The 125,878-nt window shown below is 41.1% G+C and overlaps 1 protein-coding gene and 1 pseudogene across 1 annotated transcript; one reads left to right on the top strand and one right to left on the bottom strand.

Moving 5' to 3' along the window:
• Positions 1–25,162: 25,162 nt before the first annotated feature.
• Positions 25,163–111,212, bottom strand: LOC124798873 (chondroitin proteoglycan 2-like). Its single transcript, XM_047262406.1, has 2 exons — positions 110,175–111,212; positions 25,163–26,238 (listed from the first exon to the last, which is right to left on the bottom strand). Exons 1-2 carry the CDS (start codon positions 111,210–111,212, stop codon positions 25,210–25,212), a joined length of 2,067 nt encoding a protein of 688 aa, XP_047118362.1. The 3' UTR covers positions 25,163–25,209.
• Positions 111,213–116,382: 5,170 nt separating this feature from the next.
• Positions 116,383–116,500, top strand: LOC124799500 (annotated as a pseudogene).
• The last annotated feature ends 9,378 nt before the right edge of the window (positions 116,501–125,878 follow it).

Genomic DNA, 125,878 nt, shown 5'->3' with positions numbered 1-125,878 from the left:
TCATGGTTATTGCCCTGTTCGGCCCCTGTGGACCCCCCTGGGAACGTCTCACACCAGACGAGTGTAACCATAATGTTTTCGTGGTAGAGTAATTATGGTGTATGCGTACATGGAGAAAGTATTTGCTGTGCAATCGCCGACGTAGTGTAACTGGGGCTGTTATTAGGGGAACCAGCCCACATTCGCCGAGGCAGATGGAAAACCATCTTAAAAACCATCCACATACAGGACCTCTACACTAATCCGCCGGGCGGATTCGTGCCCGGGACCGGCACGCCTTCCCGCTCGGAGAGCAGTGCGCTGGATCGCATAGCTAACTGGGCGAGCGTTGGCAAAGGTACTGTTTTAGGCCCTTTACTGTTCCTTCTTGCATAAATGGTGTAAGAGCCAGTCTGAGCAGCCGTCTTAGGTTGTTTGCAGATGACGCTGTCGTTTATCGACTAGTAAAGTCATCAGTAGATCAAAACAAATTGCAACCGATTTACAAAAGATATCTGTGTGGCGCAAAAATTGGCAGTTGTTTCTAAATAACAAGTGTGAGGTCATTCACATGACTGCTAAATTACAATTACGAGTAACTTACATTGGAAGGAACACACAGAAAATATTGTAAGGAAGGCTAACTGAAGACTGCGTTTGATTGGCAAGACACAGAAAATGGAACGGATCAACTGGAGAGACTGCCTACACTACGCTGCTCCATCCTCTTTTAGAATACTGCAGCCGGCTGCTGTGGCCGAGCGGTTCTAGGCGCTTCAGTCCGGAACCGTGTTTCTGCTACGGTCGCAGGTTCGAATCCTGACTCGGGCATGGATGTGTGTGATGTCCTTAGGTTAGTTAGCTTTAAGTAGTTCTAAGTTCTAGGGGACTGATGACCTCAGATGTTAGGTCACATAGAGCTCAGAGCCATTTGAACCAGATAGGTTTGACGGAGTATATCAAGAAAGTTCATAGAAGGTCAGCACGTTTTGCATAATTTCGAAATAGGGGAGCGAGTGTGACGGAAATGATACAGGTTTTTGGGTGGACATCATTAAAACAAAGGCTTTTTTCGTTGCTGTGGAATCTTCTCACGAAATTTCGATCGCCAACTTTCTCCTGTGAATGAGAAAATTTTGTTAACGCCAACCTTCGTAGGGAGAAACGATCACCGTAATTAAATTAGGGAAATCAGTGCTCGCACGGAAATATATAGATGTTCGCTTTTTCCGCGCGCTGTTCGAGATTGGAATAATAGAGAATTGTTGTGAAGGTGGTTCGATGAAGCCTCTGCCACGCACTTAAATGTGATTTGCAGAGTGTCCGTGTAGATGAACATGTAGATGTGGGTCTGATAATACGCAGATACTGAAGCCAGTAGCAAATATAATGAGGCTGTACAGAGAGGCAATTGAGATCACTAAGCACGACGGTAATGTTATTCTAATGGACTCTTATATGAATCTGAATAATATTTGGACTCTGGTGCTGAAGAAGATCTTGTGACAGCAATAGCGGACGATAGCAGCCGACTACATCCGATTTCGATTGAATTTTCGAAATATGCGACTTCAGCCAACTGCATGTTAGCACGTGGTAATGGAAATTTCCTTCAGTTAGTAGAGAACCAGGATGGGCCAGTATCTATTATTAAAGACCTCCTCTGCAGATATGGATTAAATATTCATCCAATCACAGTGTATATTCATCCAATCACAGTGTATATTTTCATAGGTGTGATACCATCATCATCATCAGCTTCACCATCATCATCCCTATCATCACCATCATTTTGTTCTTCTTCTTGTTTTCCTTCGTTTATACACGCATTATGTTTATCCATTTCACCAACATATAAATTCCTTCATACTTTTTTTCGTTCAGTATCTTACTATCTTATTACTCGCTTATGACCTCTATTCTTTATCGGTATATCATGTTCACTCTAATTACATCGTGCAATAGCTAACATACAGTGTACGTTTATTGTGAATGTCATTTTGTACGTGCGACATATTTTTAGTTTGTTAGTATCCACAAATTCATACAAATATCTACTGTCATAAGACTTTTTTCGTTTTTCAAATGCCGTTTGCATTGCTTTTTACTTGATGATACACTTGTTCTAGATAAGAGGTTCTGCCGCCCATGTAACTTACGGTGTTAACTTGCTCGTTTTTGTTTTTCTTAGTGACATTTATGTTCTAATACAGTCCCTTTATTTAAAAGCCGTAACTTTCGTTATTCAGTTAGAAGTTGTATTGCGCATAAATATCCTGGCCTTGAAACGTAGAACGCTGGAAACTACTGTGAAGTACCAAACATACTGGTACGGTCATGCATATTCAAATACAGAGATATACAAACAGTCAGAACACGGCGCTGAAGTCGGCAACGACTGTATAAGAAAACAAGTTCCTGGCGCCGTTGCGGCTATTGTTGCTACAATGGCATATTATCAAGACTGAAGTTTGAACGTGGTGTTATAGTCGGCGCACGAGTGATGGTACACAGCATCTCCGAGGTAGTGATGAAGTGGGCATTTTCCCTTTCCACTGTTTCACGAGCGTACAGCGAGTATCAGAAATCCGGTAAAACATCAAATCGCCGACATCACTGCGGCCGGAAATAGATTCCCCAAGAACAGGACCAACGACGACTGAAGAAAATCGTTCAACGTGATAGCATTGCAGCCCTTCCGCAAATCGCTGCAGATTTCAATGCTGCGCCAACAACAAGTGTCAGCGTGCGAACCATTCAATGAAACATCATCGATATGGGCTTTCGGAGCCGAAGATCCATTTGTCTAGCCTTGATGACTGCCGTCAACATCGAAATTAGACTGTTGATGACTGGAAATACGTTGCTTGGTCGGACGAGTCTGGTTTCAAATTGTATCGAGCGGATGGACGTGTACGGGTATGGAGACAACCTCATGACTCCATGGACCCTGCATGTTAGTAAGGAACTGTTGAAGCTGGTGGAGGCTCTGTAATGGCGTCGGGCGTGTGCAGTAGCAGTGATAAGGTTGGTTGGTTGGTTGGTTTGGGGAAGGAGACCAGACAGCGTGGTCATCGGTCTCATCGGATTAGGGAAGGATGGGGAAGGAAGTCGGCCGTGCCCTTTCAGAGGAACCATCCCGACATTTGCCTGGAGAGATTTAGGGAATTCACGGAAGACCTAAATCAGGATGGCCGGACGCGGGATTGAACCGTCGTCCTCCCGAATGCGAGTAGCAGTGATAAGGGACCCCTGCAACTTCTAGATACGACTCTGACAGGTGGCACGTACCAAGTCATCCTGTCTGATCACCTTGCATCCATTCATGTCCATTGTGTATTTCAACGGACTTGGAAAATTCCAGCGAGAAAATCGACACCTTATATATCCAGAATTGCTACGGAGTGGCTCGAGGAACAGTCTAGTGAGTTTAAATTGCTAAAGAGTGGCTCCAGGGACCCTTTTCTGAGTTTAAACTCTTCCGCTGGTCATGAACATTGTTGAGCATATCTGCGATGACTTGCAACGTGCTGCTCAGAAGAGATCTCCATACCCTCGTCTCTTACAGATTCATGGACATCTCTGCAGGACTCATGGTGTCAGTTCCCTCCAGCGCTACTTCAGACATTTGTCGAGTCCCTGCCACTTCGTTGTGCTGCACTTCTGCGTGGTGACAGGGGCCCTACAAATAATACTCAGGTGCACCAGTTTCTTTGGCTTTTCAGTGCTTATCTTTAAAGAGACCTTTGTTGCTTCCCCTGTAAAATTTAACAAAATCGACATACAAAGTTTTCATTTTCCATCATCGAAATTCAGCTTATAATTATTTAGGAACTAATGATAATCTAATTTTGGAAATCCGTCCGGCTTGGTGAACAGCATGCAGGCAAGCAGAAGCTTCGGTTTAATAGACGTAATAACCTTAAAACAATATACATCGGACAAGGAACTTGTGACCACCACACTGCCTTTAGCATAGATAATGGGTTCAATTCAATGAGGAAAACTGTCCACACGTTTCGTCTGGGATTTCGTACTCATCTGAATCTGTTGACCCAAATTATCGTACAGAAAACGCCGCCAACACACAACACAACCACCTTCGACGTGAACTGGACTCCTCTATACTCCCGCAGATCATATTTTTAAAATTTATTTATTTTTTTGCTTTCGGTTACGAAGATCATACAGATATCAACGGTTATAAAGTGCCAAATAATCGCAACCGCAAAAAAGCAGAATAGCACCAAATTACAAAGTTAGCATACAAACACAGTCTTAGAGTAAAATAGAAAAGTATTTAGACAAACACCAGACAGCCGGTGGCAATGATGACAATGGAACTGGAGCAGAATTACAAGCAGCACTGTACAGCAACTTCATGACGAACACACATATGGATAAACAATACTCCTATACTAAAAGAAAAAATGAAAGGACAAACTCCGTACTTCCCACGTTGCACGCCGGAGGTTCAACTCCAAATTCCTAAGACAATGACTCAGCGTCGTTGCGCAACTATGGTAGGAAGGTAGATCAGGACCAGTCTCACACGTATTACAACACCGCCAACATATGACAGGACCACCTTCGACCTGAACTAGAATTCTCCGTACCCACTGCACGTTGATTTCAGTTTTGATATACATCTTTGTTTCGGCTGTGGGTTACAAAGACCATACAGTCAACAACGACTATAAATTGGCAAGGAAACATAAACGCAAAAAAGCAGAGTAGCACAAAATTACAAAGTTAGCATATTAAGACACTCTTAAATTAAACTAGAAGTGCAATTAGACAAACACAAGACAGCCGTTGGCAGTGATGACCGTGACATCGGAGCAGAATTAGAAACAGCGCTATACTGCAACATTATGACGAACTTGCATATGCTCTTACAGTAAAAGAAAAAAAATTAAAGAACAAACTCCGTACATCATACAATGAGTACTGCCGCAAGGTAGCCGACCTTGCCGAGAGACAAACCATTCACAGTCTGAATCGTGATAAGCAGCCTTCCGTATCGTCGATGTGAGATCCGTATAAGGAATCGGCGTTGGGCGTAAGTGGACTTCTGTAATACTCATCTTGGCAAGGCGGTCAACAGTTCATTATCGAGGGGGGCCGAACCGCCCAATAACACTGGGTTCGGTGTGGGGCGGCGGTGGGGTGAGTGGACTGCTGCAGCCTGTTACGGGGTTGTGTACCGCTGAGGGCCAAGGATTGGGAAAAAGCCTCTGTCGTTTCTAGGTCCACAGTGCCATGCAATAGAATAGATTACAATTCTACATCCCTTTCTTATAACCTTTTAATCCGAGCACTCTTGTTATTTCAAATGGTTCAAATGGCTCTGAACACAATGGGACTTAACTTCTGAGGTCATCATCCACCTAGAACTTAAAACTACTTAAACCTAACTAACCTAAGGACATCACACACACCCATGGCCGAGGCAGGATTCGAACCTGCGACCGTAGCAGCAGCGCGGTTCCAGACTGTAGCGCCTAGAACCGCTCGGCCACCCTGGCCGGCTGTTATTATTTCCTGCTGGTTCTATTACATATTGTATATTACCCGTCCCTCCCTATCGCTTACCCCTATTTTCTCAGAATTGCGAGCATCTTGTACCATTTTACATTGCTGATCTCTGTTTTTACAAATCCTATGAATGTGTCTTGACATTTCTTTGGTCTTGCTTACATTATCAGCCTTAACATCACATTTGTCTCTCTGCTGCCCTTACATTTCCTAAAGCCACACTGATCATCATCTGACACGTCGTCAGCTTTCTTTTCCATTCTGTCGGCCAGTTAGTTGCATGAGCTGTTGAGCAGATTGTGCTTTATTCTGACACCTGTAAGCTCTTACAGTCTTAGGAATTGTGTGGGTGATATTTTCTCCAAAGTCACATGGTATGTCGCCAGGCTCATACATTCCCTAGCGATCTGATTTTCTGTGTGCCTGAATTTACCTGAACATTTTTGTACTTCCTTCTTTCATCAATCAACTGAAGTATTTCTTCTATTACACATTATTTCTTGTCAGGTACCTTCTTTGTACCTATGTTTTTCTTTCCGACTTCTGTGATTGCCCTTTTTAGAAATGTTCTCTTCAAATGTACTGCCCACTGAGCTATTTCTTCTATTTGTATCTATAGCGTACGAGAACTTCGAGCTTATCTCGTCACTCCTTTGTACTTCTGTATCACACTTTTTGTTTATTGATTCTTCCTGAATAAGCTCTTAAATGTCAACCTACTGTTCATGATCACTACATTGAAATCTGATGGTATATCTGGTCCACAGTACGCCTTACAATCACTTATCTGATTTCGGAGTCTCTGCCTGATCATTGTTGTGTACATAGTTCCGCGTAGTCAGCGCGTATACAACTTTCCCACTAGAGCGCGGCCCGCTAAGCACAACAGCACAGGTGCAGCGCTCGTCCGTCTCTGCACTACGAGATGGTGCTGCCATAGAGACGGGCCAAATTCTGCTTCTGCCGATCCACGTATTAATATGTAACGCAGCCAGTGATATTGCTGCTTATGTAGAACCTTTTCTCCTCACAGATCACACTCGCGCAGTGATACACGAACGCGCGAGGTGTTATAACGAGTGTACAGACCTCCGATTAGTCAGTCTGCATTTGTCTGCACCAGTCTGTACCAGTCTGCATTAGTCTGTACCAGTCTGTATGAGTTCTACATTTGTCTGTACCAGTCTATAGTCAGGTTTCAGTCTGCGCCTAATAAGATTACCATATTCCTGTACATAGCACTGAAGATAAATGTATAGACACTTTTGTCAGATATCAGAGATGTATGTGACAATAAGATTAACGTACCAATACCAAAGGAACTTAAGATTGTCAATTATAAATAGCATCCAGAAGCAAGTTAAGTAATTTTTATGCTTGTTATTATTTTAATAAATGTGTGTGAAAATTAATCAAGTTCTGTTTAAAGTTGGTCACTGTCAATCTGCTACTCAAAGCGTGCAAGTGGCATTTCTATCGTCTGACCTAATGGCAGAAGATAAACACGCCATGATAAGACCACGGGACTTATTGCTGACACTCGCCTACTTTGTTAGAGCGACAGGTCAAATAATCTGATGGTGTGTGTACTGAAGGTCTTACAGTACGCACACCACAATCATGATGAAAGCTAAGTGAAATTTTCCCTTATCTGCAGGCCTTCTGCAAGTATAACTAGTCCTATTGTGATTCTTAACGCGAGTGTTCACTATCACTAACTGAAACTTATTACAGAACTCATTTAGCATTTATCCTCTATCATTCCTTCTCCGAAGCCCGTATTCTCCTGTAACCGTTTCTTCTACTCCTTCCCCTACAACTTCATTCCAGTCCCCCATGACTATTAGATTTTCATCTCCACTTAGGTACTGTATTACCCTTTCAATATCCTTATATAATTTACCTGAGAAAGAAAACTGGCTTTCTATGGATCGGAGCGTGGAACGTCAGATCCATTAATCGGGCAAGTAGGTTAGAAAATTTAAAAAGGGAAATGGATAGTTTAAAGTTAGATATAGTGGAATTAGTGACGTTCGGTGGCAGGAGGAACAAGACTTTTGGTCAGGCGAATACAGGGTTATAAATACAAAGTCAAATAGGGGTAATGCACGAGTAGGTTTAATAATGAATAAAAAAATAGGAATGCGGGTAAGCTACTACAAACGGCATAGCGGACGCATTATTGTGGCCAAGATAGACTCGAAGCCCACGCATACTACAGTAGTACAAGTTTATATGAAGAAGAAATTGAAAAGATGTATGACGAAATAAAAGACATTATTCAGATAGTGAAGGGAGACGAAAATTTAATAGCCATGGGTGACTGGAATTCGGTAGTAATAAAAGGGAGAGAAGGAAACGTAGTAGGTAAATAGTGATTCGGTCTAAGAAATGAAAGAGGAAGCCGCCTGGTAGAATTTTGCACAGGGCACAACTTAATCATAGCTAACACTTGGTTCAAGATTCATAAAAGAAGGTTGTATACATGGAAGAAGCCTGGATATACTGACAGATTTCAGATAGATTATATAATGGTAAGACAGAGATTTAGGAACCAGATTTTAAATTGTAAGACATTTCCAGGGGCAGATGTGGACTCTGACCACAATCTATTGGTTATGAACTGTAGATTAAAACTGAAGAAACTGCAAAAGGGTGGGAATTTAAGGAGATGGGACCTGGATAAACTGACTAAACCAGAGGTTTTACAGAGTTTCAGGGAGAGCGTAAGGGAACGAATGGCAGGAATGGGAGAAAGAAATACAGTAAACAAGAATGGGTCGCTTTGAGGGATGAAGTAGTGAAGGCAGCAGAGGATTAAGTAGGTAAAATGACGAGGGCTAGTAGAAATCCTTGGGTAACAGAAAAAATATTGAATTGATGAAAGGAGAAAATATAAAAATTCAGTAAATGAAGCAGGCAAAAAGGAATACAAACGTCTCAAAAATGAGATCGACAGGAAGTGCAAAATGGCTAAGCAGGGATGGCTAGAGGACAAATGTAGGGATGTAGAGGCTTATCTCACTAGGGGTAAGATAGATACTGCCTACAGGAAAATTAAAGAGGCCTTTGGAGAAAAGAGAACCACTTGCATGAATATCAAGAGCTCAGATGGAAACCCAGTTCTAAGCAAAGAAGCAGAAAGATGGAAGGAGTATATAGAGGGTCTATACAAGGGCGATGTACTGAGGACAATATTATGAAAATGGAAGAGGATGTAGATGAAGATGAAATGGGAGATACGATAATGCATGAAGAGTTTGACAGAGCACTGAAAGAACTGAGTCAAAACAAGGCCCCCAGAGTAGGCAACATTCCATTAGGACTACTGACGGCTTTGGGAGAGCCAGTCCTGACAAAACTCTACCATCTGGTGAGCAAGATGTATGAGACAGGCGAAATACCCTCAGACTTCAAGAGGAATATAGTAATTCCAATCCCAACGAAAGCAGGTGTTGACAAATGTGAAAATTACCGAACTATCAGTTTAATAAGTCACGGCTGCAAAATACTAACGCGGATTCTTTACAGACGAATGGAAAAACTAGTAGAAGCCGACCTCGGGGAAGTTCAGTTAGGATTCCATAGAAATATTGGAACACGTGAGGCAATACTGACCCTACGACTTATCTTAGAAGCTAGATTAAGGAAAGGCAAACCAACGTATCTAGCATTTGTAGACTTGGAGAAAGCTTTTGGCAATGTTGACTGGAATACTCGCTTTGAAATTCTGAAGGTGGCAGGGACAAAATACAGGGAGCGAAAGGCTATTTACAATTTGTATAGAAACCAAATGACAGTTATAAGAGTTCAGGGGCATGAAAGAGAAGCAGTGGTTGGGAAGGGAGGAGACAGGGTTGTAGCCTCTCCCTGATGTTATTCAATCTGTATATTGAGCAAGCACTAAAGGAAACAAAAGAAAAATTCAGAGTAGGTATTAAAATACATGGAGAAGAAATAAAAACTTTGAGGTTCGCCGATGACATTGTAATTCTGTCAGAGACAGCAAAGGACATGGAGGAGCAGTTGAACGGAATGGATAGTGTCTTCAAAGCAGGATATAAGATGAACATCAACAAAAGCAAAACGAGGATAATGGAATGTAGTCGAATTAAGTCGGGTGATGCTGAGGCTTTTAGATTAGGAAATGAGACACTTAAAGTAGTAAAGGAGTTTTTCTATTTGGGGAGCAAAATAACTGATGGTTGTCGAAGTAGAGAGGATATAAAATGTAGACTGGCAATGGCAAGGAAAGCGTTTCTGAGGAAGAGAAATTTGTTAACATCGAGTATAGATTTAAGTGTCATGAAGTCATTTCTGAAAGTATTTGTATGGAGTGTAGCCATGTATGGAAGTGAAACATGGACGATAAATAGTTTAGACAAGAAGAGAATAGAAGCTTTCGAAATGTGGTGCTACAGAAGAATGCTGAAGATTAGATGGGTAGATCACATAACTAATGAGGAGGTGTTGAATAGGATTGGGAAGAAGAGAAGTTTGTGGCACAACTTGACTAGAAGAAGGGATCGGTTGGTAGGACATGTTCTGAGGCATCAAGGGATCACCAATTTAGTATGGAGGGCAGTGTAGAGGGTAAAAATCGTAGGGGGAGACCAAGAGATGAATACACCAAGCAGATTCAGAAGGATGTAGGTTGCAGTAGGTACTGGGAGATGAAAAAGCTTGCACAGGATAGAGTTTAAGTATGTCTTCAACTTCAACTTGCGTCATTGGCATGTACTCCAGAACTATTGTTGTCGGTGTTGGTTTGGTATCGATTTTGATAAGAAGAGCCTTATCGCTGAACTGTTCACAGTAACACACTCTCAGCCCTATCTTTCTATTCATAACGAGTCCTATTCCACTTATACCATTATAACGAGGATGACTTATAATGTTCGGCATGGAACACATTTGTGGTTTCCGTTACCGGAATATAAAGTGGATAAATAGTTAGGCAAACAATAATACTCCATTTTACTTACATATACTGAAGCAGCGACTGAAAATGTGTACCTAGGCCTGGAATCGAACCAGGGTCTCCTGTTTACTAGGCAGATGCTTTAGCCATGAAGAGACCTTGCCACAGCTGTTCATACAATTGCATGGATTACCCTGGCGCGTCTCCCTCCTTCATCCAAATTCTCAGTGCCACCACAGTCTACTTGTAATTTGCCATTACACACGAACGGAATTGCCGCAACTCTCCATGTCCTGGTATTTATACTTCAGTCTGTATATGTTATAGTGAAAGTGGATGTACACCATCACTAGAATGATCAGTGAGAGCTACCATAAACTGAAAAAACGCTTCCACTAGTGAATGTGAACCATCATTGTACTCCGCTAGGGAAATTGTACAGCAGCATATTATCCACTAGTGAAGGTGTACCATCGCTGCTACCGGGTTACTACCAGTCCGTCCAACAATGGTATCACACATCAGTTGAATGTAATTGTTGTCACCTCCCAGCTTGTTATTGTTATGTTATACAGCAGTGCAGTTATGGTTGACAGTAGTGCAGTTACGGTTCACATCAGTGCAGCTATGGTTGAATCAGTGAAGTTCTACTAACATCTGACAGTGGAATGGGGAAATCTAAGTTATATTTGTGTCTTCATGGACAGAGAAAAGTACGATTCACTTATCAGTAAGGCTAAATCACTAAAAACGGAACGAAAGAGGGATGGCAACGACTACAAGTTATGAAGAGTTATCGAGTGCTGGAAGTGAATGAGATAACCGAATTAATACAACGTGTAACTGAAGAGTGTAAGATTAAATTCTGTGTTGATGATGATGAACTGTGTGATATTCTGCATGATGCTCATGTAATGACTGGCTACGATGGACGTGACCAAATGATGAAATGCTTCAAATTATAGTTCTTTAATATAACATACAGAGATGTACAGATTTATCTTTGTGTTAGCCTTGTTTACAAATGCAAAAAAGTCAGAAAAAAGGAATAGTAGTGAGGCCAAAGCTGTTCAAGGAGCTAAATTCCATATGGCAATTTGATCTCATCGACTTCCAATCGCAACCAGATGGATATTATAAATTCGTAATTGTTTATCAGGACTACCCAATTGTATTCGTCGTTCTTAGGCCACAGAAATCCAAAACAGCTGAAAAGGTTTGCGATAACATTATTGACATTTTTACTTTGTTCGGCGCCCCCTCAATTATGCAGTCTGACAATGATAGAGAGTTTGTTAATAAAACATTGAGCAGATTAACTTAACTATGGGCCAATTTTAAGATTGTCTTCGGTAAACCTAGACACAGTCAGAGCCAACGCGGCGTAGAGCGAGCAAATAAAGACACAGAAAATATGCCAACTACTTGGATGCAGAAGCACAACACCGCGGAGTGGAGCCATGCGTTAAGATTTTTGCAGCTAATGAAGACTATTTCTGTACATTTTGGAATTAAAACATCTCCATACGAAGCGATGTTTAGCTGCCCTGTCTTCAACAAGTTTACCTCCTGAAGCATTGATGAACGTTCACTCTGAGGATGACCTTGTACACATAATTAAGCCAGTGATTGTTAGCAGTGAGACAGGGCCTGAAACGATGCAGCATAATGACCACAGTAAATCTCCATTGCAAGATGGTAACATACCAACAGGAACAGAGGTTGGGAACAGAGAGAAAGAAAGTAATCCTGACAATAATAACTACTGCCTGACTGATTTAGACGAGTCGACTCGTGCCACTAAAAAACATCGAACTGAAGCGTACAAGCGCTTCGAAGAACAAGCGCAAAGAATTCGGCAGTGTTGAGGTCACTGCTTTCCAACAGTGGAAAAGGACTGTACTGTGAGAGTTCCAGTTCCCGACTCCGATAGAGGAAGAGGAGATGCTAGGTCCATCTTGGGTGTCGTCCTCGAAACAACGGCCGATAGCTTCTACCGAATCGGGACGAGAGATGGTGTGCTGAGCGAACTATACGCACGTTAATAAATTGTTTGTTTTCAAATAATTATGGAAGGGACGATACGCTTCCACTGCTGCTACAACTACAACATTTTGTTTCGGAACCGAGTTCAGTATTTCCCTTCTAAGAATAAGATCAGGGGAGGAAGTCCCAGCAGTGGAAACTGTTGCCCTGAGGACAGTTGCGACGTCTCAGTCGATGGGAAGCGGCCAGGGATTCTTCAAATGCAACTGCCAACAAAAATGTCAGACTCTGATATGCTTTTGCAAAAACAAAACTGTGTTAGGCAACTCAAAGTGCCATGGTGCGCGTCCTTCCTGCAGTACATGAATTTTGCATAACATGACTATGTTTTCAAGCTACAGTTGGTAAATGCAACTTTCGAAGCACGACTGTTTTGTTTTTATAGCCATGGTTCACATTCCTTGCCTCTTGGCAATGAAAGTATACATTCACTAGTGATATTGCACTATCCCTAGTCAATATGCGTTATTTGACAGAACTGGAATCAGTAATCCACTTTCACTAAATGGGCCAGTGAAGGTGCATTATCACCAGTGATAGTATACTTACCCTGAAACCTCTACTTCCACTATAACACATACATAAAATCAAATCTGTATGAGACCAATAAATTTTCTGAAACTGTGTCATTCCATTTGTATAAATAGTTGCACCTGGGTTTCAAGTTGGCTCTCCTGCTTACATTCGATGCTGAGATGCTATTCCAGATCATGGAACCAATTTTCACTCGTAGCTTCAGTCTGTATGCATAAAATCGTATCTATATGTGACCAGTAAAGTCACTGAGTTGTTTAATTTCAATGAATAATACTTCAGTTCGGATATACTATTTTCTTCTGTCTCGAGTCAATAAGAACGAGATTAGGGGTACTAACTGGATAGAAGCACTTCCCGGATTTGCCTAGATTTATAGTTTAATACTGTGTTTCGTTTTGCGTCTTATCTGTTGTAGTACTGCTCAGTGTTTTCTTGCTTGAAATTACTGCTGTTCTGAGACTTTTGCTGGCTGGTCGTCCAGTCAACCGCATACCGTATGTTAGTATAGCGGATAAGCCCGGGAGACTATTGGCCTGGAGTTAAGTAGTTCACCGTAAACTCTGATCTGTCACCAATAAGCGGAAGCAATCTATGTTGAGTGGATTAGGAACGTTCTTCTATTGGTAATAAAATTAATTGTATAATCTATCCATGTTTACGTAGGGCATTCAAATTTAGTTTGCTGAAACTTGGTATTTCACTAGCTTAGGCATTTCTGTTTCAGTGGATATATTCATAACATTAACTTCTTAAAGCTGTAAGTTGGCGCCTGAGCAGTTCTAGTAATCTCGCATTTCAGGGAAATTGCCGTGTATTTGTATTTCTTTTAAAATAGTATTTCTTTTACAACTGTAATGCAATAAAAGTGCCATCCACTTCATTAACAGTCTTCAGCTAACCCAGTACTTCTGCTTGCTCCTAATCTGCTTGCGTTCTTGTCAAACTGTTCTGTTATTATAGATATATTTTGATTAAAAACTTTTTAAGTATATTATTTTCTAAATGCAGTAAGTCACTTTCTGCGCAATCTCGCCGCCTAGTGTTATGTTGTAAATTGCAGTGTCTTCTGGTTCCTGAACGCCTCCTGCAGATGCTGTTGTCCAGTGTTTGAATTTTCTTCAGTAAAGTTTTCGTAGCTGTATGTTAAAACGCCTTCTCCAGTAATTTTAAAATGCTTGTATGTTGATCTTACGGTTCAAAATTTCTATAATTGTGTTTTAAACAATTATCAATAAAATCTCGTGCGATATTCCTAGCAAATAAATTTATCACCGGTAGTTTGCACTAAATTTCTCCTCTTCCCCACCCCCCCACCCCCTCTCCCCCACAGCGCTTATCACTCTGAATGCACTTCACATTCAAATGTATGATGAGAAACGGCTGAAATGAACCTGCGTTCGCTGATTGAAATAATTCCTGTCTTACTGGAAGTGAAGCCGATTGTCGTTCACAAGGTGTGACAGTCGACCCTAGTCCACCTCAATTAGGATCTTTTAACGATCTATGTTCTTATGTCGTATAACATGTCAGCTAATGACATGTCATTCCTTGATGACACGTATTAAAGTTCACGCTGATATTACAACAAATGAACTCCATTCACAATACGATCACATCCACACCCAATCACGACAGCCGTTCTCTGCCATAGTTTCTCCAAGTGGATGCGTCACTGTGCTGACTCCTTGCAGCTGACTGACCACTTACACATCTTTTCGCTCCCATGACGTAATTCATCAGTGGACCATGGATGGACACATTACCAACTGGTATCAGCCCTGCAACGCCTAAAATGGTCCATAGTGACCAGTGTGCTGTTTCAAGGCGTGAATTATATTTTCTCCGGTAACCTTATACCATAACAACATTTTTTGGTCGCTGTGAGTGAGTTCGGTCCCATCGCGATGGCAGGTGTGTTATGGAAGTCGAGTGCTTGTTTGAAGTAACACCTGGCTATCGGGTGCTACAGTTAGCGAACCATGAACACTTGCGGCATTGGGGAAGTACAGAATGAAAATGGTGTTGCATTAATTGCACCGCTGAAGTTGAGAGTAAAGTAGTAACGTGTCCCAGATCGTGGAAAGGTGCACCGATCGAAAGTCACCCCCTAGCTTTAGCCACTGTACGGTCTTAACATTATGAATAAGCGTTGATTTGTATTACGTTCACTGTAATCGATCATCTATGACGAATAAAACAGTGCGTCATCAGTGACAACTTATAGAATCATATCATGCAAAATCGTCGTTTTCTGATGAACTTTTGGCATTCAGTAGCCATTTAACATACACCGTCCAAATCTGTAAACTTAAAGCCGTCTTTTCATAATGAGAACAAACGACAATACTCTTCCTCGTACCACTCAAGATACAACACATTTTCAGTTCAAGTTACGCTGAGACACGTGTTATCTTACTGACCTAAATCATATAAAATTTATTCCACTCGAAAAAGGGAAAGAAAGGTGTAAAAGTTTTATAGATACCAGTTTATTTAGTTCGGAAGGGAGTGAGAAGCTATTGTACGCTATCCGCCATTGTATTCAATCTCTAAAGTGAGAAATCAATGAAGTAATTTCAGTCAGAGACAAGAAATAGAACCTTGAGAGATTGGCTTTAACATTGTAATTATGTCAAACATTGCAAAGAACTCTCAAGGTTAGTTAGACAGAATGGACGGCGCCTTGAAGAAAGGCTGTACACGTATGTGAATACAAACAAAAGTAAATCAAGGGTAATGGAATGTAGTCGAATTAAATCAGGCGATTGAGAGGAAAAGAGACTACTAAACGCAGAAGATGAGTTTTTCTGTTTGGGATGCTAAATAACTTATAATGGCAAGTAGAGGCTGTATAAAACGCTAACTGGCAATCTCAGCACATGGGCTTCCTACGGATGCTTAGAACTCTCAAAATCAGGGAGTAGATAGTGAACGTTGCTACCTTCAAGTGCACAAGATTTGACCTCTATGGCACGGAAAGGCGGTTAGAAACTATTACGAGTTGTGATTAGACAAAGTGGACGTAGTTTCTTCTTGTGATTTCGATTATTTACATTTGATTCTGTGTTGCTACGATCATTTAATTCTTTCTTTTTACAGCTACTGCTTATCTTCTCAGCATATTTAGCCAACATAATTTTCACTTCTATGGACTCGAAGCGCCTGGGACTGCCACGCTATCTCATAAAATGACTGTACTGTATCCAGAAAATTCTCTTTGAGTGAGACGGTGCCAGTGGCATGTTGCTATTAGTCGTGGGCACTGACCTTGGTAGGTGGTGTACATGATTCTGGAGAATCTGTATTGGCTGTATGTGTAAATTATATACTTCCTTATTGAGAAACGTCTTGATTTCCGTGAATTAAGTGAATTTACTTCAGTTCACTGGTTTTTTCTCTAACGAGTCAGCTTTATAAACAGAATCATGTTACGAAAGTAACACTATTATATAATACACAGTTTCCATTTATCCTCCACAACCAACCCCTTGCGACGTTCTCGAAATCCATTGTACTGATTATAGAGATAGCACCTCCAAAAGCGAGAGTCAAATGACCCCCGAAATTCGCCTCACTTCTGAACTGTAGGATGAATTTACACGCAGAAAAAATTAATTGTTGTCAGTGGCCGTCGGAATATTCAGGCTGTCATAAAACCGCTCCATACTCAAGGAAACTCATTACGATGAAGCAACACTGCTTGTTAGCTTGGCGTCAAGTGGGACAGCCTACTAAAGTGAATTCAACACATATAGAAACTGTGGGGGAAGGCTGTGAACTATCTCAAGTGTGTCTTCCTATCACTGGTTGTTCTGAGATAATGCACTGCTGACCGAGATTAGTATTTAGATCAACAAAAGGAACATACAGCACGTGGCAACTGTTCGTAGTAATAGCCGCCAAACGCAGTGCATGCGTTACAACATAATTGATTAACTGACCAGACCTCTGGGCTCATAATCTTTGGAATACACTGGTAGCTCACAATATTTCTGATAGGGGTGTACTTCTTAACCTAGAGAAACCTTCAGACCTTAAGATACCTTCGTGCGTTCCCCAACGAACTGAACCATTACTGTTCATTATACACTGAAGAGCCAAAGAGATTGGTACATCTGCCTAATATCGGTTTGGGTCACCGCGACCACGCAGAACTGCTGCAGTAAGACGTGGCATGGGCTCGATTAATGTCTGAGTAATGCTGGAGGGAACTGACACCATGAATCTTGCAGGGCTGTCCGTAAGACCGTAAGAGTACGAGGGGGCGGAGTTCTCTTCTGAACAGCACGTTGAAAGGTATTCCATATACGGTCAATAATGTTAATGTCTGGGGAGTTTTATGGCCACCGAAAGTGTATAAACTCAGAAGAGAGTTTCTGTCCGTACTCAGTAGCAATTCCGGACGTATGGGGTGTTGCATTGTCCTGCTGGAATTGCCCAAGTCTGTCGGAAGGCACAGAGGACATGAATGGATGTGATCAGACAGAATGCTTACGTCAGTGTCACCTGTCAGAGTCGTATGTAGACGTATCAGGGGTCCCATATCACTCCAACTGCACACGCCTCACACCATTGCAGGGCTTTCACCAACTTGAAAAGTCCCCTGCCGACGTGCAGAGTACATGGATTCATGTGGTTGTTTCCAGTCATCAACAGTCCAATATCGATGTTGACGGACTCTGGTGAGGCGTAAAAACTTGTCTCGTGCAGTCATCAAGTGTACACGAATGTACCTTCGACTCCGAAAACCCATATTGATGATGTTTCGTTGAATGGTTCTCACGTTGACACTTGTTAACGGCGAAGCATTAAAATCTGCAGCAACTTGCGGAAGGGTTGCACTTCTGTCACGTTAACGGTTCACTTCACTCTTCGCTGGTCCCATTCTTGGAGGTGCTTTTTCCGGCAGCGATATCGGAGATTTAAAGTTTTACCGGATTCCTAATGTTCTTGGTACACTCGTGAAATGGTCGTACGGGAAACTTCGTCGCTATCTCGGAGATGCTGTGATACATCGCTCGAACGCCGACTATAACACCACGTTCAAATTCACTTAAATCTTGATAACTGTCATTGTAGCTGCAGTACCTGTTCTAACAACTGCGCCAGATACCGGGTGATCAAAAAGTCAGTATAAATTTGAAAAGTTAATAAACCACGGAATAATGTAGATAGAGAGGTAAAAACTGACACACTTGCTTGGAATTACATGGGATTTTATTAGAACCAAACAAAAACCGTTATCGGTCCTTTTTTCTTCGAAGAAATGCGTGATTCTGGTTTTGTAACTGCTACCGTGACGGTTGAGAGGTACGCCGATATGTTACAGAATCGCATCATCCCCAGCCTGGCTGATAAACACCTGCTGGAACGTACGATGTTTATGCAGGATGGCGCTCCACCCCATATTGCTAGACGCGTGAAAGATCTCTTGCGCGCGTCGTTTGGTGATGATCATGTGCTCAGCCGCCACTTTCGTCATGCTTGGCCTCCCAGGTCCCCAGACCTTAGTCCGTGCGATTATTGGCTTGGGGATTACCTGAAGTTGCAAGTGTATCGTGATCGACCGACATCTCTAGGGATTCTGAAAGACAACATCCGACTCCAATGCCTCACCATAACTCCGGACATGCTTTACAGTGCTGTTCACAACATTATTCCTTGACTACAGCTATTGTTGAGGAATGATGGTGGACATATTGAGAATTTCCTGTAAAGAACATCATCTTTGCTTTGTCTTACTTTGTTACGCTAATTATTGCTATTCTGATCAGATGGAGCGCCATCTGTCGGACATTTTTTGAACTTTTGTATTTTTTTGGTTCTAATAAAACCTCATGTCATTCCAAGTATGTGTGTCAATTTTTATCTCTCTATCTACATTATTGCGTGATTTATTCAGTTTTCAAATTTATACTGACTTTTTGATCACCCAGTACTTCATGTCTTATATAGGAGTTGCCGACCGCAACGCCGTATTCAGCCTGTTTACATTTCTCTGTATTTGAATACGTATGCCTATACCTGTTTAGTGTATATGTATATAAAACACGCTTAAAGTTCAAAGCTACAAGAGACCGTTCACATATGTGTATCGAAGAAGCGGCAAGGCTAGAAAATTTTAGCGAATTGCAGGAACATCTGTAGAGATCGAGATACAGCAGAGGGTTTGGCTAATGATCCGCAATTTAAATCTAACTTATTGTGCATCAATAGATTGAAAGACTAGTGATTGTGCGACTGCAAAATTGCCAAAAAATCGCTGCAAGCTCTCAGAGTCACGAATATCTAGGAGTATGCGTACAAAGCGATTTATAGTGGAACTGGTAGTAGTAAATGCGTGTGTCAAAATGAGATTCATGAGAAGAATCAACGGGAAGTGTAGTCTATCTGCGAATGCAGAGGCTTACAAAAACTCTATTCGACTCATTTATGTGTATACACGTAGGCTGAAGCGACGAATGTAAATTTGTACTACGGACGGGATTCGAATCTGCTCACGAAGCAGAAACGCTTACCACTGAGCCACAGTGGCGCAGTGGGCTTGCACAACTGCAGGTTCTATCCTAGCACACATCCCTCCACATTCCTAAATTGAGGAGGCTCTTCAGCTGTAAGGGAATATTATCTCAGCATCGAGCGAAAGGGGGGTTCCGACTGAGTCCCAGGCATAGGTGCTTTAATCAAATGGAACTACTGTATATAGTTCCAGAAACCTTTTCAAGTCTCAAACAGCTATGACATATGTTTGATGACTGAACAGACGAATGGAAATATTTGAGTATTGCTCGTAATTCCGGGACAGGCAGATAAAGGATATACCTGAGATGCAAAGTAGAGCAGCGTGTATCGTCATCGTAAGCGCCATAAAGTCACGGAGACGGTCATCAAACGCCATTGAGAGAGCCGTTCTGCATCACGGATGTTGTTCCCTGTTAAAATTCTGAGACAGTACGTTCCTAGGAGAGTCAACCAATGTATTCAGCGGAACAACTGTAAGCGTAAAATGGGAGATATGCGAACTCACACATCAACTAGACATGAATATTTCTTTCCATCCCCTACTCGGGGCTGAACGAGAATGTGGGAAAGTGGCAGTTGTACACAACGTACCCTTCACCAAACATCCTAAGGTGGTTTGCAGAGTATAGATGTAGATGCTGCAGACGTACATTTCTGCTTCGTCAACACTATACTGTGCCAAGTTCCCCACATTGTCCTTGTAAACCTGCTTTCCACAGCTACTTTGACTTGTCTTCTCCATACGGCACATAAAAAAAATGTTTTACCTTATACTTTAATGGTTATTAGTTGATGAATCGTCTCACACACTATCCAACAAAGTCTCACATTTTACGATCAGCTCTTTGATGGACGTCTTGTGCCCTGGACGACCCAGATACTTACAGACTTTTCTCTTTAGAGATAATCATTGTTACTTTCATTTAGCTTTTCCTGGCAATTCATCCCACGTTACATGGGCGTCTGGAAGTTACTGAAACGAGTATTGCTCCCATTTCACAACCAACCATGAACTAGAAATAGTGTGCACATCACAGACGATTGGGTACTATTTTTCGAGGTAAAACCATCAACAGCGATGCGTCAAGCAGTTGCTTGTTAATAGTCAACAGCAATTTCAGTCACTTGGCTCTAACTCATTGTTCATTGTATACCTACTCTTACAGAGTAATTTCCACAACCACCTGTCGATCTTAATACCCTCAAGGTTTGTGACACCGTTTGTATCGTCACACATTGTTTGGAAGCAGAACTCCAATCTCCTTCACAAGTTAAAGCTATCAGCTGTCTCTTTGAAACTACTATAGTTTCTTTTCTCACTCATTACATACTCAGTCGCAGATAGGATCACAGATGCTACTACTCTGTTACCCAACTGATTGGCAATGTTGGATCATAATATTCGCCTGTATCATATGTCCTTCAGGACGAAGTGATGAAATACTGTCCATGAATGAAAGTGCAATGATGTGACTGTAAATAAATCATAAACTGACTTGTTCATACCCATTTAGAATTTATCAGTAACTAATGAGGGTTCGCAAATGGAAATGGAAACACTTGTCTGAAGCAGTGTATGCCGAATACTCCTCAAGTCAATATCTTTTTTTTCTGCTGTAGCTATTTCCCTTCCTTGTACATGTATCTAAACCGTGTCTCGAGAGATATCGCGACGCGTCCTCTTGCTATGTAGATAATATCGAACAAATCTGTGACTCACAACACAGTGCGTCGTTTCGTTGTATGAACAGTAACCTTGAACCATTCTCTTGTGTCGTACAAATATTAAAAGCATCCTTCGGAACACATGTCATCACTCAGAAAGGCTTAAATATTGTCATACTGCTTAATTCGGTACCCTCTGCGCGTCTTTAGAATAATGATACAATTACAGTGGAGGTTCATGACGAGATGGAAAATCATCTTTGGGGAAAAGTACTTCATATAATAGTAGTAAATAACGAATTTTGCTCCTTAGCAGAACTTCACATAATAGAAGTAGTGAATAACGGAATTTGCTCTCTTAGTAGACCTTTGTGGGCGTTAATCAGATGTGGTAGACATCTGCGTTCTCGCACAAAGCTTATAAAATTTATATTACACAAGCGATATATACTAGCAGGCAATATGACATTTCTGTAATACTACAGGTGCAAAACAATACTCCTTATTGGATTCTTGATAGGTGGTCTTAGCAAACACAGCCATTTCAAGATATTAAGAACACGGGAAATCAAACATACTGCATTTTTAAAAAATAGATTCGGAACAGAATAGTAAGTGAATTACGCCAGGAAAAGTGTGTACTTATCCTGGAGAAATAAGAATTTTTTTTTCAGTCATCAGTCTTCTGACCGGTCTGATGCGGCCCACCACGAATTCCTCTTCTCTGCCAACATTTTCACCTCGGAATACGTCCTCAATTGTTTTCTGGATGTATTGGTAATGTCTACTTTCAGCTGTGGATTTTAAGCTCTGCTGCTCGCTCTAGTGTAATGCAAGTTATTCCTTGATGTCTTAACTTATGTCCTATGGTCCCATCCCTTATTCTTGTCATTGCTTTCCGTATATTCCTAGCCTCGCATAACGTCCTCATTCCTTATCTTATCTGTTAACCTAGTTTTCATTTTTTTCTGTAGCAACACGTCACAAATGTTTCGTTTTTCTTCCATTCTGGATTTCCCGCAGTCCATGTTTCACTACCATACGATTTTGCGCTCCAAACGTACATTCTCAGACCTTCAATTAACGTTTGTAGACTTCTCTTGGTTGGGAGTGTCCTTTTTGCCAGTGCTAGTATACTTCTATGTTCTCCTTGCTCCAGCCGTGATGGGTTATTTCGCTGTGTAGGTAGTAGAATTCCTTAACTCTATCAAATTTCTGATCTCCAGATCTGATGTTAAGCTTCTTGCAGTTCTCATTTCTGCTACACTTAACACTATCGTCTAATCTGTATTCTGTACTCTTTAGACTGTACATTCCATACAACAGATCCTGTAATCCTTCTTCACTTTCACTGAGGAAAACACTGCCATCAGAGAGACTTGTCGTTGTTATCCTTTCGTCTTGATCCTTTCTTTTATTTCCGTCATTGCTTTCTAGATGAATAAATTAAACAGTAGGGGCGGAAGGCTGTATCCCTGACTTACACTTCCAGTCATATTGTTCCGTCCTGGTTCTTGTACATATTGCATATTTCCTGTTTTCTCTTGTAGCTTAAACTTATTTTTCTCAGAATTTGTACATCTTGTAGCATTTGACATTGTCGAACGCGTTTCCAGGTCGACAATTCCTACTAACGTGTCTCCATTTTTCTTCTGTCTTATTTCCGTTACCAGCTGCAACTTCAGAACAGCGTCGGTAGTGCATCTGCATTTCCTGAAGCTGAACATATCGTCATCTAACATATCCTCAATCTTCCTGGACAACTCGAACGCTTCCAAGCGACAAAACTGTGAAACAGTATGTCACCTAGAAACCACAAAAGTTCAACATCATAAGTCACGTATTCCGGAATATCATCAGGAATATGACGCTATTTCGTGTATCGAAGTGACTTCTTATATTTTCTTCTCAAAACAACATACGGTGACATGCCATGAGTTGTAAACGATGAGATATTCCTTCAGCGAGTACGTTCACTGGAATGCATGTGCGGAAGTAGTGTAACGCGAGATTACAAAAGTAAATACCTTTTCTTTCGGACTGCAAGCAACTCAGCTTCACAAATCATCCATATATTTCTTAGTTTTGCGCGATAACGCATCAAGCATAATACTGAAACGCCAATATATTTTAATGCATAGTTATACTGATGTTAGCCATTGTACACTTTGTACTTTCTATTAATAATTCTTGTAATATTAGTTTGAAAATATATCTATATCCATTAAAACAGAAACTGCTCATCTTCCCTTAAATATTTGTAATAATAAGATTCCTGAAAATAGCCAGAAGTGTTTTCATCGCCAATCATTGCTCCAGATCATTCCATTTCATTTGTCCAACTACAGGCAAAACAGAAGTTTCATGTAGATAGGATCTCACTAGGTTGCGTACATGTTCCATTCACTGAGTGTAATAAGACTCTTCCCATCCGACAAAACTGCTTGTGACAGAAAATTATTGCGTACGTGGCGTTATCCGAATGTGGCGGACGTCATCGAACGTCATAGCAATATTACTCACAGTGCAGTCGTGGGAGGTATGCGACGCGTAAATTAATGTAGAAGGAAATGACTGCTTATTTTTCTACTAGGGGTTTAATTTCCGAAATCAAGGAAACCAATAATGTTTTATTTCTAAGTGAGATACCAAATGTAAGTTTTCTTACATGTAACTTCAAAATTCTTATTTAATAAGATATTTAAAATAAATTATCAGCTATTTCACCCCCTTTGAATTGGAATTTTCAGAATTACTTCCAAATCAAATACTATTTGTCATAGATGTAGCTTTAAAATTCTTTACTATAACTTTAATATTTACTTATTTTCAAAATAAACCTTCACCCGCTCTTTAAGACTTAGTGGTTTAATTCCTAAAGTTGCTGAAGCATGATTTTCTTTATTTCTCACTGAGTAACCAAAGATCAATTTTCTTGGTTCTGGCTTCCAAATTTACTAAAAATCGTCATATTGTTAGTAAATAAATCAAGCCACATATCATCTCCTTAGGGATGGACTTCGAAAAAAAACTGTTACTGAATGATGCCTGCAGTACGAGATCAGCAACCTCACCAAATTTCAAGTTTCTGTCTTTAGCAGCTTGGTCAGGTCGGTGATACGTCAGTGAATCAACCAAGTCCTATTTCACCCCATTAAGAGTTGAATTTCCAAATAACACTGAAACTTCATTTTTTTTATTTCCAACAGAGAAACATAATGCAAGTTTTTTAGATTTACATTTAAAAATGCTTTCATAATTACTTATTTTCATAAATATTTTCAACCCCATTCCACCCTGTTAGAGATTCACTTTCTAAAAACTCTTAAACACAAGACATTTATCCATAACCAAAGTACAATACCAATTTCCATAGATGTATCTTTGGAAATGGTTTAATAGTATTTTCATAATTTTTTTTTTAAGAAGCTGTCACCCACTATTTCACCCCACTATGCTTTAAATTTCCAGAAATGCAGAAACAATTATTCCTTAATTTCTGGCCAAGAAACCAAATACCAAATTTTGAAGTTCTAGATACACCTTTTCACCCTACTTCACCCTCTAATCGGTAGTATTTCGAAAAATCCCTCTCCAAACTTTCGGCATGGCCTGGGAGATGATGAGTCACTCTGTCAGGACATTGACTTTAATACACAGAGATTAAATATAAATCAAAATACTGCAGAAGTTCTTTCGTAGCCATAGAGCTACATCTAAGTTACTTCATTTCTTCATGTTGATTTCTTTTAAACAAAAAACAGAATAGGATAGTAGGACAGATTAATAACGTATATGTCTTGCTCACTGTATTTTATTTCATTCAATTATCACATGGAATCCATAGAAGAATTATCACACTGCATCATAACCTCAGTATTTGTTCGCGGACAACTGAGATATTGCAAAAAAGTACTTTTTAAACATGCTTTGAGGCAAACATTTGATGGCTGCACACTGGGTGATTCCACAAATATTGTCTTAATGGATGGTTAGGCACGTTAGACGGAACATCCAGCGCTTGCAGGATAATCACACACTCTCAGCTCGGCGTTGTATTGGAGGCCTGCTGGGCATGGTATCAACCAGGCAACTCCGTTCTCGTCGCACTTGTAGAAGCTGTTACAGTCGCTGGGGTTAGGCAACTGAGTGACGTCATCCGGATTCCAAGGTGGGCATGCTGGAGCATCTGCAGCAGGATCCTGTTGGCTTTCGCCGTTACCAGAGTCAGCACTTCCATTGTCCTGACCGCCATTAGAGGAATCGTCGCCAGATGGGTTACTTGGATCAGTAGACGATGAGCAACCAGCACTCTCTGGGTAGTCGCATACCCTCAGCTTCGCATTGTACTCGAGTCCAGCTGGGCATGGTATGAGCCAAGCCACACCATTCTCGTCGCATTTGTAGAAGCTGCTGCAGTCACTGGGATTGGGCAACTGTGTGACGTCGTTTGGATTCCAAGTTGGACAAGCAGGAGCATCTCCAGCTGGTGGATTTGGACTCACATCATTACCTCCGTCAGAATTTCCATTATTTTCACCCCCCTCGGAAGGTGTATCATCAGACGGTTTGCTTGGTGCAGATGTTGAGCAACCAGCATTTTCTGGGTAGTCACACACTCTCAGCTCTGCATTGTATTCGAGACCGGCTGGGCATTCGATGACCCAGGCAACGCCGTTCTCGTCACACTTGTAGAAGCTGCTGCAGTCATTCGGATTTGGCAGCTGGGTGACGTCATTAGGATTCCACGGGGGACAGGTGGGGGCGTCGCCAGATGGTGGAGCTGGTGAATCGCCTCCGTTATCATCTGATCCTCCACCATTTCCATTGTCGTCGTCAGCTGGTGGAGACGGTGATGAGGAGCAACCAGCTCTCTCTGGGAAGTCACACACCTTCAGATTTGGATTGAACTCGAGGTTTGCTGGACATGGGATGACGGTTGCAACGCCTGATGGCTCACATTGTAGGAAGCTTCTGCAGCTGTCTGGGTTCGGAAATGGCCCAGAAGCTCCCTTGCAAGTAGCACTCATCTGAAAGAAATTACATATTTGTTAATATTCCTGGTTTATCCTTATCATTGTCTTCAATTAGCAATACACAGAGCTTTTCTTAAATCTATCGGCAATATCTCCTCGTTTACCTAGGTATTATGTTCTCAATATTTTGGTACAGTGGCCTGTGGCATTCAGAAGATCGCTACAGGGGTATAGCCATTCTTCTGATTTTTTTTATCGCCATTTTCCTTTGTATGTGTACTGAAATTGTTTGCATCATTATGGAAATACCGGTAGTACGTGCTGTGTGACTTACTTGGAAACAAACTTCGTGCATTCACTAGTGGTATTTCTGTTGACAAAAGTAATGCCTACTATTCATCTTGAAGCGTGTTTTGTAATACTTGCATCCGATTCAGCTTTGTTTTTACGGGAGTGTTGACTGTAAATTACCAGTGATATATATTACTATAGATACGTTTACTGACAGAGTGTTTGCTGATATGTAAGTCTTAATTGGGTCCAATTATTGCAATGGAAAACAGTCCCAAAACCGATGTTCCTGCATCTGCAGCAATAACATCTGCACCGACAGTATAATTAATAATTACAGTATTACTCTGTAATGTGCCACCAGAGATTAATTGTCTCTTCCGTCAAACTACTAAGAAAATATCTCTGATTATCTTCGAAATTTTGTGTTCATATATGTGTGAAATCTTATGGGACTTAACTGCTAAGGTCATCAGTCCCTAAGCTTACACACTACTTAACCTAAATTATCCTAAGGAAAAACACACAAACCCATGCCCTAGGGAGGACGCGAACCTCCGCCGGCACAGCCGCACAGTCCATGACTGCAGCGCCTTACACCGCTCGGCTAATCCAGCGCGGCTCGAAATTTTGTCAGTGGACATCATCCTACACAAATATAATAGACATTCAGTGCTATTTCATGGAAATTGTATTACTGTAAATGGCTCCGAGCACTATGGGAGTTAACATCTGTGGCCATCGGTCCCCTAGAACTTAGAACTACTTTAACCTAACTAACCTAAGGACATCACACACATCCGTGCCCGAGGCAGGATTCGAACCTGCGACCGTAGGGGTCACGCGGTTCCAGACTGAAGCGCCTAGAACCGCACGGGCACACCGGCCGGCTGTATTACTGTAGACAGGATGGAACCCTGTACGAAAATTCTTAAGCTGTTAGTGTTTTACCAGCTATTTGCGGTAAACGTTACACTCTGAATCTGTAACTTTCATAATACTAAATATAGCATTATATTAGTGTAACCAGTTAACTTATAATTTTTTGATATGTACTAACTGTTCTGCGTTTCTTCTCAAATTTCGGGATGCTAAACACTTGCTACTTGCAAGAAAATATATGATTTTTTCTTACTGATCAAAACTAGAGAAGACGTTCGAGAGAGAGAGGACCCAGCATTTTACAGCGAGAATGTGTGACATAGCAGCCTTCAAGACATTTATTTCTAAAAATGGAAGACAAGTATTATCACGAAAATAGACTTCCAGCTCAAATTTTAGACTGACGATGATTGTGTCTGGTTAACTCATCGTGGTTTTCTCGTACCTGTGACTGAATGCACTTGCAATCTAATGCGAAAAATTTTTACAGATTCTTTGTTTAAGATATATAACTTCATTGAAGAGCTCGTACAAATGAAAGCCTTCTAAGTCTAGACTTTCTAAATCCGTGCTCAGTAAGACACAGATTCTGCAAAACTTAACTAAGTGAAAGATAACAAGATCTATATTCCTACTGTATATAATTATTCCGTTCCAATAATATTTTTCTCCCTTAATTGCTAGTAGGTTCACTTTCAATATACAGGGTGTTCGGAAATTCCCGTTACAAAAAGTTTCAAACGGCTCTGAGCACTATGAGACTTAACATCTGAGGTCATCAGTCTCATAGAACTTAGAACTACTTAAACTTAACTAACCCAAGGACATCACACACATCCATGCCCGAGGCAGGATTCGAACTTTGACCGTAGCAGTCGCGCGGTTCCGGACTGAAGCCCCTAGAACCGCTCGGCCCCAGCGTCCGGCTACGTTACAAACTTCTTTGACTTGTAGAGGGGAGTGAGTACATAATCTATGAATAGAAACCCATGTTCGGAAATGTACCGTGTTCTTGCTGCAGCCGTTTGAAAACATTATTGGTAGGTAAGTATGCAACAGGGTACCCATGGTGGGGGGCTGTTATGTCTGATTGGCTGATGTCATTTGACGTCTGTCCTGGCTCTCTGATCTGGTTCGAGGCTCATGCAAATGTCTGCACAGAGCAACATAGATGAGTACATGTTTGCAGATTACACCGATGGATCCTTCTGAATGGCGATGCTCGCGGTAGGGGAAGCGATGCTCGTCGTCTTTATCAAGATCGTTTCCCACACCGTCCGAACACATCGCATACTCTTTGCTCAACAATTACCTAAAGGCATCGAGAAATGGTAGCTTCGCCGTCAGCACACGTGACTGCGATGCACCAAGGAGAAGCCGCACACCTGAATTCGAAGAGGCTGTTCTGCATCACGTTGAAGAGAACCCACGAACGAGTATACGAGCAACTTGTTTTGCTATTAGTGAATGAAGTTGTGAAACGTCCTTGGTGCTGCCTAATCAATTTCGTGTAAAAGTGGTCGCGTTTCCAACATGTTTTCAAATGGTTGTAGCATGGAAACGGTATGTTTCCAAACATGGGTTCCAGTTCAATATATTATACACTCTCTCCCCTCCACAAGTCCTAGAAGCTTGTAACGGGAATTTCTAAACACACCTTAGATATAAGGATTGTTAATCGTTTTATCCTAATTTCTTTTTGTCTCAACGTCTGAATATAACTATAGAAGAATTGCTTTACGAAGACAACAAATAATAGCAGATCAGTCTTAGCCACAATTCTGAACTTTTTTAAAAAATTGATATCTCTCTTCCTAAAACAAATGGACCGAGAATGTTCTATTAAGTAATAGTTAGCAACATCTTTGCCGATTTTCAGTTACGCACTTTGTATTTAGGGAGAGTAAATTTGAATAATACTAAGTTAGTACTATTAACTTGCTGACTTGCATCCTCAATGAATCACACAGTAAATCTGTACACCCATCTACATTTTCAATCGAATACATTAACCGAGCAGCTAGTTTCTTACTAAAGAACACGCAACATAATATGCAGGTTGCTGGATACACTTACCACAGTCACCTTTCGGATGGAAGCTGCACTGCTGCTTCCAACCAAGGCCGCTAGCACGACGGTCGCAAGTAGTGGAAATCCTGAAACGTAAAGCACGATGTAACACGCATCTTATCAGATAAGCTTGCTAATACTTAATTCATTTATTTGTTGCTCTGTGCGAAATTTTCGTTTTAAGTAAAGCTAAGAAGTTTCGACGATTTGCTCTTTCGATGTGAGCAATACTCTTGGGAAGCCTCACTGCTCACCTCATATTCCTCTCACTGTTACAGAAAGAATTGTATTTAAAGTAAAATTGACATCATTCGGAAGAACTTTTCCTTGTTATATTCTACCTTCGACATACTTCTCTATCCTTTATAAACTTAACTAGCATAAGAATTTAATGGGATGCTCGACGTTAATCATTGGCTTACTAAATATGGAGTATAATAAAATACAGCTGTCACAAATGTATTGCTTCTAACGTTACTTCAGTGGTAATCGTAGTCTGTTAGGAATTATTATTAGCAAACATTAGATATCGTTTGAATTGTGCCGCAATTCCCGCTGTCGTTGCTGTGCACGAGAAAATCGTCGATTTGCTTTGTCTCTCCTACTAGTTTCAATGTCTTATACTTAGATAAAGGTATGCACTGCATTTAGATGTGCTAACGTCGTTATAAGAAGCTTGTGACCTTAACGTATACATGCTTTCAGAAGTCTCAGAATCTCTCTCTGTCGGCTCTAGCCAAACTTATCTCAGCTATTGCTTTACAGGTATAGAGTTAATCATCTCCCTTACTAAGTAAACATCTGAGATTGTTTAACCCTGAGAAACCTTAGTACACAACAAATCTAGAGTCAAGGGAACTTCTAGCACGAACTCTATTCGAACATTTTAGTTTATTTATACATGATATATTTTCTAACCAAGCAGAAGCTATAGTGATATAAAAAAAGTGCCAATTTTGCGGCAAGTGGCTCTTACCTCTCATATTTGCTCAAGTCAGTTACTGTCCGCAAAAGGTGGATTAGACTTACACTCGCACCGCTTAAATAACCCCTCAACAGGCTATCTTCTTTCGTCAAACACAGCCGCATGAACGTCAGCATCAGTGATAAGGAGCAACGCATTCCTCCAGATGCATTCGCTTATTATCTGACACTGACAACTGCTGTTTCACAATGTGAGAACATGTGTAATTTCCTGATAACGGTAGATAAACACATTTTCACATCGATATTAATGTCAAGGGAACGCGTCAGTTAACAAGTAATTTGCATTCATAGAATTACGGGCAGAGACTACTTATGAGTGACAGAATGACATACCCGATAACATTCTCATCATGCCAATGGCCAGCTCCGCAGCTGCCGCATGATACGGAGGAAGGCTTACTGAATCTCAATGGTTGAACAGTATTTACCAAGCAGTGTGAGTAAATTAGTCCACATGCACGATCAATATGGTATCGAGAGAAAGAAAAATGCCTCGGTTCAGGCTCAGCCGGAAACACATTATCGGAGGCCACGTACAATGTTGAGAATGAATTTCCACCATGCAGCGGAGCCTCGGCTGATTTGAAAGTTTCTACCAGATTAAAGCTGCCTTAAGAACCAAGACCCCCCCCATGAACCATGGACCTTGCCGTTGGTGGGGAGGCTTGCGTGCCTCAGCGATATAGATAGCCGTACCGTAGGTGCAACCAAACGGAGGGGTATCTGTTGAGAGGCCAGACAAACGTGTGGTTCCTGAACAGGGGCAGCAGCCTTTTCAGTAGTTGCAAGGGCAACAGTCTGGATGATTGACTGATCTGGCCTGCAACAAAAACCAAACCGGCCTTGCTGTGCTGGTACTGCGAAAGGCTGAAAGCAAGGGGAAACTACAGACGTAATTTTTCCCGAGGACATGCAGCTTTACTGTATGACTAAATGATGATGGCGTCCTCTTGGGTAAAATATTCCGGAGGTAAAATAGTCCCCCATTCGGGCAGGTAGGTTAGAAAATTTAAAAAAGGAAATGGATAGGTTAAAGTTAGATATAGTAGGAATTAATGAAGTTCGGTGGCAGGAGAAACAAGACTTCTGGTCAGGTGACTACAGGGTTATAAACACAAAATCAAATAGGGGTAACGCAGGAGTAGGTTTAATAATGAATAGGAAAATATGAATTCGAGTAAGCTACTACAAACAGCATAGTGAACGCATTATTGTGGCCAAGATAGATACGAAGCCCACACCTACTACAGTAATACAAGTTTATATGCCAACTAGCCCTGCAGATGACGAAGAAATTGAAGAAATGTATGATGAAATAAAAGAAATTATTCAGATAGTGAAGGGAGACGAAAATTTAATAGTCATGGGTGTCTGGAATTCGAGTGTAGGAAAAGGGAGAGAAGGAAACATAGTCGGTGAATATGGATTGGGGCTAAGAAATGAAAGAGGAAGCCGCCTGGTAGAATTCTGCACAGAGCACAACATAATCATAGCTAACACTTGGTTTAAGAATCATGAAAGAAACTTGTATACATGGAAGAACCCTGGAGATACTAAAAGGTATCAGATAGATTATATAATGGTAAGACAGAGATTTAGGAACCAGGTTTTAAATTGTAAGACATTTCCAGTGGCAGATGTAGACTCTGACTACAATCTATTGCTTATGAACTGTAGATTAAAACTGAAGAAACTGCGAAAAGGTGGGAATTTAAGGAGATGGGACCTGGATAAACTGAAAGAACCAGAGGTTGTACAGAGTTTCAGGGAGAGCATAAGGGAACAATTGACAGGAATGGGGGAAAGAAATACAGTAGAAGAAGAATGGGTAGCTTTGAGGGATGAAGTAGTGAAGGCAGCAGAGGATGAAGTAGGTAAAAAGACGAGGGCTAGTAGAAATCCTTGGGTAACAGAAGAAACATTGAATTTAATTGATGAAAGGAGAAAATATAAAAATGCAGCAAATGAAGCACGCAAAAAGGAATACAAACGTCTCAAAAATGAGATCGACAGGAAGTGCAAAATGGCTAAGCAGGGACAAATGTAAGGATGTCCACTTATGATAGCAAGTAAATATCTGAGTGAATTTGCTGTACTGCACACCGCAGCTTGGGGCAGTTTATTTCACTAGTGAGTGAGCCCTGCGTGCTCCTTGGGAGGTATAAGTCACATCTTGCTCATTGCGCTGGCATGCAAGAGATGTAGGACCTTTAACAAAGTTCGGTAAGATTGTCAAGTGAAAGAACAACATATACCTTGCCACGAGCCGGCCAGTCTGGGCGAGCGGTTCTAGGCGCTTCAGTCTGGATCCGCGCGACCGCTACGGTCGCAGGTTCGAATCCTGCCTTGGGCATGAATGTGTGTGATGTCCTTAGGTTAGTTAGGTTTAAGTAGTTCTAAGTTCCAGCGGACTGATAACCTCAGATGTTAAGTCCCATAGTGCTCAGAGCCATTTGAAGCATTTTGAACCATGCCACGAACACCTATTTTTCCAGCGGCAGTATAGCCTTCAACCACCTTTCCTTGTTTCCGTCGATGGTCTTGATTCCAGTTGAAATAACTTGAGCTTTTATCATAGCTCAGAATATTTTGCAACATCATCTCCCACACATAATTTGAATAACGCTGTTATCGTTTATTCACGGGGATTTTTTACAATGGTGTTTAGCTAGTTTCATGTCCCGTGGGTCATTTCTACAGTTAACTTTAATGATGTGTGACGACTCATTTTTCATTCACAATACACATTGGTATGTATATATGGCAACTGCTGATCAGTTGCGTTATTATTTTTTCAGCATTGTTGTGAGTTAATAATTCGTACCCATCATCTTTTACAAATTACAAAAACGGAAATTATTCTACAGAACAGAAGGTGTTGTCAAGGAAAAACCTTTTCAATTTATTTCCAAATTTAGCTTTGATGTCTGTGAGACATTTTATGACATTGGGTAGGAGGGGATATCACAGCGGAGACAATACCCAGTAAAACGTTGCAATTAATGATGGGGTTAAGCAATTCACCAAGTCGAAAGCCAATCGAATTGTTTTACAGTGAAGCTCGTGTGAAAGATCAGAATCTTACATAGTTTTCTACGGATGATGCTTAGAAGTTTCTAAATGAGGAAGAAAGTAGTGGACCTCCTTGGAGCGTATAACACGGGCTTTTCCTTCCTTGAGTGATGCAGTACGTGGTTTCGTGAACGCGGATAGGTTTTTTAACGTACCTACAACAAATATGTGACGTTACTACAACAAATTATAAGCCTATGACCGTCTGTGAAAATGGGCTCGATAAACAACTTGAGCTATCAGTAATCGGAATCTAATCTGCATACACAGTGTGCGTGTTGCATGAGTGTCAGTTTGACTGTATTTAAACCCACAACAGATCGTTACATGAAAAATTAAAATTAAAATTTGGATAAGCTATCTCACTGCGTATTGGAATATGGAAAACTACAGGAACAAATGAGCCTGTAACAATGAATACCTAAGCTACCTCGATATACACTTGAGCTATCAGTAATCGGAATCTAATCTGCATGCAATGTGTGCGTGTTGCATGAGTGTCAGTTGACTGTATTTAAACCCTCAACAGATCGTTACATGAAAAACTTAAAACTAACATTTGGATAAGCTATCTGACTGCGTATTTGAATATGGAAAACTACAGGAACAAATGAACCTGTAACAATGAATACCTAAGCTATCTGGCTGCGTCTTTGAATAAGAATTTACAAGTGATACAGAGTCTGGCTTGTGCAACGGAATATATTGGATTAGAGTTCATGATATGTTGCGGTGTGTCAGTGTCTTAGTTTTGGCCCTCAGTTTTGCACTCACCTCTTTAGATGACTGTCTTTTTCCAAGTGGTTTACAGCAATTTGTAGTAGCATGCAGCAGCAGCTGGCAAAGCTTATTCTTACTAAGAATGAGTTTAATAAAAAGGAGTTTGCTTGGGCCTATTAACAACTAAACAACTTGTAAGAAGGGATTTCGTAATTTAAGTCTATTAAAAAACTTCAGAAATCATTATGACCAATAATAGTTTGACAAGTATTAATAATGGCGAAATGCCTGATAATGACTTTATAATTATCAATAGTGGCTGAGTGTTAGATTAACAAATTATTTCAATTTCAGAGTTACATTAACATTTAATAGCCGCGGCATATTTATTTGGCTTCTTTAACTGTCAAGCCAAACATGGGATTATTGCAGACTCGGACTAACAATCACGAGCCTAACTCAGCAATTGCGCTTTACGCTATGCTTGCGAATTTTGCCTCGAAATCCATCTTCAAGCGTAGTTAAGCATCTAAATCTCTCCTGGCTGCATGGATCAAACCAGGTCTTGAGTGTGGTAAGGGCAGCATGTCACCACTGACTCATCTCACAACAGTGCTTAGAATCGCGCTGCCATGTTTCCCCCTCAGATTGTCACCATCGATATCTGAGTGCTTACGCAATGCAAAAAAAAGCCTTAAGTTGGCTATATTGTTTTCGATGGGGAGTTCTGACACACTCGTTACAGTTGTTAGAAATTCCTAGCGCAAGTGAGTTACGATTATCCCAAACATGTGTAGCCATACGACGGTAGAATGCTTTTGGATTGCGGTGATAACGGCTAATATCTGTGTACCGTGACTGTGTTCATAACCTTCCAGTCCTTCCCTCTATTTTATACCTTATTTGATTTTACGCATGTTATTTGGTTCTTTGTAGCTACGATTCGTTATTTATCTCCTGATAACCTTTCAGCACACTAAGCCCTCTCGTATTGTCAGTACTATGGATTCTGAGTCCAAAGAACTGAAAATTTCGATTTTGGGACACTCATGCTGTCTCATAGAAGTATCGTAGAGCATTCACGACATTCTCTCTCAATGGAGATACGCCTGTGACATGCTGTAGTGGCTTTGTGGCCACTACCCTTGGGAGCTGGTGTGCCAATCGGGGTACATGGTTCTGCAGACGCTGTATTAACTGGATATGCGAAGTACACAGGCACTCTCAAAAGCTGAGTTACTACGTCAGAGTGCATAACGAACGAACTAATTAAGTTATTCAGAACACGTCTTACATATGTGACAAAATCTCACAAAGTTTTTTTGTGTGTGGTTTACGTTGCTGGTCCAGGTTGTCATGAGTCTAGCATAATGACAACGGTACAAGACAAGATCCGGCTTTTTTCTTCTTCTTTTATTCATTAGTCTTCTGATTTGTTTGATGAAGCCCGCCACGAATTCATCTCCTGTCTCTTGTGCAAAAATTTACAACTCAGAATAACACCTGCAACCTATGTCCGATGCATTCGAGTTTCTGCCTTCCCCACCGTTTTTTACCGTCTACACTTCCCTCTAATGCCATGTGCCATGGAAACTATTGCGTGATGTCTTAACAGATGCACTATCACTGTGTCCCTTCTTCTTGTCAGAGGTATCCATATATTTATTTCTTCGCCGATTCTGAGAAGAACTTTCTCCTCCAGTTCACCTAATTTTGATCCTTCCTCTACAATCCCACATCTCAGATGATGTGCTCTAAAAGTACTTTCTCATAAATTTCTTCCTCAAATTAAGGCCAATGTTTGAGACTAATAGATTTCTATTTGCCAGAAATGCCGTATCGGCCAATGCTTTTTATGCCGTCCTTCCTCCGCACGTCATGGGTTATTTTATGTCTAGGTAACAGAATTCCTTAATTTCATCTGGTTTGTGATTATCAATACTGATGTTAAATTTCTTGGTGTTCTCATTTCTGGATAATTCACATTACTTCTGTCTTCCTCCGATTTACTCTCACTTCATATTCTGTATTCACTACTCTTTTCACTCTGTTCAACACATTCTGTAATTCTTCTTCACTTTCACTGGGGGTACCAATGTAGCAATGTGATCAGCGAATCTTATCACTGATATTTTTTCCCCTTGAATTTTAATCACAGTCTTAAATCTTTCTGTCACAGTATTTTCGTCATTGCTTCTTTGACGTATAAACAACAGAAGGGACGAAAAACCAAATACCCGCCTTACACTCTTTTTAATCCAAGCCCTTCCTTCACTGTCACCATCCCGCATTGTTTCCTCTTGGTTCTCGTACATATTGTATATTACCCCTGTTATCTCAGAATCTCGAAAATACTGCACCGTTTTACATTGTCGAACTTTTCTCCAGGTCTAAATATTCTATGATACTTGATTTTTCTTCAGTCTTGCCTCCATTATCAACCGCAACGTCAGAACTACACCTTTCGTGCCTTTACTTTCCTAACGCCAAATTGATTGTCATCTAACAGATCCTTAAGCTTCTTTCCAGTTCTTCCGTATATTATTCTTGTCAGTAACTTGTATGCAACTTAACAAAGCTAATAGCGTGATAATTTTCGCAATTGCTGGCTCTTACAATCTTCGGAACTGGGTGTATGATGTCATCCGAAAGTCTGATGGTATAATGCCAGTCTCACACATTCTACAGACCAACGTGAATATTCCTTTTGTTGTCACTTGTCCTGATCAGTTTATAAATTCCGATGGAATGTTATCTATCCCTTACTTGACCTTAGGTCCTTCAAAGCTCTCTTATTTATCGATTCCTATCTCTTCTTCTATCACTTCATCAGACAAGCCCTATCCCACCCCCCTCCCCGACCCCTTTTCCATCTATCGCTTGTTCTAAGAGAATGTCGCCTACTCCAGGGGCCTTGTTTCTATTTGGTGATATTAACGCTTTGTCGAATTATCACCGAAACATCATATTTCCCGTCTCACCTTCATCTACTTCTTCCATTCCTATTTCTTTTCCCTTGTACAGTGTTTTCATATAATCCCTTCTTTCCATAGTGCTGGTTATACACCTGACCTTTTAATATTCGTACAGCTGGTTCTCTTTCCTCCAAGGGCCCTCTTAATTTTCCTACAGGCGGTACCTATGTTCCCCCTAATTACAAATGCTTCTATAAACTTGAACTTGTCCTCCACCTATTCCTGCACAGTGATTTTACACTTTCTGTCACTATTATTATTAGACTTACGCATTGCATTTCACCTATTTCATTTTCTGCATTTATATTTCTTCTCCTTTCATAAAATTTAATATCTTCTATGATCTCGAAGGATATCTACTAGACCTTGTCTTTTCCTTGTTTTATTCTTTCCTGCATTCACTATCTCACATCTAAAAACTACAGATTCATCTGCTACTGAACTGCTTTCCTCTGTTTCTTTCAATCCTTGCTCAATGCTCTCTTTGAGACTCTCAACAACCTCTGTTCGTCAAACTTATCAACCTCTCATAAATAATTTAAGGTCAAAGGACACGACTACCCCTGGAAAGGCAGCGTTTCCAGGTCTCATCCACGTATACAGTCTTCTTCCATAATTGTTAAACCAGATGCGAAGGATGATTAAATCACGCTCCCTGTAAAGATATTCTGAATAAAATAATTCGTTATCTCCAATCCTAATGTCAACTTTCTCGCTGTTCTCATTTGTGCTACTTCTCATTACGTCCTTATTTTTTCGATTTACTCTCAACATATATTCTGTACTTATTAGACAGTTCATTCTATTCAGCAGATTCTGTAATTCTTCTTCACTTTTACTAAGGGTAGCAATGTCATCAAACAATCTTTTAATTGATATCACCCTGACTTTTAATTCCACTCCTTTGCTGTTCCTTTGCGTCACTGCTTCTTCGATGTATAGATTGAACAGTAGCGGCGAAGACTTCATCACTGACCTAGTACTTCGTTCTTTCTCTTCCACTCTTGTTATTCATTCATGACTCTAGTACATGTTGCACAATAGTCACCTCTTCATACAGCTTACCCCTATTTTCATACGAATTTCATGTAACACTGTCGAGCGCGTTTTCCAGGTTGACAAATACTATGAACGTGTTTAGATATTTTTTTTGGTCATGGTTCCATTATCAATCACAACGTCAGAATTGCCACTCTGGCGCCTTTAAATTTCCTAAAGCCGAAATGCTCGTCAAGTAACACACCTTCAGTTTCATTTTCCATTCTTCTGTATTTTATTCTTGTCAGCAACTTGGCTGATGAGCTGTTAAACTCATTGTGCGATACTTCTGGCACTTGTCGGTTCTTGTAGTCTTCGGAACTGTGTGGATAACGTTTTTCCGAAAGTCAGATGGTATATTTCCAGACTCATACATTCCACACACCAACGATAATAGTCGTTTTATTTCTGCTTCCACCGATGATTGTAGAAATGTTGATGGCACATTCTCTGTCCCTTCCGCTTTATTTAATCTTAACCTTTCCAAAGTTCTATTGAATTCTGATTCTAATACTGGATCTCCTGTCTCTTCTAATTCGAATCCGTTTCTCCTCCTATCACGTCAGACAAATCTTCCCCCTCATAGAGAGCTTCACTCTACTCTTTCCACCTACCGCCTCTCTCCTTTGCAATTAACAGAGAAATTTCCGCTGTACTCTTATTGCAACAGCTCATCCTTTTCATTTCACCGAAGGTTGTTTTTATAGTTTTAGTCGTTCAGACAACCACTTATTTTCCGATTTCTTCATATTTTTCATGCAGCCTTTTTTGTCTTCCCTCCTTTCTATTGATTTCATTTCCCAGCGACTTGCATTTCTGTATTCCTGAATTTCCCAGAGAATTTTTCCAGTTCCTTCGTTCGTCGAAGTATTTATTCTGTTATCCGTGGTTTCTTCGCATTTACGTCCTTGTACTTACTTTTTTCTTTCCAACTTCTCTGAGTGTCCTTTTCAGATATGTCCATTTCTCTTAGTGTACTGCCTACTGAGCTATTTATTGTTGCAGTACCTATCACCTTAGAGAATTTCAAACGTATTTCGTCCTTCCTTAGTACTTCTGTATCCCATTTCTTCTCGTATGGATTCTTCCGGACTAATCTCTTAAACTTCAGCCTAATTTTCACCATAACTACTCATCATGATACAGTGTGATCCGAGTGTATGTTTGCACCTGGGTACGACCAATATTCCAATATCTGATTTCGGAATCTCTGTCTGACCATGATGTAATATAACTGAAATCTTCCTGTGTCTCCCAGCCTTGTCCAAGCATACCTCCTCCTCTTGTGACTCTTGAACAGAATATTGACTATTACTAGCTGAAATTTATTACAGAACTCAATCAATCTTTCTTCTCCTTCATATGGCCATTTTCTTCCGTAACCCTTTCTTGTAATTCTTCCCCTACAACTTATTACAGTCCCCCATGCCGGTTAGATCAACCTTTACGTACTGCGTTACCCGTTCAATATCCTCGTGTACTTTTTCTGTCTCTTGATCTTCAGCATGCGATGTCGACATGTATACCTGAAGTATTGTTGTCGGTGTAGATTTGCTGTCAATTCTGCTGATAACAACCCTATTACTGAACTATTCACAGTAACACACTCTGCTCTACCTTTCTATTCGCAAGGAATCCTGCTCCCGTAATATAATTTATGCTACTCTTGATATTGACCTGTAATCTGACCAGAAATTCTTGTCTTCTTTACATTTCATTTCGCTCGCCCCCGCTACATCTAGATTGCACCTTTGCATTTACTTTTCTGATTTTCTAGGTTCCCTACCACGTTCAAGCTTCTGTTTTTCCGCACCTCGTCTCGTAAAACGTTACACTTTCGTTTTTTAATTTAATCATCTTTCCATGGTCACCTCCCCCTTGGTAGGCCCCGCCAGGAGATCAGAATGTGGGTTACTCCGGAATCTTTTGTCAGTGGAGAGAGTATCATGACACTTTGTCATTTACAGGCCATATGTCATGTGGCTACACGTTGTGTGTCCTCAATACATTGCTTTCCATTTCCTTCTCCATCCTCATGCCGTTGATGTTGCTGAGTATTCCGCCTTTAGGGGCAGTTTTCTACACAAGGTCAAATGAGTGGCCTGAACCTCTGTCCGCTCCTCCGCTCTCACTGACTGAGCCGTTGGTAGACTAAGTGTGACTTCTTCAGCCGGAGGTCTTCTACCGCCAAAGCTAATTATTATCCAAGGTTTACGATGTGGCTAGTTTCGAACCTGGGACTGAGTATGTTTTAATTACTAAGGACAGACTTTACCCCTAGACCACGGTTACAATTCCTTAACCTCGTCTATTTCGTGTCCTCCAATTCTGACGTTAAGTTACTCACTGTTCCCAATTCTGTTACCTCTCATTACTTTCGTCTTTATTCGATTTACTCTAATACCACATTCTGTCCTCTTTGAACTATTCATTCCATTCGGCTGGTCCTGTAACTCCACTTTCAAGTAAGGTGGAAATGTCATCTGCGAATGTTTTTATTGATATCCTTTCACCTTAAATTTTAGTTCCGCTCACGGACATTAGTTTTTATTTCAGTCGTTGTTTCTTAGATTGAGCAGTAGGGGCGTAAAAGGACGTCCCAGTTTTACAATTGTTTTAACCGGAGAACTTAGTTCTTGGTCTTATTGTTCCGTCTTGGTCCTTGTACAGATTCTCATTGTGTATCATTCGTCTAACGGGTATTTTCTCAGAATTTTGAACATCTTGCTACATTTTACATTGCCGCTTTTTCCAGGTCGGCGTAATGAACATAAACAAGAGGTGTTTCTGTAAGATTGTGAACCCAAAGTTGGGAGCATTAGGTTACGTTATAGTACATGCACTGAGACCTACCTTCCAGACGGACTGACCTAATATACTACACTCTGACCCGTAACAAGCCAGTTTTATTTTTAATGAACACTATATTTTCGTGTTTATTTACCTCAGGAGTACCTTTCCCTACAAGATGCTGCCACTATTTAGCCATACAGTCGAGATGCCTGCTTTTAGGAAAAGTAACGGCAGTAGTTCAGATTACTTTCAGACGTTTTAAGCATAGCGGTTACAAAATAGGAGAGAAAATGGCTCACTAAGCTTGTTTCTGAACTGTACCAGACCTTCAGCGCTGACAAAAGTATTTATCAGTCACCGGAACTCCCTGGTGTCATACAATATATTCATGCACATGGCAGCGCGATGACCTAGGGGTTCACAATGGACAGTCTAGTAACACGGGGTCAGACGCTTTGAAGGAAGGTGTACCAAGAGTGTTAGGACACAGCGGTCGCTCTCAGATAATACGCTACTTGTAGACAATGAATATTTAGTTTTATATTGGTATACACAACTTTTACCGAACACAAATACACTACTGGCCATTAAAATTGCTACACCACGAAGATGACGTGCTACAGATGCGAAATTTAACCGACAGGAAGAAAATGCTGTGATATGCAAATGATTAGCTTTTCAGAGCATTCACACAAAGTTGGCGCCGGTGGCGACATCTGCAACGTGCTGACGTGAGGAAAGTTTCCAACCGATTTCTCATACGCAAACAGCAGTTGACCGGCGCTGCATGGTGAAACGTTGTTGTGATGCCTCGTGTAAGGAGGAGAAATGCGTACCATCACGTTTCCAACTTTGACAAAGATCGGATTGTTGCCCATCGCGATTGCGGTTTATCGTATCGCGACATTGCAGCTCGCGTTGGTTGAGATCCAATGACTGTTAGCAGAATCTGTGGGTTCAGGAGAGTAATACGGAACGCCGTGCTGGATCCCAACGGCCTCGTATCACTAGCAGTCGAGGTGACACGCATCTTATCCGCATCGCTGTAACGGATCGTGCAGCCAAGTCCGATCCCTGAGTCAACAGAGGGGGGTGTTTGCAAGACAATAATTATCTGCTCGAACAGTTCGACGACGTTTGTAGCAGCATGGACTATCAGCTCCGAGACCATGGCTGTGGTTACCCTTGACGCTGCATCACAGACAGGAGCGCCTGCGATAGTGTACTCAACGAGGAACCTGGGTGCACGAATGACAAAACGTAATTTTTTCGGATGAATCCAGGTTCTGTTTACAGCATCATGATGGTCGCATCCGTGTTTGGCGACATCGTGGTGAACGCACATTGGAAGCCTGTATTCGTCATCACCATACTGGCGTATCACCCGACGTGATGGTATGGGGTGCCACCTCTTGTTCGCATTTGGGTGCCACCTCTTGTTCGCATTGACGGCACTTTGAACAGTGTACGTTAAATTTCAGATGTGTTACGACCCGTGGCTCTACCCTTCATTCGATCCCTGCGAAACCCTATATTTCAGCAGAATAATGCACGACCGTATGTTTCAGGTCCTGTACGGGCCTTTCTTGATACAGAAAATGTTCGACAGCTGCCCTGGTCAGCACATTCTCCAGATCTCTCACCAACTGAAAACGTCTGGTCAATGCTGGCCGAACAACTGGCTCGTCACAATACGCCAGCCACTACTCTTGATGAACTGTGGTATCGTGTTGAAGGTGCATGGGCAGCTGTACCTGTACACGCCATCCAAGCTCTTTTTGACTCAATGCCCTGGTGTATCAAGGCCGTTGTTACGGCCAGAGGTACTGGGTACTGATTTCTCAGGATCTATGCACCCAAATCGCGTGCAAATGTAATCACATGTCAGTTGTAGTGTAATATATTTGTCCAATGAATATCCGTTTTCTCATCTGCGTTTCTTCTTGGTGTAGCAATTTTAATGGCCAGTAGTGTAATTAAGACACACAGGAATTATTGAATAGACGCCAGTCTCAGCGTATGTATTACAACGTAGTCTACCTCACTGAACTTCGGCTTCAAAATCGTAGGAATACATTGCGTACTCATGTTCGTTACTACCGGCATGGAAGCTCAGTGTTTTCGGTCAGAGGGATCGTTGCTTTCTGTAATTAAAAAGAAAATGACTGAAGGGATCAATGGATCTCACGTGAAGTCTGCTACGACCAAATACAATGAACAATAATGAAAAAAATGCAAAAAAAGAGAAAGGCATAGCATCTTTCATTAGTAATCAAAAGTTCTCGGTCCCGGGTTCGAATCCCGCCGCTGCTTAAATGTTGATTAGTAATCAGCATTGGCGGCCGAAAACTTCCCACATAAGAAGTTACCCGCATTCTGCCAGCGGCCTTGTCAAACAGGGCGGAGGAGCGGACAGAGGTTCGTTGGGCACCCTTGTCCTTGGGGTGGGAAACTGCCTCTAAAGGCGGAAAGAATCAGCATTGATAAACGGTATGAGGATGCACAAGGAAATGGAAACTACTGCAGTAAAGTCACGTAGCGTGTATCCACAGGACATGTGGCCCGTAATTGAAAAAGTGTTATGATGAACTCTCTATTGGCAAAATACTCCGAAATAGTCCGCCATTCGGTTCTCCTCTAGGGGACTGCCAATTGGGAGGTGACCATGAGAAAAAGATTGAATAATCAACGAAATGATAAGGTTCTGCGAGTCGGGGAGGGGGGGTGGGGGGGTTGGAATGTCAGAAGCTTGTACTTGATCGGGAAACTAGAAAATCCGAAAATGGAAATGCAAAGGTTGAATATAGATATAGTAGGGGTCAGTGAAATGAAATTGAAGGAAGACCGGGATTTCTGATCAGATGAGTATAGGGTAATATCAACAGCAGCAGAAAATGGTATAACGGGAGTAAGATTAGTTATAAATAGGAAGATGTGAACAGTTCAGTGATAGGGTTATTTATACGAGAATCGACACCAAACCAAGACCGACAACGACGTCGTCAGTTGAAGATGAAAAAAATGGAGGTAGTATATGACGAAAACGTAAATAACCGTGGTGGACGTGAAAGCAGCTGTAGGGAAAAGAGTAGAGAGTATGGGCTTGGAACAGCAATGACAGAGGAGAAAGATTAATTTAGTTCTGTAAAAAATTTCAGTAAGTAATAGTGAATACTCTGTTTAAGTATCACAAGAGGAGGAGGTATACTTGGAAAAGGCCGGATGACACGGGAAGATTACATCATGGTGAGGCAGAGGTTCCGAAATCAGGTACTGGATTGTAAAGCGCACACAGGAGCAGATATAGACTCAGATCACAATGTAGTAGTGATGAAGAACATGATGAAGTTTAAAAGACTAGTAAGGAAGTATCAATACATAAAGAAGGGGGATATGGAAGTTCTCTAAAAGTTGGAAAAAAACATAGGTACAAAGAAGTTTACTGTGAAGAAGAAGAAGAATATACAAAAACGTTCACGGAAATTCAAGTATGCAGAAATACAAGTCGCTGAGGAATGAAATAAATAGGAAGTGCAGGGAAGCTAAGACGAAATGGCTGCAGCAAAAATGTGAATAAAAACCAATAGAGAAATGAATGTTGGAAGGACTGACTCAGCATATAGGAAAGTCAAAACAGAATTCGGTGAAATTAAAAGCAAGAGTGGTAACATAAAGACTTCAACGGTAATTCATTTCTTAAGTGCAGAAGAGAGCGGATAGGTGGAAAGAGTACACTGAAGGTCTCTACGAGGGAGAAGATTTGTCTGTTTGATAGAAGAAGAAACAGGAGTCGATTTAGAAGACATAAGAGATCCTGTAGTAGAATCAGAATTTCAGGGAGCTTTGGAGGACTTAAGAACAAGTAAGGAAGAGGAGATAGATAACATTCCATTAGCATCCCTAAAATCATTGATGGAAGTGGCAACAAAACGACTATTCACGTTGGTGTGTAGAATATATATCTGACTTTCTGAAACATATCATCCACATATTTCCGAAGATTGCAAGAGCCGACAAGCGAGAGATCTGCCGCACAATCAGCTGAACAGCTCATGCATCCAAGCTGCCGAAAAAATAATATATAGAAGAATGGAAAAGAAAATTAGGATGTGATATATGACGATCATTTTGGCTTTAAGAAAGGTAAGGCACCAGAGATGCAATTCTGACGTTGTCATTAATAATGGAAGCAAGACTAAAGAAAGAAGTGTAATGTGCTGCGAATACATATAAAGATAGATCCCTTATCATTTAGCTACAAAATAGCAGGTAAGCAGTTAATTTCATAAATTATCTGGGAGTACGCATTAGGAGTGATTTAAAATGGAATGATCATATAAAGTTGATCGTCGGTAAAGCAGATGCCAGACTGAGATTCATTGGAAGAATCCTAAGGAAATGCAATCCGAAAACAAGGAAGTAGGTTACAGTACGCTTGTTCGCCCACTGCTTGAATACTGCTCAGCAGTGTGGGATCCGTACCAGATAGGGTTGATAGAAGAGATGGAGAAGATCCAACGGAGAGCAACGCGCTTCGGTACAGGATCATTTAGTAATCGCAAGAGCGTTACGGAGATGATAGATAAACTCCAGTGGAAGACTCTGCAGGAGAGCCGCTCAGTACTTCGGTACGGGCTTTTGTTAGTTTCGAGAACATACCTTCACCGAAGAGTCAAGCAGTATATTGCTCCCTCCTACGTATATCTCGCGAAGAGACCATGAGGATAAAATCAGAGAGATTAGAGCCCACACAGAAGCATACCGACAATCCTTCTTTCCACGAACAATACGAAACTGGAATAGAAGGGAGAACCGATAGAGGTACTCAAGGTACCCTTCGCCACACACCGTCAGGTGGCTTGCGGAGTATGGATGTAGATGTCGATGTAGAAAGACACGTTCGTAAAATTTATCGACCTGGAAAAAGCGTTTGACAATGTGAAACGGAGAGAAATAGGGGTAAGCTATATTGAGAGACGGGTAATATAAAATATGTACACGAGCCAAGAGGGGATAGTATGAGTGTACGATAAAGAATGAAGTGCTCAATTTAAAAAGGGTGTAAGATAGGATTTTGGTCTTTCGCCCCTACTGTTCGATCTGTACATCGAAGAAGCAATGATGGAAATAAAAGGAAGGGTCATGAGTGGAATTAAAATTCAAGGTGAAAGGATATCAAAGATACGATTCGATGATGACATTGGTATCCTGAGGGAAAGTGAAGAAGAATTAAATGATCTGCTGAATGGAATTAACAATCTAATGAGTACAAAATATGGACTGAGAAGTAAATCGAAGAACAACGAAAGTAATGAGAAGAAGCAGAAATAAGGACAGCGGGAAACTCAACATTAGGATTGATAGTCACGAAGTAGATGAAGTTAAGGAATTCTGGTACCTAGGCAGTAAAATTACCAATTATGGAAGAGCAGGGAAGACATCGAAAGAAAACTAGTAATGGCAAAAAGGGAATTCCTGGCCAAGAGAAGTCTACTAGTATCAAAGATCGGCCTGAATTTGAGGAACAAATTTCTGAGAATGTACGTCTCGAGTACAGAACTGTATGGTTGTGAAACATGGGCTGTTGGAAAACCGGAATCGAAGAGAATCGAAGAATTTGGGATATGGTGCTACAGACGAATGTTGAAAATTCGATGCACCGATAAGGTAAGGAGTGAGGATGTTCTGTGCAGAATCGGGACGAAAGGAGTATGTTGTAAACGCTGATAAGGAGAAGGGGCATGATGGTACGATATCTGCTAAGACACGAAGGAATGACTTCCATGGGACTAGAGGAAGCTGTAGAGGGCAAAATCTGTAGAGGAAGACAGAGGTTGAAATACATCCACCAAATAATTGTTGACGTATGTTTCAAGTGCTACTATGAGATGAAGAGGTTGGTACAGGAGAGTAATTCTCCGCGGGCCGCATCAAACCAGTCAGAAAAGTGCTGACCCAAACAAAGGTCAGGTTAAAATTTTTAGTTGAGAAAAATATTATAACGTAGAAGTTAGTTCGGGTGTGACCAAATTGATTATATTCGGAGCGTCTTCCTTTCGTTCAGTAGTAATGAATTTGAACAAACTATCTAGCTGTATGATTTTGAAGCTGAAGATCAGTGCTGTAGAGTACGTTGTAATACATCTAGTGGGACTAGCGGCTATTTCTGGCCTAACAACTCGCACTGTTTGTCCTTCGCCATTAGACAGTGCTACAAAGGAAGTTCACAGGACGATCATCTGTTACACAAAAAGAGGTAGTTAATACTACAAAAACGAATAAGAATCGCAGAGGTGAGGGATGAGAACTCTGAATATTTAGTTGCATTATCGCCGGGAACCAGAAATTTTGTATGCAACGTCATTACAACATCATGTTGATTCAGTTGACGCTGAAAGAGCTGAAGATTCTAACGGAAGACAAACGATTTGTACAGGATTGGTTGTTTAGTACATCAAGAAGAACTTTGTGTTAATTATGCAAGCATGAAACAGATGATGGGCATGGTGATGTGAATTTAAATTCTCTGAAGGCGCCCTATTGTTATATGTTCAGTTACAATGGTTTTTGATGGAACTTATACCTTACTAGCGAGCATGCTGCTTATGCCGCTATTGTTGAATTTCTGAAGCAAAAAGGAAAGCAAGAACGAAAATGAGAAGTTCCGGAATGGACTGCTAATATTGAACTTTAGAATGAGTTGACTGCCGACTGGCCTTAGTAAAACACTGACTTCAAAGTGAGAAGCAACATATTTCCAATTTCGTGCCTAAAAAGGATGCATTTAAAAAGAAAATCGCATTGTGGAAGGGACACTCCAGATAAAGTACACCGTTCATTTCCCTAGTATCAGCGGTATCAAAGGAAACGCAAATTTGGAAAAACAATTGTGGCATTGAAAGAATCACAGGAATATATCTTCTGGTAAACCTTCCGGGATGTAAGGTCGTGGTCCATGAAACTCTTCAGCTCCTAACGTTTCGTCCAGAGCTGCGCTGGACATCTTCAGAGGGGTGTTTCTCCTCCGGTGAGTCTTGCCGAAACGTTAGGAGCTGAAGAGTTTCATGGACCACGACCTTACATCCCGGAAGGTTTACCAGAAGATATGTCATCCGGTCGTGAAAGCCTTCATACTACAATCACAGGAATAGCTTTCCAAATGGTTGGGCACATTGCCAGTCTTACATCTGTGTTTGAGCTGGTTTTCAGGCCTTTTGTCATATCACTTGATTAGCAAGCGTGCGCACCTCATGCGATCAGAGTTCTTGGCTGTCCGTTATCTAGTGTATAAAGTCCAAAGTTCTAAGAGGTTATTCACAAATGTATGTAGACAATATATGCGTATGTATGGTGTCTGTTTCTTCGCACATGTCTGAAAGAACAGACACCTTTGTCGACCTAGCGGCCATATGATTAATTGTTCGAAGGTTTGTGGCCTTTAGCTGCATTTTGCAATGTATCAATCGTAACAGCCGAAAATTTGTGCCCGACCGGGATAGGAACCCGGATTTGCCGCATTAAGCGAGCGATCGCATTAGGCACGTTTTTCCATTTTATTATTTATTTCTTTAATTTTTACTTTTTTGTTTTCCTCCTTGGCAGTTAGAAGCGCTAACGACTCTTTCCGTTTTTTCCTTTGTTTCTTTTCTTTTAATGAACTTTTGCCATGGCGCGTCTCTGTATCTCAGCGATACAAGCACCTTACCCTTCCAATACAAATTCCCAGATTGCTACATCACTGGTGCAGCATCACGTATCCATGAAACCCTTACTCGCAGATCCCTGATTCCAGAAAGGGGTCAGGCATCCGCACTGAAGGAAAAGATTGTTGGTCGTTGCCATCTTACACATATACACTGAAGAGCCAAAGGAGCCGGTACACCTGCCTAATACTGCGCACGGCCTCCGCGAGCACGGAGAAGTGCCGCAACACCATAAGGTATGGACTCGACTAATGTCTGAAGTAGTGCTCGAGGGAACTGACACTATGAATCCTGCAGGACATTCCATAAATGTTAATATCTGCGGATTTTGTTGGCGAAAGAAATTGTTTAAACACAGAAGAGTGTTCCTGGAGCCACTCTGAAGCAATTCCGGACTTGTGGGGTGTCGCTTGTCCGTCGGAATTCACAATGGACATGAATGGCTGCAGGTAACCAGACAGGATGGTTACGTACGTGTCACCTGTCAGAATTGTAGCTAGACGTATCAAGGGTCCCATTTCACTGCAACTGCACACGCCCCACACCATTACAGAGCGTTCCAATGCTTGAACAGTCCCCTGCTGACATGCAGGATTCATGGATTCATGAGGTTCTCTCCATACCCGTACACATCGATCCGCTCGATACCATTTTAAATGAGACTCGTCCGACTAGGCAATGTGTTTCCAGTGTCAACAGTTAACTGTCGTTGTTTACGGGCCCACGCGAGGCTTAAAGCTTTAAGTCGTGCAGTCATCAAGGGTACACGAGTTGGCCTTCACCTCCGAAAGCTCATATCTATGATGTTTCGTTGAATGATTCGCACGCTGAAATTTGTCGATGGCGCAGCGTTGAAATCTGCAGCAATTTGCGGACGGGTTCCACTTCTGTCACGTTGAGCGATTCTCTTCAGTCGTCGTTGGTCCCGTTCTTGCAGGATCTTTTTCCGGCCGCACCGATGTAGCAGATTTGATGTTTTGCAGGATTCCTGATATTCACGGTACACTCGTGAAATGGGCGTACGTGAAAATCCCAACTCTTCATCGCTACCTCGGAGATTCTGTGTCCCATCGCTCGTGCACTGACTATAACACCACGTTCAAACTCATTTAAATGTTGATCACCTGTCATTGTAGCAGAAGTAACCGATCTAACAACTGCACCAGACACGTGTTGTCTTATAATGGTTTTGCAGCACCGTACTCTACATATTTACATATTTTGAATAAGCATGCCTATACCAGTTTCTTTGGCTTTTAATTGTATATGCTCACGCCCATGTGTGTGTGTGTGTGTGTGTGTGTGTGTGTGTGTGTGTGTGTGTGTGTGTGTGTGTGGTTGTCATCTTTCGGAAATTCATTGGAAGAATCCACAGGAACCACATTCTACCTGTTAAGATGATAGCTTACAAAACGCATGTTCGTCCAGTATTTGAATATTGCTCATTAGTCTAAGACATTTACCAGATAGGACACTAAAGGAAGTGGAGAAGGTGCAAAATAGAGCAGTAACATTAATCACAGCGAACACGAAAGCTTTACAGTGGTACCCATCAGTCTACAGTGGGAAACGATACATGAGAGGCGTTTTGCATGAAAGTGTCATTCATTGTTAAAATTGTGAGAACGGGCGTTCCTAGAAGATTCACTCAATAAATTCCTTCTTCCTACGCATATTCAGCGAATTAACTATGAAAGTAAAATTAAAGATATTCGAGCTTAAAAAAGGACTTACCAGCAATATTTCCTCCCACACAGCAATCGGGCTGGAACAAGAGTATAGTGTTAACCAAAGTATCCTTCGCTGAATATTCTAAGGTCTCTCGTGGAGTATGGAAGAACAAGCTATTCAAGGAGATTTCCCCCCCCCCCCCCCCCTACATTATCTCCGAAGTTCTCCACACTACGTTCATCGAAGACTGCTTTTCACAGACACCTAGACGGGTCGTCTTCAGACGAGATATAAAAATAATATCGCTCCTTGCTTTTCATTTTATTGCATTTGCATTTTATTTAATTGATGGATCGTTTCGCCCAATATTCAATGTCATCTTCCCAAACGTCGCTCTGCGATCACTTCCTTGCTAGACACCTTTGGGTTTGAGTGACCCATATTCTTGCAGGCTTCTGTCTATAGATATACGCTCTGTACCTACAGTCAGCTTTTCCTGTCAATGCACGGCTCTTTACCGCACGTTAAACGTATGTAAAACAGTTCCTGTAACAAGCAAAGATTCCTCTTTGACAACCAGTCATGAAATACAAACTGTGAGCACATCACAGACGACAGCTTTCTGAGTTAGAACCATCAACATCGATGCAACAAGCACTTGTTTGTTCATCAACATAGACAGTTTTCAGTTCTAATTCACACTCAATGCATATTGAAGATCTCATATCACGGCCGTTTTCTATCAGACGCAAAAGTTATCGGCTGTCTCTTTGAACCCAGTTTCTTTTCCCACTCACTAAATAATCTGTTACGTAACAGGTGAGTAAGATGTTGCTTTGTTACCCTAAAGATTTTAAATGTTGGATCGTAGATGTCGCACGTATTGAAGGCCTTTGAGAATCTCTCGGTGATGAAATTGTGTCAATGAATTAACAGTGGTCTGACTGTAAACTCAACTTACAGTGGCTTGTTATTAAGCACTTAGAATCCGTAAACTAAGAAGATGAGTTTACAGACGAAAATTAGTGATTATGGTAGTTCTTGTCCAATATTCTTCAAATTGATACATGCTCCTTTCTGCTGAAAAAGCATGTTTCGTTCCTTGTACAAATATCTAAATCCGCATTTACGCCACATTTGACAACTGTGTCGATAGCTATATCTCTGGGCGTGATCTCTCCCGTGTTGATAACATGTAGTGCTTCTGTCGCTCAAAGCAAGGTGTGTCGTTTCTTCTTATAATCAAATTACCGTAATAGTGTGTCATAGAACGTACAACAACTGCACGTAGCCTATAGCTAAGATTTCATCATTTAGAAGGGGCATACTTCGGACATTTGCGTCTTTAATAGTAGTACAGTAATTATGCTGGAGATTTGTGCCAACAAAAAAGTCTGATTTGTGAAAAATTAATTTAAAAACCAAAAGTAATAACCGACGAAAATCAATCTGCTGATCAATATTAAAATTCAGTCGTAAACAACTGTGCTATCGCACAAAGTTCATGATATTGAAGTTTCACATACAGTCTTTGCTAGAGATGTAAACCAAAATATCTTATTTAGTTCTTTAAAAGTTGGCTTAGCACGCGCAATAGCACCTAGATAATCAGAGCGTGGGAAATAAACCACATTCCTATTTTTCAAAATCTGTTTAGACTAGAATAACAAGTAGGTCAACTACATCTAACAGGGGACGAAGCTAGCCGGAAGAAGATTATGCGCCTTGGAACAATGTTAGCTACTCAAAGCAATAAAGCTGTTACACAGTAACACACATGAACAAGTCCTGCATCATCTGCTGTCAAGACCGGAGTGTTATCGGGACTCTGACACATCTGTCGTTTGTAGAAGTGAATGTCCTCGGGAATATGACACATCTATCATTTGTCGAAACGAAATATCATATCCATCCCCTTCCCAAAACACCTTGCGATGGTCCGCGGAGAATGGATAAAGATGTAGACAAAGACATTCTGCTTCAGTAAGTGCGTTAACTGATACGCATGCTGGGAATTTATGGGATGTGGAGATGATAAAACAGATCGCCTTCTTAAATTTCCTAAGAATTGTCAAAAGTTCATTGTCACTTTCACTTTCTTTTACAGTTTCTTACAATATTATTTTGTAAATATGTATATTATCCACTATGCTATAGGCTACTTATTGTATCTTACATACCAGCACTAATAAGCTACTGGTGCCCAATGAATGGTCTGTAGTTTTTTCTTCTCCAATTATTGCTCCTGAACATTCTGCGTCTCTTTCCTACTACAGACAAAACAACACCTGTGCCATTCACTGAGTAATAGTACCGTTCAGTATGGCGCTTGCCATTTCATGAAATAGACAATGACTAGACCAAGAAACTTTGCTTTTATCTTTAATTTGTATAAACCATTAAACTTGGCTTGTCATGGTTTTTTTATCCCAAAAGAGCGATGTACCTTATGTCACGAAATTAATTTCCCAGGAGGTAGTCTTATACGCATGTGGTGTACATCATCGAACTTAATACTGGTAAGAATATATCCACATCGCACGCTTGAGAGATGGGCCAAGGAAAAATGTCTCTTGGAGATGGCTACAGGAACAGCTCCTGCAGTCCTCTTTTACTCTGTTTTACTCTCTTTTCTGATGCGCCATCTGTACAGTTTTATTAGAAGGTTTCTTTTGTTCACTATTTTAATTTTCGGCCACATCACTAGGCAATATTGTTGTCCCAGAAACTGATTAGAATTGCTCCATTTATCCAACACAGAAACTCATTTTCTTGGAGGTTTTGCTCAGTTATGAAGTGGAGGCTGGGAGTGGGAAACGCCTCGTCAATGTTCCCAGTTGGTGTCCTTGTCCCACTCACAGCCTCTTGGGATGTACAGCTGAAAATAACGAAGTTTTACAATATCCTGCACTGCTGTACCAGCATGGAATCAAAGAAGAAGAAGAAAATGAAAAATGCAGACGCATATAGACATTTTCTTGAAGTTTAAATAAGGCTGTTATAAAGTGGTTTTATACGTTATCATTTATTTATATTTATGGTAGTCATATTTAATGGAAATTGTGTAACCACAGGGCGGCTCGATGTAACTTCTCCGATTTGCGTTGTCTGTACTTCGAGCATTTACAAACATCATTTTTATAGTAATGAATTAACTCAAAATTCTTGTTCACTTACGATACGTGGTCCAGTCACATTGTGACCTCCGCCAGTGTTCGACCTCAACGTGCAATAACCCCTCACAGAACGCAGATGGCAGTACTGGCGGTGAAGGGCATACATAAACCGCGTCGGGTGGAGGATTGGGGGGGGGGGGGGAGGGGGGGGGACGCAGAGTATATCTTGCATAGCAAATGGGGCCAAGGCATCTGTGGTACACCATAGGCCACAGATGAAAGAGTGAACGACAGCTGTGGGAATTCGAACAGACGTGCTACTGTCGAGCAACTGACAGCTCAGATGAGGCAAGAGGCTGCCAAAAGTGTCTCCTCAACGACCATTCAGCGAAATGTGCTGCTTACGGGGCTCTGTAGCAGACGCATGGTTCATGCACCCATTCTGAGTGCTATTCATCGCTGCAGATGGCTGGAATTTGCACGCGGGTACCGCAACTGGACTTTCACTGTGTGCCAAGAGACGGCCTTTCCCGATGAACTACGCTTTATACTCCACCGGACAGAAGGCTGTTTGAGCGAAACGTCTGAAAGCAAATGCCCTGCAACAGTCAGTGGAACGGCCCAAGCCTCAGGAGGGAGCGCTATGATTCTGGAAGATACATTGGATCAACATAAGTATTCATCTGTTCTTTGGAACCATGTCCACCACTACATACAGTTTGTTTTTCTTCCCAAGACGGCTTCTACCAGCAGGACAATGCACCATTTCACACACTCGCAGAGTGGATGTGTTTCACGAAGAGAACCAGGATGAGTGTACTATACTTCGAGGCCATCAAACACCATTGATTCGAACCCACTCGAGAATATACAGTATGTGACCACCACAGTCGAATTGTTTAAGCCGTGGATCCTCAACAGAGAAACGCGCAGACAGCCACGACTCCGGAATCGGTATAGCTCAACATCCCTGTCGGCACCTTCCACAACCTCGGCTTCTTTCTACCTCCATGTCTCGGAGCAGCCCGCTCTGCAAAAGGTGCTTATTCAGGCCACATTAATCTAACTTTACACTGTATATTAGTTCTATTTTCTATAGTCAAAACTGCTAAACGGAGTAATACAATAAATTCTGTGGTGTCACCGCCAGACACCACACTTGCTAGGTGGTAGCCTTTAAATCGGCCGCGGTCCGCTAGTATACGTCGGAACCGCGTGTCGCCACTATCAGTGATTGCAGACCGAGCGCCGCCACACGGCAGGTCTAGAGAGACTTCCTAGCATTCGCCCCAGTTGTACAGCCGACTTTGCTAGCGATGGTTCACTGACAAATTACGCTCTCATTTGCCGAGACGATAGTTAGCATAGTCTTCAGCTACGTCATTTTACTACGACCTAGCAAGGCGCAATTACCAGTCACTATTGATGCTGTAAAACATGTACCGTCAAGAGCGACGTTCACCAATTACGAATTAAAGTTAAGCATTCCAGTAGTCACGTACGTTCTTTGCTACTATAACATTCTTGTCCAGTTCCAGACCTCACGCCAGCCTGCGTGAGCTTAAACGCGTGCCTTTCGGCTTCCTCCTAGTGGCTTGGCTGTCTTGCCAAGCCACAACAAATTCTATGTATTCAAGATGTATAAAAATACATAAAAACCCAGTTTTACAGTTAAGATGTCAATGTACTTAGAGTTTGTGAAATTAATTTGAAATATACACGATAATTCCGTACGTTATACCACAGAATGTGTGGATGTCAAGACGCTGATATTTACAAGGAAATAAGAAGTTTTTCTAAGCCATTAGTTAACTATTTACCACTCAGTTAATATTTCTGCCCCTGTTTTACAGAAGTAATATTAAGTCTGACATGGCTACGCTGATTTATTAGACTCAGGCTAGGCAGCTGGATAACTGGACTGTCGCCATTGAAATTTATTCTGTGAAGTGGATATAATGGATCGGAGGACTCGATTTCTAAAATAAATAAGAGAATAGCCACAGAAATTACAGTGTGATTGAACTTACTTGAAGGGTAGCATATTTAAAGATTTTTTTATGTTTAAATGAATAAAATCTGTGTGTGTGTTTGAAAGGACAGCATTAATTCGAGTTCTGTGTCAAACCACGAAAAGATGTACAATTTATCGTGCTGTTACCGATCACATTTATGAGCTATATGGGGAAAGCATGTCATTCTTCTCGAGAGATTGCTCTCAGAGAAACACAGATCTACAAATAAGGGTTATTTCGATGCACACTGAGTATATTCCAAGGAGTGACTGTGTTATTCCGAATTACGATGCAAAGTTCCTTCAGACATGCAATAAACGGGAAACCCGGGTTGTTCTTATTCGCAACTGCGAATACGGGATGAATTCGGTGATCGAATTGGTCGCTCCATAAAGTGAGTGTGTCGTATAATTTTATCTGTCTCCAAAAAGAATCCCTCAACTATTGCACTGACATGAGAATGTGCGTTATCTGTAAGAATATCCTTCTACACACGAAAGCAGTCAATTGGTAAATCTGAAATGCTCCGAGTCTTGCTTCTAGCTTTTGCGATTCATTTTAAGGCCTGGATTCTATATGTCAAATTTGATTTGTACAAAGCCATTTTCCATCTTCGATGAAAATCTGCACCATCATCATGGAGAGAAGCAATACTTTTTGAGCCTCGTCTTTTCCACTTGATATCAAAATCTTGGCTTTCAGGCTGAGCAACTATTGCATCAAGACGTCTGTAAAAATACATTCATTTGCCGTGTAGGCCTCGCGGGGTAGCCGTGCGGTCTCAGGCGTCTTGTCACGGTTCGCGCTGTTACCCCTGTCGGAGGTTCGAGTTCTCCCTCGGGCACGGGGGTGTGTGTTGTCCTTAGAGTAAGTTAGTTTAAGTTAGATTAAGTAGTGCGTAAGCCTAGCGACCGATTACCTCAGCAGTTTGGTCCCATAGTCCTTACCCTAAATTTCCAACCTGCCTTGTATTACGCTCCAGCACACCTCTGAAATCTATTATTCTACCAAGTAGTAGGTGTGTTAAAAAATTCCAGAACACTCCTAACTTCGCGCCAATGGCATGTCTGAAATGCGGTTGGCATCCCTGTACATGACTGTGTTTAATGTGTAACTGTCAGAAATTTCATTGTGTATGTCTGTTAGTTATTGTACAGTACTATATTGAGTAGAACGTTGTGTCGTATAGTTTGCGAATTTCGAGATAGAGGAGTTAGAGGAGCAACGCGTCTGTATTAAACTTCGCGTGAAACTCAAGAAACCCTTCACAGAGACACACCAACAGATGCAGGAAGCTTACAGAGATGAGTGCTTAAGCAGTACTCAGTGTTACCAATAGTGCCCACGGTTTAAAAATGACCGGACGCAAGTTAAAGGTGACACTCTTTCAGGATGCCCTTCGAAGTCTACCGACGACACTCGTGTCAGAAGGATCAACGAAATTGTATGTGCTAATCGAGGACTGGCTGTCGAAGAGACTACAGAAGAATGTGATACTTCAGTTGGATCATGTCAGGCAATCCTGACGCAGCATCTTGGAAGGCATCGTGTTGCCGCCAAGCTCGACCTCCGGCTCATTAGTCAAGATCAGAAAGACCTCCGCTTCGCAATCCTTGAAGAGCTGTCGGATCGCGCAAATGAGAGATCAGGGCTCTGCGGACAGTTCTTGTTTCCAAAGTTGAAAACCCCGTTGAAAGAACGAAGATTAGCAACGGTAGACGAGATAAAAGAAAATTCACAGACGGCGCTTCGGGCATTCCAGCAAAAGGCGTAGCAATACTGAAGTGGAAACGGCGTTGGGTGCGATGTATCAACTGTGGAGGAGAGTCATTCGAAGGAGATCATTCATAGTAAGAACTGTGTAAGCGTAGATACATTTTGTGGACAAAGCTGAGCAATTTTTTGAACAGACTTCGTATTATTGTCAAGTCTTTCCCGAGGCCCTCTTCTTCATATTGATAGGAATTCTTTTCGGATCTCTAGCTCCATGTGATCGTTTGTTGGCAGGTATCGAAAGCCTCGTTTTGTCTCTGTTCCCCCCCCCCCCCCCCCCCCGTCAGTAATTTGAACGTTTTCTTATTTATCATTACTAATTACTACTAGCTTTCTTTGTATCTTTATGCATGTTTTGCATTCGTTTCAACGTAATTTATGTTGAAGTTGATGTTATTTCTCTAATTGTTTGTTTATTGTTTTTATTCCGGATGCCCAATGGTTCTCTGTAGACATTTCGAAATAGGTTAGGATAGTTACGATTTTAGATGCACGTACAATTGCTGTGTTCTGGTAATACCTTTAAAACTGGAAATACTTTCAAATACTTTTAAAACTGAAATACTTTCAAAACTGGAAATACTTTGAAAACTGAGACAGCAATTTTATCTCCGTTTATGTTTTCATTAATATTTGTAGCAATTTTTCTCCATCGTACTGTTTCCCTACGTAGATATTCAACGGAATATCATTTTATTTTGATAGTTCAACGAAGTTTTACTATGTATAAGAGAACATTATAGTTTTATTATGTCATGACTGCGCTTCTATTATCCTTATGCACGAACCAGAGGGTCTTCTTTCGCGTTACCTTGTCCTACTAGAGGTCGCTCCCAGTGACCCAGTGTCCACTCTTTCTAGGGAGACAAGTGAGGATCCACAACAACATGTAAGGTTTATTACTGGCAGGGTCCGTAGATCATTTTAACGATTCTTTTATCGAAACGTTGAGGAACGAGTAAGTTTTCTTTTATCGAAACGTTGAGGAACGAGTCAGTTTGCAGGGAAGGTGTACACGTTTCGTGTTGGTATTAATGAACTCACTATATTTTAGTCGTACTCATGCTACTACACTAAAAACTAGGACTTTTAACGCCTATTGTTACAAAAGCAGAAATTAACGACACAGGAATATTAATTACGGTCAGTAGCTACTAATTACTGCCGCCAAATTACGTCTTAATTAAAGTACCAAGTACCTGTCGATACCACACTAACAGAACTCCTTAGTAATTGGTGTAGTTTATTTTAGAAATGTTTATCGACTTTTATATCCTCTAAGGGAACGCACAGAGGAATGTATAGAGACAGAACACGTCGACGTAAAACCGCCGGTTGCTTGCGAATATATTGTTACTGTACTAGCGGCTCTAAGATTATAATATTCCGTTCCTCTACATGATATCCTTGCTCCTTATCCCATAGAATGCTGCAGCCATCCAATCCAGTGATTAACCCGTTCTAACAGTTTGGTGGTACGTCTGAAAACCAACTGGTTAAACCTAGGGAGCCTATATACAATGGCCAGTCCTGCGGCGGTCGCCATGTTTTTAACAAGTTGCGTGCCGGATGGCGTTTACATATCGTCACAACGTGTAGTACACTCACGTATCGTCGTGTATTTGATACATCATATCATCGTTTCTGATCCATTATTTGGTAACAGATTAAAGCAGACCCTATGTAGTTCAGACAGCACTATGTTATGTGAGTACACGAAACAGTTTTCCTTGAAGGAGTGTATAAGTCCGACTAGAGGCAGCATTATCTAAGGGTGCATCCCACTACTCCAAAGTCAGGAACTAATGGGAGCCAAACTGAGAAACAGGATTCGCGTGTTCTATTTCAGAGAGACTATTGCGATTTAAACGTTCATTGCAGGGACATTTACCGTTTAAAATAGTAACGACCAAGTTTTTAAAGTCTGTTACCGTGTCTGAAAAATGCATTTTTGGTGAATCATTGTCCATATATATATACATTTTAATGGACTTCGAATGACTGAAATAAAAATATTTACGTACGCCAATCTGAAAAGTAAAAGAAGAATCATAGTGTAAATGATACAGTAAGAAAGGTCGTAATAATTATTGTTCTATAACGTAACATCCCTTACCCGCGAGTTGCAATATCCTACGCAATACACGAGAAAATGTTTGAACTCGGCATCATAAAAGTCATAAAATACGACCTATAGAAACTCTCGAGGAATAACTGCTAAGGCTAACAATGTCTTATTAGCTGGAAATTACTAGAGCTAAGTCACAGGACAAAACAGCTTGAATCGAAAAGAATAGTTTGTAGGTTCCACAAGGTTGCTTCACGATTTCGATTAACTACAATTTTCCTACAATTCTATCTTTATTTCAGTTGAACATTAACATAATTAAATCATCTTAGATTCTATAACTATAGCCAACCCTACAAGAATCTGTCATAGCTTTACACTGTCGTTCATAATAATCCAAATCATATTATTTCCTATACGCACATCACCTTCACTAACTTTGACCCACAAAAACTGCTTTTAAAACCAAATACAAAAACCATCGCCTACTTTACGATTACAATGTCCATAGATATTGAAATTCGTAAAATGAAAAGTCAAGAGGCTTGTAATAGTGAGTACAGAGGTACGGTATTTCTTTATTCAGAATAATATACCAAGGAATCTGTACTGAGAGATGTAAGAAAAACTGTATGCCACACATTGTACTAGCTGCAGAAACCATAGCTGTTGTAAAGACAATGCGTTCTGCGCCCTCAGATAATTAGAGACGATAATTAAGATCATTGTCCACTCTATGCTGATAAGGGCTCTATGACTGAACCTTTCGTGTGGCATTCAAAGGTAACAAGTAAAATCGCAGCAGCACCGAAGCAGTAAAATAGAGGTGTACCTGTCTCTGGAATGTGAATTTACAAGTGCAAGTGCTTTTGTTGCCAACATGTATTGTTTCTGATGTAATATAGCTTTGGTACGGAGTAAGCGTTGTCTGTAACGCTCTCCAGATTTTGAGTAGGAGTGTATTGCTACTACAGATTTAGGTGTCTTACAGGCATATTAACAGTTACAGTTCGGCATGTGGATTGAGCTTTTCTTCTGATTCTGTTCACGTAGATCTGTCATTGGCATACTTAATCCTCTCGTCGTATAATAATAATATTAGTATCGCACCATGAAAACTGAAGTAGCGATTCTTAATATTAATTATACAAGGAGGCCAATGAAACTTCATAATTTTACACGAAAACTGAAGTACCGATTTTTAATATCAATTTTAAAAGGAGGTCAATGGAACTTACATAATTCGAAAGGAATATTGCCACAGATGTGCACAAACAAAAATCATTTTTGTACATAGCCGTTGAGAGTGGTGAAAGGAAGAAGATGCTTTCGTATTCATAACTCTGATGACACATTGTCTATTACACGTTAATCTCTCCAATACGTGAACATCGAAAAAGCAAGTGCTACCAACTTCTGCCCTGTGTACCGATCACCTGCTGTGGTAGAAACAACACAAAAGAGTAACAACGTTTCGAAATCGCATTCTAGGGACGTTCATGTTTACAAAGTTCACTTACAGTGACACAGCTACAATGCGACAACTGCTAGGTCGATGATGTTGTCAGCAGCGTAAATCAGAGTATCGAAGTAACGCAGTCTGTAAATAACGTCGTATATTGGCATCATTATTTCGTTTACTTTCTTGTTAGATTAACTTTGTGGTTATCTGCCGCAGTTATCAAAAAAATTTTGAACAATTTCTTCATTTTGTTTAACTGCTACTTCCGACTTCCCTTATTCTATGAAACTATATTTGTTTTAGGCTATGCCTAAAAGGAGAACGCTAACTGTTCGGAGAGAAGACATGGAGCCAGATAGATGCAATTTTTGAATAGACAGAAAGTAATAGCAATGTTACTATTCATGACGATAATGCAGCTGTTTTATTACATTTAAACGTGCACTTAAGGTAATTCCTCATATTTCGATAGTTAAAATTACTATTTGATGAATTTACATTGCAAATTTAGTATGAAGAACATTTCAAATTAGAGATTACTGTTCGTGATACAACAGTATTTACATTGTGTTGTCATAAGGGAAAAGTTAATTTGCCAGCGTTAATACGAAATTTATTTTTCAACTCTCTCTTTCAAGGACGCACTTAAAATGACCCAGCAATGAAAGACAAATCCAAATATTGTTACAATAATATTTGTAGCTAATATGGAGCATTGGTATAGTCAATTCTGATGCTAAAACTATAGGCACAGTTTTATGTGGAGAAAGATAGACTTTTTTTATCATCGATCACGTCCCATGACTTCTATGTATAGTCATTCACTGTGTTATGTCCAGTTGTATTTTTATGACGTCAACACGGTTGTTCGAATTTCGACTATATGTGATAGCAGTAATTCTTAATACTTAAGCTGTTAATTTCAAAGTGTATAAAAACATATAATGCAAAATATTTGATGATTAATGAAATAAAATCAACTATTGGCTACTGTGTTTCATTAAAAATATGGACCAACATATTAAAAGACATATTTTTCCTCTCCTAATAACTCATCACATGCTCCACTTTTGACTTTTGTTGCCGTGACGGTAATGTTGTTCCGTGCTTGAAAGACACTTCAGCTACGTATGGTTCAACACCGACGCTGTTTCCAAAATAAATGTACGTCTTAAACTAATTACATCATCTGTGCTGATGTGTCCAGCAAGAGAGAAAGGCTTCGTGCTCCGTTTTCAATCACATCCCAAAAGAACATAAGTTTTTCATGAGTGTAAAACTAGTACCAGTTTCTATATACCTTAGACTCTTGCAACAGGGAAGTCTCGTGAGGTAAATATAACGATTTTAATGATTCTTTAAAACACACAACCAGCGAGTTCCATCATGAAGTGTCATTTCAAAGTGTCTTTATCGGATTATACAAGTAAAAAGCGAATCATATTCACGTAAGACAGCATCCCAGCTACTGTTACTCAAAACCAGACATGTTTGCCACACCACAGGTCCGAGCTTGTTGACATGATGGGCCACAAGTAAATGAAACCATAGGAGCTGCTGCTACAGAAGTATTTCGACTTAAAACCATAACTCATTATTTCTTTGTGCGATTACAACTTTTTTTCTTTCTTTGAGTCATCAGTCTTCTGTCTGGTTGGATGCAGGCTGCCGCGACTTCTTTTACTGTGCCAGCCTCTTCATGCCCGAGTAGCACTTGCAACCTACATCCTTCTACGCTGGATCTATTCTACTTTTGTCTTCTCTTCAGTTTTTACGCTCTTCAGCTCCCTTTACTTCACTGGAAGTTATTCCCTAATGTCTTAACAGACGTCCTGTTATCTGTATCTTCGTCTTGTCAGTCTCTTTTGCTTGTACTTGTATCCTGCGGCTTGGCAGGGTCGGCATGCTTAGGGTCGGATCGGAATTAGTGTACCCCAGCTGTCTGCGTCTAGTGTAATCCATGGAATAGTGCGAACGAGTTCAGATGTCCGCGAGACGTGATACTGAGGCGGAACGTGGGACCAGCCCGGTATTCACCTTGTGGGATGTGGAAAACCGCCAAAAAACAAACATCCACGCTGGCCAGCACACTGGCCTTCGTTGGTAATCCGCCAGGCGGATTCGATCCGGGGCTGGCACGCCTACCCGAGTCCAGGAAGCAGCACACTGGCGCTCTCGGCTAACCTGGATGATCCGTCCCTTCTTCTTGTCAGTGTTTTTGATGTATTCCTTTCTTTGCCTGTTCTGTGGAGAGCCTATTTATTTCTTAGCTTATCATGTCATCATTTTATAACACGGCCCTAGGTCAAATACCAACACTTTGTGCAGTTACGGTACGTAACACTGAGGATACTGATCCGAAATTCAGATGTTGGTTCTGTTCACCTAATTTTCAACCTTCTTCCGTAGCGTCATACCTCAAATACTTTAATCTTCTTCTGTTCTGGTTTTCCCACAGTCCATGTTTCACTGCCATATAGCGCTGTAGTAAAAACGTTCATTCTCAGAAATTTTTATCTCAAATTAAAGTCTATGTTTGATACTTGGCCAGGAATGCCCCTTTCGCCTGTGATGTCTGGTTTTCATGTCTTCCTTGCTCCATCCGTCGTGGGCTACTTTGCTGCCTGGGTAGAAGAATTCCTTAGCTTCATCTACTATAGAGTTTCAGGCATGGGATCCACGTCATGCAAAATATGGCAGTACAGTTGTCAACTTACGTGCTAACGACTGTAGTAGTCCAAGCAGGGATAAAAGTTTCATACTTGACCAGTAATGTCGGGTTAGTAGTACTTGCTGGCTAGCCTGGAATAAGAGAGCATTGCCTGATGAAATACACAGTTTTCATTTCAAAATAAGTTTCGTATTTGGGCAATTTATGTCATGGGAGCACGATGGAGCTGCAAGTTTTCGGTGGATATGTAGTCTCACACATTGCAATTTATTCGGTACCCTTAAATTAAATTTGCTGTAAATTTGAAGGCATTATTACCATTTATTAAAGTATTATTAATTTCTTATCTTATTTTCATAAACCGCGGCTGTAGCCTGAGCTGATCCTCATGAGTTCGAAAAGAAATCCGTTGGAATTCGATTACTCAATAAATAGTACAATTCTCAAGGCTGTCAATTCAACTAAGTACCTGGGTGTTAAAATTACGAACAACTTCAGTTGGAAAGACCACATAGATAATATTGTGGGGAAGGCGAGCCAAAGGTTGCGTTCACTGGCAGGACACTTAGAAGATGCAACAAGTCCACTAAAGAGACAGCTTACACTACACTCGTTCGTTCTCTGTTAGAATATTGCTGCGCGGTGTGGGATCTTTACCAGGTGGATTGACGGAGGACATCGAAAGGGTGCAAAAAAGGGCAGCTCGATTTGTATTATCACGTAATAGGGGAGAGAGTGTGGCAAATATGATACGCGAATTGTGATGGAAGTCATTAAAGCAAAGACATTTTTCGTCGCGGCGAGATCTATTTACGAAATTGCAGTCACCAACTTTCTCTTCCGAATGCGAAAATATTTTGTTGAGCCCAACCTACATAGGGAGGAATGACCATCAAAATAAAATATGAGAAATCAGAGCTCGAACAGAAAGGTTTAGGTGTTCGTTTTTCCCGCGCGCTGCTCGGGAGTGGAATGGTAGAGAGATAGTATGATTGTGGTTCGATGATAGAAAACAGAAAAATTAAGCAAGTTGGCTTTCACAATCGATCACACTTTTCTTTTTCTAGCTTTGCGCAATTGCACTCTTGTGACGCAGTTCCTTTCCCCGAAGTGAGTATATCACAGAATGACTCACAACGGACCACGAACTCACGTATGCGCTCACCTTGTTCTAATAATAATCGTATATGAACTCCACCCAAAGTCCATTAACAGCTTAGCAAGGTCGTTAGATTACGGATTTCAGTATTTGTGCTCAGCATTCCTACACCTTATAACTTCTATTCCATAAAATCTTAAAATAAAAATATCCTGCCCCAACAGATTGATACTATTTCATCCTAACATGAGCCGAGGTTAGCAAAATAGACGCATGGGGAATTGCAGAATAGTTAGTGTCACTATCAAACAGCCATATTAAAAAAAGAAAATTATTCCTGACTACTGAACTCAACTCCTTAGGAACCTAAGAAATTTTTAGGAGGGTGTTGAAATTTATTTTAACGTCACAAATCAACGAAAGAATCATTCAAAGATGATTCAAGAACCAAAATCGTAAACATGCATGTTAATGTAATATCCACATGTCATTGGCATTGCAGGTGCATCGACGTTTTATTATAGAACATTAAATTGTTCATAAACACCAAACAGTTTATGTACCGGTGTGTATTGTGCTTAAAATTATCGCAGTTCTGTGATTTCTTTGGTTAAAGTTTTCCTTGTGTTACTCTTGATTTCCAAAACCAGTCAGGAGTAGAGTTCTCGGTCTGGCCCACCCTAGGTCTCGGATTTCTTTAGCCATATCCAAGTGAGCTAGAAACAGAGTGAAGGGCTCCCCAATGGGCATTATTTGGAAGGAATTACAGGTCGATTATTTCTCCTTACAATCATAATCCCGAGAAAACAATGCTGATAACTAGGGCGTTGGAGATGCCTGTAACTGAATCCTGGAATATGACCCAAACAAAATTAGGACTAGTGTGTGAACTTATAAGTGTCTGCAGCGTAGATACTACGCCAGATGAAAACAAACATCTCGTACTTAAATGAAACCACTCGAGACTTCCCTAAAGTACGTACACGTATTTCGTGTTATAGTAAGCCCACCAAACATATATTCCCGTAATGTATAGTTGGTATTTCAGAGTTTCAGAAATTTGAAGTTGATACAACCTTAACGGAATTGTTAGTAAATCGTTAATTAATCTTGATTACAAAAAGCACGTTAACATTGATACGGTAAAAATAGTTAGAATTCTTATCTCCGTATTCTCCTTTCAGAGATGGACGTCTGCAGTCTTCTTGCTACGGTCCTTCATAGTCAAACACAGATCGATTGTCAGTCAAAAGGGGGATGAAATCAAGCTGTTCCTGTTTAAGCCATAACGAAAATATCTTTCATTTTCCTGTAGCTAATCCGTTACCGTTTAAGAAAGTTCGTATTAATTCTGATAAGTAGCACAAGTGGAGCACCAAATTCAAAAGTCTTTCGAAAAATTGACAATGTCAAAATGCTTCACCACAGAGAAATAGCTTCACTGGCGCATTATGGCTTTACTTAACTATAACGTACTAAAAAGCGCACGTTATCACGTTTTCACAGAGTGGTTCTGCCGCATGGACACTGAAGTTTGAACTCGTTGCCATCGTATACAGTACAAAGCCTAATCCGCAAGCAAATATTTACTGCCTGACTAACCAGCACGGATCTGGGAACATCCTTGTTCAATACTGAATCAATTTCGTCTCCAATTCGCTATATACCATGACATCAACAATATTCCCTAGGGAGTCCTATCACTAACAACCGGTATATTCAATTGTCCTATTTATTGACATTAATTGCCTGGCAGATCTGCGTTATGGACGAGACGGTGACATCCGGCGACACAGTCTTCCCAATTGTGTCCTCTGCTGAGACTCACTCAGCGCCCTCCAAAGCCTTTGTGCGCTGTACACTGCTCAGCCGTTAATGCAGCGGGTCCAGGAAAACTGCCACTTTCTCACCCTTGATGAGCCAATGTCATGTTTCTGTGTGTCTGTGGTCATGTCGGTCTCCCAGGATACGAGGCTGCTGACGCTGCTGCCAAAACTGCAGTCCTCTTACCTCAGCCTGTGAGTACCTCCGATGATATAGTAAACCCACCAAACACATATTCCCGTAACGTATAGTTGGTATCTCAGTTCCGTCTGTCAGGCGATGGTGTCCCTTTAGCATCGCCAATGGTCCTCCCTTCACGGGAATAAGCTTCGGTTTCCTACGCCTCTCCCGGCGCCTTGGATGACCTCTTCTCGGCCCTCGCGCCGGGAGGAGGTTATTTTAACTCTGCTACTTATTGGGCACTGCATTTTTAGCCATCGTTATTTGCTCAACGGCGCTGCCTCACCACTTTGTACGGATTGCGCCCAAATTTAACAGTACGCCACTACCTCCTTTTTTTACTAATTTACGTTCCATTTTGGGTTTGCCATCTGATTTAAGACACGTGGGCTGTCGCGCTCGCTTTACTTTTTATCCGTCGAAGCAGTGTGGTGAAGGCCATTTAATTTTTAGTTTTGGATCTCCATTTTTGTATGGTGTTTTTTTAGCCCGTTTTTCCATGTGTCTTGATTAGATGTCTCCTATTTTTTCCATTGGGACTGACATATAGTCGTTTCCGTTGTCTCTGTGTTTGCGTTCTGTAGTTTTGATCAGGACGCGTATGACCTCAGTTGTTTTTTGCGCCTTAAAACAAAATAAAACAAACAAATAAACGAGACGGTGACATGAAGCTATTGCTGTAAGCGCAGCTATTGCTGTGCATACAGAATTGAAGTACGTCATATAGTAAAGAAGTCGAGTTTTAGAACAGTTTCTTCAATAACATATCGAAATTTTATAATAACTTGTTTTTTATATCTAAAAAACAGTGTTTAAGGAAGAGAGAGAGAGAGAGAGAGCAGACCTCCCTCCTATTATCTTCATCTCTCTCCCTGCCTCTCTCTTAACTGTGGTTAATCAGAATGTTTCCAAGGTTCAGATGGTTCAAATGGCTCTAAGCACGGTGGGACATAACATCTGAGGTAATCAGTCCCCTAGACTTCTAATTACTTAAACCTAACTAATCTAAGGACATCACACACATACATGCCCGACGCAAGATTCGAACCTGCGACCATAGCAGCAGCACGGTTCCGGACTGAAGCGCCTAGAACCGCTTGGCCACAGCGGCCGGCTTCAAAGGTTCCCTAGTGGCTTTATGAGAGTTTAACATTTTTTCTGAAGTATTGCACGCTTGACATAGATTCACCGCTTATTCAATTAGCTTTATCAGTTATCACGGTGCGCAACAATTATCCGATAAACAGTATATATCTATACGACCATTTTCAGATCTGTAGAAAGTTACAATAGAAACTGTCCAGTCACGTTAATGTGACAGTCTGTCAAAAGCCTGAATATCGACCTTTTGCAGTGCAGACCGCTGCAGAACTTTCTGGGAGAGTGACGCTGATATTCTGAAAGGTAGCGATAGGAATATTACGCCATGCCGGCTCTGGTGATGTGGCCAGCTGTGCTAGGTTTCTCGGCTGAATATCCATGATGCGAAGGGCCTGATCGAGGTGGTCCCACAGATTATCGTCTGGGCTTAAAATCGGGGAGTTTGGTTGCCATGGGAGTACGGTAATCTCACCCTGGTGCTCTTCGAACCACGCTCACATACTGCGAGCTGTGTGACACGTTTCGTTGTCCTGCTGGCGAATGCCATCGTGGCGAGGACAAATAAATTGCGTGTTTGAGTGGTCAGTGTTCCCGAGGATAATGCATACTTGTGTCGATCCATTGTGCCTTCCAGAACAACAAGATCACCCAGGAAAGGCCACGAAAATATTCGTCAGAGCACAGCGCTTCCTGCTCCGCCTTGGACCCTTCCGACGATTCTTGCTGGTTGGTTGTAAACAGAGATTTCACACCGTACACGTCAACGGTCATCCGGCCTGTTGAGCACGAAACATGGTTCATCTGGAAAGGCCACGTGTCACCACCCAGCGAACGTTCAATTACGATATTTGCTTGCCATTTGCAGCCTTCGTGGGCGGCGAACAGCGTATGGGTATATGAATCAGGCGCTTGTTGCGGAGGCCCATACGCGGCAACGTTCTCTAAACCGTAGTTGACGAGACACTGTTAGCATCTCCTTGGCTCATCCAGGTGGTCAGTTGCTCAATAGCTGCACGTCTATTCGTCCGTACGCATCTACGCAGCCGTCATTCAACGGTGTCGTCTATGGCTTGTGGTGCACCACAAATGAGTCAGCGCCATTTTGCCATGAACGGTATCTTGAACCACGGCGGTGGTGAAAAAGTCAGTATAAATTTGAAAACTGAATAAATCAAGGAATAATGTAGATAGACAGGTACAAATTGATACACATGCTTGGAATGACATGGGGTTTTATTAGAACCAAAAAAATATAAAAGTTCAAAAAATTTCCGACAGATTGCTCTTCATCTGATCAGAATAGCAATAATTAGCATAACAAAGTAAGACAAAGCTAATATGATGTTCATTACAGAAAATACTCAATATGTCCGCCATCATTCCTCAACAATAGCTCTAGTCGAGGAATAATGTTGTGAACAACACTGTAAAGCATGTCCGGAGTTATTGTGAGGCATTGGCGTCGGATATTGTCTTTCAGCATCCCTAGAAATGTCGGTCGATCACGGTACACCTGCTACTTTAGGTAACCCCACGGACTGAGGTCTGGGGACCTGGGAGGCCAAGCATGACGAAAGTGGCGGCTGAGCACACAATCATCACCAAACGACGCGCGCAAGAGATCTTTCACACGTCTAGCAATACTTTTCTTTTGGTTCTAATAAAACCCCACGTGATTCCAAGCATGTGTGTCAATTTTTACCTCTCTATCCACATTATTCCGTGGTTTATTAAGTTTTCAAATTTATACTGACTTTTTGATCACCCGGTACTTCCATTCTTGGCCCGAAAGCATATGATCGTGCGCTTTTGGATGTTTCCGTATTACGACGTCGACTGCAGTGCTTTCCACGGCCCCCGAAAACGCTCTGTATACCCTCTACTGCAAGTGCTTTCACATGCCGTGTGTGTGTGGTTAGTGCACGTCGGCGTCAGATACAGGCTATGGTCACATTAACGTGTAAGACAACTACAAAGGAATTAAAATATTTAACGGAAATAGTTGCCTAATATTGTGTAGTCAAGCCAATAATCATTAAGGTGCAACCATGGTGGTCAACTTATGGCAATTAATCAATAAACGCTTCTTACTTCTCTGACCGTGACTTCTTTAATTTAATTCTGGATAAAGTTTGCTGCTCCGTGAACCTCCTTGCAACAACCATTTCAAAAATATTTATTAAATATCGAGAAAACAGATCTCCATTTGAATTTGAGCCCGATCCAAAAGGATCAGCAAGAATACCTTTTCCTCTTCGATTTTCCTTAATTGCTGTGATTCTTCTGATCTTCGATGTAGAAATTGCATTAATCTCTAATAATGCTGTTGAGTACTGGGAAATTAATATGCCAGGAAACTGTTGTGAAGTGCAGGAAGATCGGCAGCGCATCGACGGTTGCTGCAGGAACTGGTGGGTGATCTTTAGCGGAAATAAATGTAACCTGTTGTTCATAAGCCAGTAGGAATACTGTCATAATTCGAATACTCTAACGGTCATAAATCACGATATAATATTTGAGAGTTTACGTCCGTAGTGATCTCAAATAGAAGGACCACATAAAAGTCTGTAGGAAAAGCAGTTAAACAAATGAGATTCACTGGAAGAGACTTAGGAAAATATAACTCTGACACGAAAAGCCTTGCTAATCTGCTAGGTTTTTACTTACTGCTCGTCAATTGTGGGCCTTATCAACAAAGATAAGTGGAGGAGATGGATGAGATCCAAAGTGCATATCTGGTCACAGGTTCGTGCAAAAGTGCAAGACGACTACGGAGAAGCTCATTAAATCCTAGTGGCAGACGCCATAAGAGAGCTCTTGCACATTACTATGAGCTTCAGAGAATGGACTTGATCAAGCGATATCCTGTGAGTGTGTGTTCCAAAGTGACAAGAGCCTCTACATGCTCCCCCCCCCCCCCCCACCCTTCCCCCAGGAATCGTGGACTTTGAAGAAGTGTGGTGGCTTCATGATTCAATGACAGCCCTATCACATGTGAAACCCCAACTGTGGATATCTGTGGAGATGCCAGACTAAATACCGCTACTGGAGAGGGGCAGCATTCTTTTCAGCAGTTCAAGAGGCAGCGACCTGGATGTTTGAATGAACTGGAAATGTTACACTAATCAACATAGCTTCTTTAGTAAAATATCATGGAATCAGTATAATACCCCTATTCGGATCTTAGAGTGGTGACTAGTAAGCAGGATGTTATCATCAGGAAAAACAAAACTTTTAATGGTCTGCAATATATAATTGTAGATCCCTTATTCAAATAAGTGGAATAGACAATCTGAAAAGAGGCGGTGACAGGTTAAAGCTTGATATAGTGGGAATTGGTCAAGTGCGACGGTACGAATAGTAGATCTAATTAGGTGACTGTATGGTTACAAAAAATATCAAATATTACATGACAGTTGAAGGTTGAAAATAAATTTCATTGTGGCAAGGCAGAGACTTCGAAATTACACTTAAAATTTCAAATCATTTCGAGAAGCCAATATGGACTGTGATCATGATTTATTGGTCATGAGCTGCATATGAAACTGAAGAAACAGCAAAAGACAGGAGATAGGACCTAAATAAAATGAAACAAGATTTTTTAGAGTTTCAATGAGAGCTTAAGGCAACGACTAGTGGAAATGAATTCAACTGAAGACGAATGCCTAGCTTTGAGAGATGACACAATGAAGGCAGCAGAGGATCAGATAGGTAGAAAAATATACTCCATCAAAAATTTTTTAATTTGAGACAAGATATTTAATTTAATTGATAAGAACGGAAAACACAAAAATGCAACAAATGAAGCAGACGAAAGGAGTGCGGGTGTTTTGAAATACGAGACTGATAGAAAGTACAAAATAGCAAAGCAGGAGATGGCTAGAGGAGAAGTTCTGTAGAGTCATGCGTGAGGATGAGGTAGACAGGTACCACCTTAAGGAAAATTAAGTACTTTTACAGAAAAGAGAAATACCATTGTGAATACAGAACTTTTACGTCAAGTCAGCTGTAAGCTGTGGAGGGAAGGCGGAAGGATTGATGTATAGAAGTGCATTTGTGAAACGAATAGAAGAATGCCAGGAAGTGAACAGGAAGTAAATTAAGATGATACAGGAGGTAAGATACTACGAGAAGCATTTGACGGAACCATGGAGGAATTACTGAGATACTTGGTAGAATCAACCACGATAAAACTATTCCCCTGGTACGAAAGGTGTATGAAAGAGGTGAAATACCAGCAGACTTCAACGATAACGTAGTAGCTCCTGTTCAAATGAAGGCTAGTGTTCACAGTGGTGCTAACCACCGAATCATCTCGTAGTTTAATAGGCCGTAAATGCAAAATAATGACAGAATAGTGGAAAAACTTTTAGATACCCACCTCAGACAAATGCTAGTATGGGTTCCGGAGAACTGTTGGAGCAGGTGAAGCAATACTGACTCTACGTCTTACCTTAAAAGATCGGATGAAGAAAGGAAAACCTACGTTTACAGTATTGATAGATTTATAGACCTTGTTGACAGGAATTTACTGATGTTCTGAAGGTAGCGGGAGTAAAACAGATACTGGACTGCAGCTATAAGATTTGAAAATCATAAAACGAAAGAAGTTGCTGTGGGGGGAATGACACGAGGTTGTAAATTATTCTGCACTCTGATATAGCTTGGTCGGACACCAAGGTGATACTGAGGAAACTGAAATTCAGGAAGACGACATAAAAATATGTTGGATATGGGCAAAACAGGTGAAAGGTCATAGTTCGTAGTAATTGACGAAAAATCACCGCGTAAACTGGAAGTGATATCTGACGTTCCCCAAGGAATCTGATCTATAAAAATGATTTAGGAGATACTATGCCATCTTCGACTGTTTGCAGGTGATGCTACCATTTACCTTTTAATAACATCATGAGGACGCCTACGCCAATTGCAAAATAATTTAAGCAAGATATATATATGGTGTAGAAAGTAGCAATTGACTCTAAAGAATGAAAAGTTGAGGTCTTTCATACGAGTACCTAAAATAATCCGCTAAACTTCGGTTACACGATACATCACAGAAATTTAAAGGCTGTTAACTCAACTAAACACCTAGGAATATTCATTACTAATAACTGAAACTGAAACGAGTACATAGATAATGTTGTGGTGAAGGCGAACAAAAGTGTGTATTTTTGCGAGAACACGTAGAAGATTTAAGAAACCGACCAGAGAGACTGCCTACATTATACTTGTCTGTCGTCTGCTAGAGTATTGCTTGGAAGCATAGGATCCTTACGGGATAGGATTTATGTAGGACATCGACAAAATTCAAATCAGAGCAGCTAACTCATATTAAGGCGAAAGAGGACGGAACGTTTTACTGAAATGACACGCGAGTTGTGGTGGCAATCAATCAAACGATGGCGTTTTCGCAGCAACGAACCTTTTCACGAATTTCAATTACAACGTTCTTCTATTGTGAAAATATTTTGTTGGCGCCTCACCTACATAGGACGAATGATCATTGTAATGAACTGAGAGAAATCAGAGGTCGCACGGGAAAATTGAAGTGTTCGCTTTTTCGTGCACCGTTCTGGAGTGGAATGCCAGAGAAATACTATGAAATTGTTCGATAACCTTCTGCCACGCACTTAAGTGTAAATAGCAGACTATCATGTAGCTGTAGATATCGATGTGATTAAAGATCAAGAAAATTAAATTCGACTGTGTGGATTCTTTATAAAAGAAATAATCATTTTGCATTTTTATGTTTGTGTTTTATTATGTATGTCAATTTTAGAAATAACGCCTGTGATCGGCTAGTGTGGAAACCGACGCAGACAATCGTAATTAAAAATATAACAAAGATAGATATTAGCATATTAAATTGCTTACAAATAGCGGAGGCTTAGACATTACTCTCTCTCTCTTTCTTCTCGTAACCTAAAATGTTGTAAGAGCCTGTGACGCTCCTCGAACGCTTAGTTCACTTTCATTTGTTTTTTCATCGAGAAAGGCGCCATTGAGCACTGATGTATAAAAAAGGTGTGTAATTTGAATTTTATACTAATTCTGAATATAGAAATTGTTAAAAATACTTGTAATATTTTGTAGCTCGCTTGACCAGTATTCCATCCCACATTTTAGCCCTTTTCAGGGAATGAAGCATTTTTTTGTGGCGCAGTGCTGCACCACGATCGCGGGAGCCTCCGCCGCGGCAGATTCAAACTATAATTGAATGAAAGCAGTTTTCCCGCAACTAAGCGGGCAGGTAATTGTACATTAAAATTATTTCTTTCAGCTTCCCGGACACCACAGTGGAGAATTGCAGATTTTATTATGTCATTTTGAGATGAACATGGGCAACTGCTAGTACAATATCAGTGACCTTTATAATTTGTGTAAATGAGAGAGTTAAAACTTTTCATGTGCGAGATCAAAGACTGCTGTGTTGAAATCTGGTCTGGCTAATAATATTAAAAATCACTTGCATTTTTTATAACATTACTTGAAAATACAGCTCTTCGGTTGCACAGGTAATAAATTTTCAACTTTACGTACGTTTCAACTGCTCTAAGGCAGGCTTCATCAGAAGTAAAAAAAAATTTTATATTACGTATAACAGAGTTTTGGAATAATATAAAAATTATTAAATTAAACATATGTAATAAAATTACATCATAGCTAATTGTTACGGTACAGTAGACAAAGAAAGCATACTTACATAGAGTAAATAGTTATGAAATGGTTTAGAGCAACAGTGCTCACGTTAAAGATAAAAATGTATTTGTACATTATAAAATTTTCCTAAGAATGCACAACTTGATTAAGACGCGCCGCTAAGGGTCACGTGTGCGGCCGGCTCCGTAAGCAGCATCAGACTGACAGGCGCGCGCGCCATCGGTGTTAGCAAGTCGGCACCTTGTATCGCGCCATCTAGTATTGAATGCTTGTAATTTACAGTGACAACAGCTGTCAGAAGCATTGGAACAGGAGTGCACGTAATGTGCTGATTACATTATGTCAGATAGTATGTAACAGATCGAAAGTTGAACAAAATATTATACTGTAAAACAGGGAGAGAGAGAACAATATTTAAGGCTACAGTACGGAAGCATAATAGCAATATTCCGCGTTAAGTGATTTTAAGCAAGGGCTTTACACCATCAAAGAAATTTTTATCGCGTAATTGTAATTGCTCATTGAGGATTAAATGGTCGTTACGGGAAAAATGTTTGAAAATTTCCAACTGTTCAAAAATATCAAGTCTGAAGCCTTTCTTTTCCGTATGTAAGATACTAATATCATGAACATCTTTAGGTTTGTGTCCTGTGATAAGAAGGTGGTCAGCGAATGACGAATTATGTACGTTCGTACCTTTTTTCCCTAATAGATGCTCTTTATATTTAATCTAAAAAGTTCGCCCAGTCTGTCCTATATAATAAGCTGAGCAAGTGTCACAGGTGATTTTATAAACGCCTGAGTTTTGCAGAGGCGACCGTCTTGGTTTTAAATTATGGATAAGATTATTTTTGAGAGAGTTGTTGGTAGAGAAAACTATGTTGCAGCCATATTTATTTTTAAGGAGACGTAGCAATCTGTAGGTATTGGCCCTACATACGGTAAAGATAAGTATTTCTTCAAATCGCTAGGTAAGGTTGAAAATTTAGTACCTGTGCAACCGAAGAGCTGTATTTTCAAGTAAAATTATAAGTTTCGTCTAGGGTTGCTGCATTATCGCCCATGTTCAAAATTGTAAGACTTGCATTTTTAGTTTCATGCTCTCGTATTAGCCGTGGAAATCAATAGTGTTCAAATATTACACAATCCACTGCAGATTTTATATCGGGCAGGCGTTGCATACTCTGTACGTGTAATAAGAGTAATTTTCAGTGCATTTCAGATACTAAAGTGGAGGAAGACATGATTAATTTCGTAATCAGTTACAGTAATGATACGGTGTTTCATTTCTAACAAGCCAGATCAGAGTTATGAGAACATAGTTTTGCAAATTAACGATCATACATTCACAGCAGGAAATCTTTTAGTGTTTTGCGTATCCCCACATAGTAGATCAGAGTGCACAAAGTTAAATTTTCAACTACAGAAACCACTAGTGAGAATTACATTTTATCTTTTGTGTTTGCAGCGATAATCAACACTTGGTTTACCTCAAGTGCTATGCAATATAAACTGTGTTACAGTCAAAGATTATAAAAGTTCAATTCATGACTTTATTACTACCAAGCAAATAATAACATTCTTTTACATTCAGTTAAACTGTATGTATAATCAAAGTGCACGGGGATATGTAACAAAACGCATTCGGGTGAGATCGGGTTATGCTATGGGATGTGGATTAATAAATATGAAACTAGAGGTAATAGAGGAGTTTTATTATTTGGGCAGAAAATTAATGTACGATGGCCGAAGTTAAAAGGCTGGAGAATGCAGAATGACAACTACAATAAGCGAGTTTCGAAAAAAGGAAGTATGTGGTTTCTTGATTACGAGTTGACATGATAAGAAAGCTCTTCTGAGGATAAATGTAGGGTGCGTATCCTCGTATGGAAAGGAAACATTCTCCATAAGCTATGCAGAACTTCCCAGGCATCTTCAGCAACCACCCTGCGATTTTCAGCCTTGGGTTTGATCTACTCAGGGGGCAGAGTACTGTGCACCTGTTTGGATGAACGGTCATCATACAAGACTGTTAACACCCGGCTGAATACTATAATTCGTATAACAACTGCCCCAAACAGATCTAATCTAGTTAGTTGGCTTACACCGCTAACAGGTATAACGCCTCCTGGTCTCCACATATCTACCGTCCTTAAGAGGGAATTCGAATTCGTAGTCTACCCGTGGGTAGGACCTGCCGCTTTTGAACGTTAAATGACTAAAATCGCGCCACTCAACCCAGCGTGATGCTGGTGACAGGGTTGCCAAGTATTTTAAACCTCTTGATAAATGAAGGGGTCGGTGGGAAACTGTAACAAATGTGCACCTGTATAACATCGTTACATGTGGTAGATTTCCAAGTCGATTCCACCTACCTGCAAGACCTCGACTACCCTGAACAGAATCAGAGCAGCGCAGAGATGCTCTCGACAAAGGAGAAAGAGCTGCCTAACACACACCGTAACCAACAGAAGAATGCTGAAGATTAGATGGGTAGATCACATAACTAATGAGGAGGTATTGAATAGAATTGGGGAGAAGAGGAGTTTGTGGCTCAGCTTCACTTTAAGAAGGGATCGGTTGGTAGGACATGTTCTGAGGCGTCAAGGGATCACCAATTTAGTACTGGAGGGCAGCGTGGAGGGTAAAAATCGTAGAGGGAGACCAAGAGATGAATACACTAAGCAGATTCATAAGGATGTAGGCTGCAGTAGGTACTGGGAGATGAAGACGCTTGCACAGGATAGAGTAGCATGGAGAGTTGCATCAAACCAGTCTCCGGACTGAAGACCATAACAACAACAATACACACCGTGACTGCGGAGCTCCACACCAGAATATTCGTCTTGCATGTATGTAACTGCAAGAGTCGAGCCTACTACGGTGGTGAAGAGGACTTCCTGCGGACAACTCTAGATGCTGGGCGCTGGATTGAAGGACTGGATATCCAGCTGCGCAGCACGAACATTACTAAGTTTGCCATCTGTAAATATGTATATGTAATCATTGTTATGTCTGTACTAGCCACACGCTAAATAAATAAACAGTGAAACGTGGACGATAAAGAGAAGAGAACAATAGTTTTCGAAATGTGTTGCTATAGAGGCACGGCGGGGAACAGATGGGTAAGCTGAATAACTGGTAGGGAGGTTCTAAATGAAACTGGGGACAAAATAAAATGATAGCACAACTGAACTAAGGAAACGGATCAGTAGATTTGACTCGAGGTATCATCAGTCTGGTTGTGGAATGAAGTGTGCGACCACAGATTGACTACAGTAACCGGTTTCATATGGATGTAGATTACAGTACTTAGGGTGAAGAGGACTGTACAGAATAAACTAGCAAAAAAGTCTTTGGGCAGAGGGTCACAAGAACGGAAACAACACAGAAATTAGATTTTCTTGAGAGTTTCAGAAACTTTACACCAGTCGTTCATTTTACATAAAGTTACGTACCGGTCTAGTTTTTTAAAACGTATTTTCTTGCTATTGGTAGCTGAAATGACTTTATTCTTATTTGTATTATTTTACGATGAGTGAAAAGTGCCTGAGTTGCCGTAGAATCGTTTGATTCATGGCGTGGTGTGAAGGATGTTATAGGTTTTACATTTGGAATTTTGTATAGTTGCGTGAACTAAGGAACTAAATGAGTCAGTTCCGTGGTTCTGTACGATATGCAGTAGATATAGGATGATTGTGGAAAACATGAGGGTAACTGCCACCTTCAGGTTGAATTAGATGAGGCCAGGAATGATCTGGACAAATTAAGGAAGCCGAGGGGTGAAAATAGGTGGGAAGTTTCAACATATAATAAGACAAACGGGCATAAGACATCATCTGAAAGCTTTATGGTAAGTGTGAAAAATAAGTTCGGCCTACTGCTTCAGTTACAATAGACTCAGCCTGAGATACATGTAGATGAAGGCACCGTTTAACGAACTTACAGAAATAGGCCTGGTGAAGATTACATTACAATCAGTTTTACCATTGTTGAGATTGTATCTATTCTGAAACGGTGTTACGGACATCATTTTAATTCTTCCATCAGGAGAGTTAATTTAGAGCTGGGAAGTCAGCTTATGTCGTAAAGTGGAGGTCAAGTAGTTGCGTGGTTCCTTTTGATCCTTTCAGCAGATAAAAATGTTCTAGACAAGGCCTTAATCTCAACAAGGAACGAACTTTTTTTAAAACAATGAAAGGACTGGAAAAGGCAAACTGGCTGCACTAAGAGAGAAAACCTGCACTGGGGAGACAAAGTCGTGAATGATAAGATACCAGTAGTTACAGATTGTCAGAGCAGAAACCTTTCTAGGATAAGGACAGAAAGACCTTCACCTTGAAAAAAAGAAACTAAACAAAATAATTCTGGAGAACTGAAAATTTTAGGCGGACAACACATATTTTTCATCCAACCAGCTATATCTCCGTCACTTTTAAATACCAATTCCTTTCATTGCATCAAAATATTCTAAAATCGAGAAGTAACCTAAAGACACTACCTATCATCATTGATGAATTGTCCGCCCCGATAGCTGAGTAGTCAGCGCGACGGACTGCCGTGCCAAGACGCCTGGGTTAGTTTTCCGGCTGGGTCGGACATTTTTCTCCGCTCAGGGACTGGGTGTTGGGTTGTCGTACTCAACTCAAAAGACTTGCACAAGGCGACCGGTCTACCCGACGGGAGGCCCTAGCCACACGACATTTCACTTCATTTCATCACTGATGAATTAATATCATCAAAAATAGTCGACACAATCTATTTGAGTGGCCTTGCTTGACCACTGGCTTAGATGTACAAAGCCTTAAAGGATGTACGTTAACATCTGTCTTCAATAGGGCAGAAATGGAGGAAGGATGAGTCGTCACATTCATTAGGAACTGCCATAAATTTAAGAATACAGATATTCATAAATTTTGAATGCAGTTTCGATCCTCGTACAACACATTCTTTTTATAGCGTAATTACCTAAAAAGCTTTTGACTACATATCTTCTGTAGAGTTCATTCCATGTTGTCCACCCTGTGTCCTTCGGTCATACGTACAACGAGCAGAGAAAAAACATTCTTTCCCTCAGTTGCTTTCCGTTCTTAATTGATCCAACTCAGCCTTGAGACCGTTAGTTTGTTTCCAGAACGAGATTTTCACTCTGCAGCGGAGTGTGCGCTGATATGAAACTTCCTGGCAGATTAAAAGTTTGTGCCTGATCGAGACTCGAACTCGGGACCTTTGCGTTTCGCGGGCAAGTGCTCTACTAACTGAGCTGTCCGACTTATGGTCCAGGCTGTGGCTAAGCCATGTCTCCCCAATATCCTTTCTTTCAGGAGTGGTAGTTCTACAAAGCTCGCAGGAGAGCTTCTGTAAAGTTTGGTAGGTAGGAGACGAGATACTGCCAGAAATAAAGCTGTGAGAACGCGACGTGAGTCGTGCTTCTGTAGTTCAGTTGCTAGAGCACTTGCCCGCGTAAGGCAAGGATACCGAGTTCGATTCTCGGACCAGCACACAGTTTTAATCTGCCAGTAAGTTTCGCTAGTTTGTTGGCTACAGTAAGTTCCACAAAGAAACCATGGCCATTATCTCGTTTACCATTTGAAGAGCGGACAGTTGAGCTACTTAACTTTCGAGAAACGTGTTGTTTTTATTTTAAACAAAACTCTTTATCATAATAAGGCTGTCCGTAACAGCTGCTCAAATTTAACGATGAGACTGTCCAAGAGGACAATGACGAGTTCAGTATAATAAAACACTAAGTTTTGGAAGTGCATAATCATTTTAGTAATACCATAGACTGAAGACAAATCAATTACGAAAACTAGGAATAAGAAGACACTGTAATATGTTGGTAATAGATATGAAGAGAGTTGCCTTAGGCTGTTGAGACAAGTACTTTTTTGTTGCTCTTATTTATGGTGTAGAAAAATAGATAAATCAGCAAACTAAATTCATTCGTTACTTCCTTCTCCTCAACATAAAGTATTTCGAGATATATAAATTCTATTTTTCAGGGACACAGATCAAAGGTGTTTTAATTTACGAAATTCGTAGAAAGCTTACACGTCGAGAGATGCGACTTATTTAGTAATAAACATGAAAGTAAAATTAGAGATGTTCCATCTCAGGAGCATCTATGCATGCTATTGAAATATGTATTATCAGATATGGCACTTTCCGCTTGTGATCTGACGTCCCAGTGACTTTAGTATGTGGGCAGCGTCATCAGAATTGGAGCAGATATGTGAAGTCTGTCTGCTCACTGAAATTGAGAGATGGTATGCCTTTAGATGTATCAGTGACTTGCCCCCTCTCATATTTATATCTTACTATTAGTAATTCGATTTCGGGAAGTATGGCTGAGTATTGAAATTACAAAGCTAGTATTGAGAACTCAGAACATATGAATAGTTTCGACTGTAATTGCATGTAGTGAAAAGTTACTATTGCTTCACACGCGGACTTCCCTGGCAGCGTCTCTCGTCACCCGGATCGTCCGGTGACAGGCGGGTTCTGCTGATCTTGAAAGGGTTATGCCGACAGGTGTGAGGGAGTCGGGTGGATGCTTTCCAGACGCCGACATTGTCATAACAGCGGGGACGATACGCCCAGAGGGGCCTGAAGGAGCGGCTGGGGCTAGAGATTCCGTTACTTCGCAGAAACTTAGAGATAACACTTTCTGATGGGCTACCAGCGAGGTGTGGCAATGACTTGTGTTCCCAGGCAGTCTTGGCGGGCAAATTTCCGCGTTTTCAGCAACATCATAACTGTGATTGGCTTGTTCAGGAGATAGCTCCATGACGTAGCAAAATCGGCGCAGAAATTGGCGCCAAGTATCTCCATTGGTGGAATAGTAGTGCTTCAGCAATAGAATGGAATTTTCCGCCTGTTTTCGAATTGCTGATTGGCACATTTTAACCACAGCCACTGTCGCGGGGGCGGGAATGTTCTGTGTTCGGCTTGTACGGGAGCTCTTGAAAGAGTCGGCTCTCGCCTTTCGGTCGGAGTAGGTTACAAGACTGAGCTCTCACTGCTCTGGACAGCCTGCCTTCCGTTGTCTGTCTAATATACTTTCATTTAATTGTAACTGTTTGACGCAGTTGCTGAAGTTTCGACTTCAACATAACTTTCCGAGTACAGTTGGCATTTGAGCGTTCTGCATACAAGCGGCCTATGCTGTCCGTCTTGAACAGTTTTGGCTGAAGTTGACTGTATCGGAGTTACTGTGTGACTTTGCTTGTTAAAATCAGTCACCGTACCCTCAGTGATTGTGTAGCGAGCGTTCTTTGTCTCCCTCAGAGGGGCATTTGTGTTGCTAGGAAGTCTTTAGTCTGGAACAACCAGACCAGAATAATTTGTTTCGGGCTATACTCGCGACATTATCATCACCACGACGGGACGTCGAAGCAACCAGCCATCGCCTCCGGTATGCCAGATCGTGTCCTTGCATTTAAGAAGACAGCTTGGTAATGTATGTCCGCAGCACCGGAAGATTAGGAAATTTAGCTATGTTACAATCACAGCTCAGCAGATCGCGCCTGTTCCCGTCTTTTCTAACATGGTTCTGTCTTGGGTGTTCATTGTCTGAGTTCTCACTACGGTAGCAGCAATTAATGTCGGGTTGGCTGGGTGTTTCTCTTAAGATTTGAGTTGCAAGGAATTGGCTCCACATACCATTTGGTCATGAATTCACAATCTAGTTTATCGACAACTTCACCTTCACACCATTTATTTAAGTATCCAGTTTGACGTATCATAAATGTTTCATGTGTTTTGTTTATTATTTTGAGTTTAGTCATAATAAATCAAATTGGTAATTTGGACATAACTTTCATTCTGTTGATCGGTATAGCATCCCCTTCATTTCTCACTATGGTCATGAAACTTTCCTTTATCAAATTAATTTCTATAAAATTAAATTATTTCAGGTGCCAAACTCTTTTCTACTCCACTTGCAGGGTTGATTACAGTCAGTCGCGTTTGTTCTTAATCCATGTGCAACAGCAAAAATCGGAGTTAGAAAAGGGGGAGGGGGCTTACAGCATCATTTCCATATGAAGATTCTAGAAGAATTCAGTGTTAAATATACTGATAGCCCCGGCACCTCGCAAAATCACATTTCAAATCACGAGGGCCACTTCGCTGGGTCCACACTTGAGAAAAAATTAGTGCACAAAGAGTTCCATTCGAGTCCGGAGCGAGTTCTCACTGCTCTTTTGCAATCACATGAAGGCAGTAAAGGGAGAGCAAGTAGTCGTATCACGTGATTACGCACCTAGATTAACGACGCCAGGATTCATAAGAGTTGAGGCCGAATTCTGCATGCTAAAGTGCTGATAACCATCTTGATGTAGTTACCACAGATCTTGAAAACAGATCATTCTGATCACCTGCGTCACGATGTAGATGACTTTTTATCTTTTGAAAGACAGAGAGTTGATTACTTTCGGCAAATGGAGACTGGAGAGCAACACAGTATTCTTCGAAATTTCCACTGACGTTTCACATTGTGTCAGATGAAATCTGATTTTATCTCAAACCGTTGAGTAGTAGGTAATACGCATATGGCGATGTTCCTATTGCGAAATAAGGAGTTTTTATTTCCAACAAATTCCAGATAGTGAAATTATAAATAAGCATCATCAGTTTCCATATGGTAAGTTGGTAACAATCAATCAAACCTACATGAAAAGTAGGTCATAACTGAATTCTTCGTTGAGTTAGTTTAGACTGATTCAGCAAAAAGTTATACATAAATTAATAAAGAAACTCACAGACTCGTCTGTTCTCTTACAAATATCATGAATTCACTGGTGTAAAAGGAGCAATAACGTCAATGGGCAACACGTCATACACCTACATGCATATTTATGAAGTATGTCGATGGGATATATCCTTACAGAGCAGAAGTGCTGTAACAAATATATAGGAAAAGAATCAAGATTTGTGTAAGTATGTGGCTGGGTGGGTGGCGGGAGGGGGTTAGGTACCTTTTTTATGTAGGAACACGGGGTAAAAATTTTTGGGGCCATTTGAACAGCCATTCGAACATCTTAGTGAATCTGCGTTACAATATACACGCCTGGAAATTGAAATAAGAACACCGTGAATTCATTGTCCCAGGAAGGGAAAAATTTATTGACACATTCCTGGGGTCAGATACATCACATGATCACACTGACAGAACCACAGGCACATAGACACTGGCAACAGAGCATGCACAATGTCGGCACTAGTACAGTGTATATCCACCTTTCGCAGCAATGCAGGCTGCTATTCTCCCATGGAGACGATCGTAGAGATGATGGATGTAGTCCTGTGGAACGGCTTGCCATGCCATTTCCACCCAGCGCCTCAGTTGGACCAGCGTTCGTGCTGGACGTGCAGACCGCGTGAGACGACGCTTCATCCAGTCCCAAACATGCTCAATGGGGGACAGATCCGGAGATCTAGCTGGCCTGGGTAGTTGACTTACACCTTCTAGAGCACGTTGGGTGGCACGGGATACATGCGGACGTGCAGTGTCCTGTTGGAACAGCAAGTTCCCTTGCCGGTCTAGGAATGGTAGAACGATGGGTTCGATGACGGTTTGGATGTACCGTGCACTATTCAGTGTCCCCTCGACGATCACCAGTGGTGTACGGCCAGTGTAGGAGATCGCTCCCCACACCATGATGCCGGGTGTTGGCCCTGTGTGCCTCGGTCGTATGCGGTCCTGATTGTGGCGCTCACCTGCACGGCGACAAACACGCATACGACCATCATTGGCACCAAGGCAGAAGCGACTCTCATCGCTGAAGACGAAACGTCTCCATTCGTCCCTCCATTCACGCCTGTCGCGACACCACTGGAGGCGGGCTGCACGATGTTGGGGCGTGAGCGGAAGACGGCCTAACGGTGTGCGGGACCGTAGCCCATCTTCATGGAGACGGTTGCGATAGGTCCTCGCCGATACCCCAGGAGCAACAGTGTCCCTAATTTGCTGGGAAGTGGCGGTACGGTCCCCTACGGCACTGCGTAGGATCCTACGGTCTTGGCATGCATCCGTGCGTCGCTGCGGTCCGGTCCCAGGTCGACGGGCACGTGCACCTTCCGCCGACCACTGGCGACAACATCGATGTACTGTGGAGACCTCACTCCCCACGTGTTGAGCAATTCGGCGGTACGTCCACCCGGCCTCCCGCATGCCCACTATACGCCCTCGCTCAAAGTCCGTCAACTGCACATACGGTTCACGTCCACGCTGTCGCGGCATGCTACCAGTGTTAAAGACTGCGATGGAGCTCCGTATGCCACGGCAAACTGGCTGACACTGACGGCGGCGGTGCACAAATGCTGCGCAGCTAGCGCCATTCGACGGCCAACACCGCGGTTCCTGGTGTGTCCGCTGTGCCGTGCGTGTGATCATTGCTTGTACAGCCCTCTCGCAGTGTCCGGAGCAAGTATGGTGGGTCTGACACACCGGTGTCAATGTGTTCTTTTTTCCATTTCCAGGAGTGTAGTAATCTAGCTTTGAACAACGAACATGAGCTAGCGTCCAGGCAAATTATGTGAATAGATTTATTCGTTTTGCAAAAGATTTTAATTAGGCTGAAATTAAGCTCAGCTAAGGTGGGATTTCTATATTGAACGGATAGTGGCAGTTCACAGTAAATAAAGGAAAGTGTGTAGTCATCCACATGAGTACCAAAAGGAATCCGTTAAATATCGATTACAGCATAACTCACGCATATCTAGAGGTTGCGAATTCAGCTAAATATTTACGAATTACAATTACGAGTAACTTTAGTAGGAACGACCATATATATAATGTTTAGGGTAAATCAAACCAAAGACGGCTATTTATTAGCAGAACGCTGAGAATATGCAACGGTTCTGCTAAAGAGACTGCCTACACTATGCTTGTATGCAGTGCGGTATGGGATCCGTAACAGATAGGATCAACGAAGGACATCGAAAAAATTCAAAGAAGCGCAGCTCGTTTTGTACTATCGCAAAATATGGGAGTGAGCACTTTGGATATGGTAAGCAAATTGAGGTGGCACTCATTAAAAAAAAATGCGTTTTCGTTGAGGCCAGATCTTCTCATGAAATTTCAGTCACCAATTTTCTCTCCAGAGTGTGAAAACATTTTGTTTGCGACCACCTACATAGGGAGAAAAATCGTCATAATAAAGTAAGAGAAATCGAAATTCACACAGAAAGATATAAGTGTTCGTATTTTCCCGCATTCTTTTCGAGCGTGGAACGGTAGGGAAATCGCTTGAAGGTGTTTCTATGACATCTTTTCAGGCAATTAATTGTCAACTGCAGAGTGGTCGTGTAGATGCAGATGTAGATGCAGATGGCTGCTGCTGGTGACTATCAGTCGTCTCGCTGTGAAGCATGGTGTGCTGCTGAACTCTGGTGATGAGCATTCTTCTGCCTCAAATTTCATATTTATATCGCTCAGACGCGCATTTCTTTCTCTATAACCTGATGCCTAGTCACATCGTTCATAACAAGAGACTGACACAGGTATGGTAATATCAACCCACCAGCTACAGTCACGACCGCTGTGTGGTGCAGTTTTCCATTGACTGGGGTTATCTCGTCTCGCAGCTCCCTTATGTGTACGTTGTTATGACTGACAGTACGCCACACAGCTGCTAACGACCTGCAGTTCCCAATGCAATACTTCAGACGGCCACTTCAGTACTTCTTACCAGTTTTGTTGAGAGACTGCGTAGCGATTCTACAGACTGAACAACAGGGGTCAACGAATGCATCACTGTCTTACACTCTCTTCAACATGAGAACTTCGTTTTTGATCTTCCAGTCTTATTATTCTACCTTGGTTCCTGTACATATTGTATGTTACTCATCTCCGCTTATATCTTACAGCCGGCCGGGGTGGCCGAGCGGTTCTAGGCGCTATAGTCTGGAACCGCGCGACCGCTACGGTCGCAGGTTCGAATCCTGCCTCGGGCATGGATGTGTGTGATGTCCTTAGGTTAGTTAGGTTTAAGTAGTTCTAAGTTCTAGCGGACTGATGACATCAGAAGTTAAGTCCCATAGTGCTTAGAGCCATTTGAACCATTTTTATATCTTACATACATTTTTCCAGAATTTCGAACATATTGCTCTGTTATACACTCTCTAACCCTTTCTCTAGCCGTGATATCCGATGGATGTGACTTGATTTCAGTCTTTCTTCCATTATAAAGTGCAACATTAGAACTGCCCCTCCGGTGCCTTTACGCTTCCTAAAGCCAAAGTGGTTGTAATCTAAGAGATCCTCAATTTCCTTTTCCATTCTTCTGTATACTATCGTTGTCAACAACTTGGAAGTATCAGCTGCTAAGCTGATTGTGCAATATTTATCTGACATTTCTTTCTTCGGTATTGGAAGCCTGATATTTTTCCGAAAGTCTGGTAGTACTTCGCCTGCGTCATAAATTCCACACATCAAACTGAGTTTGGTTGTCACTTCCCCAAAAGATTTTAGAAATTCAATGGAATGCTGTCTACACTTTTGCCTTGTTTGATTTAAAGTCTTCCGCAGCCTTTTTAAAGTCCGACTCTAATCCTTGATCCCCTAAGACCTCAATATCGACTCTAGTTTCTCGTTTTATCACGTTATTGGACAAGTTCTTACCCTAACGCTGGAGGAGTGTAGCTTGGTAGGGTAGTTAGCACAGTAAACCAGTAGTAAAATTGTTGTTGCCCATAAAGTAGCTCATATCTCCTGTAGCAGCAGAGAAGCTAACACTGTTGTAATAGTCAATAGTTGATAGTCACTGTAATAGTTAATACATAATGCGCTGATAACAACTGCATTGTAAATAATACGACCCAATCAATGTATTAGGTGGCCAGTTAATGTTGCACTGATAATATTGTTGTTGAAGCAAAGAATTAAAAAGAAAAGAAAGTTGTCTCCCTCGTAGAGGCTTCCAATGCACTCTTTTCACCTATGCGCTCTCTCCTCAGCGTTTTACGCTATTATTTCCGTTACCACTCTTGCTTGGCGTTCCTGTAAGTTGCGTCAGTTGCTGCGTGTTAAATAAATTTGGTGGCCTTTAGTGCTGTCACGATGGATTTTTGTCTTTCCAGACTATTGTGATCGCTGCCAGGAAGTAAGTTAAATCGAAGAGCTTGATGTATGATACCTTTTGGAACTAATGTCCATTTAACACCTATGTTGCAGAAAGCCAGTACAATGACGAGCCACGCAAGATTCGAAAACAGTCTTCAAAGATCATCCTTACGCTGTCGGCCGCAGCAGCGATTGGGCACCTGAAAGATCATCCTGCGTGAACTAGTCACTAGAAGAACAAAAGACGGCCACGAAATGGCCATTTTCAATCGTAAGAGATAACGGTAGCGCTCTATACAAGTGGTTCGCCTGTGGATTTCTTTGGGAGTAACTCAGTCTTATTGAGAGTCGAAAGACAGAGGGAGCAAAGGTCAGTAACCCGACGTCTTCGTTACTGCGTCATAGTTGGGACACATTTGCAAGTGTTGAACCGATACCCCATTCGTGGGAACTCTATGGATTACTTTGTGAATTTGAGATTTTCGGCGTATTTCTGTAGTCGAGGAAATATTTACGGACTAGTTCAGTTTAAGACACACAATGTAGAATCTTGTTATGAGAACAGCGTCAAGTTGGGACACATTTGCAAGTGTTGAACCGATACCCCATTCGTGGGAACTCTATGGATTACTTTGTGAATTAGAGATTTTCGGCGAATTTCTGTAGTCGAGCAAATATTTACGGACTAGTTCAGTTTAAGACACACAATGTAGAATCTTGTTATGAGAACAGCGTCAAGTCACATATATAAAAGTTAAGAGAGGCTGTAGTTTTCGTAAGGACACTCACATACTTGTTATCAACAACAAATAGCCCGTTCTACTTATAGAGGCACTTTCATAACGAGCATATTATTCGAAGAAAAGCCAAAATTGATCAAAACTGGCTCAAAGTACATCATTAAGCTACGTCTTTTAAAAAAAACGTCTGTTAGTAACTTTAAACCCCTTAAAATATATACAAAATATTTAAAATAGCCCGTATTTCGGATAAGACCAAGTGTAATGCAATTATTTAAACTCCCGTACAGTACAAAATCAAAAATATGTAAGATGTTTCTAGTTAAGCTTGCACTGAGACATGTTCGTTCCCTTGTATCTTCCGTCTGTTGTACGAAAATGTACAAACACGACACATGCATTGATCATTATGGAAAAACTAAAGGTAACGTAGTCATATCAGTTTATTCCCATTTCTTACGATTGTTTTATCGGTACATAAACAGCTGTGCATACGTCCTTAGCGCTCGCCACCGTACTGCAGCTCTAAACCGCGGCTTCTGTGACACCAGTGACACTGTATACAGTATTGCCAGTCTAGTAGTGTATGTCTGCGATGCGAACTGATAGATACAGAGAGATTTATGTGCAAAGAATCGCTTAATACGCTACAAGACATTAACCAAGTAACAAGTGCTTTCAATGCAGTACTAAATTAAAATAAAAGCGGATATTATTTGAGAAAGTTTTAATCAATTTTCAAACGGGTTGAACGTAATTTCCTGCATAAAAATAGTAACAAATAAGGAATTATCAAAATACGTTCCGTTACATCAGGTGAATCTGGCTGCAAGACACGGGCAATTACAATGCTGAGAGATGACATCGCCGTCGGAGAAGACACCAGGCAAGAAGGGATGCAGGCGGTTCGCAGGTGTCAGTGTGTCTTCGATTACTATCAAAGGTCATATGAAAGCGCCGAAACAAGTCTCCCATAGCATAATATTGCTCCCATCAGCCTTCGTCCCATGAGCTGCCGTTCATGTCGGTGATGACGTTCGTGGAGAGGACAATCGACCTAGTGTAGCAAACACGTGATTCACCCGAAGAGCCGATACGTTTCCAGTGATCCACTGTCGAGTCCCTATTGTTCCGTGTCCACTGCAGTCGTAATTGACGACGCCGTTGGGTCAACATGTGAACATTAGGGGAGGTCTGCTGTGGAGCTCCATATTCAACTGTGTACGATGAACGGTGTGCTCCGAAACTGTTATGAGTGCACAAGCATTGTGATCTTTCGGCAGGGATGCCACAGATCACCATCTTTCCATCTTTACAGAGCACACAAGCCACCGAAGCCCACATTCTGTGAACAGTCGTGGACGTCCAACCACTTAGCGCCTAATGATAATTTCACTGCCCATATCCGCATCCAGTGATGCCTGTGGTCTGAGGATGACACGGCGGCCGGTCGGTTCCGTTGGACCTTCCAAGACCTGTTCCGACGTTTAGATAGTTTCACTGTCCCTCTCCCACTTTCCGAAGATCCTCACGATAGCTGCACGGGTGTACATTCCACCAGCTTCTCCGTTTCCGAGATTCTCGTTCACAGTCCCTGCATAATAATACTCTACTCTTTGTCAACGTCGCTTATCACATTGGATTACCGCGGCACGTATCTTCGCTAGGAAGATCCCCTGGTCGTGTCTGCTTCGCTTACATGTCTTTATCACTGTGTCACGTGCCCGCATCGCCACCAGGTAGCATCCGGCGTCGCGGTGGGCAGTGGTCATAATGTTTCGGCTCATCAGCGTGTAATTAGATTCCTCACTTAATACTGTTTCTTGAATCCTTTTAAGTAGGCTTTCTAGACGTAGTTGGCGCCTTAGGCATCGGCCACTTCAATTTATCAGTATTCTCACGACTCTCAACCTTGGAGCAAACTAACCTGTGATCAATCATGCTTTTCTGTAAAAGTTCAATGTGCCCTTGAATCATATTTGAGCAAAACTCTGGGATGTGTCGCACATGGGTTTTACGAGGGCTATCCACAAAGCACATTACTTTTTGGAATTAAAAATAAATAAAGTATTGGAATTTTTTTTATTATATCAGATGAAAGCCACACTTAAATACTACTTTTCTACATAGTTGTCATTTAAATTAAGGCACTTATCGTAGCGATGGACGAGCTTGGAAATTCCTTCGTCGTAAAATCCGGCCGCCTGCGCCTTCAACCACGTGGTTACCTCTTCATGAAGCTGTGCATCGTCATCAAAACGCTGCATAGCCAACCACTTCTTCATTGCTTGGAATAAGTGGAAGTCGCTCGGTGCCAGGTCGGGACTGTACGGCGGATGAGGAAACAACTCCCACTTAAAAGATTCGAGAACTTCACGAGTGGCATTTGCCGTGTGGGCCCGGGCGTTGTCGTGAATCAGCAAGATCTTTGAGCCCAACTTTCCCCTGCGCTTGTTTTGTATTGCTCTTCTGAGGATGTGCAGAGTTTGGCAATACCTTTGAGAGTTTATTGTAGTGACTCTTTCCAGGAAATCCACGAAAATCACACCTTTTCTGTCCCAAAAGACAGTCGTCATCATCTTCCTTGTCGACATTGTCTGCAGGCATTTCTTGGGTTTTTGGGGGGAATTTGTGTGCCCCCATTGCATTGACTGCAATTTTGTCTCGCAGTTCACATGCTTAACCCATGTTTCGTCACCAGTAACGATGCGATCGAGTAATGAGTCGCCATCTTTCTCGTAAGCGTCCATAAACGTTAACGCTGGAGCCATTCGCTGATTTTTGTGAATCTCTGTCAAGATTTTTGGTATCCATCTTGCACAAAACTTGTGGTAACCAAGTTTTTCGTTAATGATTTCGTGCAACAAACTTCGTGAAATTTGTGGAAAACTCATAGAGTGTTCCGTTATTGTGAAATTACGGTTTTCACGGACCGCGGCATCTACTTTTTCGACAAGTTCGGTATTCACTATGCTGGGTCTTCCACTTCGCTCTTCGTCGTGAACGTTAGTTCGGCCATTTTTAAATTTTATGACCCATTGACGCACTCCACCTTCAGTGATTATGTTGTCCCCATACGCTTCACAAAGCTGCAGATAGATTTCTATCGGTGTACAGTATTTTGCAGTCAGAAACCTTATTACAGCACGCACTTCACACTTCGAGGCATTTTCAATTAACACTGACATTTCAAACTGTCACAGTAACTCAACGGAGTACAGCACGAACCTCTCAATAGCATGGCAGGATGCCGACTGAGCGGCGGAATGCCATGACACCAAGATGGCCGCGCTAGCCCCGCCCCTATCGGACACAAAGGAAAACGTAATGTACTTTGTGGAAAGCCCTCGTATAAGCAGTTTATTTTGTGAAGTGTGGAATTTTACTCTTTTTTTCTACTAATGAACCTTTGCCTACCACCTGCCGCACGAACGACTGAGCCAATGCCATCATTCAATTTTGTAGTCCCACGCGTAGTTTAACTAAGGTATTTGTCTGAACTAAGTGATTGTAATTGACCCTTAGTCATGTAATTATAATACAGTAAGATTTTACATTTTGTGAAGTGGACAATTAGACACAGGTCGCAAAAGATATTTCCAAGCAGCCTCCTTTGTGAACTAAATCGGCTTTTCCTGTACATTGCCAATGAACTGCAGTCTAACGCCTGCCTTAGATAAGAACTGAGCCTGTGTAATCATTCTATTTCATATCCCCTCACATAATTAGACCAAGGTATTTGTATGAATTTACGTTCGAAGTAAATTCCTAATCTTTGCAACGCTTTGAAATCTTATCGCAAACAAAATGAATGTCTGTGGCGGTCTTTTCAAACAGAGCTCCATTATATATCCATCGTGTAAAAAAGTCTGTGGTTATCATTCAGATTACCAGGTCATACATACACGCCGCCGCGTCCTCTCTAACATGAAATTCGAAATCGAGTTACAAATTAAATTTGATACAGCATGTCGTTGTGCTTTCGTTAATACATATCGGGTTCATGAATTAAGATTAGAATTCTTCATATAAAGTGACAGAAATTTGCACGGGCCAGAAAACTGCAGTAACAACGATGACATTTAAGTTGATTCAATTAACAGGTGTACATCACACCCACGGATGAACATACACTAACGATGCAATTGAGTCCACAAGAGTGACAGACATAACCGTAGAACAAAGCGAAAGTGATTAATTTCAGTACAAGCGGCAATTTCAGTAGTCTCCACTCTACCCGCATTAATGTAGTTACTGTGGATTTACTTGTGTAAAATTACGGCTGTACAAACTGTTGTAAAGTAGAAAATCTATGGAGCTATCTGTATGTAAAAAAGAAGAGTATGATTTCACAGACTATTTTAAATAGTGATATAATATATTTGACTGTGATAAAATTCTACGTATAAATGTTAACTCTGATATTTTAATATTAATCGTCGCTATTATTCCGAAGAAATGACCCTATCTATAAAATCTTTTACAGTTATTTACCTCTAGCTGACGTCCGTAAGTAATGTTAAAAAAATGGCTCTGTGCACTATGAGACTCAACATCTGAGGCCATCAGTCCCCTAGAACTTAGAACTACTTAAACCTAACTAACCTAAGCACATCACACACATCCATTCCCGAGGCAGGATGCGAACCTGCGACCGTAGCGGTCGCGCGGTTCCAGACTGAAGCGCCTAGAACTTCTCGGCCACACCGGCCGGTTAAAATGTTCCATTTCGTAGTAAACAGTTACCGATTCGACGAGGATAATGGCTGACATCAGTGAAATTGCACTTGCTTGCTCACCCAGTATCTTCCGCTGCTCCAATCATTGGAGCTGCTAGGAGTCACGTGTTCGCCGATGGATGCGAAGACTGTAAGATGGTAGCGAGCCATCTTGTAATCTAACCAGTTTATTTCTTTCTACTGCTGCTCTGGAACGCCGTTTTGACGTGTAAATCTTACGATTCAGGCTTTTAGACTCTTTTAGAAAGGACATGGGACTGGTATGTGCTGGAATTGTATAGGAACACAGCTTTTTACTCACTACAATGGACACCCACATAAAGTGGGCGTCGTGATTTCTATACCGTCAATTTTAACTTTAACGAGTCCTTTGATCGTTACATTGCATTCTTTTTGACATTAATCAATATATTAATCAATCATTTCTCCATCCACCTTCTGAAATACGAGAAGTCGATAGCATAAAACGTTTATTACACACTCCGTATGACAGCTGTAATTCAGAGCTTCAATCCGTCTGTCAGATGAAATAATGCCATTGATTATTTACTACTCAGTCTCTGTATGTGCCAGCCGGAGTGGCCGTGCGTTTCTAGGCGCTAGAGTCTGGAACCGAGCGACCGCTACGGTCGCAGGTTCGAATCATGCCTCGGGCATGGATGTGCGTGATGTCCTTAGGTTAGTTAGGTTAAAGTAGTTCTAAGTTCTAGGCGACTGGTGACCTCAGAAGTTAAGTCGCATAGTGCTCAGAGCCATTTGAACCATCTCTGTATGTGCAGGGTATACTCGCATTTAGTGATGGCGACTATTACCTCCTCATAATCGATGTCTTCATTCTTTGTCTTGATAATCATCTGCGCTTCTGCATCGACTTTCTGCAGAATTTTAAGTTCCTGAAATCTGTTTCTTATGTCTCCTCTTATTTTCCGATAATTTCAAAATCAGTACCTCTTCGCAAAATAGAATAATTTATTGCAATAATGCTACTGATGTGATAATCTTCCGGCCACTTCTGCGTTCCTGTCTTATGTGTACGTCCAATCCGCTTCTACCACTTCAGTACTATAATCTCCTCCCCCACTTTCTAAGAGCTCCCGACTCTTACCTCAAAGAAAATTGCCTCCTATCAATAAACTGATCACTCTTTACCGTTAATTAAGCGACATGTCACTCTAGTAACTCTTCACGTATCCACGCCCCAGCATCAACTCTCTACATTTATTTGCTTTTTTATCTGAAGAAAAATCTGCACAGATTAAATATCTCCTCCTGGACAGAAATGTCTTCTACATACGCTTAAAAAGTAATAATAAAAAACAGGGCGATATATGGAGTGTTTAAATAATAACTTTTTATCAACTTTGGGGACAGGCTTCTTACACGAACGCAATAAAAACTTTAATACAAACATATGTCTGAATGTCCTTCGTTTTCGTGTAATTAAAGATTACAATTCAGATTACTGGGGTTCATAAACTCATAATAAACTTTCTCTTACATCTAAACACATGGGCACTCATCGATTTAACGGCTTTTGCACCCTTTTAAATACTCCCGGACAGTTTCGAATCGTTTCGAAGGCATCCGCAACGCGCCGGTGAAGATTCTGCATTTGGGTGGTTTGGGGCATAGGCCAATAGTTTAAGGAGGCATCAGAAATAATAATCCAACGGTACGAGGTCGGGAGAACGTGCAGACCACGGAACTGGTCCTCCTCTGTCCATCTCTCATGGTAGGTACCAGCTAGCGCATCTCAAGAACTGAAAACAGAGATGTGCTGGAGCTCCATCAAGAGTAAACCTTGTGCTGCTTTGCAGGGGCAAATCTTCTAGTAGGACGTGAAGAATGTTCTAGATTAAGTCCCTGAAGATAGCAAGCGTTAGACGTGCTGGAAAAAAAAGCGGGGTCCTACAAGACAGTCACGTACACCTCGAGCCATATATTAATCTTAAACTTATGCTGATGTCTAGTTTGTTCTGCAGAAAATTTGCCATTCCGTCTGTTCCAAACGTTGCCTTGTCTGTAAACAACGACGATGAGACAAACAATGAATTGGCAGTATTTACAACACTCCCGTATTTGGTGATTGGCACCTGTAGGTACCTGCGCGTGTTGAAGATGATACTGATACATGAGTGGCTCGTGAAGTATCCTTCATGCTGTACCTAGCAATGTTTTACAAGCCAGGGCCCCTTATACGGAGCTGATAACTAGCTCTTCCTCGAAGCCGAGCGGTCTATGGCGCTGCAGTCATGGACTGTGCGGCTGGTTACGGCGGAGGTTAGAGTCCTCCCTGGGGCATGGGTGTGTGTTTGTCCTTAGGACAATTGAGATTAAGTAGTGTGTTAGCTTAGGGACTGATGACCTTAGCAGTTAAGTCCCATAAGATTTCATACACATTTGAACATCGTTTTCTTCCTCGACAGCCTGAACGCGCTCTTCTTGGTCAGGAATACGGGCAACACATGGTCGTCCTCGACCAATAGTCTGTCTCGGCAGCGGGAATATACCCAGCAATAAAGTCCAGATTGTTCGGCAGTCCTCGGTCTGAAAAGGCAGTCCTATACTACCGTGCAGTCTCGTGTCCATCACCATTCGCGCGGCCATACATAAAAATCGCAGCTTCCTGTTCACGAAATGAATATTCTGTCTCATTTCCAGGATGTGCTTTCGGTTATCGCACTACCTGTAGCTTGTGTCAACGATGGATACGTTGAAGACAGACAAATGACGATTATAAACAAATCTCCCTGGCAACACAACGCCATCGAGGAAACAACTAGTCTAACTGGTGAACAGACAAAGGTGTTGGTTTGTAACCCAGAAAGGCCTTGTACATCAACTCGGTAACAAGGATTTTCGGGCATTCGTTTATATGTACTAATTTTCTTTTTTTTGGTGTAAGTAGCCCATTCCCAAGGCTTGCAAATGTACTTATGTAACATACACAATACTTACAAAGATGGTACAGTAAAACTTCTCTTGAGTGACACTTTCCAGTGGCGGACTTCTCTCAATACAGGACATTTTAAAAATTCCCCTGCCTAATGAGATCAGCGAACATTCTCAGAAACAGACGCGGCACAATTAAAACTTCCAAATAACGGACAGCGTGAAAACAACGACGGTTGTAAATTAACCTGCACACCTTCACACGGCGCGGCGCGGCAAGCCTCCACTTACAACAGTTGCAGTTGTTGTTGCTAGCACCTTTGATGCTGCCGCGAAAGGCCTTGATGATGCTGCTACTACTACTCTTACTTCATGTGCCGACTTTTAATATGCGCCGACACACTGCCTGGCCGCTCAATCCGCACCATCAGTGTCGGGTCCGCCACCAAGCGCCACCGAAGCATTTCTGAAGGCCCACGTTTAAATCGTGTTTCGCCAGGAGAAGCACTACAGAGAAGCACTTCTCAGTGACTCCTATTGAACGGGCCTAAGGTGCGTACTGTTGCCGATTTCAATCGAGAGAATTTATACGTATTGGGGTGCTAAGATGTCACAAAAACGGAAACGGTTAACTCTGAATGGAAAGGTCGACATAACCCATGTCTACGAAAAGGAAGAGGTTAGTTTAGAGATATGGTTACGGGTACTGCTGTTGGAGAAACCCAGATCAGTGAAATTTCAAGATACAGAAATGGCATTCTGAAATCGTGGTCCAGAAATGGTAACTTATCAGTAAACTCGCTTTTCTCAGCACACCAGGCTTAAAAGCTCACAGTTCGACAATTAAATAGTTCTGCCGTGTTTTCAGCAACAATCTGTCAGTTATTGGACCTACGATCCGTGAGAAATCACTCGCAATCGCCAAACAGTTAAGGGTTAACGATTTTAAAGCATGTGTAGGTAGGCTTGGTAAATTTAGGAGTAGGCACAACATCTCTTTTGTAACCGTGTGTGGTAAATCCAGTTCAGTGGACGAAAGCGTTGTGTCAGATAGACAACAGAGGGTACAGGAATTTGCGAGAGTTATCAAGAAAGAAACATTTCTATTTGTCAAGACTGGTTTTTCCTTCCTAAATCTTCCCAGTAAAACCGTTCATGAGGCAAAAATCCAATAGAACAACTCACTGCTCTGTTGTATGTTAATATGACAGCGAACCTAAAAAGCCCTTAATCAGTGGGAACGCTGTGAAGCCTGGATGTTTTAAGGGTTTTGACTGGAGTAAATTTAACGTGGAGTGGTATGCTAATAAACGATCTTGGATAACGATAGCAGCAGTTACTGGTAGTCATTTGATAGAAGAACTAAAAGACAAAGGAGAAAAGTGAGTTTGTTTATGGATAATTCAGGTCCCATTGCGATGCTGCACTAAAAATGTGAAAATAATCTTTTTGCCACCAAATTCAACTTCACGTTGCCAACAATTGGATCAGAGGATTATTCCAAATTTCAAAGTGTTTTACAGACAAAATGTGTTCAGACATATTTTGTTTCGAATGGACAATGTTGAATTTGTATACGAAATTGGCAAATCTATTAGTGTATTATATGCAATTATGTAGATTTCTTCAGCGTTAAACAGGTAACATACATTACCACCAGCATCTTTTCAAGACGGAAGTTTTTTTTTTTTAATAACAGTGCTTCAGTGACTGACGACGGTGTCGAAGAAAACAACCTCAAGAAACATGAGCTTGAACTTCACACTTAAGTGGAGGAATTTGGTTGATCTGAGTAATATGCCAATATTGATCAATCACTGTTCACAGGAAGTACGTCAACTAGAGTAAGTGAACTCATACAAGAGCTTCATCAAGAAGGGTGTGGTGACAACCTAGAAAATGAACAACGAAATGAAGGTGAAAACGAAGTTGACATAACTAAACTGGACTCACTGCACTTGAAGCAAACAGGCAGTGGAAGAGGTAGGAGAGTTGAAACACACTTTTTTTTTAGTGAGAAGTGATGAAGAGAGACTCAATTTAACGTTTAGTGTTCAGACAAATGTTGGGAAGACAATTATAAATGACCTCCGCTTCCGGGAAAAATACGTGTTTATTTAAAACCAAATTTCCAGAATGCATGAGAGAAATTTTAGTACTGTATTACACCAGTGTATGGGGATTTATTAATGCAGTACTGTACTTAAAAAAGACCAATTTTCAATACTTTACTTACACAGTAGTATAGCACTTCTCTGTCTACAGTAAATTGAATGTACTCTATTCTATACCGTATTCTTATCCTTTCCTGAATAGCGGACACTTCCTAAAACTGGACATTTTCATTTTCCCCACAGATGTCCGTCATTCGGAAGTTTTACCGTAGTACCCACTAAAACAAGGAAAAAAGTATAGTAAACATGGGCACTAAAATGCAGACCTTAAGAGCAGTGAGCACTTGTTCGTCTTCGATAATGTGCAACAAATCTGCCTTCTTTCAAATTCTTTACTTTCTATATTTTGTTAGCAAGTAGTGTGCACCAAAACGTGAAAAAATGCCCAGTAAACACGAGTTGTAAAATGATCTAGGAGTAGCGTCTTTGATTAGTAATCAAAACGTCCTCGGTTCTGAATTTGAAACCCGCCACCGCTTAAATTTCGATTAACAATCAGCATTCGGGGCCGAAGACTTTTAGATTAGGTTTTAGATTAGATTAGTTTTTCGTTCCATAGATCCGTGCTGAGGAGATCCTCGTGGATGTGGAACATGTCAACTTACGGCACAAGAAGTCTCCCTCATTCTGTCAACGGCCTTGTCAAAGAGGATGGCGGAACGGACAGAGGTTCAGGGCACTCTCTTGTCCTTGGCGTGGGAAACTGCCCCTGAAGACGAAAGAAACAGCGATGATCAACGGCATGAGGATGCAAAAGGCAATGGAAATCACTGCATTAAAGACACATAACGTTTATCCACAGGGCACGTGGTCTGAAATTGAAAAAAAGTGTCATGATGATCTCTCCACTGGCAAAAGATTCCAAAATAGTCCCCAATTCGGTAATCCAGGTTTCGGACTACCAAAGGGGAAGTGACCATGAGATAAAGACTGAATAACGAACGAAAGTATAGCGTTCTTTGAGTCGGGGCGTGGAATGTCAGAAGCTCCAACGTGGTAGGGAAGCTAGAGTGGTTCAGTGATAGGGTTGTTCTTATAAAAATCGACAGCAAACCAACACTGGCAACGATAGTTCAGGTAGACAGTCGACGACGCAAACTGAAAATGAAGACATAGAGAAAGTATATGAGGATATTGAAAGGGTAATAAAGTACGTTAAGGGATACGGAAATCTGATAGTCAAATTGGACTACAATGAAGTTGTGGGGGTAGGATTAGATGAAAAAGTTAGATGAAAAAGTTACAGGACATTATGGACTGGGGTCAAGTAATGAGGGAAGAGAGAGAATAGTTGAGTTTTGCAGCAATTTTCAGCTAGTAACAGTGAATACTCTGTTGAAGAATCACAAGACGAGGAGGTATACTTGGAAAAGGCCGGGTGATACTGGAAGATTTCAGTTAGTTTAGATCAGGGCCAGACTGAGATTTCGTAATCAGATGGTGTATTGTAAGGCATTCCCAGGAGCATATATAGACTCAGATCACAATTTAGTAGTGATGAAGAGTAGCCTGAAGTTTAAGAGATTTGTCAGGAAGAATCAATATGCAAAGAAGGGGGATACGGAAGTATTAAGGAATGACAATATACGCCTGAAGTTCTCTAAGGCTACAGATACAGCAATAAGGAATAACTCAGAACGCAGTACGGTTGAAGTGGAATGGACATAAGGACAATCACAGAAGATAGAATAAAAGGCATAGATACAAACAAGGCAATTGCGAAGAACCCATGAGTAAGAGACGAAATACTTGAGTTGATCGATGAAGGAAGGAACTACAAACACGTCGAGGGTACTTCATGAATACATAAATACAAGTCACTGAGGAATGGAATCGATAGAAAGTGCAGAGAAGCTTAGACGAAATTGCTGCAGGAAAAATGTGAAGAAATCGAAAAAGTTAGTAATTGTCGCAAGGACTGATTCAGTGTATAGGAATCAAATTAACCTTCGGTGAAATTAAAAGCAAAGGTGGTAACATTAAGAGTATAACGGGAAGTCCACTGTTAAATGCAGGGGAGAGAGCGCATAGGTGGAAAAAGTAGATTGAAGACCTCTATGAGTGGGAAGATTTGTCTGATGTGATAGAAGAATAAACACGAGTCCATTTAGAAGAGGTGGAGTATCCAGTACTAGTATAAGAATTTCAGAGAGCTTTGGAGGACTTAAGATCGAAAAAGGCTGAAGGGTAGATAACATTCCACAGAATTTCTGATCTCATTAGAAGAAGTGGCAGCAAAACGAATATCCAAGTTGGTGTATAGAATGTAGAAGTCTGGCGACATACTATCTGACTTTCGGAAAATATTATCCACACAATGCCGAAGACTGCAAGAGCTGACAAGTGCGATAATTATCGCAGAATCAGCTTAACAGTTCATGCATCCAAATTGCTGACAAGTATAATACGCAGAAGAACGGAAACGAAAACTTAGGATGTCTTAGATGATGATCAGTTTGTCTTTAGGTAAGGTAAGGGCACCAGAGGCAATTCTGCCGTTGCGGTTGCAAATGGCACTAAGACACATTCATAGGGCTTGTTGACGTAGAAAAAGCGGTCCGCAATGTAAAATGGTGCACAATATTCTAAATTGTGAGAAAAATAGGAGTGGGCTGTAATGAGAGATGGGTAATATGCAATAAGTACAAGAGCCAAGGGGGAATAATAAGAGTGGACGAACAAGAACGGAATGCTCGGATAAAAATGGTGTAAGACGGGATGTAGTCTCACGACCCTACTGTTCTATCTGTACATCGAGGAAACAATGATGAAAATAAAAGAAAGGTTCAGGTGTGGAATTAAAATTCAAGGTGAAAGGATATCACTGGTGCCATTCGCTGATGACATTGCTATCCTGAGTGAAAGTAAAGACGAATTACATGATGTGCTGAATGGAGAGAAGATTCAAATGAGTAAAGAATATGGTAAGAGGATAAATCGAAGAAAGACGAAAGTAATGAGAAGTAGTAGCAATGAGAAAAGCGACAAACGTAACATCAAGACCGACGGTCACAAAGTAAATGAAGTTAATCCAGACAGCAAAATGACAGATGATGGACGGAGCAAGGACATCAAAAGCAGACTGGCACTGACAAAAAGGTCATTTTTGGCGAAGAGAAGTCTATTAGTATCAAACACACGCCTGAATTTGAGGAAGAAATTTCTGAGAATGAAGTCTGGAGCACAGCATTGTATGGTAGTGTAATACGGACTGTGGTAAAACCGGGAAAGAAGAGAATCGAAGATCTGAGACGTAGAACTACAGATGCATGTTGGAAATTAGGTGGACTGGTAAGTTGAGGAATGAGGAGGTTCTGTACAGAGTCGGGGAGGAAAGGAATATGTGGGACACACTGAGAAGGGGAAGGGACAGGATGGCAGAACATCTGTAAAAGCCATCAGGGAATGACTTCCATGATACTAGAGGGAGCTGCAGAGTGCAAAACCTGTAGAGGAAGACAGAGATTGGAATACGTCCAGCAAATAATTGAGGACGTAGGTTGCATGTTCTACTCTCAGATGAAGAGATTGGCACAGAAGTGGAATTCGTGGCGGGCCCCATCTAACCAGACTCATGACCAAAAAAAAAAATCAGAGATGAGCAAGGGCCCATGGCTCTTTAGTTATGCGTTTTAGAGCCAATGTTGCCCACACTTTCTTTCTAGGTTTCATCGATACTACCGTTTCTCGAAAAGTCTGACACTTTTTCTGTCACGCTGTATACCTTTATATCAAAATGTCTTCACATTTGCATTGATGCGTATGTAAGTACACACAGAAGAAAAAATTTAATAAGATAAGAGTTGCCCTGAATTAGCATTAATACAACATTCATCACAAAATACAAGGTGATTACTGTCGTGGAGAAAATATCCGTTTTAAGTTCTCGCATGATCGACGTTTCGTTAAGGAAGCTGAGAAACCGTTTCAGTGTCAGTGCATTTCATTGCACCACAAATTTAGGAGAATACCTTTAAATTTGTAGTTCAGCACTTCATATATTGCTGTGCAGCCCTCTACACTGACATTTGCATCTACACCAATATTTGTACTCCGGAAGCTACATTACAAAGTTTGGCGGATTGCAATTTTGAGGTACCGGTACCACTATCACCCTCCCTCCCCTATACAACACCTACTCCACTCGCGACTGGTGCGTGGGATGAACGACCGTTGATAAACTTCCGTATGAGCTCAAATTTCTCTGATTTCCTCGTCGTGGCCACTTAACGAGACAAACGGAGGAAGAAGAAACATGCTTACCGACTCTCAGAACCAACATTTCAGGATTTCAATTGTAAAACTTACCAAGACATACAGAACGTCTTTTGCAGACATGTTCAGTGAACGGTAAGACTGACTCAGCATACAGGAAAGTCAAAACAACCTTCGGTGGCATTAAAAGCAAGGGTAAAAACATTAAAAGTGCAACAGGAATTCCTCAGTTAAATGCAGACGAGAGCGGATACGTGGCAAGTATGCATTGAAAGCCTCTATGAGGGGAAAGATTTGTCTGATGTGATAGAAGAAGAAACAGAAGTCGATTTAGAAGAGATAGGGGACCCGGTATTAGAATCAGAATTTTCAAGAGCCTTGGAGGACTTAAGATCAAATAAGGCAGAAGGGATAGGAAACATTCCATCAGAATTTATAAAATCGTTGTGTGAAGTGTCAACAAAACGTTTGTCTGTAGAATGAATGAGTCTGTCGGCATACCATCTGACTTTCGGAAAAACATGATCCACACAATTTCGAAAACGGCATGAGCTGACAAGTGCGAGATTATCGCACAATCGGCTTAGCAGCTCATGCATACAATATGATGACAAGAATAATATACAGAACAATGGAAAAGAAAATTGAGGATGCGCTAAATAACGATCAGATTGGCTTTAAGAAAGGTAAAGGCACGAGAGAGGCAATTCTGACGTACCGGTTAGTAATGGAAGCAAGACTAAAGAAAAATCAATACACGTTCATAGGATTTGTTGCCTGGAAAAAGCGTTCGACAATATAAAATTGTGCAAGATGTTGAAATTCTAAGAAAAATAGGGGCAAAACTATAGGGAGAGACGGGTCATATACAACACGTACAACAGGGAATAATGAGAGGAATAAGGGAACACTAAGAGGAATAAGGGAATAAGGGGAATAAAGGAATAATAAGCGTGGACGACAAAGAACGAAGTGCTCGGATTAAAAAGAATGTAAGACAAGGAATTAAAATTCAAGGTGAAAGGATATTAATGATACGATTCGCTGATGACATTGCTATCCTGAGTGAAAGTGAAGAAGAATTACATGATCTGCTGAACGGAATGAACAGTCTAATTGCCTACTTGAGAGTAAATCGAAGAAAGGCGGAAGTAATGAGAAGTAGCAGAAATGAGAACAGCTAGCAACTTAACATCAATCCTGATCGTCACGAATTAGGTGAAGTTAAGGAATTCTGCTACCTAGGCAGTAAATTAACTAATGACGGACGGAGCAAGGAAGACGTCAAAAGCAGAGTAGCAATGGTAAAAAGGGCGTTCCTGGCCAGGAGAAGTCTACTAATATCAAATATAGGTCTTAATTTGAGGATGAAATTTCTGAGAATGTACGTCTAGAGTATAGCAGTTTATGGTAGTGAAACATGGACTGTGGGAAAACCGGAACAGAAGACAATCGAATAATTTGAGATGTGGTGCTACAGACGAATGTTGAAAATTAGGTTGACTGATAACGTAAGGAATGAGGAGTTTCTGCGCAGAATCGGAAAGTAATATGTGGAAATCACTGATAAGGAGAAGGAACAGGATGATAGGACATCTTTTAAGACTTTAGCGAATTACTTCCATGGTACTAAAGGAAGCTGTAGAAGACAAAAACTATTGAGGAAGACAGAGATTTGAATACATCCAGCAAATAATTGACGACGTAGGTTGCAAGCGCTACTCTGAGACGAAGAGGTTAGCACAGGAAAGGAATTCGTGGCAGGCCATTCAGAAGACTGATGACTCTCACAGTTGAATTATATTTCCCTGTGTTTCCTGCACTGAAGTTCATTCTGCATCCGGATTCCTAAAGTTAGTTATGAGACCATTTCACTGGGTCGTTCTGTACATTTAGTCCTTGGTTTTTAGTGTTGTTCCTGTTTACAGTGACTTTTAACCAATAACAGAATCGAACATTGAAGGAGCTCCTCAATATATTATATGCAGTACATTATGTTTATTTCCGTTCATCGTCAACAGTCTTAATTCCATGACAGTAAGTGGAGTTGAGATTTGGACATTGTAGAATGGGAATAATTCCGGCGTCACTGGACGACTCATGAGTATGAGTATTTGATAGGTAGACGGCCATATCATAGAACGTAACAGAAGCTGTTTCCATTTTTTTCAGTTGAATTCACTCCCGGTATGCGCATCGCTCGAGAGAGTCATGTGAAGATAATGTTTTCCGTTTGTTAATTTACTGCTTCATCACTGAACTAGTGGATTTCTGCCACGCATGTTACACACATAATCTCATTCTGGAATCAGTTCAGTGCAGATGACTCTGTCCTTCGCATGTTTCTTTGCTGTCCTGACGAATTTTTAGTGGGTAAAAAGTCTTATTTGTTCTACAGTCTTAATATGGCAAGCCCAATCGGCTCACTGGACATTCCAACGGTTAACTGGTGATGTAACTCCAGATATATAAAAATCGAATCATATTTATATTCCGATGTTTCCTTTGTAAAGGACAAATCACTCAATGGTTTTAGTAATAGCGGTACGTTTTGAGATATTTACGGTCGTAATACATTGATCAGGGGTACTTCCTCATCGCTGCGACGGAAAACTGCACTTTTCTTTTGCATAGTAATGCGTCCTGAAGTCAATAAGTTTCACTGACAGAGCTGTCTAAACGTCTCCAGCGTATCGCCATTGGTGGTGACCCTCAATTTCAATTATTGCAGCATCTTCTTGTACTGGGAGCTGCTGACTGTGACAAGGTCAATTTGAAGGCGTCTTTGTGTACGCTATTCGTTCGTTCTACATCTACATCTACATTGATACTCCGCAAGCCACCCAACGGTGTGTGGCGGAGGGCACCTATACGTGCCACTGTCATTACCTCCCTTTCCTGTTCCAGTCGCGTATGGTTCGCGGGAAGAACGACTGTCTGAAAGCCTCCGTGCGCGCTCTAATCTCTCTAATTTTACATTCGTGATCTCCTCGGGAAGTATAAGTAGGGGGAAGCAATATATTCGATACCTCATCCAGAAACGCACCCTCTCGAAACCTGGCGAGCAAGCTACACCGCGATGCAGAGCGCCTCTCTTGCAGAGTCTGCCAATTGAGTTTATTAAACATCTCCGTAACGCTATCACGGTTACCAAATAACCCAGTGACGAAACGCGCCGCTCTTCTTTGGATCTTCTCTATCTCCTCCGTCAACCCGACCTGGTACGGATCCCACACTGATGAGCAATACTCAAGTATAGGTCGAACGAGTGTTTTGTAAGCCACCTCCTTCGTTGATGGACTACATTTTCTAAGCACTCTCCCAATGAATCTCAACCTGGTACCCGCCTTACCAACAATTAGTTTTATATGATCATTCCACTTCAAATCGTTCCGTACGCTGAGAAACCGTTTCAGTGTCAGTGCATTTCATTGCACCACAAATTTAGGAGAATACCTTTAAATTTGTAGTTCAGCACTTCATATATTGCTGTGCAGCCCTCTACACTGACATTTGCATCATCCCACGCACCAGTCGCGAGTGGAGTAGGTGTTGTATAGGGGAGGGAGGGTGATAGTGGTACCGGTACCTCAAAATTGCAATCCGCCAAACTTTGTAATGTAGCTTCCGGAGTACAAATATTGGTGTAGATGCAAATGTCAGTGTAGAGGGCTGCACAGCAATATATGAAGTGCTGAACTACAAATTTAAAGGTATTCTCCTAAATTTGTGGTGCAATGAAATGCACTGACACTGAAACGGTTTCTCAGCTTCCTTAACGAAACGTCGATCATGCGAGAACTTAAAACGGATATTTTCTCCACGACAGTAATCACCTTGTATTTTGTGATGAATGTTGTATTAATGCTAATTCAGGGCAACTCTTATCTTATTAAATTTTTTCTTCTGTGTGTACTTACATACGCATCAATGCAAATGTGAAGACATTTTGATATAAAGGTATACAGCGTGACAGAAAAAGTGTCAGACTTGGTTAACCTTATTGCGGATGTGAATTAAGTATAAAATCGCGCCAAACACAGGAAATTGTTTTGCACCCTTCCATTGTTGTTTCACGGTAGTGAGCCCATACCTGTTCTTCCAATGTTATTGCTTCAGCTAACACAGTGTTAAACTGTGTGCTCTTTCACCCACGTGGGCATCACTAATTCAGAATAAGCAGGGATGTACACCAGAAAAATTTATGATACGTCGAAGGAAATGACTCACGTTAAGAGCTAACACCACAGTCCGACATGAGGCTATTGTCTACGAGACATTTGTAATCCAATAAGCCGTTGGCTGTGATTTGATGCAACTGCACTGTTTATGTGGAATAACATCTGTCCGTGGCAACAGGGTGATATAATGAAAGTTTATTTATTTGTTGTTAACTTAAACACTCATAGACTTGAACGCTGTTGTAAACGAAGGCGTAGTAGAAAGGGTTATGGAGAAGACGGGCTTCGTAGTAGAAGAAATGGTTACGTAGAATATGGGCTTGGTAGGAGCAATGAGAGAGGAGAAATATTAATTGAATCATGTAGTACATATGAAGTTGCGTTAGCGAACATTACATTCAAGAAACAAATGAGGAGGAGGAGGAACACTTGGAAATGGTCGGATGATACGGAAAGATTTCGGTTAGATTACATCATGGTCAGACAGAGATTCCGAAATCAGATACTGGATTTTAAGGCATACCTTGTAGCAGATGTACATTCAGATCACAATGCAGTAGCGATGAAGAGTAGTCTGGAGTCCTAGAGGTTAGTTAGGAAGAATCAATGCGCAAAGAAGAGGGATACGGAAGTACTAAGGATTGACGAGATACCCTTGAAGTTCACTAATACTACAGGTACAGCAATAAGGAATAGCTCAGTACGCAGTACAGTTAAAAAAGGAATGGACATTTCTAAAAAGGTCAGTCACAGAAGTTGTATAGAAAAAAACATAGGTACAAAGAAAGTAACAGCGAAGAAACCGTGGGTAACAGAAGAAATACTTTCATTAATCGATGAATGATGAGGTGCAAAAATGTTGAGGGAAATTCTGGAATAGAGAAATACAAGTCACTTAGGAATGAAATAAATATAAATGCAGGAAAGCTAAGGCGAAATGCCTGCATGAAAAACGTGATGTTGAAAAAAGAAATATTTGTCAGAAGGGCTGACACAGCGTATAGAAAAGTCAAAGAAACCTTCTGTGAAATTAGTAGCAAGGGTGTGAACATTAAGAATGGAAAGTAAATTCCACTTTTAAATACAGAGGAGAGAGCAGACCGGTGGAATGAGTACAATGGAGGCTTGCAATCAGGGAGAAGACTTCCTTGATGACATAATAGAAGAAGAAAGAGGAATCATTAGGGAGAGATGGAGGATCCAGTATTAGACTCAGAATTTAAAAGAGCTTTGGAACGTAAAATCAAATATGGAGGAAGGGATAGATAGCATTCCATCAGAATTTGGAAAATCATTGGGGGATGTGGCAACGAAATGTGTAGAATTTATGAGCCTGGCGACTTACCTCCCGATGTTCGGAAAAACATCGTTCACACAATTCTGCAAATAGCGGAAAAGTGTGAGGACTTATATTGTTAAGTGCTATCCTTAGATGAAGAGATTGGTGCAAGAGAGGAATTCGTAGCCGGCCTCATCAAAGCACTCAGAAGAGTATGACAAAAAGGTAGGTTTATTTTGTTGTTGTTTAATTAAACTAAGCTTGAACTATGATTTTACCCTTACAAGTTAAGCTTGGTAACATACAAACATCTAACCTCCACATGTGTACGAAAAACGCTCCGTCGCGCTATGAAAATCTGCGCGCCCGCTCTATGGTTAAGCAACAATTGTCATAAATGAATCACTATTAAGGGGCATGATCGAGTACAAAATTAATTGCTCTCAAGTGTCTGTTCGTTACTAAGAGCAGAAGGTTACTAGGCTGGGGACTTCAACACTCAACGCGCAACCCATCTTTATGACCTTACCGGTTTCTGACCTGTTTGTGGCTGTTAATAAATGTAGTGAATAAAGTTCCAGCTCTTTCACAATGTCCTTTGCTAAATGCTAAAAGTTGGGAGAATTATTCGTCCAGATTCATCGAAGATTTTTATAACGATGACATAATACTCGTACGTCTCAAGTATCCCATTTTACTTTGTCATGGCAGCAGTCGGTATATCATCAGGAGTACGGCCTTCTGAAACCTGTATGTCTCTATATTATTAGCTTCTTGAAGGCAATACTGCATTATGGAGAATTTATTCTCTAACACGGAGTTTCCTCATATTATCCACTTCATAATTTATACATATTTTAACATTAACGGTGGTACACCTCTCCTATGTTCTACGTCCACAGCTACTTTCACATTTTTTCTCCCCATTTAGGATGACTTGAAGACTACTCGTAAAGAAGTTCTCAGTTAAATCGCGAAGAAGATCCGATAGCCTATACTCTGTGTAATCTCCTATTACTCTCAATATCCAACTTGAACTGAAAGCAAGGAATCCCGCATTAAGCTGGGCAAGGCTATTTACTACTTTCAGGACCTCACGGACCAGTGCGAGCAGAATTTCGCAGAAACTCTACTAGAAAACTGCATATCGAGTACAACATACATCCAAAACCGATTGTAATATGCAAGCATTACACAAGTTCCATATTGCGGCAGCAAAATGTAATCAGCGATATCGGCCTATAGTTCCTCGCATCTCAAGTGTGATTGTTAGATAGAGGATTTACGATTGATGATGCAATAAAATCTTTCTTATTACTTCTCTTTTATTCAGACTGTGTCCTTCCGCACGTAGGCGAGTGATTTTTTTAAAATTTTGTTTGAATGGTCAAAGAAGAACGTTTTGGTTATGTACCCAATACTAGTTCTTATGTTCTGTTACGAGGGACATTTCATCAATAATTCACGCAATGTTTTTAATTTTTATTACTTAGACGTTCATTTTTTATTTCAGTATCTCTTTATAGTCATTCAATATAGTCCTCATGCTTCTCTTCTAGATTCCAACGTCCAGGAATCTCTGTTATTCCACTCAGGACACCACGTCTGTTCCTCTGTAGAATAACTCGGGTGACGGCGCTAGAAAGCTCTTCCAAAGAATGATAACGACGATTTTCAACTTCGGGAAGAAGTAAAAGTCTGGTGGACCCATGTCCGTGTTGTAAGGAGAATGCGATGACACTTCTTATTTGTATGCCTGCAGTTTTTGAGCTACAACATCGCCGATATCAGGGCGAACATTGTCGAGGAGAATGAGTGGTCCAGACTTGAGCAACTGAGGTCTGATATTGAGCATTTTTCTGCGCAGATATTGCAAGAAGTTACGATAGTAGACAGCTGTGACTTCTTTTCCACATGAAACCTTGTCATTATGATTTCTTGATGACCATAAGCAAAAAAGGTTCATTTGTTTGAACTTTGACTGGGCACCTCGTAATTTTTTGAGGGTGGAAAATCTGAAGCTCTCCACTCAATGGACTGTGATTTCAAATCCGATTCAAAGTGTCTATCCATGTTTAAACATGATGTGACATTTGTAACAATTGGCCACAGAAAATATATTAACGCTTCAGAAAATGTCACAAAAGCCTCCTAGATATTATATTATCCCCTCTCTAAGGATCAAGATACATCAGTTCAATGAATTAGCTTGAAAGTACGTGACAACTCTTTTATTACTATGTTTGGACAATTGCAGTTGGATTACATACAAAATGCGTAAGTAATAAGTAAGATAAATTAATAAAAATAAATTATGCAATAATATAACTACATTTAATATGAGACTAAATATTAGTCACATGAATACTGATCACATTACGTGGAGAGTATATCTGTTACAGGCGGATTACACAGATAACGTGATGACACCATTTGTAAAGATCTTTTAGAGTGAATAAAAAAATTTCTTCTTCAGTGTAGCTGTAGCTCACACAGAGCACCCAGAACTCTCAGGATAATCACATACCCTCAGCTCAGCGTTGTACTGCAGGCCCGCTGGACACGGGATCAACCAGGCAACTCCGTTCTCGTCGCACTTGTAGAAGCTGTTACAGTCACTGGGGTTAGGCAACTGGGTGACGTCATCTGGATTCCAAGCTGGACATGTGGGAGCATCTGCAGCTGGTTGCTGAGGGCTTGCGTCCTCACCGTTACCAGTGTCAGCGTTACCATTGTTCTGATTGTCATCAGAGGAATCATCACCAGATGGGTTACTTGGAGAAGCTGACGATGAACAACCAGCGCTCTCTGGGTAATCACACACTCTTAACTTTGCATTGTACTCGAGTCCAGCTGGGCATGGTATGAGCCAAGCAACACCATTCTCGTCGCATTTGTAGAAGCTGCTGCAGTCATTGGGATTGGGCAGCTGGGTGACATCATTTGGATTCCATGCTGGACAAGTTGGAGCATGTCCAGCTGGTGGATTCGGGCTTACCTCATTATCTCCATCAGAATTTGCGTCATCTTGACCCCCCTCAGAAGGTTTATCATCAGACGGTTTGCTTGGTGGAGACGATGAGCAACCAGCATTTTCTGGATAGTCACACACTCTCAGCTCTGCATTGTATTCGAGACCGGCTGGGCATGAAATGATCCAAGCAACGCCATTCTCATCACACTTGTAGAAGCTGCTGCAGTCATTCGGATTGGGCAGCTGGGTGACGTCATTAGGATTCCAGGGTGGACATGTGGGGGCGTCACCAGATGGTGGAACTGGTGAAGCGCCTCCATTATCATCTGATCCCCCACCATTTTCACTGTCGTCGTCAGCTGGTGGAGACGGTGATGAGGAGCAACCAGCTCTCTCTGGGAAGTCACACACCTTCAGATTTGGATTGAACTCGAGGTTTGCTGGGCATGGGATGACAGTTGCGACGCCAGACGGCTCGCACTGCAGGAAGCTTCTGCAGCTGTTCGGATTCGGAAATGGACCGGATGCTCCCTGGCATGTTGCACTGACCTGGAAGAATTTGAATGTTGCACAGTACATCTTGTGTATCATGTCTTTTATGCGATTTACTTATAGTAATTGAAAGTCTTATTGTCGCGTTTATTGTTTCACTTTATGAGGACGTGCACGTTCTATTATTTAAACGTTTACGTACTGTGGTATGATGATTTTATAGCGGCATGTGTATATTCTGAATCTCCTCCGTGTTGTAGTACAACATTATGAAAACGTCTGTTTGGTAACTGAATCAATAAGTAGCTGACTAAGTAAGTGCTTTGTAACTAATGCCTGAATGCTGTAATAGTGACTAAGTTCATACTCCATCATCAGATAGTGGGACTCCGACTGTATTAGGCATAACAACCACGACGAAATACGATTTCGGAATAAAATGTTAATTATTCCGAAGATGCTGATTATACGAAAGATGCCACTGGTCTCTATTCTTCATTGAGAAATTTTTAAGTTTGTCGCCAGGTTTCCGGGGCAGTTATGTAGCGTATTCATCTCTCAAAAATATGCAGTTTGACTGCTTTCTGTTCAGAGTCGTTATAATGCTGATACAAGAAATGTGTGACTGTAAACATTAATGACTGTTTGTTCTTGTTCCATAAACCAATGAACTCATTCTCATTAAAGTTAAGCCACAAATTCATTCGAATGCTGCAAGTCTTTAGATAATAGTTCGATAATGACAGTCTAGTCCTCTTAACTTGGACTGCAACGGAAATCCGTGTCAATTACCGATTAGGACGGCTCACAATTAATTCATACTACAGAAAGATTTTATTAGGCAGACCCAATCTGTTAGTCGCGATACGTATCGTTCTTCCCCCTCATTTCAGACCAAAAATTACTTTGCTTACTGTTGTCATTAATAACTTGTGTGTGAGTAAGCTTATTGTAATGTTAACTTTCGAAATTGTGAATGGTAAAGAACATCAGAACCGGATGCACCTTCGATTTTACCGTATTCTCGTATCAATCCTCGAATACGAAGGGATCCGCATGATCTGACGAGCAGTAAATAGAGAAACGTCTCAGTTAGGTAAAGAAACTTGTAAGCTGTCGAAGTCTGCAATAAGACGAACATCTTTCCCAGGAATAAGGATAGAGTGTAGGACCTGTACAAACGAATTCCTGTGACTAGTTTTTATTCTTGCTTAGTTAGTGACTCAACGAACTGATAATTTGTAAGATTTGCGTTATATTTCAGAAATGGGAATACTCTGAGTATAACCAAAAATTATACTATATGGCACGGTAGTGGCAAAGCAAAATGTAAACAAATTTCATAATATCTGGTTAATAAATGAATATTTTTGTACATGCTATATACGTATGTGAAGGAGTGTAATAGCACTCTACTGAACTTGAAGTGCTAGTGGATGGATGGGGCAATGAAATTCTAAAGAAGTGGGTCAACTGACAAAGCGGATTGTGTTCAATAATCAATGTCGTCTAAAACACTACGGAACCCCATGCTTCACGCTAGAGAAAACGAAGCAACCTGAAATTTAGGTTGGTTGGTTGACCAAATAGCGGGGTCATCGGCCCCATCGGGTTAGGGAAGGATGGGGAAGGAAGTTGGCCGTGCCTTTTCAAAGGAACCATCCCGCCATTTGCCTGGAGCGATTTAGGGAAACCACGGAAAACTTAAGTCACGATGACCGGACGTGGGTTCGAACCGTTATCCTGCCGCATGCGAGTCCAGTGTACTAACCACTGCGCCACCTTGCTCAGTGAGATTTACGGAAACAACTTGTTGTCACAAACCAGCAGGACTCTACTTTAGCTAAGAGGCCTCAACATATGGCTAAGAGGTAAAGCAAGAAAGAGAAGACGAATTTCACTTGCGGTAAATGTGTTATGTATCCCTTTCATCCTTAGCACTAACCTCTTGCCACTCGGCTAAACCCGCTAACTGGAAGGATGTGAGCGAAAAAGAATTTTCATTTGTTTGCTATGTTTCATTTTCAGGTGTAATTATTTTTCATCGAGTAATCATACACAGTATATCCGTAATGTACAATTTGCTTTTGTAGTCGTGCTCTAATGTACAGTTTGCTTTTGGAGTCGTGCTCTAAAATCGATAGTATGAAATTAAATTCGAATACGAATATAATGTGATCATAATTTTCACTCATTCCGATGACTTACTACAGTTAAAACGAATTAGTGGTGGCCAATAAATTGAATTCTAAAAAGTATTATCCATTTGCTTATTTCCTAATTTGTTTCCTAAATGTAGCTAGCTAACTCTGAGAGTACGTGTAATAATCCATTCATCTGAAATTTCTGTGTTAACGGCTTGTCATGTATGATCCGATACATAGTGTGAGAGGGAGGGTTCGAAATAAACGCAATTAATATGCTCTTTGAACATTTAGAGGAACAAACAGAAAGTAATTCTTGTACATATGCAATTATTAAGAAAAAACATTTTGTGAAGATATCATATTACGGTAGTTTTTCCTATTAGCATAAGACCTAATTAATGAATTGATTACAGCTAGTAAACACTTACAACGGTCAGTCTACGGAGGGATGCTGCACTGGCGCCTCCAACCAAAACCACCACAACGGCAGTCGCAAACAGTGGCAGTCCTGAAAGTATAATGGAATATAATGTTCATCCTATAAAACGTACGTGTACAATATGTATGCATGAAAGCCAAAATGAACTTAGGTTACAAAATGTTTTGACCAAGTGTCTTTTCTCGGTGGCCAGCTAAATCTACATTTCTTCCATACGAAACCATTTAACGAATTTTTGTCAGCATGAAGCCATTAAACAGCAATGTTCATCCATTTTTTCTTCCGTGTACAATAGAACGTATTTATATTTACAATTTATTATACATAAAATAGTTCGAATTTGAAAAATGAGGACGCACAAACTACATGTGATCAGAAAATTAGCACATATAAAATAACTATGATATGCTTTTGCAGCTACTAAAACGCAGTTGTTTGTATCCTTTTTCCAACAGCAACTACAACCAACTGGAAATTATCCATATGGCACTAGATAGCGATTACGGTAAAGCAGTAATCAACAAGGCGGCTCAACATTTTCTTCCCCATTTTTCCCGCTGCTGGAATCGATATTTGCTACATATAACTAAAATAATTTAACTTTAGATACTGTTAGTGTAATGAATGATTATATTGGTTTTAATGTGGCGTTTCTTCGGTAGCCTGAGCTCCCACGTTGCACTAAAAGCCTGTGCATTATCAGAGAACGTCCATACATAAAATTACAAATGTGTGACGAAAAGAAGAACAATCCTAATACAAGCTAATAACAATATGAACAGACAAAAACCTTATTAGTCCTATCTGTATTTACACAGATTAGCGATTTTTTCCAATACAGTACGACGTATTTGGGATGGCAAACAGTAACCAGAGGGAAATTCTCAAGACTTGGGGACTGTGAGTAACTTCCCAAAAGCTGTACGAACTTTTCAGAAAAGTAGTAACAACTTCATAATTATATTCAAAATTTCTGTTAACTTAGGGGCTTGGTTTTCCTAAAACCTTAGTTACATTATTATATTAAAGGAAAGCGAAGCTCTGTTACAGGCGCAGGCAGTGGCTCTTACCTGTCATGTTGTAAGTTTGGCTGCTCAGAGTGTCGTAAACTTGGGGTCCAACCGCTTAAATAGCTCACCACAGGTCCCGCGTCAAGACGTCAACCACACAAGTACGTATTAACGTACGTCAGCATCACTGATAAGATCTAAATCGCTTACTATTGCGTATATCCCGTGTTTTCGTTTCATTTGTTTCCTATCTGACAACCGAAATTTACGACGTGTGAACAAGTGTAATTCCAAGATGGCATTTGATAAGCACTTGACTGTTCGAAGCGCGTTTAAAAATAGTTGAAACATAAGAAACGTCTCATCAATTGGTTACAAATAGAGATCAAATCCTCCATTAATACGGGGCTCGAATGAAAAATAATTGTAAGTATCGTCTTTATTTAACAACAATGCGAGTGAAGATTTTGTGAACTCCTGTACGGCCCCAGTATTTTTCCATCTAACATTATCATCTTTCCACAGAATTAAGATATGTTGTAACTACAATACGTCTCCGTTACAAAATACAAGAAGACAAGAAAAAACAAACAGGTTTAAAACTTTTATTGCTTCCAAACTTCAAAAGATAGAAACACAATTCCAACGTTCCAGGAAAGAGAAAAGTTCAAATGTTTATGTTATTTAACACCGCGTGTTACACGACAAATATCAAAACACACACGAAGCAGCTGGTCTCTCGTAATCGAATTCACAGTGTCAACAACGCGACGTCGTAGACGTTCAAGAGTGTCAGGCATAGGGTAAATAAAACACCCTGTCTTTTACGTAACTCCACAAATAAAAGCCGTAACTTTTCATTCTGTGAATTCAATAACATGAAACCAGCTGCTTCATGTGTGGCACGAAATGAGCCACCGTTTTGATGATCGTCATGTAACACAAGGTGCTCACACTGAATGCATAAAAATTTGAACTTTTCTCTTTCCAAAAAAGTTGGAACTGTTTGTCTGACCTTGTAGTTTGGAAACAATAAGCGTTTGAAATCTGTTCCTTGTTTTTGAATAGCCCTCTACTTTGATATTTGTACAGAACTTCGAAACTGTTCGTAAACATCAAATTATTTACTAAAACTGAAAGTAAAAATAGCTCTTATAGGAAATGAGCAACAACGTTTGAGACTTTCTGAAGATATTTCTTCTGACACATAGCAGTTCTTCATAGAGTGTGGTAGTTTGTAGTGGTCGTACTGTGGAGTCTAATGAATAAGTTATAGTCAAGGCTCATAATAAAAATGTAGCTCTTTACAAACATGCATATTTCAAACTTGTGTCACTTACCATAAAAGGAATCACTGAGAAGTTAGTTACGCATAATTATTACCGCACAGGCGCAATGCTTGTCTGTACATGAGAAATTGTGACCTCAGCTTATTATGTAACAGGTGTCGAAATTGGTAATGTTTCAGGTCCACCTATTGCGCAACCAAAGGTGGTTTATAGTTGCACAAACATGTTTTATGACCTTTCGCCGTCACCAAAGAGTCATTTTATTTAGTTCTGTAAAATGTAAACACATTTTAACTAATATGTATTGTATATAATATATATGCTGATGCTAACACAGAAGATTACAGCAACCAGCCACTTTTTACAATGCTGTTTATTTACTTAGCCAACGGCCTTGCCGCAGTGGTAACACCGGTTCCCGTCAGGTCACCGAAGTTAAGCGCTGTCGGGCTGGGCTAGCACTTGGATGGGTGACCATCCGGCCTGCTGAGCGCTGTTGGCAATCGGGGTGCTCTCAGCCCTTGCGAGGCCAACTGAGGTGCTACTTGATTGAGAAGTAGCGACTCCGGTCTCGGAAACTGACATATGTCGGGAGAGCGGTGTGCTGACCACATGCCCTTCCATATCCGCATCCAGAGACGCATGTGGGCTGACGATGACACTGCGGACGGTCGATACCGTTGAGTCTTCATGGCCTGTTCGGGAGGAGTTTAATTTATTTATTTAAACAGCGCCGTTACCGGTTTCGAACCGATACGTTCATCTTCAGACGGCTGGTTCACGTTTTACATTACATTTCGTGTTTTTTTTCCCCACCTGCCGTAAGGTAAAGCGGCGCTGTTTAAATACATAAATAGCATTGTAAAAAGTGACTGGTTGCTGTAATCCTCTGTGTAAGAGTCAACTTAAAATTTGTACACAGCTACGGGCTTAATATGTCAGTTTTTGACAAAATAGCAATAATTATTTTAATGAAATTACACCTAAAAATTTTCGTATGTTTACTTTAGTTATATACAGCTTTTGTGTCTCTGTAGGACCCTTTTTTCCATCGCTGGTTATTGATAGCATATCACCTGCGAAAAATTTATTACTGTAACTTTGCGTGGCGAGTTAAAACATAACTTTCTTCTGTGAAAGTAACACAGTTGAGCTAAATTATTTTGCGACAATACTTTGACGTTAATTACTGTTTCTAGAAGGTTTTCACGATATATTTTCACTCTGCAGCGGTATGTGCACTGATACGAAACTTACTGTTAGATTAAAAATGTGTGCTAGACCGCGAATCGATCCGAGGCCCTCTGCATTTCATGGTTAATTGCTCTGCGAACTGAACTAACAGAGCACATTTGTCGTCGAATCTTCACAGCTATCTTCCGCCTACTACTCATCTCCTCCCTTCCAGAGTTGTACTGCGAAACTTGCGGACTAGCCACAGCCTTGGCGATTGTTTCCATCACGAATTTTTCGCTCTGTAGCGGGGCGTGCTCTAATGTGTGTGTCGACTGATCACACATCTGTGGCGTTATGAGACCTTTCGTTGCAAGGGTGGCACCGCCTGTAGGCTGCACTTGGGAATTGTAAGCCCGGAGCGAGGAAGTCGGTGGTGATCCGAGGACGAGACAGTTTGGCAAGCACTTGTAGTGTCGACCTTGAGTTGCCGAGACGGGAACCGGAAAGTGTGTTGTACTGTGCTCGGTATACTGTCTGGTGACTTTCCCGTAAATGGCGCTGACAGAAACATGGACGAAACATGGTAGGAGTGCTTCTACATCTGAAAGACGGTGTATATTATGTTTTCGTGCCATTCGCAGAAGAGTTGCGCTAGTAGCGCCACTATAAAGATGCAAATCAACTTTGCTCTAAATATGTGTTATAACGGTCGTGAGCGTTAGTTACCTTTGAGACTGAACGTTGTGAGTTGATGTTAGTCAAGAAAGCCTTTAAGACGACAAAGACGCCACATCATCGCCTAACCGAGTTTGAACGAGATCGTATAATAGCGCTACGAAAAGCTGGATGTTCCTTCTGCGATGTTACGGAAAGACTTACAGGGAATGTAGCCACTGTGCATGGTCACGGAAATTTATGGTCTCAAGAAGACCGGGCTGCAAGCAGCCATGCTTGCACTCAGCACTCTGTTACACCGGTTATTAACGTGCCAGCATTTCACATTTGAGATGGCTTATCTAGTGCTTACATTAAAACATAGTCTTCCAATGGTAATCACTTAAAAATGTTAACTAGACAAATGTATTCCCGAAACTTCATTGTTCTATATTTTCGTGTTGAGATTTTTTTCCCGTCAGTGTACGATAGGTTGCAGCTGGTGTTCCTGGTTACTACTGATGGATGTAGAAAGGTCTACCCGACGAAAGTAGATTCACACACAGCTAAACATTTGTAGAGTAGTTGTACTAGTATGCAGCCTACGGCATTACCAGGAAACTAACAGTACATTTCTTCTAAATTTAAAGATTCGGCCGGTGTAAGTCATTCTTCAGTGATCTGCACCAGCATCTCAACTGCAGAAACGGCGTTTCATATGCTAATCCGACCATTATTTGAAACACTTCCGAGGGTGTGCCACAGGCTGCACATTCATTTAATCTTTGTCCAGGATGTGTAATTAGTAGGCGAGAGCATTTGTAATTTGTATACGTTATTCTAAGTGCAAGTAAAATTACGTGCAAGTGGCCAAGTCTAGACATCATTTATTTACTGAGCTAAGGCTGGATGAGTTTACGGACAAATACCATTAAATAGCTTGTGTAATACGGTTCGTTGGTGGCACATCAAATCTCAACTGCCTAGTGTGAGTTTAGTGACATATACTATAGGTTATCGTGATTCACGAATAGTTAAACTAACTTCGCCTTTTGTAATTTACGAACATTTACCTTTCCTTCTTAGCTATTATTGAGTATTGTGACCCTTTTAGGGTAAACATAAAAGACCGAACCCAGTCTGGCAGACGCCTCCAGTGGCCGAGCGGTTCTAGGCGCTTCAGTCTGGAACTGCGCGACGGCTACGGTCGAAGTTTCGAATCCTGCCTCGGGCATGGATGTGTGTGATGTCCTTAGGTTAGTTAGGTTTAAGTAGTTCTAAGTTCTAGGGGACTGATTATCTCAGATGTTAAGTCCAATAGTGCTCAGAGCCATTTGAACCATTGTGAACCAGATTGGTACGGTACAATTATAACGCTTATTGATGAGCATCAACTGTGATTTCTTTTCAGATTACCTGAGCTCTTATATTGTGAACATCGTCATGTAGCTGTGCCACTCAGAACTGTGTGCCCTGTGACACATTCCAGTTTGTGTTGTTACGTGCCAAAATAACAGCTGACAAGATCTACGGAATAAACAATCTGTTTGCTGGAATTTACTTCTTAGTCAATTGTATATTCTATTTGTGAAATTTAACTGGTGGAACTTAGTATTTTACCACCACTAGTTCGACTAATATTTCAACTTGAATAGCGGTAAATGTGTTTCCTTAAACTATGAATCACTGATCTGCAATTTACATAAATTTATATTCAAGCAAGTATTATCATACTGCAGTTCACCCTTAACTACTTGTATATCTGGGTTGTAGTTAAGCATTAAGCTAACATGTGATCACATTTATATTCTTACCAAAGTAGATCTTTAAGGTGAGTTTAGTTTTCTTAAAATCATGTCTTAACGAGATGTACAATTGTTTGGTCAAGCTCGTCTTGGAATGTGAGCACATCCTCGTCAATTAACAACAATTATTTCTTGCTTTAATGTATGTATTGTTGTTAATAAATGTTTCAAATTATCGTTCCTCACGTTATTCACCCAGACCTCGCTCCACACCACCATTTGCTACAAATAAAACTTCCTATCAGATTAAAACTGTGTGCCGGACCAGGATTCGAATCAGATACTTCCGCCTTTGTCTGGCAAATGCTCTACCTACTGAGCTACCCGAGCATGAGGCACGACCAGTCCTCATAGGTTTACCTCATCGGGTATGAGGTACCTACCGAAGGAAATAAGACTGTGAGGACGGATCGCGAGTCGCACTAGGGTAGCTCAGTTAGATAGTTGGGCATCAGCTATTGGTCACGCAGTGCGCGGTAGCCAGTGTTTCCAAATTATGTACCATTCATGTTGCCTCTCGTAGCGTCTATTACATTGCTTCGTTATGCGAACAGAGATTTTTTTACACGTTCCTAAGTGTACAGAACAGTATAAACACCAACAGAATCCTAGACCTGAAAGAATACCGTGAAACTGGAATTCACCAAGGCTAACTAGCAAACAACAAGTAGAGATATTCAGAAATGGATAACTATCTATATGAAATTAACGAAGAGATGAAATCTACAGTGTACAACGTAATACGAGGGCGTTCAATAGGTAACGCAACACATCGTTTTCTTAAAACAAGCCGGTTTTATTCAGGATTGCAATAATTCCAATACACCTTATTATTTTCCACTCTCTTGGCTGCAAAATCCTATTTTTCAAACAATCACCATTCAATGCAACAGCCTTAAAAATTTCAAATGGCTCTAAACACTGTGGGACTTGACATATGAGGTCATCAGTCCCCTAAAACATAGAACTGTTTAAACCTAACTAACCTAAGGACATCACACACATCCATGCCCGAGGCAGGATTCGAACCCGCGACCGTAGCAGCCACGTGGTTCCGGACTGAAGGGCCTAGAACCGCTCATCCACAAAGGCCGGCACAACAGCCTTACGCCACCTCATTAGGAGATCCTGCGTGGCCACATGGTACCACTCCACTGGTCGACCTCAGAGACAACGACCTCACGTCGTTACGATAGCCTCATAACGCGCGACCAATTCCTGCAGATGGTCGTTCGTTGCTCTTCATAGTCTGCTGTTAGGTGGCAAGGGAGCCAGCTGGTACAGACCTTTGAGTACCCTGACTCATGTACAAGTGTGTCAGCACTACCAACAGCTGAGTCCAGCAGCGAGATGTTTGACTGCGATTCGTCGATCACCTCGAATGAGAGTATCCGCATGATCCAATATTGTAGGCGTTAACAGCTATGTGCGGCCGGCAGGCATGCGGGGAATCGGAATGGTTTGCGCGACCTGCGACGTTTGTTACGATGATGACAGGGGTTCGCCTAAGTACCACCATGCATTTGTCTACTACCAGGTCTCCGTAGACATTCCGCAAGTGCCTATGAATAATGGAATGCTCTGGCTTTCCGTTTAAGGAAACTGAATGACAGTTTTGTCCTTGGAACGCACTTCCTTTACTGACACTGTTTTGAAGACTGCTTATGGTGCTGCCATCCATCGGAACTATAGAGACTGAAGCGGGAATGTTCCACAATGTCCCATAATAAATTTCTGCATTCCTTCAACCGAAACTGGACCAGAAAGAAATTGTTTTTCTATAATTTATTGAAAGGTCCTCCTACTACAGATTCAATGTACTATTGCAAACATGAGATAACATTAGCAACGGGCTCTGTCTCCAATTTTACCGTTAGCCCAGTCGAGGGCAAGTCGATAAAAATGAGTGTCCTTAGCATGTAGGTTGAAGTTCCCAACGAGATAATGAAACTCAAGTTTCACCCTTATGGAAACGTTCGTGCAAATCAGAAAGATGTCTAGGCAGATCTTTATCTGTTCCCCGTCTCTAATCGAATAAGATCTATCAAAATGTAAGTTAAAAACTGTTTTCATCCGTATTGAGTAATGGGGCCAGGAAGAATACATGGCATAAATGGGGTAGCTACCAGCGTGTATAATATGTAATGGAACAGACCACTTAAACATTACATTACAGACGAAAATTCCCTGTTGAGCTCTAACAACTAAATCAAAACATTTATATTCTGACCTCGGAGCAGGAGTAAGTGGAGTACCGCTATCAAACAGTGCCACATCAGCTAAAAGTAATTCAGCTGCTGTTTGAGGTACCGAGACTGCAAACAATAAGCCAAAACACAGTAGTAACGTTACAAAGTTTTTAACCGAAAGTGCGTTTCCAGCTTTAGGCGTCCGTGGAATGAATCAGAGCGTTTTTAGGACGGGGAACACTAATACATTTCCTAACAGTCAAGCCAAGGCTAGCAGGTAAACAACCCGGCTTTCAAAGAGACATTGGCAGTCGCTTTCAGGGAGCTAATGACAAGCAACTCCGAAATTTCCGCGTTGATGTCGTTCAGAGTGAGACGCTAGCTTCGGAGCCAAGTTTTGAAAGGATGTCGGTAGTACGTTCAGCGAAAGCATCTGTGATTCACCACCTGAAACGAAATAAAAATCATAAATGGACACAGCTGAGTCTGCAAGTTCAGAAAAGCCGAGTCAAGTTTCGACTGACAAGTCTGAGGAAACAAAAGTACAATCACGAATGTAAACAACTGAGTCTGCAGGAACTTGTTCCGTGATTTTTAACACACTTGTGTGTTCCGTGGTTTTCCTAATGATTTTTCTCCTGCTAGTAGACTTTAGTAAGGAACGACGTATTTTCAAAGGATGGGTACTGCTATTGTTAAAAAAGAAACGACAGCCGCCATTTCTGCGAGATACCAAAAAATATTAATTCTGGCCAATATACGCTCTTGTAAGAAGCTGAATACATACTGTAAAAGGTGAGCACTGAGAAGAACGTTTTTCTGAAATAATAATTGTTATCTTAAAAGGTAAAATTTTTCTCCTTTCTGAAGAGAATATTATGCTCATCTTTCCTTTCCTAGTAATTACGATTCAATATGCAAGCAAGCAGAAGACTTAAGATTTTGAATGCTAGATAGTATTGTGCGATCCCTGTTTAATAACACAGTCTTTTGGAATGAACAGATTCTCTTTTGTGAAAAGCGAAAATTTGTGGAACTTGCCCTACCGACACAGACTATTACAGTTGTTCAGAATCATATCCGTCTGACTTGCTCTTCAATATCAGCGTCAAGAAATTTTCAGAGCTACATTACGACGCAGATCCTGAAAAGCTGTTTCTTAGGCTGGCTGCTAAGAAGAACTTAACTTTGGGTGCGTTCGATTACACTGCGGAGACGCCACGCACTAATGCAAAAGTAACAATTTACCCTTTTTCAGTCAAGAGGACAGTAATTAAGATCCACAGGACTAAATATGTTATTTTTGATGAAACACTTAGTTTCAATTTTGATATTCAAAAGTAGCACCAAAGGACACATTTATTTAAATCACTTAATACTAGGAAGGAAAGAGGACCAGGTAAGAGAAAAGAACAGTAGTTACAATTAATTTTACAGTGAAAAGTTTCGAGGCTACCTGTCTGTCTGTTCTTTTTGCTCTTATCAGGAAAATTTAATAATTTTTCTAGTGGCCAAGGGAGAGTAAAGAAAGCTTAGAAGCTACGATCTGTAGGGTCAACTTGAACCAAACGATAATTTAGGAAAAGAGAAGCGAAGCTTTATTCTCAGTCAAAAATCCAGACCTATCACATCACGAGCAACAAGCACAGACACCGGAACTGAGGAAGAGTACTTCACAACCACACAAGAGATAAATGATCTACCAAAATTATAAAATTTGTGCTTTAAATTTCACCAGAATTTCACCCATGCTGAAACTCACTGTCTCCTCCGGTTCTTATCAGCAGCATAAAACTGCAACAGTGAAATGGAAGAATTTCATTTTATTATTATTTTTTTCGTTAATAAAAGACAAGAAAACAAGTTTCTGTACGCATCATTGTGATTGGATGTAGTCAAAACATCACCAGTCATACATTTTAAAGAATCATAAATTTCAGCTTTAGACCAAAGAGAGGAAAATAATTTCAGAAATACAAACTCAAAAGTGACCGTTGCGGCCCCATGTAACTGAACTTGTTCCTTGTAATTTTATTTCCAGCTGAGAAAAAGTTAATTAAAGTAAAAAAAGATATAAAGTTCCTTTATCAACCAAAATAGTTACGTAAGTTAATTTTTCTCATCATCTAGGTTAAGTGTTTTAAAAAATGAGATAAAAAGCGCAGAAGCCAGGCCGAGAAGAGAATTAAGGAGAGCAAATGGAAGAGGTATAAAGAAAGGTAAGCCGGCACGTAAAAAATTAAAATAATTGATAGAGCAAATGCTCGCGAAAGGCAAATCTCCTGGGTTACAGTCACGTTAAGGTTCGTGCATGCTTATCTGTGGTGGCACTGCACACACATATACTATACATGATGCTGCGGAAATCTATTAGCAAATGATACTTTTGTACTTTATACAACACAGTGCTTATGTAGCTGCTGTGTGTCCAGGAGCTGTTGGTTCAAATGGCTCTGAGCACTATTGGACTTAACTTCTAAGGTCATCAGTCCCCTAGAACTTAGAACTAATTAAACCTAACTAACCTAAGGACATCACACACATCCATACCCGATGCAGGATTCCAATCTGCGACCGCAGCGGTCGCAGGTTCCAGACTGTAGCACCTAGAACCGCTCGGCCACCTCGGCCGGCAGGAGTTGTTGATGTTGATTTCTTTTCATATCAGTCCTTCCTTCCTCGAGCACTCGTTCTGTTTCTCTCTCCCTCTCTCTCTCTCTCTCTCTCTCTCTCTCTCTGTGTGTGTGTGTGTGTGAGTGTGTGTGTGTGTGCGTGTGTGTGTTTGTGGTGGTTTGTGGATGTTTATCCGTTAGTGTTTTCTGTAGAGCCCTTTTAGTGCGCTAAATAGTGTGTCATTGCTTAGGGTAACATAGTCGTTAGTAATCTGTTTCATTCTGGTAATGCCTTCTGTATGCGGAAGTTTTCTCCTGTTATATATTGATGGTGTAGGCTGTGATTGGATTTTAGTATTAATAAATGAGAATATACTTGTCATGGGAAACTTCAATGACCGATTGGATGAGAGTCCCACTAAAGATACAGTAGATACTGAGAGTTAAAATACCTTGAGTAACAGTGGAAAGGAGGTAAACAATTTGCCACAACGAATTACGGAAAACAAAGATCTTTTTTAAATATAGTGACATGAAAAAATTTACGTGGACAGCTCCACGCACAGATTCAATTACAGAGCTCATTCTCGTAAATAAAAAGGCGTGCGTAAGAAGGGTGTACAGAAGTTTGAACGCATCCTCAGATCACATTTTAGTGAGAAGTGACATAACTTTTTTTAAAAGATGGAAGAAACCACCCATAAGCAGCCAGTCGAAAGTAAGATTTGCGCCAATTCCAAGAATATCTTATCACAGTATTATGCCAAGAGAGACTAAATGAGAAATTTCGACGAAGCCGTTAAACAGTAACATAAATAGAGAATGGAATACTACTAAAGAAATTATAACGCACTCATCCGATGAAGCGTTAGGAATGAGGAAAATGAAATACTCTAAAGAGGATTAACGATTTGCAATCATCATATTAGCAAGTTAATACAAGGCAAAAAGAGGCATATCTAAAAACTTTGTTGTCACCTAATAATATGAATCACAGAGAGGATTATAAAAGTAAATCATCGTTAGTAAAGAAAGGAATCAGATTAATTAAACGGGAAAGTTGGAACCGAAATTTGAATGAAGTAGTACATGATATTAATAGAAGACAAAACGAAGCACGCAAAATCATGAAGTACTTGAACAAGAAAGAACGAGTTATTTTATAATTAAATGTAGTATTCGAAGAACAGTCATTAATTGAAATGTCTGTGGGCTGATAATGAAGAAGAACCACAAATAAACACCAATACCAACGACTCTGTAGATCTGATAACAATGTTAGATCTGCAAAATGTGATCAAAGAAACAGAAATCAAAAATCCGGCTGACTCTGATAATATAAACAAGGAGCTGATTAAATTAACATCTGATCAACTAAAAGATGGACACTCAAATTTTATGAATTTTTCTGGCTCAGCAGACATGTACCAGACGAGTGGACTGA

The sequence above is a fragment of the Schistocerca piceifrons genome, chromosome 5 (genome assembly GCF_021461385.2).
Source record: "Schistocerca piceifrons isolate TAMUIC-IGC-003096 chromosome 5, iqSchPice1.1, whole genome shotgun sequence".
Lineage (NCBI taxonomy): Eukaryota > Metazoa > Arthropoda > Insecta > Orthoptera > Acrididae > Schistocerca > Schistocerca piceifrons.
The sequence above is the reverse complement of the archived record's forward strand: the minus strand, read 5'-3'. Positions and strand labels throughout refer to the sequence as shown.

Excerpts from the sequence above, each read along its gene's own strand:
- LOC124798873 (XM_047262406.1), bottom strand. The coding sequence starts at position 111,212 with ATGATACACAAGATGTACTGTGCAACATTCAAATTCTTCCAGGTCAGT. Across the intron at positions 26,239-110,174 it reads AGTACAACGCTGAGCTGAGG|ATGAGTGCTACTTGCAAGGG; the intron begins GTATGTGATTAT and ends AATTTCTTTCAG.